Genomic DNA, 114694 nt, shown 5'->3' on the forward strand with positions numbered 1-114694 from the left:
AAATTCCTCTAACTCTTCTAAAAATAGTTATGTTGTCATATAAAATGGGAAAATCTGAAGTGAATATCAAGATTTCATTTTTAGTTTATAAAATATATTGAGGTAAAATTCCTTGCCACAAACATGTAAGAGTTAACCAGAGTGAGAAAATGTAAAAAAACCCCAAAAACCAAAAAAACCAAACCATCAGTTTCTACATTGGAAAAGGCACGATGGCAATTTTTTTTTTAAAGTGTTTTGATGCTAGGAATTCCCATAAAAAGATCAATTTTTCTTATCATGACGACATTTTGAAAACCTACATAGCTTCACCCCCTGCCAACTAAATTTAGAACACATGAAATAAACTCCCCATACAAAATACTTTTGTGCTAAAAAACAGGTAATTCACATTCTGATAAAGAGCAGAAGACAAGTGCTTTATTATGAGAACTGTTCAAGTAAAATTTCAGTGTGCACCAGTGAAAGTGAATAAAGATTTGCATCAATTTTTCTGAATGAACACTAGGTTAAAAAGGGGCTACACAGTTTTTTTTTTTTTTTTCCAAACACCATCCTTTGCTAAGGCAAAAATACACTTCATTTTAGAACAGAACTGTTACAGAGGAAAGCTACGTCACAGTACAGTACAGAATGTAAAATTCACCCTAGTCTGGATGCCATTACGGAATGGCACATCACCTACACGTAGAGCTTTCTGATGTAGGTTAGAATTACAGTATTTATCACAGCTTTATTCTCCTTTGAACTGATAAAATTTGAATACACTTTTCCATTTCTCAGGAGTGTGCAGATGGGGCCCATATGTTGATATTACAGTAATTACAACATTAAATAACATTGCACAGTCAACCTCCAAGGCTAATTCAGTAAAAAATAACAAGTATTAAAATGTACCTTTCCTAGTGGTTTTACATCGCATATATCACTAATTATGAAAGAAAAGGAGGCAAATGCCCAATTACAAAGCTGCACATTATAGGCATAACGATGTGGAATAAATACAAGAAATCTGGCAAAATATTAAAAACAAACATGTTACATGGGAACAAACTCAACAACCACATAAGCGTAAATCAATAATACACTGTTATAAATAGTAGGTTTTGCTCAAAAGTCTCCTAAGTCCTTACAGATATTACTGTGTCGGGGGCAGGTGAAAAGGATGGGAGGAGAATAGGTAAATGTTCCCAATGCCAGTTAGTTCCTGAGGTGGCATTATTTCTTAGCTGATGCATTGATCAACACTGTAAAGATGAGTTTGTGCTATGAGACAGTCCCGATATTCTATCTCCGCAATTACACTGCGGTATTCAGAAGGCAGCAAACCTAAGTGACAGTCTACACTTATAATAGCCAGATGGAGTATTGATTCTTTTTAATTTTGCTGCTACATTTAGCAGGGGGCCAGAAAACACTTTAAAGTTTAAAGGAAATTTGATACGGGTTTAACTTTTTCCCCAGTACTTCTTAGCTCAAGGCGAAGCTATTAATATTTTCATGTAGTTCATTTTAAAAACTCTAAGTGCCAACACTGTAAACATTTTGTATTTTCTCAACTACACCTTGTCTGAGAACAAGGAGAAGAGCATAGGTAAGCAGGAATAATTCTGTGTACAGTAAAGCTGATCTATTTATCAGCTCCTGGTTTAAATTTAAATAGGATTTAAAAATAATTTTTAGAAGTCCATGCTACAACTTTAAAGACTATTTCTGTGCACTTTTAATTCTGGACACAATTTTCAAAATTGCATGATGGAGGTAAGAATTTAAAAAACCCACCAGAATGTAAATAACAGGGAAGAACATCTCCAACTGAAAGTGTCAAACATACATTTATGTGCAGAAATCTAGACAACTATACAAGTTCTTTAAGCAATCATCTGTTTTATTATACAACTCTATGAACAGAAAATGAACAGAAATACACAATATACTTACCTGTACATGTGAAACCTACTTTTTTAGCTACAGATATTTAGTATACTTCACACGGACTTGAGTTGTCCAGTCCCTAACTATGTATGTCCTTATTGCATGAAGGGCGAATTCTACATGGGGGGAGACTCACAGGCCAATCGCCTTAGGCATTACCAATACATTCAAAACTGTACCTCATATGTGAATGTATCTTCCCTGATCCTGTAAATTTGAGTTTCTTTACAGCTTAAGCTCATTCGCTATTTTAGATGCAATGTTCTTAAAGGCAATAGATGTCCCAGATATTCGCTTGAAGCGGACCCCGTTCAGTGACAGCCGTGGCAATTTGCAGACCTCCATCTCCCACTGCACGAGGCTGTCCTGTCTAGCATCTCCGTGGACACAGAAAAGCAAAAACCTCTCTTTTTGTTCATAATCACAGTTGTTTGCATCTAACACTTTCCGGATTTCTCTCATCATGTCATTGGGGTCCATTGAACTAGTGGTCTTCATACTCCACGTGAACCGCAAAGAACGTGGCTTAGAATCTTTACCCTCTTCCTTGTCTCTTTCTTTTGGTTCCCCTGACGTACTTCTAGAAGGGGAGGGCAAAGGGAGAGAATGGAAACAAAAATTCCATTCAGCAAACAAGTCAAAGCACACATGAAATCTAAGTGGTCATCGCTCAGTGTCTAATGAAACTACCCAATTTACAGACTACCTTCAGGTAATTACAAACATTTGTGTCACCTTGCTGTCCCCAAAACAGACCCCGGGACACCATCTGCCTTGGCTTTGTTTGTGGGAAACAAGTTTACAGCTGAAAGTGAAGAACTTAACACTTTGTCAGTTCCCTGCAAAAGCAGATTCTCCATTTCCTGTACATTTACACAAACAGAAACCGCTAGCATTCTACTTATAAATACACATTTTAAAAAATATAAATTTCCCTTTTTTTCCCTACCTTTTTTGGGTAGCGAAAGGACTGGGGGCAAGGCTAGTAGGAATGGCTACAGGGGGATTATTTACACCTGATCATGCTGACAAAGGATGCTGTATGGCGAGGTAAAGGCATCAGGTCGTAGCACACGTGGAAGTGTAGACGTCAGGCCCTCTCGGGGTTTCATCATTTTGCTAAAGACATCCTTAACGTAGTCTGCCAGGCTCCACGTGACCCATACCCCCACTCCTACCTCCAGCCCCTCATCTCGTACTATCTTCCTCCCTGCTTCCTCCTCTCAAGACACACTGGCCTCCGCGCTGAGGGCTGTGTTGCTTTCAGGCTTTCCCCTCAGGGAGCTGCACGGCTCACGCCCTTACTTCCTTCAGATCTCTGCTCACTTTCTGCCTGCGGTCTAGCCTGACCACCCTCGGGCCCCCCAGCACCCCCCAACTCTGCTCTAGTGCTTCCTCTACGGCACTTGCTACGTTCTAATATAGTATTTTTTCCCTAAGATACCACTTAATTCATTTATGTATTACGGTTATTACGTACTGTCTGACTCTACCACTAGACTGTAAATTCTAGGAGACCAAAGGGTTTTGTCTGTTTTGCTCACTGGTCTATCTCAGGACTCTAGAACTGTGCTGGGCACACGGGAGCTGACGGACACATGTTTGTTAAGCGAATCAACCTTACTGAACCGTCCTTATTGTAAGTCTCCCATAAATAATATAGAACCAGAAAACCTATTTCAAATAATCACAGAAAGGTAAAATAGGTTATTTATGATTCAGAAGACCCTGTAATTAAATTGGTGGAGCAATTTTCCAGATAGAGATGTTGCAATTTTAACTTGTTAATCTAGCTCACTTATATGTGATTTAAAAAAAAATGATATACTTTGAAAGGAGTCTATAACCTATGATATAAACATTTTGTTTATATGTATATATGTATTCATATATACACTTTATGTCAATATTATCATATAATACATATTTGCACATATATTTGTATATATGAATTTTTATGTATACATTTATATATACATTTTCCTCCTTATTCCTAGGTACCTGAGCCCAAAGCTCTGCAAACTATGCAAGTTTGAGAAAATTAGGAAAGGAAGAAGTAGAGAAAATAAATTTCTAAGACAGTGTTTATTTCACTGTCTTCTCTATCATTTTCTTTTTGCTCACGGACGCTAAGCCACTGCATCACAGGCCTCCTTGGGCATGCAGACCTCATGAGAGTCGTTTATCAGAACCACACGTACAACCCCGGGTATGGAATCGGCATGCCAGGGCTGGAAGGGACCCAAGAGAACACGTGATTGAACCCTCATTTTAAAAACAGAACTGATGGCTTTACTTTTTCTAAGGTCATAGAGCTAATGAGCTGAAAAGCAAAAACCAGGAATCAGTTTTTCTTCCATTCCACCAAGGTCACCGGGTGACCTTGAGACGACAGGCACATACAAGATGTTTTTCTACATGTACCTCAAAGGCATCACCACTGGTGACGTTAACTGTAGAAAGCTCCTGAAAATGTTAATACTAATGGTAACAGCGAACATTTACTGGGCACTGACTAGGTGCCAGGAACCGTTCCCAGCAGCTAACATGCATTATTTACTCATTTACCCTAACGACTCCAGAGCTAGAGCAACTCCCTAAGGTCACACAGCGAGGCCAGCGGTAGGACACGGCTCAAACGCTGGGGTCTGGCTCGAGAGCCCCAGTCACGCCCCTGACATGACAGGACCTCCTGCCCCTTACTGTTCTTCAGTTGTAGAATGGACACTTTCCACCTGGCTGTTGTGAGAACCGAATGACCCCCTAGTTACAGGCAGGAGGCATTCAATAAGTTTGTTGAAAAGCAAAAAGAAAAAAAAGAAAGAAAACAAAACCCCACAACAACATAAGAAAGGGCCACACAGGCCCGTGAAAGGGCCGAGCAGAGACAGGTGGCCCACCTGCAGCACTCAGTGTACTATTACCACGTGTCTCAGAGGGAGATTTAGTGGGAAGGCAGCATGAGACCCAAGAGGCTCCAAAGTGACGACTGAGTGAGGGAGGGGCTAAAAACAAATGTCCTTCATGTTTATTTGACAGGCAGAAGGGAAGTTACAAATATTTGTCCTGCCTCCCCCGCTGGCTGCCTACCATGGGGACTCGGGCACCTAACTCAATAGAGAAACATTTCAACTATTGTGACCAAACAAATATAGCACAGTTTGCAAAATAGATTACCCAGGAATGCTTAATAAAGTTTTTGCAAAGCTCATTATGTTTTATATTTTAATTAATTTTAAGAGGTAGAAATTAAATTGGGGCTTGTGCTCAGCGGGTCAAAAATCGTTCCTGAATGAAGCTGGAGCATCTGTCCTACTGAGGAGCTGCTTGCCCAGGTTCTGTGATTCATACGGGATCTTTTCATGCTGGTATACATTCCAAATAATGTAATGCCTTCCTTTCTTCAACTTCCCGTTTGTTAACATGAACACAAGCACTAACATGTCACTGATGTGGTCCCCTGACCAGCAGCATCAGCACCTCACGCAGCCACCCCCACCCCAACCACGAACCCTGGGGGGGGGGCCCACCTGATTCTGACTGGGCTTGTGTTGGAGATCCGCCGTCAGGAAGAATACACAACCACCACTGCATGCCAAGAACCATCAAGTAAGGCAGGGCGAGAGTCTTAAAATGTCGTCCACCACTGAACACTCACCCAAAATATATTCCTAATATCAAACCTTCCTACATATTTGGTCACCTCCGTGTTCAGTGTTACCTAATTCCAGTTACATCCTTTTAGTGAGAAAAGGATCAGTACATTTTAATCCATTAATTCTTCTGCTAGGATGTATTTTATAGGACAGGAAGGCTGCTTCTCTACGAAGCATACCAGTCAAAATAATGTTTAGAAAACACAAACTTCAAGTTAATTAACTCACACTTCATTAAGCGCTCGGCAACATTAAGAAAACCCATCCCGATATAAAAACGTAAAATACACATACTGTCTAGTTTTTAGCTCTATTCAGATTTATTAGGTCCTGCACGTCTTTGGAGGGCACGTTTGCACACACGGGGGCCCTAGTGGCGAAGTGTTCATAGTGGCTCCTCACCTTGAGGGGTCTGTGCGGCCACTCGCTTCGCCTTCACTTGGATCCCTCAAAACAAAGTGGAGGTTGAGATTTAATGATAAGAGTGAAAAGTATACCAAGAAAACCTACATCTAAAATGATGTTAAAGTTAACGTGTTAAGCAAACTTCTAACACGACACTTTTCTGTTACTAGTCAGTCTGACACTGCTTTGCACGTTTTCATTGTAACCAGCTTAACTGTCATTTTATTGAGCGTCTACTGGGTCTTGTCAGAGAGGAGATGCTAGGTTGACGGTTTAGGATTTTTTTTTTTTAAAACAGGATCTTCCAATTCCCAGTCATAATTTCAAAGTCAGAATTTATCTTTTGATTGAGTTTAGTTCAATCTACAGTTAAAACTATTTAATAATTTTCAGCAGCAAGATCCAACTTCGTATTTGTTATTAAATGTAATTCTAGTAGTCGCTCAATTTAGAAAATACATAAGTTAACCTTGTCGTTAGAAATAAAGTTCAACATATACAAGTGTTTCTAAAAATAATTTTTCTAAAAACCAATTTTTAAATAAGCAATTAACTTCAGATGTAACACTAACGATTCATGCACATGATAAAATGTTACAGCACACCAACAAGCTATCCAAGCAGGTGAGTCTAAAAACATGAAATCAATCTTAAGCAGAAACATTGATCTTACCTGGACATCCACCTGTGAAATAAAACCAGGAAAACTCTACTAATTGTCCTTCTGTTGAACGTCATTAATATTTTTTAAGTCTACCAAAATCTTAACTACTTCGTCATTTTTCAAATGTAATTAAATATTGACATAGAGCATCAAGTTATAAACCAGTTTAAATGCATTAAGAAATGGCATGTGAGAGCAAAATACTATTAAATCGCTGGGAAAAAATAACCAACTCAAACGCTGAAGTTAATGTTTTCTTAATGTTCTAACCATTCCAGAAACATTCATGTTATTTATGTAAAGTGAATGCAATGGGAATAAAATCAGGGCCACTCTCCTCATTCCCCAAATTAATGGAACACATCCATACACTGAGCTCTACAACTTGACTGGAGGTTAGAAATATGAATGCCTTCTGCATCTTAGGGTCTTTAACTAGAGGCCTTTCGGGACAAACATGTTGTGTAAAAACCCTTTTCCTCTCTGAATCAAAAAGGACAAATAATATGTATTCTCACATTCAAATGGGGGTTTCTTAATTCTTATATGGCATTTTCATGGGCAAGTGTAGTAATTCAGTGTTACCTACACGAACCTATCTATATGACAGCACGCGGCCATAAATAAGACACGGACACGTACACCGTGAGGCCTGTGCGGCTCTGCCGATGTCCCGGAGAGCAGCCCGTCCGTGGGAAGGAAGGCCGGTAAGGCTGCTGCTTCAACAGAAAGGGGCGTGCGTCTCCCAGGGCTTCTCTGTCCCATTTCTGTTTTGCCGTCTAAGTTGCTGTTAGCAGACCCTTTAAGCATTAGGAACTAAACGCTCCCTAAGCTCTACTTCTGCTCTCGCTGTTGAAATAGCCACTGACTCGCCACGTCGTTCCCACGCCCCGTTCCTGCCCTCCCGGACGCCCACAGAAGCAGCGACTTGAAGAACGTCTGCTGCCTGCCACTGGTTTCAAATAGTCCAGCAGCACAAAGGGAGGCAGCTGGGGAGAGAGAGCCCGCTGGCTGTCACAGCACATGCAGGCTGGCAGGGCTCCCCAACACTCAACACTTAAAAATCAAAACCATGGGGCGCCTGGGTGGCTCAGGCGTTAAGCGTCTGCTTTCAGCTCTGGTCATGATCCCAGGGTCCTGGGATCGAGCCCCGCATCGGGCTCCCTGCTCCGCGGGAGGCCTGCTTCTCCCTCTCCCACTCCCCCTGCTTGTGTTCCCTCTCTTGCTGTGTCTCTCTCTGTCTGTCAAATAAATAAAATCTTGTAAAACAAAACAAAACAAAAAACGGCCACATATCTTATGCACAGCAATATATACTGAAGTGAACTAATCTGGTTATCCCCTAAAAAGAGCGAGCTATGTTTAAAAAATCCTAAGGTCTGAGACAATCTCCAGTTGGTACGGTAGTTCTATAGAACCATCCAAAGCAAATGGTTCTCCATGCTATTTAAAAGGCTTTTATTTTTTTTAAAGGCTTTTGAAATAGTATGTCTACACCCTCCCTTGATAGAGAACTCTAGTGTAAATCACTTTCCTAATTGGAAAGTTCTTTCCTAAGACCAGAAAACAGCTCTCTCACGTGTCATTTCAGCATACAGCCTTTCTACTGGCCAAGGAGAACTTACTAACTGGCTTCCTCTTTGTAATAATGGTTTTCCAGTACATGAATGATTAACTCCAAATTATTCTTTATCCTTCCCTTCTTAAAGTTTAACAACCCAAATTCTTTTACTTTTTTCCCTATAACATCCTATCTTTTCCTCTTTTTAAGCATTTAGTGGCACATCAACTCAGTTGGTTCTGAAGTTGATGGGCTGTTGGGGCACCTGCCCCAGAGCATCCTGGGTGCCAGTGTGGGGGTTCCATTTCTTCAGGTGGGAGGCACAGTGCAGTGAGGAAGGCAAAGGGGACAGACAGAAAGGCAGGGCTTGAACCCAGGATGGGCTTAAGAAGAGACCAGTGGGAAGGATGGACAATCTGGGAACTGAGGTGAGAAGAATAAATAATAAGGCTGGAATAGCTCTTGAACATCAAGAAATTCTCCCAGTTCTCTCCAAGCCTCCAACCCTCCCGAAAGTTCAATATGCCGAACATACAGGAAGACCCCCTGCACTTCCCGTCTGTCGGCTGCTAAGAACTTAGCAGGTTCATTCCTGGTACGGAAACCAGCGCTTTGCTTGTCTTCCTGCATTGGGGCGTTTGTGGTATCCTACACAACCCCCTCTCCAGCCACACGATGCTACGTAAGGGAAGACTGTGTGCGTGGCAGTGAGCACACACACACACCTGTAAAGCCAAAGCTGTCCACGTGGTGACAGGTGACCTCAGAGGAGAACTGCGAATTGTTTCTCTTCTCTAACCAAACCCAGAATTATGTTAAAAATTAAAAGACATTAAAAAAATCCTACCAAACTGCTGACAAAGGATGGCAAGCTCCTCCCTGCCTTCTTCTGCCCCCAAAACTCTCTATGAAATGACATTGTTCAGAAGTTAATAAAGGCATCGTGGAACTTTAGAAATGTTCATGTTGGCTCCCCTCAGAGGCCAGCTCAGAACTCCCTTAACCCCCAGAGTACTTTCTATCTCAGGGCCTGCTCCCTTCAGAGCACTTACCAGGATTTATTATAACCTTATGTGTTTGCTTTTAAAATATGTCTTCTGCACTATTCAACCATTCATTCCATAAATGTCTGAATGTCATACGTGTCATTGCAGACACTCAATATTCAGCAGAAGATTTAGCAGAGAACCAACAGGTAAAGCGGGGGGGGGGGGCGGTTCTTTCAGGGAGTGTTAGGTGCTATGGAGAAAAACAAAGCAGGGAGAGGGCGTGCTGGAGAGGCTGTGATCTCACACAGGGGACGGAGGAAGGGACACTCCCACAAAGACACAAAGGAGGTGCAGAAGAAGTCAGTCGTGCGGGAGTGGGGGAAGGAACTGCAAACACAAAGCCCTGCACGGCAGGCCCAGTGTGCGCGAGGACACTCAGCTGCCCCGTGTGGCCCGCGTGCGACCGGCGAGGGGCAGGGGGAGAAGATGAGGTCAGAGCAGAAATGTGCGGCCAAACCACGTGGGGCCGCAGAGGCCATTGTGCAGGCTTCGAATTGTATCCTGAGTGGGATAAAAGCAAGCAGAAGGCTTTCAAGCACGGACAGACACTGCCGAGCACAGAAGAGGACAAGGGCAGAAGTGAGGAGACCCGTTAGCAGGTGGAAGACGAGCAGTGGGTTTGGTGACAGAGGCTGCGGTGGGGGTGACAGAAGAAGCTACGTCCGGGAGATGCTGGGAAGGCAGAACCAATGCCACAGGCCAGCAGGCCTGGCTCGTGGTCTGAGAACTAGAAGGAAGGTGTCGCCATTACCTAATGCGGTGAACAATGAGGGAGGACTGGTGTCTTGGGGGGGGCAGTGGGGAGCTGGATTTTGGACACGGTCTGTCCGGAAGTCTACGACACAGCCGCGTGGAGAGGCTGAGTAGACAACTGGCTGTGTGAGTCTCTAGTTCAGAGGCAAGATCTGGGCTAAAGACATACGTCTGGGAGTTGTTAAAGTAAGATGAATGTAAGGTCATCGGTCTGAATGAGATCAGCAAGAGAGTGAGGACAGCCAGAGAAGAGAAAGTTCGAGCCAAAGCTCAAGCCCTGGGGCAGTCTGACACTTAGGGGTGGGAGTTGGGGGGGGGAAGGGAACCTGAAAAGAACCAGCAAAATGGCCTGAGATGGAACTGTTAGTTTGAGAGGTAGGAGGAAGACCAAAAGCCAAGTGAGCAAAATGTTTCAACGGTGTGCCGTGCTGCACAGGACATGCTCCTAGGAAGGGGGCTCCATCCGTCTCCCTCACGGCCGGATCGACGGACCAGGACAGCGCCCAGCAAGCAGTGGGTCCTCACAGATTTGTTACATGGCCCTATGGCCATCCTCCATCCCAGGCTCCCAACAGACCTTCTCCACGCCACGTTCTCCTCTGACATTCTGTCCTGACCTCTTGTCCAGGGCTCTTGACTATGCTCCCTCTAGAATCTACATTTTCATTGCAAAGTAAAGAGAAATATGTTATATGCTGCTTAATGTACAATTAGTAATCAAGCTTTTAAACTCAAAACCATTTTCCTTCACTTCAAAATTAATCCTGGCTTCACCATGATTAATTAATCCTGGCCTATCAAAAGGGCTTTGAATAGTCAGCCAAATTCCACCCAGCAAAAACTACTGCTGATCTAACCAGGACCCTGCAGATGGTCAGAGAGCACTACCTGTCATGGGGACTCTGCTGTGAGCTTCCGGCTCTTTCTCTCTCCAGGTGCCATATGCTGCATGGTCGCTGCCCAAATGGTACAACATCACGGTTGATAGGGTTAGAAACTGATGTTGCACTTGAGTAAAGTTTTAAGTTCTGGGTGATCCTGGGTAAACTGGTCCATGAATAGCTCCAATAAAAGGCAAGAGACTAGAGCTGCTTCTTCTCTTTTCTGCATCCACTCTTTGAAATCCTAGGAACACTAATAAGCTGGGCAATTATTTAATTAATATTTTTTAAAGCATGTGTAATAATTTCCTCCTTATAATTTCTTACCTGCTCAAACAACTCTATGCTATGGAGCTTTAGCCGCTCCCCCCACCCCGTGGACAGCTGTGCCTTCCTCTGGCCTCCCCCGCATGCTGTCTCTGCAGCACGCATTGTGCTTTCTACCACGGTCGGCTGCGTACACGTGTGCCCCTTTCAGGACTTGACGGTCTGGAGCGCACAGATGCGGTCTTATTCATCTTTGCGTCCTGCTTGGCACCTAGCACAGGGCTTTGCACGTAGAGGATTTTGCAGGCTTTTAGGAGGACCTGATAATAGATCAAATGGATATCTACCTGCGTTGTGTTCAGCAACTTCTATCATCAATGTTTAAGCTTACTTTTGAGAAAAGAGCACAATTCTATTTGATTAGAAGTTAACTATACTTGTATTCATTTTGTGTTTGCTGTGTTTTGATGTTAAGCTTCTATGATGTTAAATTACATAAGTAATCTATGTGATTCCAATACAGAGGCTTTTCACGAGAAAGGAAAAAAAAAGGGTAAACTATATATTATTAGTGAACAGTTTAGAAGTATTCCTAAAAAAATATTATTTCAAGGATAAATGGAAAGTCACTATTTCCTTTTTTTAAAAATCAAGGCTTTTGGGTAGGGGATAATCTGTTTGTTAAAACACACATTTTTTATGTCAAGTTTTCCTCTTTCCACTCTATTTTACAGAATTTAACAATTCTTATCTTGCCCATTTTTTTCTCTCTCTTAGGGAAAAATACTTTATGTCTTCCTTGATTTTCTTCTTCAAACTTCTGTAAAATGCCTTGAAACCATTTTGGAAAATCACCCCAAAGGTGAAAGAAAAAACACCAAGTCTCCTTCGTAATTCCTAGAGGAAACAAAACACCACGGCTCATTGGTACTGACCTGCGAACGAATTTGGATGTTATTTTGCTTATTATACCGGTTGACGTTCCCCTCCTGGCGTGTGCGAACGCGCCCGCTTCGTGGGAAGGAGAGGCGGGCGGCCCGTTGTAAGCGGCGCTGCGGCGCTCCCGGAGCTGCTCGCCGTGGAAGGTGCTGCGGCTGGAGCTGCCCCGGGGGAAGCGGGTGCGGTCCGGAGTGGAGGCGCTAATACTGTGAGCAGATGGGGAGGCAGCAGGCGCCCTCTGCGCTGCGCTGTTGGGACAAATCAAGAAACATTATTGAGAAGAATGACAGAGAAAGCTTCCACTCATTCTAAAAACTACCAGAGCAAGACAAAACAAAAAATAAAAACTACCAAATGCCATGGCTACCTTTCCTAGGCCCTATTTTACCTGCTCCCATTAGAGATGCATGCGGGTAACTGTTATTTAGGGGATCACTGTATGGAGAGGGATATTAGCATTTCAGTTCGGAACTAAATGCCTTTTACAGAAATACAGTTATTAAAGAGTAAGAAGTTATTGAAACAGGGATACAAACACTCTTCGGAATCAGGAATGCCAAACTGGGGGTGCTACACATATATTTTTTACTATTCTCTTACTTTAAGCCATTCAGCAACGTGGAACATGAATGTTGTTACTCATCAAAAAGCACCTGAATGGAACCACCGCGTATTTACAACGCAGGCCTCAGGGGCAGCACGATACTCCGCGACACCACTGATGTGAGTAATAAACCTTTCACTAAAGATGCTTCTGAATTTGAGAAATCCTAACATAGACAAATACTGGAAAAATGGGCATATCACTGTAAACCTAAAAGGGTTCTTCAAGATCATCTGTTTCCCTGATAGAGAAACGAAAAGGCCAATTTCATTAAAAAAAAAAAAAAAAAAAAAAAGTAACTGGCAGTAGCCAGGGTTACCCAAAGGTCTCCATTCCCAGTCTCATGTACTTTTGTTTTTACACCATAAAAAATTCAATTTACCTGAATGACAAATTGGGCAGCAATCCTTTATGGATGGATTTAAAACAAAATCCTTACAGAAAATTCCTTTAGAAAATGATTTAAATCATAGGCAACATTTTTGAAAACAGGGTGTGGTGTGTTTATGTTACAATTCAACTTTTCCCTCTGCTACAGACACTGAATCTTCTCAGAAAGCTCTCGATGTGATGGTGCTTATCATGTATTTTTACATGGTGCTATGTTCTTAAATGAAATGCACCCAGCACGTTACCCGGGCCGGTAAGCTTCAGAGCCGTCTTTAATGGTTGGCAGTGTAACTTTAATAGGATGGCCAGAAGTGGACATGGACTTCTGGTGGCGGGGTCGTGCTGAGGGGACAGCAGAAGCCACAGCAGAGCCTGCAGAAGATATGCTACTTGCGGACATCTCCATAAGGCTTTCGACAGAAAACAGTTGAGAAGACCATAGAAATGTAAAAGAGAAGAGAAATTGCAGTTTACTAAAATTTAAGAAATAGATTTTTAAAATCTAAATTGACTACACCTTTCATGACTGAGACACTTAAGAGAAATTAACATTAGTGGCATTATTAGTGACTAACAAACCAATATTCTTGCCAAAAAATGTACAGAGTGAATTTACCACCACCTTCCACGGAAAAGATCCCGCACACGCTTGCTCTATAAATGTGAATCTGAGAAGGTATGAAATTACTTTTACGATCGGAGACCTTTTTCACTTTCCAAAAGACAAAGTTTGGTGTAATGTGTTGCTGTGGTTTATTGTCCTTATACAATAAGAATGCATAATTACGACAAAGATACTGTCTCTGGAAACATCATCAAAACACTTCCAGCTCGTATTATTAATCAATCGGTTAACTGTCATAGGTTAAAGGAGCTGCAGATCAGGAGTTGGTACAGGAAAAGTAATAAAGTCAGAAATCAATACCCAAGTCTTTTTCTAGCCTAAAGGATCTTATGTCCGAGGAAGATACATTTACCTCCATACGCCTTATAATAACACTTACTTTGCGTGTCCATTATTTGGGAGGGAACAAATGTTAAGCACAGTCTGTCTGGTCCACTGACATGACGAGGGATGGAGCTAAGAACAGAATTTTATGAGAACAGGCTCCCTGCCCTTTTGTACTATATTGATGAAGAGCCCTTAGAACTCACGATGAAAAGAAGCTAAATTTTTTAAATAATAAAAACAAAATGATTTGTCATTATTTAAAATAAAACATGTTGAGAATTCCATGGTTCTCAATGATCAGTTAAGACGGCCACATTTCTTTAGACGAAGGAAAATAAAACCTTCATGGTTTGGATACAATAATGGCTTGATGGGAGGGGTAAGGGTAAGAAGTGAAGGCTAACTAAAAAAAGTAAAGTAAAAGATAAAAAGGAAGCAGCAGGTATATAATAAGACTCAAATTAAGAAGATCAGATTAGGAAGGTATAATCTGCTTTGTTTGTTACAGGGAAATATTTACTATGAGGTCTTACGCAGCAGTTCTCGGGTTAAGGGATTTACCTCCTGTTTTCCCAAAGCATGCTCCCATCCTTCCATTCTGGTGCAGAAGGGGAGATGCCCTAGTAAGAATGGTTGGTTGCAACTGTACCCTCTAGCAGTCCCTTTGCTCTTGACCCATCGGCTACAGGTGTTCTAGCCAGAGCAGTAACGCACGACGCCAAGGAAGCGGGCGCCACGTGGCGCGGTGACACTCACCTGCTGTCTTTGCCATTCTGCAACGCCACGTACCGATCTGCGGTCCTCTCGCACACATACGTGTTCCTTCTTGCCATGCTGCCTCCAGGATATACATTGCTCTTTAAGGAGGAAAAAAAACCCATCTTAAAATTCCGGCTGTAGTTGTGGAAAGTCAAAGAAATGAATTTAAGCCTCAAAGGACTTTGAAAAAAAAATAAATCCATGGTAGAATTTTCATTTATCAGACCTTACACGAACAAGCTCCATCTCACATGTCCGTCTCTCAGTTAGACGGCAGGAGTGACAGGCAAAGCATGACAAGCTCATGACAGTTTTAGCTTGTTGTCCTGCAGCCGCAGTGAGCCGTTGTTTGGAAGCAACGAGAAAGCCGGGTTTTTATTCCCTCCTCTGCAAGCTGGCGTAGGCAGAAGGGCAGGGGAGTGGTACCGGCAGCTCTATGGGACCAGGAGCGAGAGGCAACTCCACAAGAAATGTGATCACAGACCAGCAAGCTGTGGTGGTGACGGTGGTGGCCCTGCAGGCCTGCAGGCTGCCATTCTTCACCTGCTCAGGGAACCCCCAGGGCCCATGGTAATGTTAAGGAGACGAAGTCTCCTGGGTCAGAGGCAGGCCCTGCTGTGGCCACCAACAGAGGGGTGTGCAGGGCCTCAGGATATCCCCGCATCGCAGGTCTTAGCCAGGAGGCAAGCCAAGTCTGAGCAGCTCCGGAGCAAAGAGAATAAGCAAAGAGGGACGGCATCGCCTCATCACACACACAGCCACTGATCTGTAACCTCTGCTGTTGTGCCCGCCAAAGTCTGGACTAGTTACGAGTACTAAACTATGCAGGAATGACTTCCAAAGGGATACATGCTCTTCTGTTTAATCCTTACTCCAATAGAAAAAAAATTCTTTATTTTTGGCTAATCTGGCTTTCACTGTTCTCTAAAATACATAACTAACTTAAACTTTGTTTAAACATAAGAGCTAGAAAGTTAATAGATATATGTCTCAACTAAGTTTGGAGGAGCAAAAAAGCCTCATATAAACAAAACTGTTTAAGTGCAGATTTCAAACTTTTCAACGGCACAGGTTCCTGGGTGGAAGGAATTTTGTCACGATTTACATAAAAAACACAAATTAAAAACTATAAAAGTATGGTAGCAGAAGAGAATAAGATTACTAAGAACATTTTTTAGGTAAGACACTGTCCACGTTAAGTGAAGGCAAAGAAGCTGGTTTCATTATGGAGAGATCCATTATGAAACTAGCTTGCATTAAGTTCTTAAAGAACCTTTAACTTTTGATAATTTCATCGTTTTGGCTAAACTGTCATATAAGTAATCTAACCGTGAACAAATTCCTGGTCAATTCTTTCTGGCCATTTGCAGTAACACCACTTTGCTTCTCAAAGTGTGACGGGTGTGACCAGTTTCTCCTTCAAGACTATGCCTTCTGGGTTTGCCGTCCTCACGCGCCACCTCCCTTCCCTTGTCCCCTGGATGCCAGTGATACTCAGGTGGAGCAGCCCCCCAGGGAAACTGAGGATACGATCAGGCAAAAGTTACAGAAATACAGTCTCACTGATCCTATGTGACAGACATGCATCTATAAAATTAATTTTTAGAATTGACCTTCAGTGAGGCTCTGTTTAGGATTTGGGGACTAGATCTAAAACCACCCTTGCAGACCCCTGAACTCTCAGCTTGGCAACTTCCCTAAAGTGGATATACACATTTTTCTATATTTTCCAAGAAACCAAGCCTGTGTAGACAACTTCTCTGGGCCTATTTCATACTAAAGTGCTTGCATTTTATATAATTACACTATAATTTTTATGAAAATGTTTTATATTATAATCATTATAGCATTCTCAGCCTTTCTGAGTCTCCCTGAAAGCAGTATCTCCTTCCCCTTGTTTTCTTAAAAAAGATGACTGACAGTATTTTTTACAGGATGCAAAATTTTATATTTTGTATTATTTATATATGTGATAAATAATACTGAAAAACAAATTTACAAGTTTTATTGTCTTTTTGATGAAAGAATAGCATAACATATTTGCATCTTCAAAACTCACCATTTGGCTTCTGAGTTTCTAGGCTAGCCAAAAGCTTACCATTAACTGCTACATGCAAAATTTCTGGAGGGGAATTTCTTAAAGGGAAAAATACTAAGTTCGTTCTTCCTGCATATTACTACAGAAAGACTCCTAAGGTCTCTCACAAATAGAAACACTTCCATCATTTAGAGTCTGTAATGTTGTGGGGTGAGAACAATAAAACAGATGACTCCGATCACCAACAAATTTCACCAACCATTGTATCTATTTAACTACTTAGCCTCAGAACTCCCCCCACTGTCAATATCACCCTAAAGTCATATGGTAGACTCACGTTAAGTCATACTGTCAAGAGAATCATACTTATAAGAGCTTTTACTATTGGTTTAAAAAAGCTCCTGATTTTATAAACATTAAAAACACTATTAAACTATATCACCTACTAAATTATCTATGCATCTTAAGGGTATTGTTTATTCTTCCATCAGAAAGTAAAAAGCCATCAGAGGGGAGGTGGGTGGGGGGGATGGGTTAAATAGGTGATGGGGATTAAGGGGGGCACTTGTGATGAGCACCAGCTGTCACGTGGAAGTGCTGAATCACTCTATTGTACACCCAAAACTAACGGTACACTACACTGTATGAAAACTAACTGGGATTTAAATAAAAACTTAAAAAAAAAAAGTGAAAAGCCATGTCATGTCATTTGAGTGGACTACATATTTTCTATTGTACTTCACTTATAGACAAATAATGGAGTCACTGGTAAAATGTTTATTTTTTCAAATAATATTTTATAATATGACAGAGCCTGGATTATAAATGCTCAAGTTCCTTCCTTCTGGACATTACCTCAAAGAAAAGGGATTAAAGCTGTCTATTTGGCTTTTGTAGTTTGGGGTCAGCAAACTTTTTCTGTGAGATGTCATTTGACTGTCATTTTATGCTCTGCAGGCCACACCATCAATGTCACCCGTAGTCTGGGAAATGCAAATTAAAAACAAAAGGATATACTTTTTTGTTTTTTGCCCCTCAGGCAAAGATTTTTAAAGATCGATAATATCCAGTGGTTGATGAGCTTGTAGAGATATAATTACTCTCTAATTATTCTAACCATTAAAATTACCCTGGCAGTATTTATTAAAAATTTAAATGTGCATATTCCAAGGATACACACATAGCCAGGAGCGTCCATTAGCACACATTAGCACTGGGGCTCTGGAGGGGGGATGGGAGTGAGGATGGAGGCTTACACACGCGTGGGTACCATGTGCTACAACAAACTGAGGAGTGGGATGAGCCACCTGAGGTTAAACATGTCACCCAGAAACCAAACTTCTGAGAATGTATTTCACAGAAATACAATAATAACCTAAGTGTACAAGAATGAATATTCTGAAAAGCTGAAAACTCTGAATACCCCGACAAACAGTTGAAAAATTATGACACGTGTCTATTAATACAAATGAAATAATGTGCAGGTCTTAAGACTGTAGTAGATCTAAGAGTTCTGATGTAAAAGGACAAAACAGTATTTTAAGTTAGAAAAATTACAATGTAACAGGTATAGTATGATCTCATTTTTATAAAAAGATAAACCCTGTATGTACATATATATTCATTTATGTTTTCTTTAAAAAGGAGACTCTATAAGGTAATTCATCCCAAATGATAACACTAATTATACTGGAAGTTGAGAATAGAAGGTAAGGGAGGAGAAAGGGTAAACAATTAATTTTACTTGAAACACTTTTTTTTTAATTTAAAGATTTTATTTTTTTATTTATTTGAGAGCGAGAGACAGAAACAGCATGAGAGGGAAGAGGGTCAGAGGGAGAAGCAGGCTCCCCGCTGAGCTGGGAGCCCGATGTGGGACTCGATCCCAGGATTCCGGGATCATGACCTGAGCTGAAGGCAGTCGCTTAACCAACTGAGCCACCCAAGCACCCTACTTGAGACACTTCCGGACTGTTAAAATTAAACATAAACAAGATATATTATTTTGGTTTCTCACACTGTCAAAATTAATATAGAAAATTAAGATAAATTTAACACTAAGTGGCTCAGAACAAAATTTCTCTACCAGAATCTTCTGGCTTATGTTTTTTTTTTTTTTTTTCCTTAAAAAATAAAAAACGTGTGGCATGATTAACTGGAATTTAAACCAATGTCTTAGTTTTTATGCCTTCTTTAAATTAATAAATATGCTCGGAATAGCCAGTAAGTGCCTCAGCACTAGTAATTCTGAGGAAGCTGCGTGTCAACTACAAGAGGAGATTATAGATAAGGGGAGATAAGGTTTACGTGGGGAAGCAACAGTGAATGATACAAGACAGCGTACAACTAAGAGCTACATGACGTAATACAACAATCAGAAAGACTGATGAGATCTGGAGCCTTCAGTCACAGGAGGCTCGACTCAGGAGATGGGGCCTGAAATGATCTGTAGAAATGACATTTTCATAATTTTGGGGGGGGACCTTCAGACAAGAGCACCACATAAAAACAGGTGTGGAAACAGGCAGCTGAGTATATCCCTGGAAAATAAGATCAGCCTGAGATGAAGGACAGCTTGCCACAGCAAGTGGCAGATAATAGGGGACCAAATTCTTTCTGTTTTGTAGGGTGATCATGCTCCAGAAACTGTCCTCTAGCTGATGTTTAGATAAAGGAAAATGATGGCCTGCCTAGGAAAATTACTTTCCCAAATGATGTCTTAGACTCTATGACAGTTAAATCATTTCCAAACAGATCAGTTGGCAGGTAAAGGGGTTATACTTACCAGTTCTGAAAATGGGTATGCACACCCATTTCGGAGTCTCGGAGGCGACAATCAAATCACATATTTTAAAAAGATAATGGTTTCAATGAACTACATAAAACAGTGGGTGCTCGGGAGTTTAAATCACTTGCAGTTAAGGTTGTGTTAGGCCTTCTGGTATTTTTTTCCTTCTCTTCTCTTTTCCTACTTTCCATAGGCTCAATCCATTTTTTTTCTTCTGTTGGTTTAAAAGTTATAAATTCTATTTTTATTCTTACGTTGTTAGCCCTTAAGTCCCTGAACTCATGTTTGCTTAGCACTGGTGAGTTTTTAAACTTACCCAGATCCTCCCATCTTCTGCTGAACAAAGCATGGGCTCTTCTTCCTTTAACCTCCACCCCATCCCTACTTCCTGGATAGTGTCCAGAACATTGGTTCTGAATTTTCATTATTGTTCTTTTTTTGTGTATGCTATCATATACATACCTGAATAAGTTATCTGATCACTTTCAACTCCATATATTTTATGGCACTACTCCAGATCCATTTCTCTTCCTGTAAGAGTGCAGTGCTCCTCAAACCATACAGTGGTAACAAATGGGTCCCTATGTAACAAGACTGGACATATTTTATGCCTAAGAGTATGCTTATCATACCTTCACATTTAAATGACAATTAGGCGAGATATAAAATTCTGGGTTCAATGTGATTTTCTTTTAGTACTTAAAAAATACTGTTCCACTTATCTCCCTTACTCCACGCTACTGTTGAGAAATTTGAGGTCAGTTTGAATTTTGTTCCTGTTCAGGTCATCTGCTGTCTCATCCTGGACATTTTCTAAAAGTTTTCACTTTGTTTTTGGTGTGTATATGTTCCACTTTAATGAGAGCAGAAGTAGGTTTTCCTTCTGGCTTTCTGAGTCTTACTTACTTACTTACTTACTTATTTACTTATTTATTTATTTATTTATTTGAAAGAGTGAGTGAGTGGGGGCGGGTAGGGGCAGAGAGAGACAGAATCTCAAGCAGACTCCCTGCTGAGTGCAGAGTCTGACGCGGGGCTCAATCTCACGACCCTAAGACCATGACCTGAGCCGAAATCAAGACTTGATGCTTACCAACTGAGCCATCCACATGCCCCTCTGAATCTTTCTAATACGAAGTTTTTTCTTCTTTCCTTGTTATTATTTCTTCAAATATTTCTTCCCCTTCACTCTGTGCCCTTTCCCTTCTAAACTTCTATGATCTAGATGTTTCCAATTCTACTTCTATCCTTAGTATATTTTAGTCTTTTCTTTTATATTTTCTCTTTATTCTTTCCTGCTGTCTTACAAGAGAAGGCTTCAATCTACCTTCTAGCTCCGATTATGTAATTTCTACAATTTGCTGGGTTTTTTTTGTTTTTGTGTTTAAGATTTATTTATAATTTTAGAGAGAGAGAGCGTGTGCACGAGCAGGAGAAGGGGCAGAAGCAGAGGGAGAGGGAGAAGCAGACTCCCCACTGAGCAGGGAGCCCGATGTGGGGCTCGATCCCGGGACTCTGGGATCATGATCTGAGCTGAAATCAAGAGTCGGGATGCTCAACCGACTGAACCACCTAGGCGCCCCTACAAATTTGCTGTTTTAAGTGAATAATGTGAGCTCACTTTATAAATTAATCATTAATGGAGTCTGCCTTCATTGAACCGCTTACCTGTAAATATAAAATTAAGTGCACCAATATAGTTTTAAGTAAATATTAGAAACAGGAAAAATGAGGCAGGAAAGTTTAATGTACCATTTTTATAGTGAGGTTTTTAAATCTTACTTTGAGGTAAGTGTTATTTTAAGAATTCATATTTTATATTTTTGTTCTTAAAACGTAATCATGAGAAGCTTGGCCTCCTTTGCATGTTATTTAAATGTATGACTCACTTTAAAATTTTGAAACGTGTTTTTGGAAAAGGATAAAGTTTTCCAAAGATTGTACAAAAAAAATCTGAAAACAAATAACAACAACAAACTGTGAGATACTGGAATATTTACTCACACTTGGAATAGTTGAAGATTTTTTCCTTTCTGGCCCCACAAGAGGGCTTGCAGTCATCTCACTTTTTGATCCAACCGTTGTGCTGCCAAGTTTACGAGCTAGGTCTTTGTCCCACTCCTCTTTCTGCTCACTTTCCACGCTGTTAGCCTGAGGCCTTTTGGTATATGATATGGTAGGGGGAATGGATGGACCAGCTATAATAAAATTAAAGAGCATAATTAGGTGAAAATCAACTGACACAGTTTCTCCTGACGAACAAAAACTCTAAATTAAAAATATCTTTATTTGCGTATTTTATACTCGGAACTAACATTAAACTGTTTGATTACAAAAATTAGGTTAGTCCCTGAAAAGGGGATTTAATATTAATCATGCAATAATATAGATCTGTGATAACAGATGACACAAGCACATGAAGACATGAATGTATAATGCTCAGTAAATACGAGTTTGAGTAGGACTGGTCTGTCTTTCACTTATTTGACTTTGCCCCCACCATGGTCACTGAAACGCCGCTGCTTCTGGTTTGCGGAGATGCTCCGCTGGACCTTCAAGTGAGCAGGGGACTGAAGGCTGCTGTTGTTCAGGTCACTGCTGGGCCGTGACCTCTGACACAAGCTTCCGCTGGACAACGATTCACCGCCTTCAAACTATAAGAAGAAGATAGCGCACAAAGATTTCATTTATTTATTTGAGAGAGAGGCAGTGAGTGAGAGCGAGCACGAGTAGGGGGGAGGGGCAGAGAGAAAGGGAGAAGCAGACTCCCCGCTGAGCAGGGAGCCCAGTCCCAGGACCTTGGCATCATGACCTGAGCAGAAGGCCGGTGCTTAACTGACTGAGCCAGCCAGGCACCCCTGCACAGAGACTTTAAAATAAAAATGTTTATGCAAACAATATGCACTATTGATTGATGTTCTAATCTATTCCAAGCCATATAAAGAGTAATCAGAACTGAAGAAAAAAAAAAAGTTCGGATACAGAACCGCAAGCCGGCGGCCAGGGAGGGAGGGAACCGGCTGTGTGCTTCCATGAGTGCATGCGCTCTTCTGCGATCTCGCACAGATGGCTGTGGAGCCTTAGTTTAGTCAAAACACCAAGCAACAGCTACCAATTACTGAATGGTTATTATATAACCGGCCCCCCTGCTAAGGAAGCTCTTCCTATGTGTTACTTTGTTCAGTCGTGACAGCAATGCAGCTGTTTATTAACCTCGACTTCACAGATGGAAGGACCGCAGTTAAGAGAATCAAGGGACATCTCTGGGATTCAAACTCAGGATAAAATCTAAAATTGTAACTCCGCACACACCTTTTCTTTCTACCATATTTACAGAGCAAAATGTGGTTTATTGGCTCTGATTAAGAAACTGCATCTATTTAGACAAGCATGGTAAATTGGGGGTTCACTATCCCTCTCCTCGAAACACAGAAGATGTTTGTTGCTGGCAAGCTTCTCACTCAATCACTGGCTTCCCAATGGAAAATCTAAATTCATATGTAAAGACACTAATGGCAAACAGCAAAGTAATACTGATGATGAAACTGGTAATAGATCACACAGAACACACAGCAATGTGCCAGGAACTGTTCTAAGCACTGTGGAAATATTAACTCATTTAACCCTCTCGGTGACCCGCAGAGCTAAGTACTATTTACTGTCCCCATTTCATGCACCAGGGATCTGAAGCACAGAGAAATTAAGGCAAGTGCCTAAGCTGCACAGTCAGTGGCTGTGCTGGGGTGGAGGAGGGGTGCGGATTCAAACCCGGTGAATCTGGCTCCAAAGTTCAGGCTCTTACTTAGAATAGCCTCATTAGTTCATACGCAATACAAGTCAAACTTCATTTTAATTCAAGTCTGGGCTGGGTTGTATACTTGTAATGCTAGGGCTTCCTTTATATTTAAATTAATAGGAAAATTAAAGATCTCGGGAGTGAAATCTAAAGGCTAAGTAGAAACAGGTCAAAGACTTCAGAAATAACCATTTGTACTATTTCCCACTTCCTAAAATTCTCTTGATTTGGCTTCTTTGATGCCACTTCTCCAACTATTAATGCCTCCACCGAGGTTCCCCTCCCGCGAGGTGAGATGGGCTCCTGCGGTGAAGTCCTTAGAAGAGCTGCTGGTGCGTTAATGGGGTGCTCCTCTCACCACAGCTCCCAACCTACTGATGCTGCCCGAGTCACTCCCTCCAAGCCAGACCTGTGTCTCCAAACGTCTCCTGAACAACTCCGCCCAACACAAATCTCAAGTTCAACCATCCCAAATAGAACGAAGTTCCCACCTTCCCCTTGAAATCACACTCTCTTCATATCCTGGCAAATACATCTTACAAAACCAGTCACCTATGCTGGAAACCTGAGGGTCTCTCACATCCTCATTTCCAACGGGTTACCATGGCCTGTTACATCTAGCTGTTGTGGGTGCCTGTCCTCCTCTGTGTCCCAGAGTCCCTGTGCCTGCCCCTGATCAGGGCGGCAGCACCCTGCACCACACCGCTGACTGTGCATCTCCCCTCCAGACCCAGGGCTCCGTGAGAGCAGACTTTCTCAGCTTCCTGGTCGTGGTACACAGGATAGTTTCCAGGGCAGGAATGATTCAATAAATGTCAGCTGAATGTACTGCTTCACTAACTAACTATCTAATTAAAAATAATTTCAGTCTATTCTATAAAATGCCTCCCACAGATGTCTAATTGTTAACAAACTGTCCATGTGCTCGGCTCTGTTCTTGACTCTCGGTTTATACCTTTATATTTGCTCTCCCAAAGGATCATTTGCTTTTGTGGTTCAACCATTATCTGTACACAGTTATTTCCTGAATCTATCTCCTTATTATAGATCTCTCCTGGCCTTGAGAATTCCCAACTGCAAAGCATCAAAGCCACTTGACATTCTACAAGGCAAAATATCACCAAACAGCCTCTTCCTATTCCCATCTTTTTAAATCACTTCAGATAAATGTTTTGTTTTACATGCTGTCCCTTTCTCTGTTTTGGTCACTGTGTTTTCTGCACACCCAGAATGACCACGTTACCTTTGGCAGGCCTGCTGCTTTTGGAGACACAACTCTGGGGGAACTCCTTCTCAAAGACTAGACTGCGTGTGCCTCTCAGAGCTAAGCAAGGCACTTGGTCTGCTAACTTTCATAGCAGAATCTCGCCTGGTACTTGGAAATGAAACCAGTTCATAACTTAGCATCTTGAGTTTGAATTCTAAAAGTAAGAATGTTAGGGTCTTTATATTACTTTTGATACCACACAGAATAAAGGTGCTAACAGCTAACATTTTATCTTAGCTGTCACTTGTCTCAAGAAATAATTAACATTAATCTAAAAAGGTAAAGAACTTACTTCAGGTGGTTTTCTACCTAGAAGAATATAAGTAGCCATAACTTCATCGTATTTCTGATTTATTAAGGCGTCATTTATCTCATCTCGTGCAAAACCCATGGTGACCATGATGTCTAGAAATAAAAAAAAAAAAAAGCAAAATTTTCTGAAAATGGGTTTATTTTGCAAACAAACCAACAACTGTAAGCAAGCCTGCCAACATGAAATATGAAAACTAAATTCTGAAATGTTATAGTATAATGTTAACTATAAAAACTTCTGGATTATTAATATATAGATACTGCATATTTAGATCCTATACATTGACAATTTTTCATGCAGACACTATCCGTATCATGGGATCCATACTCAGGCGCCTAGTCCGTTTCTCAGCACCTAACGCATTCCTGAGTTGAATGCCTTTGTCCAGCCAGAGACACACGATCTATGACACCCACAAAATCCCTTCTCTTTTTCTCTATCTCTTAACACACTCTCACCACGCACAGAGTGGTTTCTCTCATCTCTTAACAATTTCTGCTTTCTGATCTGAAGGCAGGTTGACTCTTCTTTGGAAGGCCTGTAATGCTTGTTCTTATTGGATTCCAAACACCCTAGAATAGTGAGACCTCGCTGGCCCCTCTGCTCTCAAGTCAGAGAGGGGCACAGCGGAGATGACTCACTTGTTGAGTCTCTGATGGCTTTGGTAATGGAGAGAGAAACGCAGAGAACAGGCTGGAAGCAGAGTGCCGCTGGGTGTGGGAGGAAGCACTTTGCCGAGACACTGGAAAATTGAAAGGGAGAGCCAAAGTGTTCATCCCTTCAGCTCAAGTGCCTCCACACTTTCAGCTAAAATACATGCTATGTGTTGCTGATACTTAACAGTCTGACCAGTGCTGATACTTAAACCAGTCATTCCTCCTTTTAGGGACTACTGAAAGAAAAGGATGAGGTTCATCTATGTTATTTTAATTTTTATATTACTGTTGCCAACAACTGAATTAGATCATAGTATACATGCAGACAAACTTGAAATTTGTAATGTTTGGTGTATATTGATGGAAAGAAAAGATGACAATGCAAGTATTTTTCAAATAAAAATTGTTTCTTATTTATATTTTTAAACACTATTTTGGTAGATGACAAGTCTCTTATAGTGGAGGGCCAGCACATCTCACGGTGTTTAAATACTTACCTATTCTTTTCACGTCATTGAAATCTGGTTCAGGCTCACTATATGGCTTTAGCTCTTCTTCCTCATGACCAACATTCATCCACCGATCTTTCATTATTTGCTAGGAAATAAACTTTACATTATGTTTGGCCAATCAGAACATTCCACCACTTATTTTAGCTCTATTTTAGTAAATGTGAAATTTACTGGTTTACTCAACAAGTATCATGATGTCTTCTATCTAAAGTTAGTTTCCAGTTTGATTAGCAGGCCAACAAGAGGCAAAGGACTTTGGGACACACTTCCATAACTTATGACAACTACAACTATCATCCTGCACATTCACCGAATGTATCCATTCAAAATAGCTTGCTGCCCATAGTCCTCTAAAAGGAGTGTCTTCTCATTTAAAAGTTTTAACCTAAGGACCTACTGATTTCAACCTCTCCTTCATAGTATTACATTTAGAAGAGACTGTCTCTTTTTCCTGGTCTTTTACCAAATATATGTATACCTGTATTTTAAAATCACCATTTGTTAAAACATTAGGAAAGCAGAGATCGTGGGGCATAGAAATCAGGGTTAGTCAGTAAAGGCAGCTCAGATAATACGGAAGGGAAGAATGGTCAAAATGGAAGCCTAGAGACAGGGATGAGCAAGAATCAGGATAAAGACAGGGACTGGTGTGAATTACCAGAGTCAAACTTAAGTGAGGCTGCTGAAACAAGAGTCCCGGGTTGTTAAAAGGGAACCTAGTGGGAGCACCCAATGGTACGGGAAAATAGTCACAACCTAGTGGGGGCATCTTATGGAACGGGAAAATATTCACAACTGTATATCTGATAAGGGGTTAATATTCACAATACGTACAAGAAATCCTACAACTCAGTAACAACAAAAACTGCCTGATTGAGAAAAGGGCAAAGAACTTGAACAGGTTTTTCTCCAAAAGAATATATACGAAGGGCCAGCAAGCATATGAAAAGATGCTAACGTCACTAATCATCAGGGAAATAAAAACCATGATGAGGTATCACCTCCTTATCTGTTAGGATGGCTACTATCGAAAAAGATGAAAATAACAAGCATGGGTGAGCATGTGGAGAACCCGGACCCCCTATGCACTGTTGGGGTGACAGTAAAAAGGTGTCGCTGCTACGGTAAACAGTACGGAGGTTCCTCAAAACATTTAACAGTAGAACTACAGATATGATCTAGTAATTCCATCTCTGGGAATATATCCAAAAGAACTGAAACAGGATCTTGAAGGGTATTTGCACACCCATGTTCATCGCAACGTAACTCACAATAGCCAAGATGTGGAACAACCTAAATGTCTGATGGATGAATGCATAAAGAAAATGTATCTACACACAATGGAATGTTATTCAGCCTTAAAAAGAAGGCAATCCATATGCTATATTGTGGATGAAACTTGAGGACACTTCTCAGTGAAATAAGCCAGCCACAAAAAGACAGATGATCATTATATGAGGGTATCTAAGGTAATCAAACTTCTAGCAACGGGCAGTAGAATGGTGTTTGCCAGGGGCTGGGAGAGGGGGTAACAGGGAGCTGTTCGATGGTGCAGAGTCTCACTCATGTAAGGGGGACAAGTTCCAGAGATCGCTGTCCAACAATGTACACAGAGGTCACAACACTGTAATGTACTCTTAAAATTGTAAAGAGTATACATTTATGTGTTTTTTTACTACACACACAAAAAAGCAACTAGTGGGGAATAATTCTGGGGAAATGATCCTGTATTAATTTAGAAAAATTTTTAACATTTTATTACTATTGAATTCTAGGTTTTCATTCAGGAACATTTTAGGTGTTGATATATTAATACTCTTTTTCCAGGCCCTGCAAAGTATACTCTCCATCCTGTAACTTTACTTGCCAATATTCTCCTAATCAGAAAAATAAAATTCCATATAGAGATCCTTTTGAGGCTAATTGTTTGCCCAGATACCTTCCCTTCATTTAATAATATTTAGCTAAAATCATTCACTAGAAGACAGAACGCCAGAGCAGGCCTCTAAGAACTGGAATCTGTAAGAATACCGCTGTTCTGGCTCGGAGGAATTTTCCAAAGGTTTTGGTCACATGATACATATTTCAATGCAAATCTGTAGATAATTCATATATGCTTAAAATTATGCAGACATGTAACTCTTAACAGATCACCACTAACTTTCTTCTTCCTTTTCCCCATTTTATTGAGATGTAACTGACATATAACTTTGTATTAGTCTAAGTTATACAACATAATGATTTGATATATAAACATATACATAAATATTATGAAATGATCACCACAGTAAGTTAACAACCATCACTTCACATAGTTAACAATTTTTTTCCTCATGATGAGAACTTTTAAGTTCTACTCTCTCAGCAACTTTTAAATATACAATACAGTATAATTAACCATAGTCACCATGTTGTACATTACATCCCTGTAACTGACTCATAACTGGGAATTTGTATCGTCAGACCACTTTTACTTATTTCACCCACCCACCATCCCCCACCTCTGGCAACCCCCAATCTGTTCTCGTTTCTCTAAATTTGTTTTGTGTTTTTTTGGATTCCACATATAAGTGAGATCATACAGTTTTTGTCTTTCTCTGTCTGACTTATTTCACTTAGCATAATGTCTTCAAGGTCATCCATGTTGTCTCAAATGGCAGGATTTCTTTCTTTTTTCCACTTCTGAGCATATACCCAAAGGAAACAAAAATCACTATTTTGAAGAGATATCTGCACCCCTATGTTCACTTCAGCATCACTTACAATACCCAAGACACGCAATCTAAGTGTCCACTGGCAGATGAATGGATAAAAATATACGATATATATTCACATCAGAAATTTAAGTACCTTATCCAGCACATTTAAATAAAAGTAGACCCATTTATAAACTTGAAAAACAATAATGCTGTCACTAAGTCTTTAGTGATTATTCATCAATAAGGGAAAAGTGTTGGGGAGGGTACCCAACAGGAAAAAAATAAAAAGGAAAAAAGCAGAGCTGCCAACACCAGCTACATGATTTCCCAAAATATTAAGGTCCTTCCTGTTCCTCATCTCCCCCTTCTCAAATAGTATGTCTGGCAGAAGCCTAGACAGCAGTTGGGCCCTAGTATCTGCAGAAGTAAAATTCTGCTGTTGGTAGAATTTCCTAGGCTGGAAGGAGAATACATAATAAAAATCCTCAGAGAATACAAGGGACCACGTCAGGACAGCCCCACAGCACATGCAATCCCGCCTGCACTTTGCAAGCTCTAATCCAGCCTCCTACTCCCTGACACCGAGTGACTCACTTCCACAACCGGCGCATGGAGGTGGCAGCACAAGAAGCTGAAGCTTAAAAATGAAAGCCTTTAAACATGTTTAAAATAAACAGAACCAACCCCACCTCTCTCCACACACATGTGCTTGCGCACACGCACATACGTGTGCTCACATGTGGGCACACGCACACGTGTATGCATGCACACCCCCCCAATACAAAGAAGTCTAACTGTCCTTTCATCAAAACATTACTTTTTAATGGGAATTCTTTGCATGTTTTTTGATATTATGATGAATGAGGCCGGGCAAAGAAGAAAATGAACATAAGCTAGACATAAATACTTCTGGTTTTTCAAATGAACTCAAATTAAGTCCTCAGTGATGTTCTCAAGTTTAAGATGAAATGTTAAGAGTCTGAAAATAGTAACTAATGGAGTGAGATTTATAAACAGTCAAATCTTCGGTAAGAGGAAGTTAGATTCTGGAAGATTAAGAGTTCATCATGCAACAAGGAACTGGAAGGGAGAGCGCGAGCAAGCAACCCAGGCAGAGGGCACGGTGGGTGTGAAGAGGCCCAAGGGCAAACAACAGTGGCGCCTGTCTGAGGGGCAGCAAGTTCCATATGACTGGAGTGTCCGGTGTGAGATGGGTGGTGAGGCAAGATGAGGGGAGAAAATTAATAGGGACCGGACCGAGAGGGTTTCTTTCGATCACGTGAGGGACATCTTTGGGGAGTATGATTCTGAAGTCTCTCCAGTCAGTGTGCAGAGAGCGGGCTGGAGGGGTTCACGACTGGAGGCCCAGAAATCAGTGAAGAGGCTTTAGTGAGAATCTAGGAGAGATGATGCTAGTCTGAATAAAATGAGGCAGTGGCAATGGGAAAAGAGACATTTTCAATATTTGGCTGGTAAAAATCAACAAAACTTTGTGATTGGATACGCAGGGGTATGAAGAGGTGAGACAATTCAGAGAAAGTGAAGACGGTGTCCAGGTTCCTGGTGTAGACAGCTGAGTAGGAGGGGTTGACACCATTTATTGAGAAAGCCAACTCAGAAAGAGAAGGAGGCTGGATGGGGAAGCACACAGCTGAGTTTTGGAGCAGCTGAGTTTGAGGTGCTACGGGTTATTCAAATAGACCCGTTCTGTAAACTCCAGGGAAGCTCAAGGGAAATCTGGGCTGGGGACGGAGATTCAGGAACGGCCAACACAGGATGACAGAAGCTGTAAAGCGGGTGGGATTTTCCAGGAATACTGAATAGACTCGGAATGAGTAGAAGAGGGGCCATGGCAGAGCCCCACTTAAGGGTTAGAAAGAAAAGTAGCCCACAAAGCAAATGGAGGCAGAAAATCTGCACAGTGTGACCTGGGAGGCAAGGCAAGAGTTTTTGAAAGAGGACACAGTGTTGTCCTGCAAAGAAGGTGACCACTAAGTCAGTAATTGGTTGTGTTGAGGAGCAAAGACAGGTGGCTTCGCTGGGGGCAGTTGCAGGGGAGTAGCGGGGCTGGGAGCCAGAAGGCAGTGCGAGGACAAACAACACACAGGCGGGGAACTGCGGACTGGAGTGGAGATGCTTCTTTAAAATCAGGCCGGGGGCGCCTGGGGGGCTCAGTCGGTTAAGCGTCTGCCTTCGGCTCAGGTCATGACTCCAGGGTCCTGGGATGGAGCCCCGCGTTGGGCTCCCTGCTCAGAGGGAAGCCTGCTTCTCCCTCTCCCCTTGCTTGTGCTCCCTCTTTCTCTCAGATAAATAAATAAAAAAAATCTTAAAAAAAAAAAAAAAAGTCAGGCCAGAAAGGGAGGAACAAGAAGGGACACTAGACGGCGACTGCGGGGCTGAAGGGTGCCTTTGTCTAAGATGGAAGATACATGTACAAAGGCTAAGAGAGAAAGGTGTCAGCAGAGAGGGGGTGGCACGGCACAGAAGAGGGAGCTTTCCTGAAGGAGATACTGAGACAGCACACACGTATCTCCCAAACTACAGTTAGAGTCCTTGAGGATAAAGGCTGTGCCTCGTGCTCTTTCCCAACACACATGCTTGTTGTTGCTTCTGAACTGGGCAGTATTTTAAAATAAGGCTGCTACAGAAGCCCTGGGTACAGTGAAGTGTTGAGAGGAGCTTAGCAATGAGGATGGCTAAGGAAGATGCTAGAATGTCCAGGAGACAGACAACCTCGGGCTGCGCTGGGCATGAGGAAATGGAAGGAAAACCTAGAGGTATAATCCGAAGCACTTGATGACAGAATTTGTTCTGGGAATGAGGGAAAGAAAGGCTGGAATCCAAGAGGGTTCTAAGTATTTTAACTCAAGTGCCTGGTAGAATAAATAGGGTATCTATGAATTAAGTAAGAAATATAGGAGCAATAAGAGATTTGATAGCTGGACGATAAGCAATTAAAAGCAAAATGAAGATAATCCAAATTTTCTGATGTTTCTCAATTAAACTGTGGTTATTTGGTGTTCATTTCGTAACCATTATGTATCTGTCTACATCAAGGAAAAATATGTATGTGGACCAAACCCTCAGACAACTTGTCTTTTATTTGGGGAAATAAGATTTACTCATAAAACCTGAAAAAATATGAACACATAACAGAATTAACTATGCAAAACTGTGCTATTAGCAGTACATATTACTAGAGACCAAAAGGGCAACTTGCAGTGTGGGCTGGAGTTTTCAGGGAAGGAATCATAAGGAGAGAGGATGTGAAGTGACTCTGGGAATACCAGTAGTTTCTGGATTGGTGGGAGAGTCAAGGCAGAGGGATGTAAGGAGGACATAGTGAAGAAGCTGACTCCGAACCAAGGTAATATGCAATGAAAGAATGGGAGACATAGTGTCTTCAGATGGTGAATTTAAACGTGATCTGATGGGTGATGGTGAAATGCTCTATTTTATTAACAAGGATGATATGCAACATTTTAGAAATCGCACTGTGAGAAGAACAATCTGAGGAAACACAGCGGGAGCGCTGACTCCACTCATCCTCACACAAAGTTAGATCCGAGGCAACGCTCATCCAGGGAAAGTGAGAAAATCCCAGCGATAAGGAAAGACAACAGGCAGCGAGGACAGAAGGGACACAGTTTTGCTGTCCTCTCTTCTTGTTGTAGTCCCTGGGGATCGCCAGGAGTCCATTCAGAAGAGTCTGTCTCACAAAAATAGTTGGGATTTCAAAGCAAGATAAAAATAATCTGAGGAAGGGACGCCTGGGTGGCTCAGTTGGTTAAGCGACTGCCTTCGGCTCAGGTCATGATACTGGAGTCCCTGGATCGAGTCCCGCATCAGGCTCCCTGCTCGGCAGGGAGTCTGCTTCTCCCTCTGACCCTCCTCCCTCTCATGCTCTCTGTCTCTCATTCTCTCTCTCTCAAATAAATAAATAAAATCTTTAAAAAAAAAAAAAAAAAAAAAAAAATAATCTGAGGAAAAATTTCCTTTGGCAAAAGGAATGGAAGGCAAAGGTGGGGAAGGAAATCTGCTTAAAGGAACATGTAGGGACATTAACTCTATTAATTCTAAATGTGAAGTACTTTTTCAAGAGTGAGGTACAGAGAGCAACAAAATATGGATGTATGCGAGAGGAGACCCACGTGGAAGAAGCCTTAGTTGTGTGAACCTCATGCCCATACAAAATTCTTCTGTGGGAACCAGAGTTTGTATTGAGGCCAAGGCAGAAATGCCCCCAGAAATGAAGTGCTGTGTGACAGGGGAGTATTCACATAACCCTCGCTGTGTGGTTTCAGGCAGGGTCCAAATCACCAGGCCAGCAAACTGCACTAGACCAGCTGAATAAACTAATCCACTTTGGATTTCATTTGAGATTTCTCTCTCTCTTCTTTTTTTAAGTAATCTCTACGCCCAGCATGGGGCTTGAACTCAAAACCCCAAGATCAAGAGTCACATGCTCCCCTGACTGAGCCAGCCAGGCGCCCCTGAGATATCTCAAAACAAGAAACAAGAGGTCAAACAAGATTCCAAACTGAACAAGAGACAGTTTACTCTAGCCATCACTGCCAATGAACATACATGACTACTTGCCGAGAAATTCTATCAAAATAACGGATTCAGATGAATTATAAAGAAATAAATTAACAATGGAAATATACACCCTACACTTTAGGTGCACATTAAAAATTTATGGACTTTAAGATAGCCAGATGGAAATAATTTTTCTTAAATGGTTTCAACCTCTGTAAAAGTTCACCATATGCTTCTGAATCTCTACTTAGAAATCTTGCATTAAAAAAAAGATTATTATTATTATTTGCTTTATTGCCTCTGGTATTGGACAGATACAAGCAAGATTTTTAAGATCATCTTAGCGGCAGCTGAAAAGGTGTTAAAGCAAAAACAAATACTTTTTTGAGGAACACAGATGACAGAGAAAGGGCAATAAGGAGGAGCTTTGCCTTAGGCTCAAATTTTGCATTATTTTGTAAAGGTAACAGTCCACTCTGGTTAAGGACTGGAAAAACTAAAGAAGACATATATAGAGGGGATAGCAGAAAAAAAATTATGTTTTTTTCTAATAAAAATATCTAGACACACCAATATTCCAAAAAATAGGAAAAAAATATAGTGTGTAACATAAAACACAAATCCTTTTAAAATGTGTGAAACCACCCCTCCCATTATTAGCGCAATGAGCTAGCTCTGCCAGCATTCATATATACTACCTGAAGAAATTTATGCAACTGTTAGTTCCAGAGACAACAATAGGTCAAGCAAGTAGAATGTGAAACTAATTTCATTCATTTTATTTTCATGGGGGACTAAATATGGTACTTGACATAGAAGGCTTTAAGAAAGACTTTAATAAAGTATGTAATCCTATTTGAGAAGCAACAGGAGGCTATCTGAGTTAAATGAGAAGTTTAGTAAGATAATAAACAGCTGCATAAGATTCTTTAAATTGAATTTCAATATTAACAAATTATATAGTGAAGAAAGACTAGTGTTTGCTCTCATCAGTAACCTTGATCCTCAAGCTAACACTGAAAAAAAATATATAAAGTTCCATTTTTTTAAAAATATAAGAATTAACAGAGGAAATATTTCATATTAAATGTACAAAGCTGATATAGATCTGTAAGACAGATTAATCAGACTCCATTAGACAAAGAGTTCAGAGACACAGAGCATATATGTAAAGAAGCAAAGTTAACCTAGTCATTAAAAATATTAGGCATTATCGCTGATGAAATAAATACAAATTAAAGCAATTATGACAAACCATATAACTACCATAAAGGCATCAAATACTAGAAATTATTATATCGAATACTGAATCAGGTGTAGAGAACAGATACGTTCAAATGCCTTAGGTCACACAATTTTTAGCAATGAATACAGAAGACCTATCAGACTGTTTATACCCTTTGACGTACTAATTACACTCTGGAGAATATATCTAAGCATGTATCCCAAAGGGGAAAAAAATGTATCACATTATTTTTAGTAAAAACAATGGAAACAACTCCAATGTGCAACAGGCAGGGGATGATACATAACCCAAAGAGAACAACATTGCTATTGGCAAGGAAGGAGTTCATGTTTATGATAAAGTAGAAAGCACATAACCCAAAACTTTTAAGTTAAAAGAAAAAAAAGAATGCAATGTAATATGAAACATTACTACTGTACAAAAATTTACGTTTATACACTAAAGACTGGTGTTTTGAAAATAGCTATTTTTTAGAGTGTATGGATTTTTTTTTTTTTTTTTGCTGTACAGCTGCTACTAAAGTTGGTATGAAAAATAAAAGGAGACGAAAATAATTTTTGACATCATTGCTATTTCAAGGGGAGTTTGTCAAGGTTTGGTGTAAGAAATCTTTCTTTCCTTTTTTTTTTTTTTTTAATAAACGGTGTCAGGTTTCTCTGGAAAGTTATTTCTGGGAACTGTGAGGCAGACCAGCCTTTGTACGGTGATATCTGCAATATTATGATAATATTTCCAGTGTAGACTCATGGTTCTGTGGCTGGAAAACTTAGTTTTGATAAGCTGGAACAGAAGGTTCCAGACTATACTCAAATACATCAAATTGAGAGTCTGATGATCAAATGTTTTGATATAATAATTTGGCTTTTAAATTCAGCCCAGAATTCTAATACTTTAATCCTTTGCATTTTAATGCTAAGGATGAAAGACTTAAATATGTGGCTACTGTAAATTAATCATCTTTAAGTGACTAAGTACATACTTAGACATACTAAGAGATCTGTAACATCTATAATAATAATTTTTGTATATTCTTTTTGTTCTTCTCATTACCTGAGCTGATGCCTCAACTATGGACATTTTATTAAGTGATATTCAGGTAAACTAGATTCCTATGATAAAAGTGGGTCATAAAGCAGGATTAAGAAAGACTTATGTTGCCATAAAATTTTATTTATTTTTTAAATAGTCTTTTTTTTTTTTAAATTAAGTAAGCTCTACACCCAATGTGGGGCTTGAACTCATGACCCCAAGATCAAGAGTTGCATGCTCTTCCAACTGAGCCAGCCAGGTGCCCCCGCTGCCATAAAATTTTAGAATTGATACAAGAGTCAACAATTTTAACTTTTTCACTGTTTCACATAACTTCCTATGAATAGTGGTCAAAAATAAGTTTAGAAAAGCAGTAACATGAAAGAAGGCTTTTCTATTTCACAGGCTTCTCTGTGAAAACATTACTAACATATCCTTTTACCCCCAAAGGAAAAAAAAACCCCACAGAAATTATGGGAATGAACTAACTGCATTTAAACAAATAAGTCAGTAAAAAATATCTCATATGTGATTCACTGATATAAAGCATTTAAAATAATTTCCCAATAGAAGTCACCATCCCTTAACTTCCACCAAAGCGTATTATATCTTTTAGTGGAAAATATTTGTGGAAATAAAATTACAAAACCCAAATGAACCTGAGAGCTCTGTCCACAGGGATGACTCACTTATAAGGCTGCCTTCTACCCAGCCTGGAGTCTGTGCCAGAAAGCCCCATTGCTACACTAAAAAGTACAGTTTAAATGGGGTTAATTCTCTGAATTAAGGCAAATAAATGAAGATTAAAAAAGTACTAGTGAAAAGTATATGCTGGATCTCTGAAATTATCTCAATATTGGTTAAAATACACTTAGAAACAGATGGGTGAAATACTTAGAAAATAAGTTAATTGCAGTGTCAGTAGGAAAAAAGGTTAGACACTTTGGTGGAGTGAACCTCTGATGTTATTTGGCTATAACGTACCTGGTACATTTATAATAGCATAATAGCATCTATTATAAATAACCTCACATGTGGAACGTAGGTAACAGAACAGTGTGTTAAGAAATGAAATTCCCGTTTCCAGTATGTTCTACTTAAATTGTAAATTTTCTGTACTGATATTGAGAGGTTTCTTCACAATTTTCTAATCAGCTTCTAATTTCAGATATGGTCATGAAATATTCACTGGATTAGAACTTTCACTTTTTTTTTTTTTTATCTTCGAAATAACTATACTGCTACATACAGGTTCCTGTATGGTAGCAAGCAATTTCTGATAGAGGCCAGGTTTTCCTCCTCCTCCAACAAAAAGCCAATCTTATTCCTATCCTTATGTTGTCTTAATTTAATACTTCATTGCAGGACAAAGAAGGAATAACCGTCTTTAAAGAAACTGACTGTGACAACTTTTGAGTAGTGAAAGAGTCATGTCACCTTCCCTAGCTCTAAACAAACTACATGACTTGCCAACTTTCCAAACAAAACAAAACAAAACCAAAAGAACCAGGGAAAAAATGATTTAAAATGCTCTTCAGTTCTTAGAATATTTTAATTGTTAAACTTTAAATCTGGAGTACAAAAAATTACTTACTTCTAAGCTGCCTCTCTTTATTGGATTCAGCACCAATAATTTCTTCAGAAGATTTTCACAGTCAGTGGACATATAGAAGGGGATACGGTACTTCCCTCGTAAGACTCGCTCCCGTAGTTCCTTAAAAAGGCAAAGGAAGCACTCATAACTCGTCACTGAAATTATCACGCTTGGCTATAAAACACCAGCACCGAACCTCCCGGATACCTTCAAGTTCTGGCCATCAAAAGGCAAGGAGCCACTGACTAGTGTATAGAGAATGACGCCGAGACTCCACACATCCACCTCAGGCCCGTCATACTTCTTTCCTTGGAAAAGCTCAGGGGCAGCATAGGGCGGGCTTCCACAAAATGTGTCCAATTTGTTCCCGACTGTAAATTCATTACTAAAACCAAAGTCAGCAATTTTAATATTCATATCAGCATCAAGGAGAAGGTTTTCAGCCTAAGAGGAAAATAATAGAGAGGATAATGTAAATGCCTACATAAAACAAAATATTTATTACAACTATTTCAGATCTCAACATATAGTTCTTGCTTCTCTCTCTCTTTTTTTTTTTTTTTTTAAGAGAGAGAGCAAGCACGCATGTGCAGCCCGGGGGGAGGGGGTAGAGGGAGCAGGTGCTGCACCCAGCACGGAACCCCACGCAGGGCTCGATCCCATGACCCTGAGATCATGACCTGAGCCGAAATCAACAGTCAGATGCCTAACCAACTGAGCCACCCAGGTACCCCTCTTGCTTCTCATTTTTAAGTATAATATCAAATTTAGAAGCCCAGCATGGTGCTTCAATGCCTAACTGTTCAGAATCACGTTTATATAAGACTAAATTTTAACACTATAAAAGGGAAGCTCTCATTTATAGGTGTATCTGCAACTATTTGAGAAAAGTTACTTAAAACACTTTTTCTTCCACACATTATTTTAAGCCCATTTTTTTTCTTCATGGTAAGAAACATCTTGGGACTGTACCTTAATATGACCTATTTTAAAAAACGTAAGTTGACATAACACTAACGCTTCTTGGGCTTAAACCAACAAGTTTACTCAAAAGTGCTCTATTTTAATAGAGCATTGTTGGTTAATGCAAAGCTCGAGAGTATACTTAAAATAACTGCCAGCCAAGGGGTTCTGTGACTACTGAATTCAATCCTTTGTCTTCTCTTATAGAATGCTTCCTCAGCAAAGTTCTGTTCTTTTAGTAAAACAAAACAATACAATACAACCTCCACTAGACCTTGTTTAAGTTTCCTTTTGTTGTCCTAAAACTAAATTCTCTTCTGGAGGTATATTTTGGTAGAAAGCAGTGATTTCCACCCAATATATTTTCAGACGCTGGTTTTCCAAAATCCTAAATCAGAATCATTAAAAAAAAAAAAAAAGTTTTAAATTTGCCTTTTGTAAATACAAGCAATTCAATAAAGGCTTTGCTTTTTTTGTTTTGTTTCAAACTCTTTTATAACTGATGGACTAAGGAAATTATATATTATTTTGTAGATGTGTCTTATGGGGTTACAGAAAGGAGCAAAATTTGGCTACAACGAAAACCAGAGTTCTCTATATGGCTGGAGAGCCAGGCACTCTGCCCACCATGCAGCTCCTTCCCTCCCTCATCCTCCTTTTCCTTTTTTAAGGTATGCTAGTTTGGGATATCTGTTTTGAAAAATGGATATGTGTCGTGTATGACATTAATATTGTAACAGCACATAAATTTGGAAGATTTATCTTAAATCCTAACATTAATGGGCTGGGTGACAAAGCCAGGTTATTTTGATGTTCTGATGTAAGGGCCTGGTCGTTGTAAATTTCTGAGGCCATGTGCGAGCAAGCTGGACTTTCCTAGTTTCTGTGAAGAGGTCTGGATGGCTGCCTCACAAGCTCAAGGGACTCTGAGGTCTGCTCCAGGAGCACATGGGAAACCCCATCCCCCAGACTGGAGGGAACCTCAGGGTGTTGACCATGATCTTTTTTTTTTTTTTGGATTTCTGCTCACGTAAGAAATGAGATGATAGGCTGGGTGTCAAACACACAGCCAGGGGAATAGTCCTCCACTTTCTCTTTCTCTGTGGAAGTGATTTCTCCTTAAAATAGTTATTGGAGGAAACTAAGAAATAAAAAATTTTGGAGCAGTAGAAAATCTGCAAGCTCAGAAAAACAGAGCCAAAATACAGGATTTAGACTTCTGACAACTGCTTAAGACAATTTTTTTTTTAAAAGTAAGCTCCATGCCCAGTGTGGAGCCCAGTGGGGCTTGAACTCACGACCCTGAGATCAAGACCTGAGCTGAGATCAAGAGTCAGACGCTTAGCTGACTGAGCCACCCAGGTGCCCCTTAAGACGGTATTTTTAAGTATAATACAAACCAGTGCTAGTAACTGACAGAGGTCATGGGGAGAAAAGTAAAAAAAAAAAAAAAAAAAAAAAAAGATTCCTATGTAAGGAACGATGAAAGTTAACTTTGGAGGAGGAGAGAAAAAGGAAAAAAAGACAAATATTTTAGTTCCAGGATTTTCTACTTTCATAAATGAAAAAAAAAAAAAAGCTACCTATTTGGCCATACCATTTCTTTCTTTTTAAAATTTATTTATTTATTGAGAGAGAGAGTGAGAGAGAGTGTGCAAGCAGGGGGAGGGGAGAGGGAGAGGAAGAGAGAATCGTTAGGCAGACTCCCCGCTGAGCAGGAAGCCCCACGTGGGGCTGGATCTCACAACCTGAGATCATGACCTGAGCCAAAATCAAGAGTCGGACACTCAACCAACTGAGCCGCCCAGGAGCTCCTATTTAATATTTTTAAATAAAAATGGTATATATACTTAAGGTGTACAACACAATGATTTTATATGCACAGTGAAATGAATACAACAGCCAAGCTAATTAACATATCACCTCCTCACTTAGTTATAACTTTTATGTGTGTGGTTAAGAGCACATTCATATAAATAAATCTACTCTCCTAAGCAAATTTCCCAGTATTCAGTGCAGTATTATTAACTTTTTGAGTATGACACTAAAAGCTCAGGCAGCCAAAGCAAAAATAAATGAAACTTCATTTAATACTAAAAAGCTTCTGCATAGCAAAGGAAAGCATCAACAAGAAGGTAACCTGTGGATTGGGAGAAAATATTTGCAAACTCTACATCTAATAAAGGATTAATATCCAAAATATATAAGGAACTCATACAACTCAGTAGCAAAAAAACCCCCCAAATACCACAATTAAAAAATGAGCAAAAATCCCTAAACAGACATTTTTCCAAAGATGACATACACATGGTCAATAGGTATATGAAAAGGTCCTCAACATCACTGACCATCAGGGAAGTGTAGATCACAACCACAATGAGATAACACCTTCCACCTATTAGGATGGCTACCATCAAACTATAAAAGATAACAAGCCAGCAAAACAAATGGGAACCCCAGGACAGCTGGTAGGAATATAAATTGGTAGAGCCATTATGGGAAACAGGATGGAGGTTCCTCGAAAAACTAAAAGGAGAACTGCTATACGATCCAGCAATCCTTCTTCTGGGTATACACCCAGAGGAAATGAAAGAGTACCTTGAAGAGATACCTGTGCTCCCATGTTCACTGCCACAAACCGTTCCTGACTGTCTCAATTTCTTATTCCAAAGTATGCTAGTTTATACTCATCACATGCATTTGATGTTCACAAAAACATGTTAAGACATTTCCCGTTTCTGTGAGCTTTAGTGCCGAGAATGAATGCGGGCACCCGCAGCAGGCAGACCTGGCCCCGTGCCATACCTTGCTTCCAACTGAATGGGATCTCGGGCATTTATAGTAGTGGACAAAGTTCCACGTTTATCTATTAAAACAAGCTTATTAATGGTGAATCAAATCCTCTAGTCTTTAAAGCGAGATAACTTCTCATTCCTATTTTCTTCTTTTTCTCAGTGAAAATACTGCTTTTCATGATGTTGCCATGAGGATTAAGTAAAAACTCCTTCCTTGGAGAGCCTGGCACAATTCAGCAACCACAGAGATGGCTTCAATACTACAAAACATCTGTTCATGATTAAGACTTTTTGTTATAAAATCAGCGGCTTACCTTAAGATCACGGTGAACAATGCACTTTTGATGGCAATACTGTACAGCAGATACAATCTACAATAAATATTTGGATAAAAGATGCATAATTATTTTATGGTAAAAACACTGCAATTTCCCCCCAATGACAACCTCCAATTGAGATAAATTACCAACTTAGATTTCACAGCAGTATTTAATAATTTTCCTGTTCCTTCAGTTCTGAATAAAGTTAAAATGAGGAAAAGTTCGCTTTTAAATGTGGACAGTGTAGACAAGAAGCATTCTCTTGTTAAAATATTTCTTTGTCAGAGTCCATGAAGATTTCTGTGGGCAGTTACATTTCTCTATTGACATGATCAAGTGTGTAGAGTTTGCAGTTCTGATCGAATGGCTTATTCCAATGTTGGGATAAGAGCTTTGGAACACATGAACCAGTCTATTTTAGGAATTATTATCAAATGTGTTCAAGGCATGTTTTTTAAGCAAGGCCAATTTACTAAGAACTTATCAATGGGGTATTTGGCATTGTCCTGTCTTTGTTCATATATAAAGAAATGGGAAAATTGTTCAGCCTTAAGATGAAACCCAATTATCAAAAAAAAGGGAAAAATGAAGTTTAATCCTAAACTTGTTATTAAGTCAGTCGGGCAAAGTATTCTACCCCTAACTAGATTTTGTATGCAATCGTAATTTTAAACCATTACATAGGCTCTTCGGGGACAAAGACTGAACAAGGTGGAACCCAACGGTAAGAGCCAAGATACAGGTGAGAAATAAGTTATAAACATTTCTTTGATAGTTGTTTACTACATAAAATAGAAAAATGGAAAGAATCAGATAGCAGTCAAGGTAAGAACTATTTTGTACATGTAGTTATAGCTGATTTACAGGAGGACGGCCATTTTAATGCACAGCAGAACATTCAATCCTATGGATTCAGTTAAATGGAAACAACATGAATGCTGAAAATTGGTTAGGCATTTACAAATGGAGATAGAAATGAGATTTTTAAAAGCCTAAGGATGATGTTAAGTATGGCCATGCTAGTAGAAATATGGGTTAAAAAAAAACCTTCAAAGTAGAAGTGAGATTGATAGCTCAGGACAACATTATTCTAACGTATATTAAAATGGTTCAGACAGAAACATGAATTCAAAACAAAATCAACACACAATGAGTAATATGTAATTCAATTAAGTTCATTTTGATTCAAAAGTCAGTTTATTGAGTACCTGCTATGTGCAAGAAAATGTGCTGGTTGCTAGGGGAACACAAAATGAACACTACACGGACCCTGCCCTTAGGAGCTGAAAGTCTGATTAGGAGAAAACATGTATAGAACATGTATGAGCAACCACAGTACAAGGCAGAATCATAGGAGCAGAGGTACAAAGAAGGGAGGGGAATCATATCAAATAAAGAATAATTTCAGTTAGAAATGCTGTCTGGAGTACAGGATATTTGATCTAAGCCATCCCAAATGACAGTAACACTTCAAGATGTGGCGATCTGGTGATAGGGAGGAAGGGGTAAGGTGGTGAAAGGCACTGAGGTTGAGGCAACACAATGTATTTGAAAAGTAGGTGGGAAAATGGCAATAGTGGGAATAAACGTTGATAGGTGGGTAAGTCTCTGAATTCCAAACTAAGCAGGTACTACAGAACCACTAGATGTTTTTAAGCAGAGCAGCTGTGAATGATTATGATCAATTTGAAGTGCAAATCCCCCCAAACAGCGGAATCTTATAACGAATATTTGTATTAGTCTTCTTAAGCAATATGCTTTAAAATTCTAATATCCCATTTCCATTAAAACACATTTATTGGCCAAGAGATATACACACTTACATGTAAATATTAATACATCTTAATGAATATCCTACAAGGCTATTTTTAGTAATAGTGGTTTTAAAGTCACTTTGTAACAGTGAAGAAGGCATGTTATAGATAAATGATGTGGTTACCAAACATGCATTTTAACATGAGACAGAATGGTCTCCATGAAAGCAGTTCTACAGGTGTTTCCGGAATAAAAATCTCCTGAGCCTTAAAACCTTAAGAATGGAAAGATAATTAAGAGAATGCTCTGTATTAAGCATTTCATTCTCCCCAAACTCTATGACCTCTGACTTCTGTCAGTTAACGTGGTGGCTTATAATATTACTAAACTTATCCAGCAGGGTACAATTTCTGCCTTCTATTTGATTCACTGCAAGAATCCCCATGCACAAGCCTAAATTTTACTGCATTATTCTATGGCCAGATCCTCCCATCCCAAAACATTCTGTACCTCATTAAGTAGGAGGTAGGAACTTCCTTATGATTGTTCTTTTATGGATCTTGAAAACATGATTTACAATCAACCCTGCACTGACCCTAAATTCAGACCTGTGTTTTGCCATGAGGCGCAAATGTTGGGTTGCTTTGCAATTAATTTATAATTGAGTCAGGAATTCCAAGCTTTAGGTAGTAGCCTTGCTACTGGAAGAGTTGAATCAATACTGTAATTTTCTTTCAGGTCCTCAAAACTTCAGGAATGCAGAGACACTGCATGGTCCATGGCTACTGAAGTGCTCTTGAATTGTCTCTGGCTGTAGCCAATAGCAAAGTAAAGCACGTATGTGTGTATATACTTGCTAACACAGTACATTCCTAAGGTGTTAAAATTAAAAAAAAAAATAACTTCGTGATACAGAGCAAAAAATAAAAGTGTACATTTATCATCTTAATTAAATTTATAAAGAAAAATAGGCACCTCAAAAGCAAATTTAAAAACAAATATAACCCTTTGTCAAATGACTACTAAATTGTGTATGCCTGTATCCCTGGTTTTTAAAAAGATGAGTTAGTTACCTTTTTAATTCTGAAGAAAGACATACAGATAGTAAATAACTTTAATATTTATTTATTTATAAATAGCATTTGACACTCGACCTCTGCAACATGGAGAGTGTTTCGAAAAATAATTCAGACTTTATTTTTAAAAAGAGCCAATTCGTAATCATTTGGGTCTTTATGAAAATGTCTGTGTTCCAGCCCTCGGGAAAGATGGGCAAGTTCTCCGTAATAGCAGGCACTGTCTCTTCTCCGATTCCACAGAGTACCCAACACAGTTATTTCCACACAGTATGATTTCAGTAAATAAATACAGCCAGGTGACTACAAAGAACCACAGTAGTACCAGTCTATACAACACATATTAAGATCCCAGTGGAAATACTTAACGTCAAGTGTAATTTTCGTGGTCGGCTACTAACTATGACTGCTTGACTGATACTGAGGGAACAATGACATTGAAGGGGATGACCAGGGCCTCGCTCAAGGTGAGCCTCCATCCCGGGACCAGAGAGGACTGAGCAGTAAGTGGCTGAACCCCACTCAGGTCTTCAAGGTCCTGTCCTCATTACCGGTTGTCTTCAGATTTCAGATATTTTAGGATGAATATTTCTAGGAAGCTATCCTGAATCAAAGGGCTATGCCTATCTTTGGTATAAAGCATTTCACAAATTATGTTCCAAAAAGCAGTAACTCTGTGAGATATCAACAACAGAGTTTTATCAAACAAATTCACTTCGTGATCAGTTTGGAGAATATTATGTTAAAAAAAGGTGAAACAGATTTTTTTTTTCCCCCTCTCCTCCAGAACTTTCAACTTTTTCTAATTGTTTACATGTTAATATATATGTAACCCTATATCCATATTCAGTGTTTCCCAAACTTATTGATCACAAGACCCCTTTAACTAGAGAATCAGTACCCATTCTTACAGAAGTACTGAGCTATTTTTAAATGAAATATTTTAAATTCACTAAGGTAAACTTCGGGCTATAGCAAGTTGCTTGCTGAAATTTCACTTCATTAAATTTTATGAACAATTTACAATTCCATATTTGTCATTTCTATAGTAATTTGTAAAGTATGTTAATTTTAATCACTTCATTCCTAAAAATTAGAAGTAAAATCCTAGAGGAACTTAAATTACTTTTTCTTATTTTATAGTTTCTAGAACAAGTCATGTTCAATTTGAACCGGAAATATACACATCTTACCATATTCTTCTACCACATTTGTAAGGTTTCTTGCCTACTTGACTAAATAAAACTGACCACAATCTTTAAATCTACAAAGATATGAGTTCTAATACCAAGACATCTTTAATGACAAAAGAAAATACAATGTCTTTAAGCACTACGCATATATACTGAATACATAAAGCTAATAATTCTTGATAATAATTATTGGGTAAAGGATTAAGTATTTCTTTTCTTTCTTAATCTAGTCTGTATTTCCAAAACTATCAATGAATTAATGAGACTCACCTAAAAACATTTCACTATTTATGATCATCTAAAAATGACCATATGCAACTATCTTAAATTTAAATTCGGGAAGAACAAATTTCTTTTTCAGTTTCCCATTCTTAAAACATATAAGAAAGCAGGAATTTTTCTTTTTAAAATACCATGTACTCTGAAGTCCAGTTTGTGATACTGTCCATTGTATATCACTAAAAACATTAGCAAAACAAAGTTAAAAAACTACTTTCCATACCTGCCTAAATTTTGCACGGGCCTCTTTTTCTTTCATTCTTCCATGGGCAACTAAGTAATCAAATACTTCACCTGAATCAGAAAGGTAAAGCAGGCAGTAAAATATACATAGATTTTTCAGTTAACAATATAAGCAGTGTCAAGTTTTTGCCTTGTTTTTAGAGAAGCTTTTGGCCCACAATTTTCTGGTAGTTTTACGTAAATCACAAACTATTACATGAAGAGAAAAAAGGGAAAACTACACATAGAATTGAGTATCTGTAGCAGCTTATGATTTAGCAAAACTCTTTTAAAAAATAAATCATAAAAACATAACCAAGAAAATTTGCTTTCTGATTTCAAGTATTACACAATAATACAGTCAACTCTTTATTATCCATTCTAATAAAGGGAAGCCACTGTGCGAGCAATCAAAAATTACATTTGGCTTTGTATTTGGAAACTACATGTCAGACAAAGTAACAAAAGTCGTATTACGTTGGATCTCTCTCTCTTAAATTCTACTGTCATGGAGTCTTGATCAAATTTTTTCTCACTACTTCCATTCACATTGATTTCAACCACTTCCTTCCTATACTCTAACTATGCTATTCTCACTATACTCATTTCATCTATTTTGGTACTTAAGTACTTATACAGAATTAACTCATCCTGTGTGCATCTCCCATTACTACAAATGAGCTTCAATTATCATATCTGCCCTATCCCCATGACAGAACACAAAGTGGATAGACAATACATACTTGCTGAAATAATTTAAACTAGAAACTATAGAAAGTTCTTATTAGATCCATTACTTTACATGTCTGGAAGTTTTTTCATTTTTCTCTGGTCAATACTAGTAAAAAAAAACAATATTTAGTTACAATATTAAAAATAAAATATCTCAGCATAAGGGAGAAATTTATTTTTTACATCCTTATAATTTACACCATATAGATATACATGTATATTAAAAACTCACAAAATGGCTTAAAGAGTTCTTGTAAATACAGCAAAGTGGTTAAAAACTCAGGCTTTAGAATCAGGCCGATTTTGATATGAATCCTGGTTTAGCCCCAAGTAGCTACTGGGAGACATTACGAAGATTTCTTAACTTTATTAAGACCCAGTTTCCATCCAGTGCCTATCTCACATGGCTGTTGTAAGGATTAAATGAAGTAATGCATGTGCTTAAGCACAGTGACTGGCATATAGTAAGCACTCAATAAATTATATATTTGTATCTAAGTATACAAAAAATTATATATATATTCAATATCAATCCTATAAATATATAAGTAAAACATTAAAAACCAAATATGTAATGATGTACGTCAGATGAAATTAATACATCTACAATGTCAGACAACATATGATATCAAGATACTTAAATGACTGAATGGGATGATGAAAACAGAAATGAATGGATGCTCTAGTCGACCCATCACAGTAGTTAATTCCAGATATGTGAGTTTAGGCTGGGAAAGATATATGCAAGAGTTCAAAAATATGGGCTGCTCTTAAGTTCTGCCTAGAATGTCCACACCCCAGATGTTTACAAGACTTAGTCCTTCACTTACTATATATTATTTATGATTTGCTTCCCCAAAAGAATGTAATCTTCTTGAGGGCAAGGACTTTGTCTTTGCTCACCCATGTGTTCCCAGCACCCAGAATAACATCTGGTACATAGAAACATTTAATAAATATTGTTTGCATGAATGAAAGAAGAAATCAACACACCATTCCAGAGCAGCCCCAACAACCTACTTTTAATAGACTCTTTTGGATTAAATGTGGTTCAAAATCATAAAGGAGTTCCCTGCCTACCTAGTCACCAAAGATCTTTTGCCCCGTAGTGAACCAGAATCAAATGATCTAAGTACTCCTGACAAAGAGGCAGCTGTTTGACTCAACTCTTTGTCCATGTCAGAGTCAATCCTAAAATGTCTAGAAATTTCAGAGGAAAAATATTAAGTGTTGATTATAAAAGTTACTTTGCTATTTACAGATTAAAAAGGCAAGGAAATGATTCTAGATTTGCCACCACGGAACCATGATGGTTTTGTTAAAGGATCACTGATGGGCAAGACTCAAAGAAAACTTATCACTAGGCGTTAGAATCAAACGAGAGAGCACCTGGTTTGGGCTGAATTCCAGTATACACGCCTGTAGACTGCGCCCAGTACCCTCCTAACTATGCCACTGAAGGAGAGCAGTGATGACCCCGTGTGCTCTCTGCTTCTCCAGCCATTGCTCCCCTTCATTAGCACCAATAGAGAGTTGACTGTACTTACCATTTATCATTAAACAGCATACATATTAACAGAGCCTTGTGATGGACCTTCATAAAAACAGAAGTGTCCACCAATTTTTAGAAGTCTGTAATTTCTCATATCAAAGCATGTCTAGCCCTTTTCTCTAGACTTTAGATCAGTAAAAGGGAAAAAAAAGAGTCTAACTGAACTAAAAATAACCCCCAGGGTTCCCACGCTGACAAATTATTATATAAATCTAACTAAAGGATAGAAAAATAGAGAAATAGTTCATTATGTGGTAACTGTAGGTTCACTAATTTTATTATAGACCTATATTTTATGCAAATTCACATGGCTGTATTAATACTTTTTAAAAATCCTGTAATAATAAACCTTGATGACATAGGTTTTCAGGTTAAGTCAAAAAACCTCCATCAAAATACTTTCAGGATGAGAAAAGGCTTTGCAAAAAACCAAACCTACTAAAACTTTCAATCTGCATTAAAAACAGAAAAAGCTATTAAAATATATGTGATATTTGTAGTAAACATTTTTAGAAACCTAAGAAATAGTATAAAAATACACAGTTTAGGTACAATAGACTAAAATAAATCCTTTTTATCGAAGTTACATAAAATCTGAATTACCATAAAAATCTATACACTTTTATTAGCTAAAAGGACTCAACACTAAATTCAACCCTAAGGTTTTCTATTGATTAGCAAAAAAGTTAATTAGCCAAAGTGGTTTAAATAATTGCAGCTGCCCTCCCTCCTTTTTAATTGCTTAACTTCTTAATTCAATTGCTTAAAACCTTCAAGCATTCTTTTTTTACTTATTCAATGATTTATCTCCAAAAAATGTTAAATGTGTTTCTAAGAAAGTCCTGTGCCTAACACAATAGTGATTCTGAGCTGATGTACCTCTCGTTTGACGGAAAGTGCAGAAGATGAAAATGATTTTCTATTATATACCAGTGTTTAAAAATCACTCCTACTCTTGACACTATGCAGTCAAAAGTATGTATTATATTCTACAAATACATCTTATTTCTCTGTCAACTCAGTCTTCTAACTTATAACATGTATAAATCAATACTGGTTTAAATTGAAACATTTTATGGATTATCCTGAAAATGCATGCGTATCGGGAATCTGTCATATATAAACAGTCACTGAAATAAACAACTGGTCTAGAATATGCTTTTACTATAAACTTTATTAAATACATTGTGAATTTGAGAATTTCCTTATAGCCAAGCACTTCTAATCACAATAATATAATACTTAGATAAGAGAATCAAAACATTCATAGATAACAATGCAAATTTAGAGTTTAGAAAAATGTCCCTAGGCAACTTTTAACTTAGCCAAAAATCTGACTTTTAAATGTAGGATCAATAGGTCCTGAAAGTAAACACTGAAACTTCGGGTGTTGATAATTCTGTATGTCTCATCAAAGATAGCTTTTCCATCCCTCTCATCCTTACCCCCACTCGCGTACTCCATGACTAAATAGAGGGTCTTCTCTGTTTCAATAACTTCAAACAATTTTACTGAAAAAAGAAATCAGAGATATAATTCTGTAATTGTTAGCACATACTGGATCTGCTTTAAGAAAATTTAAGTATAAATTTTCCCTAAGCCAGGGGAAAATCTGAGTATTTACTGAAAATTATTAATTATAATTTTAAACTGAAAAATTCTCTCAAGGGTTATTACTACTATGGAAGAAAACTACTTACCACAAAGTGATTTGTAACCAACTGCTGGGTCAAAAGAGTTAAGTTTCTGGGATTAAAAAAACCATTACTTTTTCTAATGAGAATAATGTAATAAAAAGGAAAAGCTTAAAATAACAAAACAAGCTCAGCATAACAAAATTTTAAGTAAAGCTTAAAAGGAGACTGTATTATATAATGAGCCTGTCATAAAATGTTAAACAATCTTTGGTAGAGAAACAAAAAAATTCCGTAATATGTGGTGTTATAAAGTTTCTGGTTAAAAAACCACCAAGTTATCAGACGTACATAGTTGAAATTATACATCACAAATAATCACATTAACATCTCTAGTAAGCATAAGATTTTTAAGTGTGAAAGAAACAAGTGTTAAGAAAATGAGATTAAAAGAAAAATTACTTTTTACTTCTTATAATCCAATGACTACATATGTAGTCAATATATTTATTTGTAAATGTAGGGAAAAACCAGAACTTCTGGGAATAAATTAACTAAAACTGAAATAAATTCTATTTTCTTAAAAATTCAAATTAGTGATTTTGCCTATAAACTATGGTCAAATCCAAATGCATATTATCAAATTATCTGGAATTCATTTCTTATAAGTATCTCAAATGGCATGCAATCTCTAGAACAATTTAGTAAGGAGATACAAAAAATATTTGTATGCGTTAACTCCAAGTCATATATATTATTTTAGTAGAGAGCATAAAACAGCGAAGTAGTAGATAGCCATCTGTAGCCTTCAGTTAACTTCTTTATAATCTATTTTTACTAAAAGTATCACTTTCTCAGGTTATCACTCTTTTTATAAAGAACATCCTTAAAATTCTATCTTTTCAGATAGCTTCAAATTGAAGAATATACTTCATCATTAATTGTATATGTAAATTTCATACCTATATTAGGATGATTCAATATCTTCATTATTCGTACTTCTCGAAACAACTGTTAAAGAAAACAGGTAGACATATTTCTGTTAAAATCATTCACTTGAAGAAATATATCTTCTTACAAGACACTAGGAGATCCTGGTAATGAGCTAAGAAAGAAACAAGAGATTTGTTCCTCAGGTTCAACTCTGACTTTGCTGACACTTGATTTCCAGGACAATTTTAACAAGATGAATTCAGATGGTTCTGTGTGTGTGTGTGTGTGTGTGTGTGTACACCATATACAATAAAACTTAAATTTTTATTTGACTACTCTTCATTACTGGGAATAAAAGAAAAATACTGTGGAAATGAAACTAAATGATCCTTCACATGATTTTTATCCCAAACCAACATTCTTTGGGGGCAGGGAGGGGGGTCCTGATTCTTTAATCATCTCTACTGGTTGAACACTTTATGAAAGATTAAATGATGTAAACCTACATTAAATAAAATTTGAAAAGGAAACAAAACTATTTTCAGTAGCATTTTTAGGGAAACTTGCATAACAGTAGTAAAGGACAATAAAAATATATTTACCACCTTATATAAAACCAAAACATACTGAAAGTAAGTCACTTTTTGAAACACGAACGTGAAAAATTCCTTTCCTTTTATTTTACAGTATCGGGCCCATTTTTTACAAGTCTGACCTGGCATTTTTTTTTTTCTCTATGTTGTCTTTGAGTACATGTTAAGTTCACAATCAAGCACCTAGTTCACTCTTGCTGGGTGATTCATCATGGCTTCAAATGTCAATTTGCTCATGTCTCCTAAATTTAGATCTCTCATCCAGAGCACTCTTCTTATCCTAACCTTTATATCCAAGTATCTACTCAATATTTTCACAAGAATTCAAACCCAAGACTTGATTTCTCATACCACATTTGATCTTTGCCTGACTTTCCCCAGCTCCCTACATCCATCCAGCAGCTATTACAGAAACTTTGGAGTCATCCTTAACTACATGCCTTCGCCAAATCTCCACATCAGATCCATCACCAAGACCTATTGACTCGACCTCCAAAATTCATCTCACATCTGTCAAATCTATCCATCCCCACTGGCAACACTGGATTCCACAGGTCTCTGTACATCCATTCAGCATTCCCTCTTCTGTACTCCCATCCTCCAGTCCCTTATCCACACAGCACTACACTATTTCAGATCCACTGGTGGTTTCCCAGTGCCATTAGCACAAAATCCATAATCTTCAACATGGGCTACCAGGCCTTGAAAATCAAGATCTTGCTTACCTTGCCATGCTTATCTCATGACACTCTAGATAACATCTAGATGGATATCTCCTGGATGGACTTCACTCAAGCCAACCAGCATCCTTCGCAGTTGAACTTGCTAAGACTCCTCTCTAGTCAGGGCCTTTGCACAAGCTTTCCCCCTCTGCCTGGAATGAATGTTCTTCATTCACTTTTTGAATTATGAAATATTTCAAATTTGTTAAAAAGTACAGAAATAAATATAGCACCTACCTCTGTATCTACCATCAAGATTAAATAAACAACTTATGCTAATATTCTGCCATATTTTCATAAGATTTTATTATTTTTAAGAAAAATTATTTTTAAAATTTAAAAATTTTTTACATTTAAAGATTTTATTTATTACATATATAGAGAGAGAGTGCGCGCAAACAGGGGGAGGAATAGAGGGAGGAGGGGGAAAGAATCTCAGGCAGACTCCACACTGAGCAGAGCCTGATGCAGCGCTCAGTCTCACAACCCTGAGATCATGACCTGAGCCAATATCAAGACTCAGATGACCAACCGACTGAGCCGCCCAGGCGCCCCATGAATATTTAATTAATAATTTTATTTAAGGGGCACCTGGGTGGCTCAGTCGTTAAGCGTCTGCCTTCAGCTCAGGTCATGATCCCAGGGTCCTGGGATTGAGTCCCGCACTGGGCTCCATGCTTGGTGGGAAGCCTGCTTCTCCCTCTCCCACTCCCCCTGATTGTGTTCCCTCTCTCACTGTGTCTCTCTCCGTCAAATAAATAAATAAAATCTTTAAAAAATATATTTTTATTTAATAAAATATTGTTAAGACATTGATCATTATAGTCATAGCTAGAGACTCATCCCCACCTCTTTTTCCTCCCTCCCACCCTAGATATAACCAATGCCCTAAAGCTGGTATGTAACAAGCTACATACTTTTATAATTTTCTATACGTGTATATATAAATAGCAATATTACTTTTTTGTGTTTCAAACTTTATATAAATGGAGTCATACTGAAATTATTTCTCTAAACTTATTTTTTCTTCAACATAATGTTTCTTTGTTCTATCCCTGTTGTATATAGATCTGGTCCATTTACTTTAATTGCTCTGTTCCATTATGAGAAAAAAACCAGTTTATATACTGTTCTATTGAGAATGCTTAACTTATTTATATACTTTCACTATTGCAATCAGTGTTATAATGAATATTCTTGACGTGTTTCCTTAAATACCTAGAGGCTTAATTTTTTGATAGTGGTGTATATACACCTTCAACTTTCTTAGGTCTTGCTGGATTTGCCCTCCACCCCTGTTCTGTACTTGAAGGCCTAGAACTCAAGAAATATTGAATGCCTACGCTGCTTGGTCTTTTCCATCTTTGGGACCCGCAGCCCTAATGGCCCCTCTGAGCTATAAGTCTCTGTTACTGATGGTTTTGCTGACTGGTGCTTCTGACAAAGGGAAACAATCTCTACTCAGAGGGGGGCCCCATAGGGTTTTGGATTCATTCCCTCCCTAAAACGGCTAACGGGTTTTAAAAAGTAGCTATTAGTTTGCCACCAGGCTCTTGTCAAGACTGAATACCTGTCTCAGAGAGGTATCCATTGACCCAACTGCCTCACTCAGGTACACGGACCAGGAGGAGGTGAGGAATACAGCATGAGGAGTGAGTGTGAGTGTGTGTGTGTGTGTATGTGTACATGTATATCTATATTATACCTAAAATGTAGGTATTTATTTTTAGGGCAGTTTTAGTTTCACAACAAAATTGAGCAGAAAGTATAGTTAGCACGCACCTCCCGTCCCCATACATGCACAACCTCCCCAACCATCAACATCCCACACCACAGTGGTACATTTGTTACAATTGATGAATCTATATTGATACATTATCACCCAAAGTCTATAGTTTACATTAGGGTTCATTCTTGGTGCTGTAAATTCTGTGGGTTTTGACAAATGTATAATGGCAAATATCTACCATTACAGTATCACACAGAATAGTTTCACTGCCCTAAATATCCCCTGTGCTTCACCTATTTATCCTTCCCTCTCTATAAATCCCTGGCAACCACTAATCTTTTTACTTTCTCCATACTTTTGCTTCTGAGAAGATCATATGGTTGGAATCATATAGTATGTGGCCTTTCCAGATTGACTTCTTTCACTTAGTAATATACGTTTAAGGTTCTTCCATGTCTTTTCATGACTTGATAGAGTATTTCTTTTTAGCACCGAATAACATTTCATTATATCAATGTAGCAGTTTATTTATCCATTAACCTATTGAAGCACATCTTTATTACTTCCAAGTTTTGACAACTGTGAATAAAGCTGCTATAAACTGTGTGTAGGTTTTTGTGTGGACATAAGTTTTCAACTCATTTGGGTAAATACCAAGGAGGATCCTGCTGGATTATATGGTTGTTGAGTTTTGTAAGAAACTACCAAACTGTCTTCCAAGTGGGCTACCATTTTGTGTTCCCACCAGCAATGAGAGACCTTGCTGCTCCACCTCCTTAGCAGTGTTTGGTGTTGTTAGTGTTTTGGATTTTCACATTCCAATAGGTGTGTAGTGTTATTTCATTGTTGTTTCAATCTGCAACTCCTAATAAGAGATGGCGTTGACCATCTTTCCATAGGCTTACTTGCCACCTACAGATTTTCTTTGAGGAGATGTCTGTTCAGATCATTTGACCAGTTTTTAATCAGTTGTTTGCTTTCCTGAGTCTTTTCAAGCCAATATTTGAGCCCATTCCAATCTCCAACAATAACAGATGGCTGTGGATAGTAGCGAACATGGATTGTTCATCATAGACCTTGTAGATTCCTCTGCAACATCAGAGAATGGGTCATTCATATGAGTAACCCTGGAGGCCCTAGGCAGAGGGAGCCAGAAGTCACACTCCCTCACTTCTTCCTTGTGGGTCTCAGAGAGGTGGAGGGCCTTGGTCTGAGTGGGGTGGCTCAGGTCAGCAGAAGGAAGTGTGCCCATGGGGTCCTGGAATCCAGGTGACTATCCCCCCCACCAGGACTTCAGAGGACTGACAGCAGGGGTGGAGCTCTGTGGGATCTCCTGTGTTCTGGGTGGGCAGTCCCCTCAGTACACACTCAGGGTTTCTACCTTAGCTTCTGACACCACCAGGCCTCCTCTCTCTGCTCACCTGATGAACCCTCCTCCAAATAAGACCCTCACCTCCCTGAGAAAGAGGAAGTAAGGGGGCCTATCATGAGGTCACCTTTGCCCAGGGACTCCCTTGGCTGATAGCAGGGGCAGCACTCTGTAGGTCAGATTTTCAGAAAATTTGTAATTCTGGTTTCAACTTTTTTTTTCTTACTACAGCACATCAGCAGATAAAGTTCACACGAGTAGATAAAATTCACATATAAAATCGCAACCTACAAATCTGATGATCCTGGGTTTTACTGTAACCAAAGAGTTTCTTTCCCCCCAGAAAAACAAGTCAAATACTATGGCAGCCTCTTATTTTCTCATGGCTTTCATGAAGTCATTTTATAAGCATTTAATAATAAAATAAACCACCTAAACATTAAAAAAAATCATTTTATAAGGAAAAACACTTATTTGTAACTAAGGTGTATATATATATATATATATATTTTTAGATACTGAACTTTATGTTTTTTAAATACTGATTTTTTTCCTTCTGAACCTCCACCCCACACCCAAAGAATGTATTATAAAGAATAAACACAAATAGTCTCTATTTTGGTTTTGCTATATTATACAGATTTTAAAAGTGGCTAGACTTGTTATTAATAGGAGCAGCATTACTGTAACTGTCACTTGAATTCATCAGTATTATCGTTATTGTGTATTTCTAACAGAAAAGTCCCCGATACCAATCTGGCTCTCCTACGCTTACACATAAGTAAATGACCTTTGTTTGCTTCATTTGGTCTTGCTTTCTTATTAAGATTTTCTCTGTTAAGTTGTTGTATTTGACTATAAAATCACAACTCACAAGCACTGCAGTACATAAGCTTGTAACTGGGCTCCACTTACTCAACCGTTACTCCACACGCCCTCTGCAACCTCCCGTGCAACGCTTGAGCACCCTCCACGCTCACAGTCCGTGGTGCTCCCTGTACCCTGGCACTCCCAAAGCTGAACAGCATGCTTACCAAAGGCTATCTAGGCCCCAAACCTATTTGTCAGCTATAGATGTTACTGCAAACAGATAATTTAACTAATATATTAGCTTTCTACTGCTGAATAAGAAATTACCACATCCTAGCAATTATAACAACACACATGTATCATCTCATGGTTTCTGGGCATCCGTATTCTGGGCAGGGCTTCATTGGGTCCTCCAGCTTCCGTCAAGGTGTTGCTCTCTCATCTCAGAGCCCAACTGGGGAAGAATCCATTTCCAAGCTAACCCAGGCTGCAGCGATAGGACTGAGGACTCCGGCTTCTTGCTGGTTCTTGAGTGGAGGCCACCCTGACCTCTTAGAGACTGCTCCCTTGCCCTTGCCAAGCGGGCTTCTCCAACATGGCCATTTACTTTATCAAGCCAGCAAGGATAATCTCCAGGGCAAGTTGGTTAGCAAGACAGTCCTATATAACACAATGTAATTGTGGGAATGAAATCCCATCACATTTTCCATATTGTATTGGTTAGAAAAAAGTCAGAGGTCCTGCTCACATTCAAGGAAAAGGAATTATACAAAGATGTGAACACCAGAAGTGGGGATCATTAGTGGTTGCCTTAAAGTCTGTCCAATGCAATTAAATATTACTTAAACCAATGAATTAAAGTTTGTTGTTTAACAAAACAAGCCAAATTGAATAATCTGTAAATACTAGATAAAAGCTGCTGTCCACTTAAGTGTGGGCAAGATAAATGTCAAAGATGAAAATAAACTCTAGGGGTCTGCTCTCAGATTGTTCCTGGGTGTCTTTAAATTCTCCCTTTATTAATTAAAAAAGAAAAGAAAAGAAAAGAAAACTGGAAATAGAAGCAAATGTGAGTTTATGGGTGACATATGTGCAAGATAAACGAAGCTGAATGCCAATCAACAGACCCAAACTAGGAGAGGAGGGGGATCCTTGGCCTTATGTGAAGAGACTGGTCAATGGTTATGTATGTTGTTCAATTTAAATGTTAAATGTCCAGATCATTTTTAATAATTCCTCCCATTAGCATACTTCTTCAGTTAACAGCTCCTCACTGCAGTGGAAGAGGGGCTCCCACATACTTCCTCACTGGCACGGGCACTTCCAGAAGGCAGTCCAAGAAGTGTGGCATGGACAGGCCACACCGGCTCTAGTTCTAGCTCCTCTTCCTTCCCTTCTGCCTCAAGAAAACTCATCAGATTGCAAGACTGGAGACAATATTGTCACATGGGTAATCTTGAGTTTATTCTCATTAATTTTTATGCAATTACTGGCAAATTTGGTAGTTTTGGAAGCAAACTGGTTGAGACATATCTTATAACTAATGAAAAGATACTGATGTCTCCTGGCAGCTCCATGTTTGAGAATCAGTAATCTAAAGGAAAGGATTAGCTGCATATCCTTCAAACAATTCTCCATAAATACTGGTTTTTGTTGTTTATTTCATAAGCTGGGTTTTTGAGTGGCAATGAATTTATGAATGCAGTCCCTGACTGGAACCTAGAATTTAGCCATTCTGTTCTACCAAGAACAGAGATGAGCTAGAGATAGGATTAAAATTATCTTCTGAGGGCGCCTGAGTGGCTCAGTGGGTTAAGCGTCTGCCTTCGGCTCGGGTCATGATCTTAGGGTCCTGGGATTGAGTCCCGCGTCGGGCTCCGCTCAGCGGGGAGTCTCCTTCTCCCTCTGCCCCTCCCTCCTGCTCCTGCTCTCTCTTTCTTGGCTCTCTCTCTCTCAAATAAATAAAATCCTTAAAAAAATTATCTTCTGAAAATTGGGGCACCTAACAAAAGTATACCTAAATCGAAGGCCACTCTACAGCCATGTGGAGGTGAAACCAGGGAAACAGTCAGGAAGGGCCAAAGTTCTCATGAGAAAGTAATGTTTTATTCCAGTGAAAAAAATAATACATAGCCATCTCAGAGATGTCTTCAATATATTGTTCTATCCTTAGTTTCCTCTCCTTCAGCAGTCACTGACAAGGAGTGAGGAAAAAACTGTAATAAGCAAAAGCATGAACACGCCTGTGCGGGTTGGGTGTGTGTAGACTAAAACTGACAGGCGGTTGTGGAAAGAGGAAGAGCGGCTGCTGCTGGGAGAAGGGATTAGTGTGTTTTAAGGGGCACACTGACCTAGGACAATGAAATGCCAGTATCCTGACCCACCAATCACCCTTCTTCCCAAAGAAACACTTCAACTGTCAGCTAGATTTGGGTCATTAGCACTACAAATCCAGAGAATCGGGGCCAACTGAATAGTAGCCCATGGCTTTAGTAAAAGGTCTAAGATGTCTCCTCCTCTTCACAACTCCCCTCAGCCCTCCCCTAAACTGCAATATTCCAGCTGGCTGCATACAGGAAAGGGACAGGACTAGTTAATGACAGAGCCTCTGCATCAGCTGCCCGAGTCAAAGGAAGCAGAGAGAGAGACAGAGAGAGAGAGACAGGGAGCCACATATACGCGATCTCTTAGCCCAGAGCAGACCGTCATCAGCGAGGGTGCCAATCTTCCCAGTGCTTGCTCTTCCTTAGGAAAGGTGGAGATGGTTGAGGGGAGAAGGAGAGCTGAAAATTTAGACCATGCTAAGAAGTTTACCTTGAGATGGACAGTTATTGTTAAAAAAAAGTCAATTACTCTATGTATCCTATGTCAGGTACAAGCCAGGAAAACATATATATTAAATAGTCCCACACTACTATTTGAGTTTTGGATTCTAATTTTTAGTTCATTTTTTTCTTGCTCGTTTTCAAACTGTGACAAACTGTGACATCATGATGTTTCTAGCATTCTTAAACTTAGCAGGAATGCTCCGAATTCACTAATACTCTCCAAACTTACTGTTTTAGCTTTGCTGTGGGCTGAAATCAAGGCCAGAGTTTGTTCGAATCTTGTGTGTCCAATTAGAGAAATGAGTGCTACGTGAAGGCCTGAGGTGGGTTTTCTCTGACTACGAGGCAGGGAGGGCTTTTACTGTTTGTACTTCGTGACAGCTATTCTAGTTAGTTGTTCAGAGGCCTGGAGTGTTGCCTTCTTGGTTCTTGGCATTGTTCCAGGTAACTGAAGTGAGTAAACAAGAGAGATATTTACTTTTCAATTCAGTCCTTCTAGTCAGGGCTTAAGGTCATGGTCAGTCAAACTCCATTAGTGTTTATCAGTATTTGCCTCGTTTATGAGCATTTTCCGTTTCTCTTCTCAACTGTTCTCTTCCTTCCTACCGCTTCTATTCCTTTTGATTCTTACTCTTTTTTTGATAGTGGGAAAATCTGTTATATTTAGACGTAGCCACGTGGACATGGCTTAGACAATCCTCGTTCTATTTACACCCAAAGCACCATAGTCAGGGGCCAGTCAAATGCACATCATCCTCCTTACACAGGACCTGCTCACCGTGTTGCCCTTGGCTTCAAGATCACAGGACTCCTTCACTGCTTCTGTGGTCTTGAGGCAGATGGAAAACACTTGTGGCCATGGGGAACATGACAAAGGCAGAGTGGTCAGGCTTGCTCCCATTGGGAGAGCTCTTCCAGGCTGTCACTGGTCATGGGGAACTGGGCTCGTAGGAGGAGGGTGACATTCAGATATTCTTGTGCCTTTCGACATAGCCTTCTTGGCCTTTCCAGTATTTTGTTCTGATTTGGGTTTGGTGAGGGCAGGAGCCCCCTTCTTTGCCTTCCCTGTAATCTTTATAAAAATCCCATCTGTATCTTTGATAGCCATTTACCAGTCTATTAATGAGAGGTGTGGGCATTGCTTGACCCTGCAAATGACATTCAGCTCCTAGAGACTGCTGGGTCCTCGTTTAGACTCTCTCGGAGGTGCCCATCCATTTAGGGATTTTACATATGATATGCCTATATTAACAGAACCCTATAGATTACACTTTCAGCTTTTAAATTTCTAGGATCATCACTTCACTCTTTTTTCAGCCTTCAGACATCTTACGGACACACCACATATTTTATAAAGTTATTGCTAGTAGTGTAACAACTTAGGCAAATTTCTCAAGTTCTTCCCATGAAATGGTAGTTGGAAAAAAGAGATCTGAATACAAGTAAATGAATATATATTAGATGATTTCTAACTAAAAAAAATAAAATGGTTGTTCAGTACTGCTTCCCAACCTTGACAACTTGTAAGTCAACTGTTGCAAAGTTAAGAGAAGGAAATGCTTTTTAAATGACAGGCTGGGCCACTTTCCCAAGTTTCATCTAGACAGATTACAAGATTGTAAGATTCTTATTTCTTATAACTGGTACCAATTTTATATTGCTTGAGTCCTTCCCAAGGCCTTGTACAATTCCGAGCTCAAGCTGGTGCTAAATAAATGTACTGCTTGAGATAGCGAATCAAGTAATTTCAGACAAAAGATATTAAACATAAAATAGATCAAATTTGAAAACAGTTTGAGTTAGAAATGATGGAAATTAAAATGAGATATCATAATGCATCCATAAGGTTGACAAAAATTAAGAAATCTGGTAATATAAGGTGCAGGCAAAAATGTATAGCAGCAGTAAATCTCACACGGTGTTAGCAGAAGTGTAAACTGGTGCAACCACTCAGAAGAGCAATTTGACATTATTTAGTAAAATTGAGGATATGCATGACCTTCAACCTAGCAATTCTGCTTGGAGAGATACATCCTAATAAGTCTGCTGGGAGACATACATCCTTTCATACATCTTCACAAAAAAGATATACACAATAATGATCACTGCAGCAGCACTGCTTTTACAGCAAAAATGAAAAGCTAACTAACTAGGGAAAAAAAGTGAAACACAAAAACACCAGGAACAATCTACATATCCACCAACAAAAATACACAAACTGTAGTGTATCTATTAATAAGTAAATGGGTAAACTGCAGCATACTCACACAATGGTAGGCAGTAACAGTAGTGAAAATAAATGCACTGGACTATAAAGACTAACATGACGAAAATTGTAGGACAATGTTACTTGAAAAAAGCGAGTTGTACAAAGATAAGAGGTTTAAAAATAAATAATATGTAGTATTTTACATATAGAAACACATATGTGAAAAATGTTTTAAATGTGAATGAGAATAAGAAAGATCAAATTCAGAATAGTAGTTATTTACAGGTAGGAAAATACAGGAATAGAACCCAGAAATAACACATAAGGCTTCAGTTGTATTTGTGATATTTTATTTCTTAAAAAAAAATAGAAATGAAACAGTTTAGTCTAACAAATGTCATAAGAAAGCAACTTTTTTTAGAATGGGAAAGACATTTTGAAGTCCTCATCCAAAAATTATAAATAAGCCAGTTTACTATGTCAACAAGCTGCCCAAATTAGAAAAAAATAAGAGTATGGCTCTTCAAATAACAAAATGACAATATGACTTTTAAAATAGCCAGATGAGGGGCACCTGGGTGGTGCAGTTGGTTAAGCGGCCAACTCTTGGTTTTGGCTCAGGTCATGATCTCATGGTCCTGGGACAGAGCCCCACATCAGGCTCCCCACTCAGTGCTCACACTCTCTCTCTCTCTAATAAATCAATCAATCAATCAATCTTAAAAAAAAAAAATAAAACAGCCAGATGGTTTAGTCTAAGACTCAAAGGTGATTTAGATTTCTAGCCAACCCCATTTCCAAGAGAAAATCCTTCCACGTCTACACTTCAGTAAATCTTACATAGTTTCTTGAGAATATAGAAATAGACATATGCTTTATAGCCAATAAAGGCCAAGCAATTAGAATAGAGGTGTTTAAGAGTCAGAGACTGAATACAAACACCAAACAAAACACACAAAAAACACCCCAAAAAAACCTACTATCAAGAGTAAAACAAATAAAAACTAAAGCAATTCTTTATGAATAATCCTTGGTTATGAGCTCTTAATTTTAGGAAGGGCAGAGAGATTTAACATTGTTGTGGACAGCAAAGGTTTCCCTGAAGAAATGACTCTAAGGCTGAAATGGGAAGAATGAATAAGGATGAATGAAGTGAAGGGGGGTGGTGTGCCTTAGGCGGAGGGTGGGGTGAAGAGCTGCAAAGGCCTGGTGTCTGTGCAGTACTGAAGCTGCAAGAGCAGGAGATGGGGCAGGGCAGAGGCTGTGGGGAGCTGGTGGGCCATGAGGTGGAAGAGGAAGGTGGGGCCTTGTATACCTTGTTAATGAATGTGATTTCCAGACCACCAAAATTGGAATGCCATCTCAAAGTTTAAATGAAGGTATTCTGTATTCTTGATGACTTTTTAAACTGTGTGTGTGGGTGTGTGTGCGTGTGCATGGGTGCAGAGGGATGCAAAGTGGATGCAGAAAGGCCAGCTGGGAGGCTAAGGGGGCAGTCCCCAGGACAGACAACAGCAGCTTTGTCTAGAGTGGTCATGATGGGAAAAGATAAAAGCAGACGTTCTCAAAAGCTTTGTAAGACAAAATCTGCACAACCCAAGCATAGACTAGAGGGTGGGAATAAGGAAGAGTGAGGAGTCAAGGGCTCTTCTGGGCTTCTGGCTTGCACAACTCGAGGACAGTGTCATTCACTGAGAGAGGATGCTGGAAGAGCACCAGGTGGGCTAGGTACTAAGCAAGGGGGGCAGAGATCAGGAGTTCAGTTTTGGATATAAGTTTGGGCTATCTTTGAGAAATTACAAGCAAATTTAGGGGATGCCTGAGTTGAAGGCATAAATTTGTGACCCTGCCTACAGTTGAGACAGCCCAGGAAGAGAATACAGAAAGAAAAGAAGATCAAGCTTTGTGGGGGTCTAACATCGAAGCCAACAGAAAAGGCAATGACTCTACATAAAGGAAACACAAAAGGAGGAGCCAAAAAACAGAAGAAAATATATGGAGAAATACAACCTTCTTTCAATAAATTCTTGTTAGATTAAGAATTAATGAACACATGTATCAGGCTCAATGGCACTTAGCTTGAACCATAAGAGAGTTTCCATTTCAAGTTTTTTTTTAATTTTTTATTTCTACTGAATTAAAAAAAATCCTAAGTCATGATCATATAGATTGGAGAAAGGAACCAGCATCAGATGATGTGTCAGCGACATTCAGATTGATTACTTTACAAAGATCTTTCTCCCTGAAGATTATGTACAGCTCTCAGACAGGTTCCAGTCTAGACTGCTAATCTTATCACACTGAAAAGTTGGAAGACCGGAAGTTTCGATTGGAAGGATAATAGCAAATGAATTCTTAATATACTCTTTGGATATGCTTGCTCGGGAAGGTTATCTTTCATATTTGGATATAGCATTTGTGTGTTAAACATGCCCAAAGATAGATCATTGACTCTTCTGTCCAATAACTAAAGAGGGCCAACAAGGTTTAGAAAAGTCAAATTTTTGGTCAGTGGACTACTTGAAACTTTTTTTTTTCAGAAAATCTGGTTATCTTATCTTCAACATATTTCTAGATAGACATTAACATTATTGGTATCACCTTTTAAAGGAAACTTGTTTGAACACCTTTTCCCTCAAAATCCATCATATTTCAGTTTCAAAGATATACTTCCCACCAATTCTTCACACTGTACACTAAAGAGACATCTTTTAATAGCCATGATTTCATGATAACCTGTTTTCAATATTTCCTTCAAAGCCAAATCAAGATCAGAGGTGTGTTGCTAACCACTAATTTCATGGCAAATGAAATATTGAGTGACTGGGCATAGGTATAATCTTATTTATTCGCATGGCAGCATCATTCCTTGCAGAATTACTGCCCCCATATACACTCTCCAAAAAAAATGCTCTCCAAAAAAAAAGCTTGGTCTTCTTTTCTTTCTGTATTCTCTTCCTGGGCTGTCTCAACTGTAGGCAGGGTCACAAATTTATGCCTTCAACTCAGACATCCTCTAATTTGAAGGGAAAAACTAATTCGAAGACAACTTTTGCAGTCTACAACCCAGCTCACAAAATGTTAACTCTTATCATTTAGATTTTCACCAACCCACAAAAGAATTGGTCAAGATTCTTCCTTCAAATGGCCCACACATGTGAAAAGAACAATAAAGTGAAATATGCTTTAAAGCATGCATATGTACAGTAACTAGTATTTCAACATATGTCCAAAAGAGAGATTTGTTAAGGAACCCTGCCAAAGAGCTTCTTCTGCTTTCTCCTTGATAAAAATATGTGTCAATAATTGTATGACTGCTTTTACAAATTTGGTTTCTTGATAATTTGCTAACAGAAATTTAATTCTGAATATTGCTTCCATGGTTCTGTCCTCCTCTCTACCTGCAGTGACCATGGTAAAAATTATTTTGCAGATGCTCTAGAAAACTTAACTAGCTTACCAGGAGGGTTGCTAGGCTTTATCTGAAAATTCACCAAAGATTAAATGGCTTAGGTCACCATCTGACAACATTTTACACAACAGATAACATACCAGACATTAGGCGTAAACGGATTATTCACTTAATAAGTCTAATTCTCAGATGTCAGTTAACTGAAAATTGATTGTACTTTCCCTGCTTGTACAAAACCACTGTCCTAGCACAGAGATTCACAGTCTATGTCATTGCAATGCTGCAGCCCTCTTTATTATTTAAGGACATAATTCTGAGTTATAGCAGTCGTATCTCCGTTCTCATTTCAGGCTTTCCTACTCAGCAAATCACTTCAGAACCACTGAGCCGAAAGTTTTTGTGAGTTGAGACTATAATGCAACATAGTAAAACAACAGAAAATACAAATTAATAACCAATACACAGAAGATAGATAAACTGCACCCACATGGCTATGAGCTCAGAAAGGCTAACACAGACTTTGTCATCCATGTGTAAACTAATGTGTCCAAGTTTAAAATCTTAGTGGAATTTCTGAAAAAATGAATTAATCTTACATTTCGAGTACGTGAACTATCAACAAAATTGCTTCATTGTTTTGCTTTTCTTCCAACATTATTAGGCTGCTTAAAAGATCCCCAGGAATTGCTAGTTTAGTTCATAAACCCTACCCCAAAAAACACTAATTAAAATATCAGGTGAGACTCACGGTCCAAAGAGGAAGGGGTAAATACAGCAATGAACTCAAATAATTTTTAAATGATGAAAACTCATTAAATTGGATCCCACTAATTCAAAATAATATGAGCATATTACGTAAACAACACTGAAGCCAAAGATGCTTAACAATTCCAAAGACCAAACTGTTTTTGAGAGCTTTATATTTTAGAAGTTTTAAACAGTTGCACTATCAAATTTAGGTTACTTTGTCTATCACTGATGTTGGCAAAGGAAAGTACTATTTCCTATAAATATGTTACACACAAAAGAGAACATCAAGGATGGGAATCAGCTTAAATTCAGATCAAGTCCAGAAGAAGATTTAACCAAATGCTTTTGGAAATGAGATTAAAATGAATCCTTATTTCAAATATATGTGTTATCATTATCTGCCTTTTAATAAGCACACCAATTGTCACATGGACAACGTGTTTTGCTATTTTTTACCTAAAGGACTTCACTGTCAATGCTAAGGAAAACAAACAGATTATACTTCTCATTCCATTATTGCTTTTTTAGATATAAAAAGAGACTGGGAGATCCTACTGGCCAAATGTTGAATGTTCTACAAGCCTTGTCTGTTGTTTCAAAACTCTTAACTGAGAGAAATCTATGAGCATAAATGAAAATTTCAAAAATAATGACACACCCACAGTGTACAGAGCTACATTTAGTGAACATCTATCTTTCCTTGGATTTTATTTTCATAGATTAAAGAAAACAAAATTGCCATCATTCTTTATATACCTATTTGGAAAAGCAACACTTCATCAGCAAGATTAGCAGAATTTACAACAGAAATTACTTGTCATCAAGTTCATGTTTTAGTTATTCAGATAAATAAAGCAACATTCAGCTTCACGTTTGCGTGTTTCAACAAGTGCAACTGTGGTTCTATAGCTTTCTCTGGGCCCCTTTGGCAAAGACTGAGTGGGGGTCATATTACTGGGCATCCAACTTGCAAAACAGGCCTCAATCACTTAATGTCACTTAAAATCACTCGGTTTACTAGAGCAACTCGCAGATTAATCCAGGAAGAGTGGAGAAGCCAGATGGGTGATGGATGGGGTCACGGGGCCACGGGGCACATGTAAGCACTTCGTGCATTTTTAGAAGATTCCTGGCAGAACGGTGGCAAAATCTGCCCCACTGTGGCTCCAGCCCAGGGAAAGAGCATCTTTGGGTAATTCATCTGCCCAGAGAGGATACTCTTTTATAACTCTTACCACTGCATCATAATTAGCTAACAGACTGGTGCTAGAAGTTTCTCCCAGAAGACACCCATAAGGTATACCATCTCACAGAGGAAAAAAAAAAAAAATGAAGCAAATATTTTGTTCTCCCCGATCAGAAATATCAGTACTATAAAAGTTACATTGATTGCTAAATTTAAAAGGAATCTCAGTAAGTAGTACAAAGATCTCTGAGTAGAAGTAGATAAAATAAACTGAGTTATCTGGCACTGAGCTAAGTGGGAGAGCCTTGATATCACAGACCCAAAGTTTTAATTTAACGTTAAAATGACCGCAAGTATAGTTAAACACACCATACTAAAAAGTTCTTACATTAAGATTCGACCTCTTTTAGGAACTCAAAGTTATCTGTCACATTTCCATATGTGACCATGATCCTACTACATTTTAATAAAAATCACAATGTATACTAATTCGCCATATACAAACTTAACACATATGGCATAAGGGTTAAAATATTTGCGTCATTCTTAATGTACTAAAATGTGCATCTGAGAAACTTTTCCCACATAAGTAATGAGCAACCTGAAAGAGCTCTTCCTAGGTTTAAGCAGGGCAATCTCCACCCTCACTCCTTTCTTTTCCTCCCCTTGCTGTTTTTTATTTGCACTCTTTGAAGAAATGTTCATATTTTTTATTCTAAGCTAGCTGAGAGACTAGTTCCTGTGGAAAAGGAAGAAAAGAAAGTGAAGCAATAAAAGGAAACCGTCTATGGGCAATATTAACTATAAATAGATTTTTAAACAAAACAAATCATGAGTGTTTCAAAATATTTGTTACAAAGTTTTATTCTACTGAATTAAAAGACATAAATTCCTTTCCTATGTTGTATGAATTTGAGTTGTAGAAACTTCTCAACTACTTGATAAATATAATTGAAATATTATTAAATATAATGTTTTATACCATGTCTTTCCTTCAGATACTGCTGACATGTAGTATTTTACCTAATAGGAAATTTAGGATAACTGACTTTACAGAATATCATATATTAATAAACTCATATTCTAATTAATTACTATTAAAATAATTAAATACCTTTTGTAGACTGGTCGGATTTAGCTGAGTTTTGTCTATTATTTTCACAGCAACCTGAAAAAGAGAATCATTAAACTATATATTTGAGAATATGTACTTTGATGGATTAAAAACTTATAAAGAAAAAATCTTTTGTTTCATTCCTAACTAGATGTAATTTAGTTATATTTGGTCTTCAGATCACTAGATGGTAAAGTTGTGACAATCTGGCAGCCTTATGATGTATTCCATTGACCTATGTCTTTAGCATATCGGATTCTGAGTCAATAAAATTACACCTTTCGTATTTCTTCCAAGTCTCCCCTTTAAAGTAAAAATCATTTGTATCTTAATCTTTTACTTATGATCTTAGTAAGTTGTAATTATCAGAAGGGAGGGGATTATAAGCTTTCAGTAGGTTAGGTATCATGTGAATAAAATGATTAGAGAAATCAAACACCCAAGTTCGCTTATAGCCCCAGACTAACCAAGTGAATTAGGTCTAAGTCTCTGCCTAATAGAGCCTGTGTCTGAATAGTTCCTGGAGCCAGAATGGGCAGAGGACTAAAATGAACCATAAGTGACAATATTATGTACAGAGCAAAAGAAAAACTTATTAAAAACAAATTATGACTGAGATCTTCATAATGTCCTAACGGAATCCAGGAAACATTAAGTAATATTAACTTTTTTAGTCTTTACTATACAAATTATTAAATATTAGTAATAAGATTAAATACATACATTTTGCTATCCACATACACATAATTTAAAACACATGGGATTTTAGAAACCCAATTCTCTTATTACCTGAGAAAAACATCTGTTTTTAACCACAAGTGCAATGTGGTCTCTGAACAGATAAAAAGTAGTGGCTGACTTTATACACATTTATACCTAATTTACCTTAAGCAGTAAGTAATGAGAACTTACCCTGGCCCTGTTCCTAGGGTCGGGGAACAAAGGTAGTCAAAAATGTTTACAGAAACCATATAAAGAAGACAGAAGTCTGAGGAAAGCTCAACTGTAGTATGGCTGATTTATGAGACGCTGCAGGCAGGGATGAGTCTTTTCTGAACCTTCAAAGGCCAACTTTTTGTGCCTTTTTATAGCTCTGTCTACGGATGTTCCATTCACACATATCTCAGTATTTACCATATTTCAAATGTCATTTATTCCCAGCATCAGCTCATAGGAAAGCTTTGTAACAAGACCCTGGAGAGGTCCAAGTAAATATTAAAAAGCATCATGAAAACTTACCTCTCTACCAGTTAAAACATGTCTTGCCAATTTCACTTTGGCAAAATTTCCCTTCCCTATTGTTTTTTGTAAACGATAATTTCCAATGTGAGGCTGTTCGTCTGTTGCTGACGTAATGGAGTTTCTACACCGAGGAATGTTCTGTCTGCTACTTGATTTGGTAGGCGGGATATGCGGTTCAGTGTATCCATCCACAGATGTATGCTAAGAAAACGGTTACAAGATTTCATTGTTAATGAGATTATATCTTAAAAAGGACCGTTAAAAAGACTACAAATAATTTTTGTTAATAATTCAACTTCAATGAAAATACATTGCACTACATGATTTTAAAGTGAAAGAATTCTATTTATAATTTCTACTTGACTTTAGTTCGCTTTGTCAGAGGAAATATAACTATTTAAAATGAAATGTTCTGCATAACTTTAGGCATTTTTTTTTAGAGAGTGCGCCTGCGCACAAGTAGGGGGGAGGGGTGGAAGAGAGGGGGACAAGGAGAGGGAGAGAGAATCCCAAGCAGGCTCCAGGCCCAGTGCAGAGCCTGATGTGGGGCTCGATCTCACAACCCTGAGATCATGACCTGGGCCAAAATCAAGAGTTGGATGCTTAACTAACTGAGCCACCCAGGCACTACTACATACATGCTTTTGATTTAAAAAAATATAAAGAGATAGATAGAAGCCATACAGACCATTACCCCTCTAAGGGTATTATCCCTTCAGGTTGAGATGACAACACAGTCCAGGATTGAGGCATTAAAAGGCAGAATGTCTTTAATGCCAAGACAAACAAGTTCATGAGTACAGCTCTGTTTCTCCACACTCTGTTTCACTCTTTCACTTGCTGGCATATAGTTCAGTCAATTGACCAACCAGCTGCCTGCTTCAGGTATCCTGACTGCTCCCTGCCTGATCCAAGCCCCTCCCTCAGCTTACCGTGTTCAACCATGAGCCCTGTCTGGGTCGGTGACATAATGCCCACTGCATTCCTCCTCAGTGCTACTCTTGAGGCAGAGGTGTGGGTCTGTCTTACAGTCACACTAGCCCACAACCGTGACGAATCTTGTTCAAGGGCAGGCTCAGCACCTGAGTCCCAGGGCCAGCTGCCTAACAAACTGTTTTCCCAGCTCTCAAAGCTCCTGCTGTCGTTTAGTTTTGCCTGCATTCTGACATACATACATTTCTAGCAGTTTTTGTGAGAACAGAGTCACACACAATAAATGTAACATCTTTCTCCAACTCACGTCTTTAAAATAGCTGAAGATGAGTAGCACAAATTAACAAAAGAAAGGAGTATTTTTTTATTTGCAAAGTAACTGATTCAGCCTGTGTTGTCCTGCCTATACAACTACAAGCTTGTCTAGAAAAATTCTGATCAGAAAATTTCGTAAAGGCAATATTAAAGATGACTCCATTTACCAAGCTCATGCAAAGCATGACTCAAGGTCATTTTTCTCTTTGTTATTACTTTAGGACTTGTTTTTAACAGGAGAAAATCAAATTTAATTATGTATGTAAAAGGGTTCCATAAAACCTAAGGCCTCTACTTTCAAATTTTTTTTAAACTTGGTGCAAATTAAAGGGTGGTCTCTGGGTCTTACACACACCTGCAGCCTCCAGCCTCACTGTGAACTAGTGCCCATTTGGTGTATTTCACAGCAAACTGCTTTCATGTAGCTCGTCATCCGCTCCACTGGACTATCACTACACACTTCTCTGTCTCTGCCGCCCTACCACGAGCAATTTGAGGACAGGGATGTTTTCTTTTCATTTTTATATACTCACCACATTGCAGAGCGCCAGACACAGAGGAAAGGCTCAATAAATCAATACTTCTCAAAGTGTTGTCCCTGAACCAGCACCATCAGCATCATCTGGAAACTTGTTAGAAATGCAAATTCTCTGGCTCTGTTCCAGCCCCACTGAGTGAGAAGCTCTGGGGGTGGGCCCAGCGATCTGTGCTCTAACAAGTCCTCCGGGTGATTCTGATGCAAGCTGACGTCTGAAAACTACTCAATAAATAATGTAAGAAGGAGGTAAATACAAAGGTATTCACGGGCTCTTAGAGACTTTTCTATTACCTGAGCACAAACAAGAGTTGTTAATTATAATCAATTTCTAAGCATTAACAGGTTGCTGTACTTTTTCCCAGAAATAGTACTTCTCTACCTGAACTTGTTCTGCAGGGAATGTGGACCTGTCCAGGCTTCAAGATTTAATTTTAGCTCCTCCTCAACAAAGCTTCCTAGGTCTTCCACAACGCAGAGCCGATTCCCTCTCTCTTCTGTTGCTATTTTTATATCCAGTACCAATTTCTACTACTGGAACTATCACACCATCTTCTAAGCCTGTGTCATGGTCTGTTTTCACTGTCAGACCTGAAGCTCCATAAGCCCCACAACTTAACACAGTGTCAGGCACAAAGAAGGCACTCAGTACACAAAAGTTAATTGAAGGGATTCAGGGCCCTTGTACTCCTGATGCCCCTTCGAGAAGGACTTCTGAGGAATCATTCCCTGCTGCCCGGATCTCTGATGTATGTAATACCCACCTCCCAATACTGGTTGCAAGGCACATCCTGACGTTAAACCAAACTATGACAGACTGCGTTAGTGGCCTCAAATTTTCATGTCCTTTGCCACGTAACTCTCCAATGTCCTTCCAATGAGAGTAGGACTTAGTTCCCTGCTCTTTGGGGGTTCAGTCACATCATTTGCTTTGGCCAAAAGAATGAGCTGGAAGTGACCGTATAGCTGGTCCCAAGCTAGTCATCAAGAGACTTTGCTGTGTTTCAGCTTGCTCTCTTAAACTTCTGCCATCACCCTGAGAAGGACGTGCCCAGGCTGACACCACAAGGAAGATGAGAAATACGTAGAGCAGAGCCACCCCTACCGGAGCCCTGATTAAATCAACTGGTTCCCCAGATGACCCATGAGAAATAACATATACTTGCTAGTTTAAGCCACTGGGTGTTGGGATGGTCTGTTACACAGCAATGTCAGCTGATACACACAGCTATCACTATTTTTAAAACCAGAGGTAAACATCAGGGAACAATGAACAATTAAGAGATTCTTATCAAACATGTCCAAATTCTAGTAGTTTGTAAACATAAAAAAGAGGGGTTGCTATATAATCAATTCCCTAAAGAGAAACTCTTGATCAAATAAACTACATGTGGGTAGAATCCTTGACTTTTTTGTATCCCCAGCAAGTACGGTGAAAAAGAGGGGTCAGCAAACTTTTTCTGTAAAAAGCTGGATAATAAATATTTTAGGCTTTGTAAAATTTAACTGTCTCTGTTGCATATGCTTCCCCCCCACCCAGCTTCTTAAAAATTTAAGAACCTTTCTTAATTCAGGGCCATACAAAAAATTACCAAAAGGCTGGATTTGGCCCATTGGATAACACATGACCCCTAGTGTAACATATCAGGATTAAGGATTGTTTCTGGATGATTCCACCAATAGAATAGGAGATTCTAGGAAAAGCACAGGTATGGCTGTGTCTGGACCAGGAGAGCAGAGGAGAGGATAGAGGGCTCATCTAAAAATATTATTCTTTCTCATCCCACCACCTAAGTTGGAAAAGGTAGCATATTCTCCAAAATCCTTTTTAAAAATAAGATCTCAACTTTCGACATGAAGCATGATCATTTTATGAGCCATCCAACTTATTCAGAATGCATTTATATAAGTCTTATAAGTTAAAATAGAACATTTAGAAAATATTTTATATAATTCTGATTATAAAACACCCACCCAAAAATATTTCCCCCAAAACCCCATCTTAAAATTGCCACAGCACCACTCAGGAGCATACTCTTTCCCTGAAGAAACTCTCTGAAGAATAATATGGAATAACTGACCTCATTCCTTCCTGATCAACAGCCTAACTCTCAAATAGAAAACCTGGCACGAATATTAATTCAGCTCATGCTGGATTAAACAGTGAGTTTAAGAACTATCTCAGCCCTACCTAAGGCTAGTAGATATAAGAAATTATGTTAGCTTAATTATAGAATATCTACAAGTTTTTGTCCCCATCTTTAGATGAAAACGCAAGGTTAGATCTTGGCATTTCCTTCTTCAAGTTGTCCACTCAAGCCCGTAGACCTTGCATTCTGTCATTCTTACTGCAGCAGTGACAAGAGGACCCGAAGGCTTGCCTGGAGTGCAGCATAGTCAGAGTAATTAAAGGTCACAGTTTCATTAGCTCTTCGAGGCTGCATCCCATGGACCCACACTCCAGTTCTTGAATAATAATACAATTTCCGTTGCCTTCAATACCAACTGAAATGAAATGAATTTTTCTACTCACTAGCTATGCATTCTTGGGCAAGCTGTTTAAGTTTTATGTGCCCGTTTCCTTATCAAACTGCTAGAAATCATGTCTTTGGGGCAGGGAGGGGGAACCTTAAAAGCATCCAGGGAAAAACAACACAATACATACAAAGGAATGACAATTCAAATGGCAGCTCACTTTTCCTTAGAAACAACGGAGATCAGGTGACAATGCAAGATTTTTCCTGTGCTGTAAAAAAACTCAAACTGAAACCCGAAATTCTTTATCCAGTGAAAATATTCTTCAAAAAAGAAAACAAAGACATTTTTAGATGAACAAGAGCTGAAAGAATTTGCTGCCAGAAGACATACACTATATAAAATGCTAAAAAAAGTTTTTCTGCCTAAAGGGAAATGACCATAGATGGTAACCTGAATCTACACAAAAGAATAAAGAGCTCTGGAAATAGGAAATATGTGAGTAAGTATAAAAGAGTACGTATTTTTTCATCTCTTACTTTCTTTAAAAGACATATGACTGTTTAAAGCAAAAAATTATGACACCGTATACTATGGGGTTTATAATGTAAGCAGATATGAGTATATGTGAAAATACAAGCACAAAGGTCAGGGGGATTAAAATACTCTTACAAAATTCTTGCATTTTATCTGAACAGGTACAATATTAACACTATGGAGACTGTAATATTGTATGAATGCATTCTGTAATCTCTAGAGCAAGCACTGAAAAAATGCACTAAAAAATGCAGAGACACAGGTAAGGAGTCAACAGAGGAATTTAAATGGAATACTAAAAAATACTGATTAACTCAAAAGTAGGCAATGAAGGAAGACGAGAGGAACAACACAATAACAACAACAAACAGATGGGACAAAAACAAAAGAGCAAATTATAGACTTACCAAGCAGATCAATAATTATATTTAACATAAACTAATTATTTCAATTCAAAGAAATTATCAAATGAATTTTTGAAAAAGGCCCAAATGTATGCTGTCTCCAAGAGATGCACTGTAAGTATGAATACACAGACTGAACATAAAATTATGGGGAAAAAATATACTATATATGCAAACACTCAGCAAAAGAGAGGTAGGGACACCTACCTCACCTACTATAGTAATATTCAACAAATTAGACTTCAACACAAGGAGTACTGGACTAATGAAGTAAAAAGAGACACCACATAATGATAAAAGGGCAGACGTAACAATCCTAAATATAATTATGCATATGCTTCGTAACTGAAGTTTCAACAGGCAAAAATGACAGAACAAAGAAAAAAGTACGTAAATCCATGACTACAACTAGAGATTTTGACACCCCTTTCCCAAAAGAAGAAACACACACACACACACACACACACACACACACACACACACACCCACTAAGGGAAAAAGAAGAACTCTTCTCAACATCCTTGCTCTATGTATCAAATTACCTTACAGAAAAACTGTACACAGACATTATTTTAGTTCTCTTTAGAATGACAACTTTGGGTTTTTATCAAAGGACAATTTAAAGAACAGCCACATCTTGTACAGAAGCATGACTGAAGATATCACTAATAATGATCAATGCTTATTTTGTGAGGAGCCTGATAATAAATCTGAGTTTAGTTGCAGAAAAATTCTCTCAACTGGTATGCTTCCTTTATTATATTATGTTATTGTACAATAACGCCTCCCTCCTTCCCCAATTTCAGTGTTTCAAGGTGAATTTTCATTTTTTAAGTGGCAGAATAATGAATGGTTTCAGCGAAAATCATAGCTTTATGAATGACAAAAACTTTTATACAGCAGAAAAAGAATGCTTATTAAAAATGGAAGGCCTGTGGTTTCTCTTCCTGTGTTCCTACAGCACCCAGGACATTTCTTTATACAACACTTAATACATTACAGTGTGATTGCCTTTTTTTTTTAAACTACCTCCTACTAAACTGTGAGTCTAAGTGATAAAGCACTGTATCTTTTACGTTTCTTCATCATTCAAATAGTGGTTGCTGCATGAATGGACCCACTAAGTAGTGCCTTTTATTATAAGTACCCCACCTAAATTACAAATAGAAAAAATCTATTTTATCTTATATATTAAAGCTTATTTCAATGAGATGTTAATAGATTTGATAAGACAGTCATTATTAAAATAAAAGGCCTCCAAAACTTTCCGACAGCTACCCTGCTATGCACAGCATGAATGCAAAAGGCAGAGCTGCACAACAGGGTGACCCTGCCTGCCCTTAAGGAGCAACCACGTTTCAAACTTCAATATTATAAGTGATCTTTCAGCTGATTGTTTTTAGGAATCAGAAATGGGTATGATTTTATTTTTTAAGATTTATTTGAGAGAGAGCATGAGCATACCAGCGTGGCGGTGGGGGAGAGGGGCAGAGAGAGAGAGAGAGAGAGAGAGAGACAAGCAGACCGCCTGCTGAGATCACAATCTGAGCTGAAACCAAGAGTTGGAGGTTTAACTGACTGAGACACCCAGGCGCCCCCAGAAATGGGTATGATTTTAAAACCTTAAAAGGATGATACCAATGTAAAAAAGTAGCCAATACAGTTTATTAACAGAAGTCTAAGGAACTGAAAGACGATCTTTGCCAATATCACACAATGACATATTAAAGAATTATCATTATAGTCAATTAGGAATATGACCAGAAGGAAAAGTTTTTTTTTTATGTTAATCACCATACATTACATCATTAGTTTTTGATGTAGTGTTCCATGATTCATTGTTTGCGTATAACACCCAGTGCTCCATGCAATACGTGCCCTCTTTAATATCCATCACCAGGCTAACTCATCCTCCCACCCCCCTCCCCTCTAGAACCCTCAGTTTGTTTCTCAGTGTCCATAGTCTCTCATGGTTGTCTCCCCCTCCGATTTCCCCCCAGAAGGAAAAGTTTATACGAGAAAAACATTATAATGTATCACCAAATTTGAAAACCATGGAGTAGCACTGAGTGACAAACCCGAAAAAACAGAAACAGGATAAGAATATCCCATCAAACATTTGCACTCAACATGATAGTAGTGCTAGATAGACCAGCAATGCTTTTTAAAAGAAGAAAAATATACAAAGGAAAGATTTATTTGTGTCATCTTTCCACCGAGGACAAGAATATAAACCTAGAAAATGCAACAAATCAATAAAGTATCTTTTGGAAGTACTGCTTGAGTTTAACAAAATTACGAGAGGAAACATCCTTAATAATGAGTGATGTTCTGCAGGAATCACTGGGTGTGTCGGAACCCACCCTTTCACATTCTGCCTAGATACTACCTCCCTGGAAAAGCCGTCCATCACATCAGAGTTTCCACTCTCCCTTCAACTAAGCTGGGTTCAATGCCCATTTCTGGTCTTTCTAGTTATTTCTAGCAGTGCACTGCCCCAAATTTTAAAATTAATTTTTATTAAAATGATATAGGCTCGTGGTCAAATCTGTAAAGGAACTCTAACAGGTTGCTAACAAAACATCAGTCCCCTGTGCCACGCTTCCAGACTCCAAGTCTGACTACCAGAGTCTTCTCCTTTAGCTCTTCCTTCCAATTTTTGCTCAGATGTTTCTAAACAAACTGCTTGCATTGCTAATTCTTGGTTCATCAGTCCTAGACATTCTCTCAATTTCCTATTAACGGTCAATTAGGATTAAGATCTTTTAGCTTCCCTTCCCCTCCTGTCATCCTCTTAATGCAATATAATCAAATTTTCAGTTAAAAAGTATTGTGTTTACATGACTATGACTTGTAAAATACGAACTCACTGGGAGCCAAGTATTATATTATGCTGCTTTCTATTAAATTTCTTTTTTGTCAGCTTCGCGGTGATATAAATAACACACAATTAAATTTACCAAATCTAAGTATACGAGTTGTGACAAACATATAGTCATGAAACACAACAATTAATATGTAAAACATGGGCTCATGCGAGAAGCTCCTGTGTCCTGCGGGCGCCGTCAATGTCCTCCTCTTAGTGATCTGCTTTTTGATACTATACTTCTGTCGTTTCTAGACTATTAATGAAATAGGTCACGCCGTACAGTTTAACCTTTCAAGTTCACTGTAATTACTGACATATTTGGAGTGTTTTCAAATTTTGTTTTGTGTTTTAAGTGTTTTATTTTTCCTATATTCATCAGATTTTCTTTGTTCCTTTATTTTCTCCTGTGTTTATTCTACTGGTGGTTATTTAAAAAATGTTAAGGATAAAAGTCAAGGTGCAGTGGGCTGGGGGGGCCAGTGGGAAATGAAATGTAGGTAGTGACGGCAGATGAAGCCCCTGACAATTCTGACCTTGAAGACGTGGCAACAGTGCGACAGTTGGGGAAGAAAGAGGGGTGCACTTGAGGGAGGTGTGCTTCTTTTAAGACAGGAGAGACTGGAGATGGTTTAAATCCCAATGGAAGGATCCAGCAGAGAGAGAGAGAAGCTGATGAGGCAAGAGAGAGGAAAGATAAAGCTCCGGGAAAGTGGAAAGACTCAGAGCACATGGAGAGACTGCCCTTGTGCGGGAAGAAAGACACTTTTTCCCTGTAAGAAGCAGAAAGGAAGAGAAATCAGGTTTGGATGTAGAAACACGCAAGCACTGGGTAATAGGAAGCTGAGGGAGTTCTACTCTGCTGGCTTTTACTTTCTCTGTGTGATTAGAGGTAAAGTCATCTGCTAAGAGTGAAGAGAGGCCACACAGGTTTGCAGAAAGTAGCAAAGACTTGAAGTCATCTCTGTAGAAAGAGGAAAAAACGAGTTACCCAAAGCAGTCTAGTGGGGCTGCTGGGCAGTACTGACAGTCTAGGCGAGAATGGTGCCCACGAATTTACTGTGGCTCTCACCTGTCCCATTGTGTCATTTTCTTCAGCAGTACTCAAATGCCCAAAGACAGGTTACCGAGGAAGCAGATATATGAGTTCATCCTGGTCTGGAGTTTCACAAACAAGTACCAACAGAGAGAAAGCAGCAACATGAGCTCAGTTATTGGTGAGTTACTGAAGTGATGGATCATAAAATCTAAGCTGGATAGTGAAGAAGGTGAAGACAAAAGAGAGGTGATGGATAGGGAGAAGCAGAGACCAATATACTGGGAGGCTCAACGAGACCAGAAAATAATAAGGCAAGACTAGCTAAGAAGAAAGCCGCTCGATGGCCAGGTACTTGCAGCCAGAAGTATGGGGGACTGGATTACTGCTACTGGAAGGATAGCTGCCAGGTGCAACTAGGATAGAATGTTTTATTAAAAATCACCAAGAATTGTTCGGCTTTTGTTCCGATTTATTTTATTTTTTTAAAGATTTTATTTATTTATTTGTCAGAGAGAGAGAGAGAGAGAACAAGCAGGGAGAGTGGCAAGCAGAGCAGGCAGAGGGAGAAGCAGGCTCCCCGCTGAGCAAGGTGCCCGACGCGGGGCTCGATCCCAGGACCCTGGGATCATGACCTGAGCTGAAGGCAGAAAGATGCTTAACTGACTGAGCCACCCAGGCACCCCATTTTAATGCAATTTTTAAAAACATTTTAAAAATAGAAGAGGCACATGTGAAAATAAATTGGAACAGGGACACCTGGGTGGCTCATTCGGTTAAGCATCTGCCTTCAGCTCAGGTCATGATCTCAGGGTCCTGGGATCAAGCCCTGCACCAGGCTCCCTACTCGGTGGGGAGTATGCTTCTTCCTCTGCCCCTCCCCCCTGCTTGTGCACACTCGCTCTCTCTCTCTCTCTCTCTGAAATAAGTAAAATCTAATGCAATTAAACTTCATAGTCACATTATTAGAATTAATCTTGAATTATCTATGATTTTCACTGGTTACATTATTCAACAGCAGTTTCTTATACCCCTGTATTTCTCTTTCTCAGATTTTCTTTTTTCTAGTTTGCAAATTTTTTTCAGGTAGGTGTGCATATGAATCACTTCAGCTAACTCTTCTTTAAGTTCCCATATAAGACAGTTGGATACAGAATAGGTACAATGGAACATTTTCCCACTTATTTCTAGCTTTATTCTAGAAGGTTGAATTTTTTAGAATCACGATTTACTGATAACCAGAAAATCATTACAATTAAATTGTGACCCATGAATGACAAAACAATAAAAGAGAGAGGAAACTGTACAGAATTTCCAGGTGACAAAATTTTTTTCCAAAGTTTGTCTAAGGAATAGACCCAAATACAAAGGAGAATTAGTGATATGTCAAAGTCAATGTTAGTATCTCACATCAATAAGGACATGATGGCATTGTAACAACGAGAAACAAGTTAAGTGATATATCACTCCAAAATAAATAAATCCTTAAAGGATTAAGGATATAAATGTAAAAACAAAAAACAAAAACAAAGACAAAGAAGCCATAAAAGTAAGCACTAGAGAAAATAAATAATAAGCTAGCAACTATTTTTGTAGTCTCAGTAGGGGAAATGCTTCCTAAGAATGACACACAACAGAAGCCATAACATTTCTTTTTTGTTAAAGTTGACACTGTAAAATTAAAGGACAATGCACTGGATTCTTTTAAAAACTCTCCTTAAATCAAGGTAGAGAGATAAATAATAGATTGAGAAAAAAATATTTGTAACATGTGGCAGGCAAATGGTTAATTTTTAAATACTAAAACCTCTGACAAATCAGCAAAAAAATACTCACGAGAAAATGAAGATAAGCAAAGGATAGGTATAAATATTTCACATAAAAGGACATATGCATGACTTTTAAACATATGAAAGCATAGTCAATCATAAGTTAAATATAAATTAAAAGTACAATGAAATACTATTTTTCATTTATCAGATTAGCAAAGATTAGAGTTTGACAGCATTGGTTAGTAAAATTGTAGTACAAATACACACACTCATATATCATAGATCAGAGTGAAAACTAATACAAATTCTACATAAAAGGAACTTGGCAACATCTATTATTAAAGAAATTCCTATAATCATTGGACTAGAAAATTTACTTCCGGTAATTTATTCTACAGAGTCACAAATGAGCTTAAAAAATAAATGCATACAAAGATATTTATTGCAGCCACTTTCTGTAATAGCAAAAGATAAAACAAGCACAAAATGTCCATCAGTAGAGGACTGGTTATGTACGTATGGTATGCTCTTTGTAAATGTGCGTGGGCTCATGTGCTCAAGCCATCATGGACTTCAATAAGCATAAGCATAGAATATGCTCAGAGGATTACACAAGAGACACAGCATAAGTAGCTCCGTCTAGGGAGGGGAACTAAGGGACTGGGAAATGTGGAAACAGGAGTAGAGGGAACAATGTCTTTTCCTAATGTAACTTCTTAGTATTTGGAGTATTGTTCTATATTCACATATATTAACTATTCAGTATAATGAAAAAAGCAATTTAAAACTTTTTTTAATTTTTTTTTAAAGATTTTCTTTATTTATCAGAGAGAGAGAGAGAGAGTACAAGCAGGTGGAGTGGCAGGCAGAGGGAGAAGCAGGCTCCCCGCTGAGCAAGGAGCTGGATGTGGGACTTGACCCCAGGACCCTGGGATCATGACCTGTGCCAAAGGCAGACGCTTAACCGACTGAGCCACCCAGGCGTCCCAAAACATTTTATCTAAGAGAACAGGCGAAGGGAAGAGGGAAGCAGCATTTCGTGAATGTCCACTATGGGCTATACATTGTGTTAGACTGGTTGAATAACTTACCAAAAATTCAATCTAATAATTCGTTGCATTATTGGGATTCAAACTCAGATGTTTATTACTATAAACACAGATGGAGATGTGTTTTTAAAAATTAAAATTTGAAGTACAGCTTTGCAGGTAAATAGAATGACAGCAAAACTTCTTCTGTAGAACCCACCAAAATTAATAAAGCTGAAAAGAAACAAGTTATAGTATAATATTAATGTAGCCACACCCCATTCTCCGAACTCCAAACTAAATAAAAAATGGTAACTGACCAGTTTCAGAGGGGTCTTATTAATAACCCCTAAGTAGGAGGGGTGATGACCAGATGCCAAGGCAGACCATAGGAGAAATGGCAAGAAGGCTACTATCTGGTGCCTGAAAAAAGAATCACATGGTAAGATCACCTTAACATTCTCCAACTCAACTTCCTAACTAGTAAAAAGGATGGTAAATCTCATTCTTAAAAGACCAAAATCCAAGGAGCATTCCCCTATGGGCTAGATGTAACTCCAAAACCCTTAATACTCAGTAAAATTGTTCTAAGAAAAATACACTTTCCCTGAGGTCACCTGTCCCCTTCTGCCCCAACCTCACCACAATCTTATCCCCTTACCACTCACCACTTACCTCAAGCTGCTGAAAAACTGAGATAAGACTATGAACCTATGAACACTTATACTTGGCTGTCAGTTCAAGTTTGGTTTCCACTAAATGGAAAGGTAAATGGAGGAGAATCCACCCACACTACTTTTGAGCAAAAAGAAAGTCTAGATAAAACTCCCATTCCAAGGCTGAACTAGATATACAAGCTCTGCTTAGACACTGAAGCACAGCAGGAGGGGGGACCCCTTCTGGAGCTGAGTGCTTACAGAGAACATGTGTCCTTCCCAGCTCATTTACAGGGCAGACTCTGCTGATCCCAGAGGCCCATGATTGGTCAGCCTTGCCCATAGCCAAAAGCAGGATGCCAAGAGGAAGAGATCAAAAGATCTGATGTTGGATCTTAAGGACACGCACAAGGAGAAATCCCACTGGTCTCTTTCACTGTGACACGGGCAGAGTTCACCACTAGAACTTTTGGCTTTTGCCTCCTGCCACTCCCAGTTACACTTCTGTTGTTCCAAATACCCCTCTGCAGTAGACCCAAGACCAGGGGTTCACCAAGGAGCCAAACCTCACAGAGCAAATAGAAGCACTCCTCTTTCAGTGTTTCCTTCTATTCCTCCAGAACACTGAGGACAATGCCAACAAGCTGAGGTTGTGGACCAGTTCAGCACAGCAAGTATTAAAGTTGTATTCTCCAGATATTACCATCGGAGTGCTGGTAAGATGACCTCTGTGTTGTGGCATCAACTGAAATCAGTTGTTAGCTGATCAAAAACATTCACAGGTTCTAAGTGATGGTCACTGCTAACAAAACTGATCATCTTCACTATGGCTTAGAGGAGCAAGAAATGGAAGAATATCTGATTGATGTGATTAAAATGTAGTAATTTGCCCCTTGAATTATACTCATTTTTCACGTCTACTATTCCATTCTTGACCTGTTGCAAATAATACCTTACTGAAATATAAAAGCAGAATGGTACACACTTGGGATTTTATATCCTTTTGCATAAAATAGATAGCTTTGTACTGACCTAAATTATAAGCAGAATTATCCTCCCTCAAAAACAAACAAAAAACAAAAAAGCCAAACAAAACAAAACAAAACAAAACAAAATCCCCACAATCTTGTAAGGAAGAGAATAAGAATAAAGAGGAAGGTATTTTGAGAATTTCCTCTTTGGTATTTGAATAAACTGTCTTACAGATGAAAAAAATACTATTATCTCAGGAATAAGATGAAACCACTACACTTCGACATTACATTGTTAAGTTTAATTTAACAAACATATTTTTAAAAGATTTTATTTACTTATTTGATAGAGAGAGCACGCGTGCATGAACACAAGTGGGGGGGTGAGGGGGGAATGGCAGGCAGACGGAGAAGCAGGCACCCCGATGAGCAAGGAGCCCGATGCGGGACTTGATCCCAGTACTCTGGGATCATGACCTGAGCCAAAGGCAGACACTTAACCAACTGATCCACCCAGGCACCCTAATTTAACAAATACTGACCAATAACCTTCTAATTGACAAATATTAATTGCTAAAGGAATAAACATAATTATAAGAAATGGCCCTAATATTCAAAGTTAGTGGGAAAACTAGTACAGTCTGGCTATGATACGGTGATCAGTAAGATAGGTACGCTACACCAGGTGCTACTTTTCCATCAGCTAGAGTTGTTTTCCAACATTAAACAGTTATTCTCAGGCCACCTGAGCTGTAATTAGTAAATCTTCTTTTACCCGCCTTGTACCATATGGGACCTATTTAGAGAATATATATATAGGAAACAATTTCCATATACATCTGGACTTTCACCTTTCCAGCAATTATCACTTTAACTAAATAATTAATTGTACGTCCCCCGAGGGCAGAGAAAGTGCTGATTTGTCTCACCCCAAGCAAAGCACTTTGTATAAGATACCTGGCCTACCACAGGCTCTCGTGTGGAACAAATGAGTGAACGTCCAAAAATATATAGGCCTATGTCTGGGCTCCCTCAATCTCATCTCTGACACTCCTCCAACTACACACAATCTTCAGTTAAATATAGTTTCACTCTGAGCCACAAAAAGAACTTCTGGACCAAAAAAAAAAAAAAATCATGAGACAAAAAACTCTAAAGTATTTGCATTAAATGAAAATCATACAGGACAGAGAGAAATTAAATCCCAAGGTTATTTAAAAGCCATTTAACGGCATGGTTTCTGCTCCATCCCTCCCCAAGCTAATGTTTTTTAATAAATAAGCACATAATCCATTTTACTTGGTAGCCCTTCTCTTTTCTGTTGCTCTTCTCTAAAAGAAGTCATGGAACACTACATCAAAAACTAATGATGTAATGTATGGTGATTAACATAATAAAAAAAAGTCAAAAAAATAAAAATAAAAACAAAAGAAGTGCTGAGTGACAATGAAATGGCCAAAAGGAAGACCACACAATGAAGGAGAGCATTCAGTCGACCTTAATAGGATTATCAGTGTACCTTTTCTTTAAAAAGGTTTTTATTTTTAAGTAAACTCTACACCAAATGTAGGGCTTGAACTCACAATCCCCTGACCAAGAGTCACATGCTCCACTGGAGCCTGCCAGGCACCCTGGATTACTAGTTTTCTAAAGCAAAAAATGGCTGGGTTCAAATAAGACATTTCCATTGAAAGCATGACTTGCTTATTCATTTCGACAGCCTTCAGCATGGTGATACAGAGAAATGGTTCCAGAGTCAGGCTGCCTGGCTTGAATCCTGGCCCTGCACCTTAACAGCTGAGACCTTGGACAGGTTGTTTAACCTGGGTATTCCTGGGTCACGACCCATGGAAAAAGATGTGATGATAGTACCTCCTTCAAAGAGCTAGTTCAACGGTCACCCAATTGCACGAGGGGCATTCTCTGAGCACCGTTTCTTAAAGAGTTTCCTGCAGGTTCTCTCCACACTTTACTTTCTTCGTATGATTTGACTATCTAAAATTATGTTATTTTTTTAAAAAGTACTGTTTTCATATGACTTCCCCTGTAACAGCAGAAATGTGTCTGACTTATTTACCTCTACATCCCTTGTGCCTAGTTAGAAGCAGTGCCGGGAATAACCAAGGAGGAACTCAGTACGTATTTGTGGAGTACACGGATGAATAACACACAACACAGTGAGTTATTCTGCAAGCATTTGACAAATGCGAGCCGTTATTATCCAGGTAATTAATTCAGGTAAATAATTCAGGCTTTTGTGTTAGCTCTCCTAAGTAATTTTCCTCATTGTGTTTGCAGATTTTATTTACTATTCACCAAAATCAAAAAAGTACATTACTGCTTGAAAGGATTTTTCCTTCCACTGTTAGCAAGCAGTTGCCATTTGGAGATTAGTTCAGTTCATCTCAGACATTTAGTGAGCACCACACTAGGAACCACATTCTGCAGACACAGCATTGAAAGACTGTCCAAATTAGCCAAGAGATTTGTATCTTCGCCTAGTGCCTGCCTCTGGCCAAGCTACCTACTTAAACACAGTATTATGAGGGGGGATATCGATATGTACAGAATACAACTGGGTTGGGGAGGTGGGAGTTTGTAAAGGATCCTGGCCATTTAATGGAAATCCTCACGTGGTTCTACATGGCTCCTCAAATTCCTTCGCTCACTACGGCTAAGATTCTACCTTAGCTACTGTTTTTGTTGATAACAGTAACACCAAAAGGCACAGGCCTAATTTCTCCCACCTGAGGTGTTTCTGAAATGCAGCCACATGGGTGAAGGTTTACACAGGTCCTGAGCAAACTAAGGAAAATATATTTGGGTGTATATGTAAATGCATGTTAGTGTAAGACTGTCAAATGTTCTCTCTTAAAAGAACCAGCCTTTATTTTGAGGTCATGTCCTTGTATTCACTGGTGTTGAGCCGTCCTTCTCTTTAAATAATTAGGTTGATAGTTCATGGTGAGTTTTCCCCACTTACTCGACAAACAAAAAGTTGGCAATCTCATTCCATTTCCAAAAGGTTTTTAGATTTATTTATACAAATTTTACCAGTGAAATTCTGAAATCTAGAACATCCAGAAGTAAAAAGAACACAACAGCTGCCTGGCCAAACTCCAAATGCAGAGTATTTGATCTTTTATTCATTAACACGCTGTCTCTTCCTTCACCCAAGCCCAATTTTCATTAACCACTTGTCTGTAACCGTTGTCTATACTATTCCAGCAGATTTTAATTATCACTCAGACAATATTAAGAACAACTTTCTGACCATATGTTTAAGAATGGTACAGAACTTTCCAGAAAATGCTTAAATCTTGTCACGCACTGAAATAAATGCTATAATCACATTGTGCTCACAGCTTTGTTCTTTGTGACTTTTTTTTTTTACTTTTCATGTATCCTCTCTAAATAGAAGCTCGGAACATTAAGTGCATTTATTTGATGCATTGAACTCTTGTCCCCAAGTCCCCAGTGTCTTGCACTGGAATATTCAGAGCTTTCTTCAACCTTAAAACCTCTGATCCATGAGCCCTCCCCCAAGCTCACTACCACTCACTGCTGCCATGGCCCCCCTTCGCTCCTCATCCCGGGGGTGTGCCGGGATCCTTTACTACAACCGCTGCCTTGCAAACACCCTTCATGCGTGCTGGCAAACGCTCCCGCTCGTGAAAGCCTGTGGTTCTCCAGCCCCACACCTGCGCCTGAGCAGCCAACACTGTTACGGACACATCCACGCAGGCTACTTGGTTTCACGTACGTTTTTGGCCTCAAATCCCAGATGAGGACTCAATCTTCTGACAATCCTCCATACTGGAGTACACCCGCCTGACCCTTCTCTAAAACTTCAACTGAAGCTTTCTCCTCCTCTCTCTCATAGCCCCACTTGCCAACTGATGTTTTAATAACAGTTCATTAATAATAAAGAAACAATTGCAGAGATGCTCAGTGTTCAACCCACATCAAAACTACAGTCTATCCATAAACTTCATGAACTGCCCCTGCTGTTAGCAAAGACCAAAGCCCCCTCCCAGGCTCTGGCTCCCAGTCAGTCTCATCTGCTGAAGGGCTTTGCTCCTGTACTTCCTCTTGCTCATCTGCCTCATTAATTCCTCCCTCTCGAATGGACTTCAACAGCGTATGAACATACCCTTGTAGCTCATTTTAAAAGAGAAAATTCTCTCAGGACCATAGGTGCCCCCTTCCAGCTCCGAGTCTATTTCTCTGCTTCCCTACACATAACAAGTTATTACAAGAAGGTTTTGCAGTTGTTTGTAAGTTGCTGCCACCAATTCTCAATCTTTGCTTCAACCCACTCCAACCAGACTTGGTCCATCATTTCCCTGGGGCCAGTCTTGTCAGGGTTACCAGTTACCTCTTGGCAAAAAATCCACATTGCCTGTGACACGGTTGACCCTTTTCTTTATTCTTGTGGCTTCTGCAACACAACACTCTCCATGTTTTCCTCCCAAGTGACTTCAGTGCCCTTTGCCCCTCTTCTCTCGTGCAAAATGCTGGCAGGCACCAGGGCCCTGTCCCCAACACCCCTTTCTAGTTTATTCATTTCAAAGAGTCAGTTTTTGGTGTCACTGATTTCTCTCAGTCTCCTCTGTTTTTCTAATTCATTAATGTCTGCTCTAATTTTCATTATGTCTTTCCTTCTATTTTTTTTTTATTTTATTGTTATGTTAATCACCATATGTTACATCATTAGTTTTTGATGTAGTGTTCCTTCTATTTTCCTTTTGTTTAACCTGTTCTTTAAGTTGCAAAACTGACCTGAACCTATTTAGTTTTCTTTCTAAAACTCGCTAATTAATTCTTAGCCCCTTATTTTTAATATGTGCAATGAGGGTTATAAATTTTCATCTTAACTATATTTTAGCTGAAATATATATGTTCAGAGAGGGGAGTATATTCATTCTGTCTGGAGTATACAATTCTATACATGTCCACTGAATAAAACTTATTCTCCCTGTTCAATTTCTGTTTGTTCTAATTTTTTTAATTATTACAGATGTTTTTTAAAAACCATCTATTTACCAATTTTTTAACATATCCTTTTCGGGGGCTTTACATATTTGGGGGCCATGTTGTTATATACTTACAGATTATTGAATATAGCTCCTTATAAATACTATCTTTGATGATTTAGGGTACTTACCTTCTTTATGTCTAATAATGTTTTTTATCTTATTGGTCTGATATTAACATTAATATAACACGTTTTTATCACCTTTTTCTTCCTTTAATGGTCATACAGTTTTAGTCACTTTTAAATAGTTGTAGTGAGGTTTTATTAGTTTTTACACAAGCTGAGAAACCCTTTCTTTTAAACAGGAGAGTTTAATCCTCTTATATTTATTTTCTGATTATTTTACCTAACTTTTGTTCCCTTTTTCTTTCTTCTACTGGATTTAGTTTATTTTAATTTTCCTCCCCACTCCAAGCTGGCATACATTCTATTTCTTTTAAATTTTAAAATGCATAATATGCCTTAAATTTAAAAAATAATCCATTTCCCATCCTCCTCCTGAGCAACCCAAGACCTCAGAATTTTCAGCTTCAATGTTTCCCCTGCCATTTTCCACATTATTCATATCTGGCATTTCTGTTCACTTTTCTCCCAACATCCTAAATATAAGCAATTGCTCTTTGTTAGTTCTATAGTCAGTGTTTGTATTTATCAACCTAAAATGTCTTTGCTTATTCGAATCTCTTGCATCCAACTCCTTTCTTCTAATTCTATATCCTTCTTCCTCAATTATATTTTTTAATATATTTAGTATATTGTTAGTAGCTTAGTAGTAGGTAGAAGTAGATAGAAGACTCTTGGTCTTTATTTGTCTGAAAATACCTTTTTTTGGTCCTTACTCTTAAAAGATTGTTCAGTTAAGAAGAGAATTTGAGGCTGATAATTATTTTTTGTCACATTATGTAAAGGCGTTATCCCATTTTTAATGTATTTCTTATTGCTGATGAGAACTCTACTGTTCATCTAACCGTTGTTACTTTGGAGATCCTGTTTTCTTTTTGACTGTTACTCAGATTTTCTTTCTACTTTGAGTTTGCAATTCCAATGGATTTTTTATTTATTCTGCTAGGTATCCAGTGTGTACCAATTTGAAGATATATATATCCTTCAATTCTGGATAATTCTCAGCTATCACCTTTTCAAAGATTGCCTCTGAAAGATTTCTGCTATAACCTCTTTCTGGAATGCCTATTAAATGCAAGTTGTACTTTTTCATTTGATTCTTCATGTTTCTTAATTGCTCTTTAACATTCTCAATGTCTACTTCTCTATGATTCATTCTAAGTCATTTCCTCAGATCCACATTCCAGTCCATTGAGTCCATTTTCAGCTTTTAGGTATAATCGGCTGCTTAGCCATTCTACTGAGTTTTCAATTTTAAAGACTATATATTTCATTTCTAGAATTTCTATATAGCTCTCTCATTAGCTTATTTCTTTGCATTTGTTCATCATGATTTTTATTCCTGACTTAAAAATTATCTTAAACAAATTTACATTCAGATTGTCCCATTATTTCCACTTCTTGGGGTGTTAGTTCTGTTTCTTTGCATTTATTAACTCTCCACAAAGATGGTTAGTTTCCTCATGTAGTCCGTAAAATTTTGTGTGTGTGACAGTCCTATGAGCTACAGATTTTGAAAGTAATTCTACTAAGCATTTTTTCATTTGTATCTACCAGAGTCTGCCAAAGATATGAAACTATTTTTATGTTAATTTCTGTTTGGGGTTTCCACTCCACATACAGCAGAGTTGTTTGATTTCTTTAAAATAACCTTTTCCCCTTAAAACTTTAGGCATTAGGTAGATGGCAGCTCCCTCAACCAGGAGTAATAGCTTTTCTGTTTCCTTTGCATGGAGATATAGCTATCTAGGCTTTGAGCTTCATATAGGAGGCTCATTTCCCCTAGTATAGGTGGTGTTGATGCCACATCTCTTGTCCCCATGAGGATGCTAGAACCTTATTTCACAATGCTTACAATGGATCCAAAACCCTGAGGACTGTCATGCTGTTAGCTTGTACTCACCATTGTGGATATGATTTCTCTTCATTTTCGCCTCCTTTAAAGCTCAGTTACATAGCTAATAAACTTTTACAAAATTATATTTAAGCCTATATATTTGTTTGTAGCAAGAAGGGAGGAAACATGTCAATTCAGTCCACCACAGTATTGGTACTCCCCTCTTTTTCTAGCTACACATTTTCCCTAAGTGAATTTACTCAGTCATGTGACTTTCAGTATTATCTATATCATACAACTCCCAAACTTTTATCTCCAACTGTGACCCTTCCTTGGATTTTATTTTTTTATTTCTTTCGACCCTTCCTTGAATTTTAGACATATTTTCTGACAAAAAACTTATATCCGAAATATATCTTTATAAACTCCTCCAAACCAAGAGCAAAAAGACAGCCAACCCGAACTTAAAAGTAGGCAAAGATGTATACATACAAATCACAAAAGAATATACACAAATCACATAATAAATAAATAAGCATACTAAAAACTGCACAGCATTAGTCAGTAGGGAAAAGTAAATCACGAATCACAATGAGCTACCACTATATACCCACTGGAATGCCTAAAATAAAAAAGACTGACAATACCAAACGTTGGTGAGAAACCGAACTCTCATATGTTGCTGGTGGGAGTATAAAATTTTACAGCTGTTTTAGAAAATATTTTTTTAGTTTCCTAAAAAGTTAAAAATATGCCTCTGCTATGATGACCCGACAATTCCACTCCTACATGCTTCCCCAAAACAAATAAAAATGTAAGTCCAATAAGACTTGTACAAGAATGTTCATAATAGCTTTATCCCTAATAACACCAAACTGGAAACAACCCAAATGTTCATCAGTGGGAAAGTGGATGAACAAATTTTGGTACATCCATAAAAAGAATACTATTCTGCAACAAAAAGTAATAATTTATCGATATATGCGACATGGATGAATTTGACAGACAAGATATACTGAAGAAGTAAGAACAATGCACTACTTGATTCACTTAAAGTTCTGGAACAGGCAAACTAATCTGTAGTAATAGAAACAAGAAGTGTTGAGTATTTGGGGGAGTGTGCTGATGAGAAAAAGGCAGAAGTGAACTTTCAGAGATAATAATGTAAATGTTCTTTATCTCTACTGGGGATGATATATACTTTTATCAAAACACATTGAACTGTACTAAAAAGATCTGTGCATTTCTCTGTATGTAAATGTTACCTCAGTTTGAAACAACTACCCTCCAACCTTTTACTTAACTGTAACTTAGATGTCTGGTTTTCATGTGACCATTACAGGAAAACCATACCACAAAATTCAATACTGAATATACACACCCAATTGTTCTAAATATTCATGTAATAAAATTATAGATTTTTAGCCATTTTTTAGGAGGGGGAGACTATATTCAGAATTATTTCATTTGCCAAAGCTACTGTTTTGAACACTGTCCAAAAATTTAGAGAAAAAAAATCTCCAATGTGCTATCTAAACAAATTGTACAATATTACTTCCTTGCAAGAGTAGTTATTAAAAGCTGCAACCTTCTAAACGCACATCACCAGTTAACATCCTGGTCAAAAAGAGCTCAAATCATCAGAAGCCAGGAATATCCTTGTCATGTGTTGGTCACACACTGAGTCACATGTTAACCCTTGCAAGGCTGCTGTGTTGTGCAACTTCGGGGCGCACCTTATACGTCCTAATCCATGTGAACGGTGCTCCTGGACTTGAACATAGCCACACTTAGTGGCCCTGATCTCAGCTATGCCAAATGAGTAATAAACTGAGGCAGTAATTGATATGAGTGTATATAAGCAACATAGATCAGTTTGAAAAGTCAAATTACCCATGGTCAACATGAGTAACACGTCTCTGTGCTCAATATAACTGTCAACTTAGCTAAGCAGCAATGTTTCCCCCAAATTCCCTTCCCAAAATGGTTCTGAGTTACTGGCCATGAGAAATCTGTGCAAGATCTGGAAAGTAGAAATGTTATGCTCCGGGTCTAGGTCAGGTGCTTTTGCAGCTCCCACTGTGACTTAAATCAAAATATAGTCATAGTCCCTCAAACAGTTCCCAGCCTGGAGTTCGTTCAAAAGGCCCAGAGACCCTTGAATGAAGGGTCTAAAAAGACAATCCTAGTTACCCCAAAATACATACTGTAAATCCTCCTCCTAGCTCTCCCCCAAAGGGAACTGTGGCAATCTACTAGAGTGACTACACATTGGAGGATGTGGGGGAAAAAACCCAAACTGTCCCCAAACTAACAAAAATTCCTCGAGACCCAAAACTCCACTCTGTTAAACCAGTCAGAGCAGGAGCTTAAGGAAATCAGACGATCAATGAACTTGTGGACTGGGCCCATCTCACAGTGGAAACAGCGGGTCCCCCAAATCCATCCTGTGGTTACTTCCTCAGTTCTGGAATACTCAGTTGGAATTTACATACTCAGCACCTGCCAGAACCTAAACTCTGGTTCCCTAGTCTGTGAATGAACAGAAGGGCTAACATGCCAGGAAAGAGCAGGTGGAAGAGATCAGAACTACATGGTCTTAGCAGAATAGTAAACCAAAAGCAATCCTGCCTCACAAAGGGACTGCATAGATGAGTGCCACCATAAAGATGCAGTGACGCCAATTCCCAGTCTCCATTCAACTCATCTCTCCGACCTGTGCAGAAGACAGATAAATCTCAGAAAATGACAGTAAGTTATCAAAATTTAATCAGCTGGTAATTCCAACTACAACTGCTACTCTAGATATGGTTTCCTTGCTGGGTCAAATGAATGAAACCTTGGCACATCACTGACCGGGGCGGGGCGGGGGGATGCATTTTCTCTCTACTTGTTAGTAAAGAACATTTGAAGCAGTTCGCAGCCTCTTCACTATGCCACTGCAGGGTGCTTCAAAATTCCAGCCTAGGACATCATCTAGTCCAGGGCCTCTCATCTCAGCACCACTGACAGTTGGGGACAGATAACCCCTTGTTGCAGGGGGCTGTTCTGTGCATGATGGGGTGCTTAACAGCACTCCATGCCTCTATACACCAGATGCCTGCCCCAGATTGGTGATACCAAAAATGTCTCCAGACACTGCTGAATGTCCTCTGGGAGGCAAAAGTGCCCCCAGTTGAGAACCACTGACCTAGTGTGCGGGGACTTTCATCACCTATCCTTCCACAGGACATCACACTGGTCTATTATGTTGATAATATTATGCTGCCTGGATCAGCTAAGCAGGAAGTTAACAACTACTCGAGACACCTTGGTAAGATACATGTGTGCCAAAGGGTAGGCAAGAAATCCCACAAAAATTCAGGGGTCTGCCTCCTCGGTGAAATTCCTAAGAATCTAATAGTCTGGGATCTGTTGAGATCTGAGTGAAGAACAAATTGCTGCATCTGGTCCCTCTAACACCTAAAAGAGGAGACACCATGGATATGGATTTTGAAAGTAAAATATACTTCATCACCAGCATAGATAACCTGAAAGCTTGCCAGTTTTCTAATAGGGGCCAGAAAAATAGTGTCTAGGGCTGTCAACAAGCTACTCTACCATTGGAACCCAGAAAACTCACTGGTGCTTGAAGACCGGGGTACAGAGAAATCAAGTACTGAGCCTTTGGTGGACCCCAACATGTGACTCACAAGGCAAACTTTCAACATTTTGGAGCAAAGCTATACCATCCTCTGTAGATAACCATTCTCTTTGGGGGAACCTTCTGGCTTGCCATGGGGAGGCAAGTTTCCACTCAATGTGAGCTTCCCATTAGGACCTGGGCGTTGTCTGGTATCATTAAGCCAATAAAACCTGGGCTCACACAGCAACATTCCACCATCAAATGGAAGTGACATCACATATAAGAGAGGCTTGAGCAAGTCCTGAAGGTACAAGGCCAGTTGCACGTGACCCACATTCCTGCTGCGTTGCTTATTTTGTCTACATCCATATCTGTGGACTCCCGGGGAGACCTGTTGATAAATGTACTAAAAACTTCCGGCCCAGGTTCCAGCTGGTTCTGCACGATACACCGGCACCGCGCAGGAGGTGAACCAACACAGGAGGGACCACGGGCAGCACCACAGCCCAACTCTGGGCAGCACGGAAGGAACCACGGCGAACAGAAAATCCCCCAGGGGGTGGAACGTTAAGCAGTGCACCTGGTTGTTCATTTTGCCTACAAAGAGAGTGTCAAGTATGGATCTACAGAGCTTCACAGACTGGCGCTCATGGCTTGGCTGAATGATCAAGGACTGAGAAGGAACAGGATTTGAAAATTCATGACAAGGAAGAAGAATGTGAATAGGTCTCCCTGAATGAGCACAGCATGCGGTGATGGCTGTGTCCCGTGTGAATACTCACCAGAGATGACTCATGCTAAAGATATCGGCCTCTTTCTCCAGCCACCCATCTTCCTAGCAACATGGACTAACACTCACCAAAGCTAATCTGCCAACTGCAGAGAATAATATTGAGCTCCCCCAATGACACCCCAATTCCCAGGAGGAGCGGCTGAAGTTAGCCAGTTACCTGGTGGCAGGTTGATTAAATAAGACTACTTTCATCACAGAAGGGGCAGTGTTTTTGATCTCACTGGAATAAACACGTGCTGCACTTACAGCATACATTTCCACCACCGTGATATTCCACACAGCATTGCTTCTAAGCAAGGAACTAATTTTATAGGAAATGAAGCATGGCAATGGGCTCATGCCTGAAGAATTCACTGTTCGTATTATATCTCTAATACCCCGAAGCAGCTGACTTGAGAAACCAGTGGAATGGCCTTTTAAAGATTCTGTTATGATGCCAGCTGGGTAATAACACCTTGCAGAGCTGGGATAACATCTTCTAGGATGCAATACGTACTCTGAATGGGTGACTAATACAGAGGGCTATTTCTCCCATAGCTGGGATTCAGAGGTCCAGGAATCAAAAGATAGAAATTGGAGTAGTTCCTCTCCCTGTCACCCTTAGGGATCCATCAGAAAAATTTTTTCTTTCTACTCTCTGCAACTTTGTGTTCTGCTAGCATATAAGTCTTAGTACCTAAGACGGGAATGTTTCCACCAGGTGTCACAGCAATGGTCCATTACATTGCAAGTTGAGACTACTTCATGGCAGTGAATCAGTAGGCAAAGAAGAGGGTTATTATACTGGCTAGGGTGAATGATCCTGACTATCCAGGGGAAATTGAGTTGCTATTACATAATGGCTTAAGGAGGAATATGTTTAAATGCAGGAGATCCTCTGGGGTACCTCTTATTACTCCCTTGTCCTGAGACAAGTCAATGGAAAATTACAATAACCCAACAGAGGCATGATTTCTGATGGCCCAGACTCTTCAGGAATCAAGTTTGTGGCTACCTCACCAGGCAAGGAATTATAATCACTCAGGTGTTTGTTGAAGGCAAAGGGAACATGGAGTTAGTAGAAGAAGGTAATTATAAATACCATCTGTAACCACATGACCAGTTGCAGAAACAAGGACTATAATATTTAGGAGTATCTCTTATTTTGGTATGAATATATTTGTGTATAAATTAACCAATTCTTTCTTTTAATGCTCTTTCCCCATTTCCATGTCACCTAATATTAAAGTGTTAATATTAGATAACTTTGTATTTCAATACTGAGATTACAAGGTATAAAAACAAGAGTGTGACTCAGAAGACAAATGAACATCACCCAGAGATGGATAAAGGGACTTCATATTTTCTTTTGAGGAGAGGGTTAGCATATTTTTGGTATACCTAGGACGGTTGCATCATACTAGGCAAAAGCATAAGCTTGCTATTATCTTCATTTGGAAGTTAACCATGGTTACAAGAAGTGTGGCCAAATCCCATACTTCAAAGGGATGGCCAAGGTGACATGGGGTATGCTGTGATGACTTCTGGTATGTGAGTTCAGCTAAGCTGGAATTGCATTTCCCAAAAGTCCTTTCCCTCTAAGGTCCTGGGTTAATACTGGACACAAGAGACACGTGCACAAGATCTGGAAGGCAGAGCTAAGACAGTGGCCACTGACAGGCTCTGAAGGTCAGTGCCGAGCCAGACACAGCCACAGCTCATCCTAGTACAGATGATCTGCGGGCACGTCTTGTGAGCATGGCGCAGCAGTCAGGCTGCGTAGCTCTCCCACTCCCGCTGGAGCACCTGCCTGGGCTCATGGGAATCCCGGTCCAGGTGCTCAGGCAACTCTGTGACGAAGGGCATCAGCTTATCCTGCAGGTCACCACCTCAGAGCTTGGAAAGCAGCGAGAGAGAAACGCGTTCCCTTTTGTCCTCACAGACTCCAGAGTCCTGTTCTCTCCCACCTCTCGTTCATCGTTTCTTTCTGACGGATGGTGCTGTGGGTTTCAGCCTCTTAATACCAGACTCCAAAGCAGCAACCACATACAGAATACTAAACCACTGTGTAACTTTAATCCCACAGTAAAAGCCTTAATCTAGACGGCTCACAGGATTCCGCTTCCCCAGCTGAACTCAGATGTAATAATATAGGTAAAACTGCAATGTTCTTTCTTTTAAAAGTATATGAACATGGGACTTGTATTTCTAATTTAACTATTATGGAAACTTGACTAAGGTGAAATTAAGTCCCCTGAGTAAAAAAAGACCTATCAAGTATTACTTTTAGAAAGATGAAGAGAAATGTATTTCTTTAAAATAAAAGGAGGACAAACACAGAATTAGAAGAACTTTTCACAAATCCACCAAAACCTTGCTCAACAAGTTATTTACTGTAACTTCTAAGGGGCAAAAATATAAGCACTATGATTCAGAAAAGACAAAAGAAGACACTATATTCCAGCATACACAATGGCATTATCAAAATTATCTTCAACATGTAAACGCCTGATTTAAGACTTGTCTTTATATTTGGGTTCAGTAAATTCAATGCAGTCTCAAGAGAAAGATTCCATTAGCATGTTTAAAGCAGTAATCAATCCAAGTATATTTGTCCTCAGCCTGAAGAATGAATGTACTGACATGAAGAAAATGGTGAGCATGGGAAAAAGGGAACCCCCAAGAACATGAGTTTAGTTGTGCATTTTATGACCACTGGGTAGGAAAAAGAATACATCCCCAGGAGCAAATGTGAATTTCCTCATCATCCTGGTTTTTTGATTCTTTGTTTCCTTGGTTCCATCACTGAACACTTGCTATTGCAAAGTATGTAATGTACACCTGATAACTGAAAACCAACAACCCACCCAACCAGGTGTGTATTATTCTCATTTTATGGGTAAGGAAATGTGCCTACTGTTACATACCTTATAAATGACTAAGCTGGGAATAAATTAACCCCAGGGATATCCTGTCTACAAGCTGGTCCTCTTAAACATTACACAACCCTACAGGTATGTCTGTTCCCACTGAGAACACCGATGTCACCACACACCTATCCTCTTCGGCACCCTGCTCTGATACCTTGTTCACTGAGCCACCTGCAGATAATCTGGCTTCCCACCTGGCTTTCTTACATGAATACAAGCATTCTAGCAAACCAGGAAGTTATACCTCACACTGTACATTTATAATTTTAATAATTTTTAGTATAAAAAGGAATATAAATCCATGATTTAAAATACGGAAATTTAAAAAAATTAAAATCATGTATATCCAGTAACCCTGAGGTAAACACTTAAAACTCTGGCATATTTACTTCCTTTAGCTCAATGTACTACTACTACCACCACCACTACTCCTGACAACAGCAGCAGGAGCAGCTAACACTTACATACCTTCTACTAGGTGCCAGGCACTATTCTAAGGGCATTAGACATGCTCAATCATTTAAACCTCACAACAACCCAAAAGGTAGGCACTGCTGTTATTACATTTTAAGGATAAAGAATAAAGAAAGAAAATGAGTGGCTTCCCAAGATCACAGAGCTCATAAATGGCAGAGCTAGGACTAGAACCCACATAGTCTAACTTCAGAGCACGTACCCATAACCTAGAAGTTCTACTGCCTTTACATCTGAATTGGGGATACAAGGGGCAATCACTCCCCTTCAGGAGGTAGACAGGGAGCCACTGAGCCTGTATTTTATTTCTAGAGGCATTCCTTCCTGAGATACTCCCCTACCCCCCCCCCCCCCCCGCCAAGAACCTCCTCTGGGAGGTCTCTCACTACTGCTTGCCAGAAGATATTATGAGCTAACACAACTGAGTCCCCAGGGGATAAAAAGAAAACATGTGCTTAAATTATATCTAAAAATACGGTATTAAATTCTTTCAGAACTTCCTAGTTCTTTCACTCTCACGAGTACAAAAAACCTAACAGCAAACTCATGCCAGAAATTACAATGGATGTTTGTTCTTTAAATCATTAGATTTTATTTAATTTAACACTCTAGTAGTCAAAGCTTTATTCTGAGACCTTCAGGTTCTGATATATTTAGTAAATCTAACAAAATCCAGTAATTTTTCCCTAACATAAGCTAATAATCATATCACCTTAAATGTCAATACACTTTCTGCATAAATTTTTTAAAGTACAATAAAAATTTAACTGATGACTTTAGGTTATAAACATGAATGCCAGGGATGAAAGGAAATCTCTCTGCAAAACACCTCAGATGTTCATAAAAAAATGACCAGAATGTAAAAAGCAAATACTGTATCTACACCTCAGATTCTTTTTTTTTTCTTTTTGAAGATTTTATTTATTTCTTTGACAGAGACACAGCGAGAGAGGGAACACAAGCAGGGGGAGTGGGAGAGGGAGAAGCAGGCTTCCTGCCGAGCAGGGAGCCCGATGCGGGGCTCGATCCCAGGACCCTGGGATCATGACCTGAGCCGAAGGCAGACGCTTAGCGACTGAACCACCCAGCGCCCCTGCACTTCAGATTCTTAAAAGTACTTCAAAATTTTCCAGAGAATGAGTGAATCTTAATTGTATATATTTACTAAACACCCATCAAGCAGCTACTACGTGCACAGCACCGTGCTAAAGTACTTTAAGTATTTTACTGACATTTTCTTGCTGTTTTTTATATAACACAGCAAACAGTTCTGAAAACTTCTGAAAGCCAATTATGCCAGACACTGTGGCTGGACTGATATGGGAATCAGTACCCGGGTTCCTAGTTTCAAGCAGTTTGCAGCATTATACGTGGGACAGGGTTTAAGGAAATCACAGTACAGTTTGAAAGTACTGTCACAAAGCACATGGGAGATAGAACCAGAAACATGATAAATAATTCACTTGTGGCAGAACAGAGAACAGAGTCTCCTTCCCGACATACTCTTTCCCTCCCCTTGATTTCTCTCCTTGCCTGGAAAGGAAGGGAAAAGAGAAAGGCAGAGGTAATCAACCACCCAAGCGGGTACCAACCTTCTCTCCTCAGGCTTCCCTACTTAGCATGTCCTTTGGGCGGTCATGCTTAAGAATTTACTGAACAGTTACTTCCTTATTTCCCCAGGTTACACAAGTGGCCACTAGTACATAACTTACTTCCCTCTAGTTTTTGGTACTTAAGCAGAAATCAGAAAGAATTTAGAGTGGCCAGAAGGATCAGTGGCATGACTTAGTAGTGCTGTTCAGGTAATAAATCATCTCTATAGAAAAGAGCACTACAGGTTTATAGATAAGCACCAAAATGAGATGGACCAGTAAGCATCAGAAGAAAGAAAGAGAGGTTAAAAGACTGACCCCAGATAAACCGGCGAAATAATCATCCCCCTCAGGTCAACTGTAGTCACCACGTCTATCAAAATCACAGACAGGACACCATGAAAGAATAATGAATTACCAACCCCAGCCTTTGCTAAATCCCTGTCCTAGTCCCTTTATGTCACACTATCCTTCTGCCCTAAGTCTGGAGAGGCTCTACTTTCTGGTCTACTAATACTCTTATGGTTACTGTGGGCTTCTCTCACCTTACTCCCAATACATACTATCACAGTAAGATGTGTTCGGGATTTCATTATGAAACATGAATTTTTCCTTAACTGGTGTTAAAAAGAAATAATTATTCTGACACTTGCTAAATGGTAAAAAAGGCTTTATTCAAGATTATTGCACCAGGGGTATTGCAATAGGGGAGAGAGATCAGTTCTGAATATAGTAAAAACAGCTGGGGATTCAGAGCTGAGGCGAGTGGATGGAAAATTACTAAGACAAGACCTCAGGGTCATGGGACTCCTGCTAAACTGGTCTAAGAGGGTGCTTGCTGAAGGCAGGCCAACAACTTTGACATCAAGCTGGGGGGATGAGGAACTTGATTAGATAGCCGGGGTGGTCAGAGATCAAGGGTGGGAGGATTCTCACTTAACTGACTTAGCAGAATTCCTTGCTAAGATTGGGCTGTGCAGGCCCTGCAAGGACAGGGCAGACATGAAAGCCAAATCAAACCCTAGTTGAGAACAAGGCTCAGGGGAACCTACTGAAGTCTGGTTCAAGGAGGGAGTCGTAGTCACCGGCACTGGCGTCTCCCCTTACTAAACCCTTTTCCGGTACACCAAGTCACGTGTTTAAAATACCAGATTCAAAGCGCTTTCATGGATCTTGAGAATGCAGGTCGCAAAATTAAAAAAAAAAAAATTAAAGATTTTATTTTTAAGTAGTCTCTGCACCCAATTTGGGGCTTGAACTCACCATCCCAAGATCAAGAGTCACATATTCTACCAACTGAGCCAGCCAGTGCCCAAGGTCACTAAATTTAAAAACTAGTATGTTTCTAAAACACTTAAGCATACACAGAATACAAATCTAATTATGCTGGACCTTTACTTAAGTCACCCAAGGGCTACCACGGCCCCACGACCAGTTCTTGCTGAGACACGCAAAGCCCTGGCTAGTGTCCTGCCTGGTCCTCTCACTGCCCACTCCCCTAGGCTACCACCCCCTCCTCTCAACAGCACACTCAGGGCCTCTGTGCTTAATGCTCCTTCAGCCCAGTATTCTCTTCTCCTTTCCACAGAGCCACCTGGCAAAGCAGGACTTATCTTTCAAGCCTTAGTTCAAAGGCCATGAACCTTTCTTGAGTGCTCCCTTCCCCCTCCCCCCTTCTTTATTCTGTGTCCTGATCACTCAGATGACAAGAACTGTAACTTTCTACTGCACTTGTTTGTCTCTGTGTCTATCTCCCCGTCAGGCTCTGAGTCCCTCCAAGGCAGGAACAGGTTTCATTTGCCTTTGTATCCCCTTTCGTCTCCAGTTGAGATGAAATAAGTAAGAAAGGAAATAAAAGCAAACCCTCTTTTGAAATTGTGAAAGTAGCACTGTTGATCCCCAAATGAAAGGTAGGCATGCTTTAAAGATTTAAAATAAACCTATCACCATATCCTTTACAGGTAGTTCATTAAAACTTTGGATTGTGTCTCAGCTTCCGATTTGTTTACAACCTGAACTAAACGGATACAGTGGTCAAAACAGTATTAAATAATACTTTCTCAGAAGAACGCGCACCATACGGTGGACTCCTTTATTTTGCTGGCACCACCTCCCCCAATATGGTTAACCACATAGAGCTGAGAGAAGGAAGAACATGAAATTCCTCATTACCTCCTTCCTCAGTCTTACACCTACAAACTCCACACACGTGTACCTTATTACCTCCAAGACAGACAATTCCCTGTTTTTTCCTACTGCTGTCATCATCTCCTGAAAGGACTGATTCATCACTTCTCCCACCCCACTTTCTATAACATAACCGGCAACCGTAATGCCTTTTTTCATTTTAGCCAAAAGATGAGATTATAACACAATCATGATCATCATCACATAAATCAGTGTTTTTTTCAAAGCCTATCAGTGAATACCAGCATCAGAATAATGGAGAGGTTTAAGAAGAGAGATTTCTGGATCTCACCCTAGAGAAACTGAGTATGTACAGAGTGGAACAGAGCAGGGGTCAGGGAGTGTGAATTGGAAATGATCTCCCAAGCTGGCTCATAAAGTCACTAGAGAATAAATGAATAAACTAGTCCTTGATTTATTAAATTGCTGAGTGCCAAAAATATGCCAAATGCTATGGGAGGTAATATAGACTATACAGAAATAATACTGGAAGTAGTCCCTGACCTCAAAGTATTTTCAATTTACTTAGGAAGAAAAAGTTGACTCAGAGAATTCTAGAACAATGCTAGACTCTATTGTACAGAATGGTCTCCAAACTTTAGATCAAGTACCCTATCTTTAAAAGCTTTAACTATGGGCTACTATAGGAATATTGACAAAAATTACACATGTATTACATTAGAACATATAATATTGAAAAGATAAAATTTTTGGAAACATATTAAACTTCAATGGTACAAACTTTTCAGGGATTAAACATTATGTAATATTAATATGTATCTTAATTTTTAATATCTTGGCTTAACAATTCGTGATACTGAGATCTGAAGGGCTGATTGTAAGTTCAGTTTATGTTGACACTTGACTTCAATGACCGTATTCATATTTCAATCCATCTACCATTTATGCAAAAATTTTTTATAAAAGTCATGTTAGGAGGCACCTTCCTGAGGACAATCAGCACTTTTTGAAAACTAATCATTTTAATAACTGTAACAAATGGATCCAAAATCTACTAAGATTTTTGATCTAGAAGATTTATAAACAAGTTAGAAAATTGTCCACATTTTTAAGTGTGCAGATGAGAAATTCAGAAATGACATGTAATTTAGGGTAGTAAAATCACGTAAGTATGGACACTTCTGAACATTTCCATTTGGAAACAAAACTATTTCCAAAGAGTTTATTCTGGTCTTTCTGTAGTATAGTAGGCAAGATAATGTGAAGGGTTCTCCAAGATAAAACATATTTAAAGTGTACTGCTGAGCTTGAAGAGAAACATGCAAGGGAAAAATAAATAAACATTTAAAAACTCCAGCTAAAAGCAGCTACAAAACCCAGCACTGCCCTGGGGTCCAAATATTAAGCTTTGGACTCACTACAAGGTTGGAGAACATAAAACTCCTTCATTGACCTGGGACCCCTTTAGGAGACTAGAATGTCCCAGGTCAGGGGCTTCTGGCTAGCTCAGTCAGTAAAGTGTGCAACTCTTGATCTTGGGCTTGTAAATTCGAGTCCCACATGGGGAGTAGAGATGACTTAAAAATAAATCCTTTAAAAAAGGTTCCAGGTCAGTAGGAGTAAAACAAAGCCTCTCTAGAGGAAGTTGTCCTCAATTTAGACCCCCAAGTTTCACAAGATAAAAATCAGGCAAATATAAGTTCATTCACAAAGACCAGCAAATACAGAAACAAACAAGCCACAGTGGATGAGAATCAACAGACACAAACAGTAAAGCTAAAGCCCCAGGGACTTCATATAATGGAATTTCCAGATATAGGAAGTAAATAACTATATGTCAAATGTTTAAGGAAGTGAGGATGAAATTACAAAAATAAACAAAAACCAAGAGGCTATAAAATAGGTCAGACTGGTTTGAGGGAAAAATACTTAGAACTTTTAGAAATGAAAAATAAAATTCATGAAGTTAAAAATTCAACAATGGAAAAAGAGAAGAGTGGAGCATGCATCCAACACACTGCTAGTTTCTGTCCAGCTCAACACAGGGTGCTGATGGGAACCAGCATTCGCTAGGTGCCTGGGGTATGCTGAGAACAAAACGTGTGCTGCTCCTTTAGAGGAACCACAGTACAGGAGACAGACACCAGAGGGAGTAAGAGATCACAGCTCATAAAAAACAAACAAACAAAAAAACAAAACAAAACAAAAAAACCCAGGAAATCCCTCTAATCAGGTATCTACATGCTCACGTCCAGAAAAGACACATCTACAGAAAAGGTTTGAGAGCCCTGAGAATCTCCAGCTGCACTGAATGGTGACAATCTCTCCATGTATGAAGCCAGCCTAGAAAGACTGGGAGAGGTACCAATTTTTTTAAATGTGTGGATACCAACAGAGAGTTATAAGGAACACAAAGAAACAGGAGAGAATGGCCCAGTCAAGGGAAGACAATAAATTTCCAAAACCAACCCTAAAGAAACAGAAGTATATGTAGTACCTGGCAAAGAATTCAAAATGATTGACATAAAGATGCTCAATGAGATCATGAAATGATACATGAGCAAAATGAGAATTTCAGCAAAGAAACCAAAAATATTAAAAACAACCAAACAGAAATGTTAGAGCTCAATTTAAGAATGCAGTAATTCATTAGGGAGGTTCAATGACAGGCTTGATCAAGCAGGAAAAAGAATGAGCAAATCTGAACATTTGTTTGAAACTATCCAGTCACAGGAACAACAAAAACAAAACAATGAAAGAAAAAGCAAGCAAGCAAGCAAGCAAGCAAGCAAGCCAGCCAGCCATAAAAAAAACCAATATATGCATTATGGGAGTCCCGGGGTGGGGCGGGGGGGGAGAGAAAGGGAAAGTTTTGTGTTTGTTTTTTTTTTTAATGAAAAGTTCCCAAATATGAGGAAGGAAATGGACATCCAGATTTCCAGATTCAAGAAACCCAACAGAAGTTAAATAGGATGAATCCAAAACAGGATGAACCCAAAAAAGTCTGCACCCAAACACATAATCAAATAGTCAAAGGTCAAAGACAAAGAATTTTGAAAGCAGCAAGATAAATTACTTGTCATGTACAAAGGAACCCTCATAAACTTATTAGCAAATTTCTCAGCACAAAACTTGTAGACCAGGAAAGAGTGCAAATATTCGAACTGCTGCGGGGGGGGGGGGTACTTGCCTGCCAAGAATGCTATATCCAGCAAAACTACCTTTCAAAAATGAATAAAAGCTTTCACAGATAAACAAAAGCTGAGAGAGTTCATCACCACTAGACCTGCCTTACAAGAAAATGCTTAAAGGAGTCATTCAAGTTGAACAAAAAGACACTAAACAGCCACAGGAAAGCATACAAAAATATAAACTTCACCAGTAATGGGAAATATATATACAAACACAGAATACTATAATAATGTAAAAATGCTGTGTAAATCATTTTAATTCTGGTATATAAGTTTAAAAACCAAGTATTTGTAAAACTATAACTATAAAATGTTAATGGATATACAATACAAAAAAATGTAATTTGTGATAACAACAATATAGAGCGTGGGGAAAGAAGAAGTAAAAGCAGAATTTCTGTATGAGATTGAAGTTAAGCTGCTATCAGCTTAAAACAGGTTTGTTATAATTGTAAAATGTTTCATGTAAGCCCACAGTAACCACAAAGAAAATACCTAGAGAAGATACACAAAAAAAATTAAAAAGAAATCAAAGCATGTCACTATAAAAAAAAAAATCAACAAAACACATAGGAAGACAGCAAGATATGTTAAGAAAGACAAAAGAACTATAAGCCCGAGAGAAAACAAATAGGAACATTATATAATGATAAAAAGGTCAATTGGCCAGGAAGATAATAACATTTGAAAATATTTAAAAACCCAAATCACAGCACATAAAATGTATGAAGCAAAGAATGACAGAAATAAAGGGAGAAACAGACAGCAACACAGTAATGATAGAAAATTTCACCACCCCATTTTCAATAATGGGTAGAACGTCCAAACAGATATCAAGAAGAAAACCGAAGACTTGAACAATGCTATAGACTAAATGTTCCTCACAGACATATTTAGAACATTTCACTGAACAGCAACAGAACACATTTTTATCAAATGTATACAGATATTCTTCAGGATGGGGCACATGTTAGGTCACAAAATCTTACAAATTTAATAATGCTGAGATCATATCGAGTATCTTATCCAAACTAACGGTATGCAACTAGAAATCAGTAACAGAAGAAAACTGGAAAATATGTGAAAATTAAGCAACATATTCTCAAATAACCACTGGGTCAGGAAGAAATCAAAACAGAAATTAGAAAATATCTTGAGACAAATGAAAACAATATACAGTCCTCTTTCTATCATCATCAGCAGCAGATTGTGCAGACATGGCCCAAATTAAGGCTCCAGACCTTTGCAGCATCAAGGAGGAGGAGCTGCTTAAACAGCTGGAAGACCTGAAGGTGGAGCTGTCCCACCTGTGCATCGCCAAAGTGACAGGCAGCATGGCTTCCAAGCTGTCCAAGATCCGAGTAGTCCGCAAATCCACTGCCCACGTTCTCACCATCATCAACCAGACTCAGAAAGAGAACCTCAGAAATTCTACAAGGGTAAGAAGTACAAGCCCCTGGATCTGTGACCAAGAAGACATATGCCATGTGCTTCTGGCTGAACAAGGAAGACGAAAACCTGAAGACCAAGAGGCAGCAGTGGAAGGAGTGGCTATACCCCCTGCGGTAGCACACAGCTAAGGCCTGAGCATCAGCATCAATAAAACACACACTCACACACACAACTGGGGGAGGGGGAAAAAAGAAAGAAAAGAATATATAAAAACTTACAGGATGCAGCAAAAGCAGAACTAAGTGGGAAGTTCATAGTAGTAAAAACATTAAAAAAAAAAAAGAGCACTCTCAAAATCCACCCCAAGGAACTAGAAAAAAGAAAAACTTAAGCCTAAAATTAACAAAAGAAAACTGTAAAATTATAGTAGTAATAAATGAAGTAGAGAATTAAAAAAATAGAAAAAAGTCAATGAAGAGTTGGTTTTTTGGAAAAAAAACAACAAATGAAAAAAATCTCTAGCTAGACTAAAAAAGAGAGAAGAACAAAATTAAAATAAAAAAGGAAAGAGGAAACATTACAACTGATGCCATAGAACTAGAAAGGATAGTAAGAGACTACCTTAAGTAATTATATGCCAACAAATTGGCATCTTGGCACCTAGAAGAAATGGGGAAATTCCCATGAACATACAACCTCCCAAGACTGAACAGTGAAGAAAAAGAAAATCTGAACAGATGTAGTAAGGGGATTGAATCAGTAATCAAAAACTTTCCAACAAAGAAAAGCCCAGGACCAGATGGTTTTGGGTAAATTCTACCAAACATTTAAGGAAAAATAGGGGCACCTGGGTGGCTCAGTCAATTAAGTGTCTGCCTTTGGCTCAGGTCATGATCACAGGGTCCTGGGATTGAGCCCCATGTTGGGCTCCCTGCTCAGCAGGGATCCTGCTTTTCCCTCTCCCTCTGCAGCTCCCCCTGTTTGTGCTCTCTGTCTCTCTCTGTCTCTCTCTCAAATAAATAAAATCTTTTAAAAATATTAAGAAGAATAAACACCAATCCTTCCAAAACTTTTCCAAAAATTGGAGAGAGGGAAACTCATTGTATGAGGCCAGCATTACTGTAATACCAAAACCAGAAAAAGACACTACAAGAAAACCATAGACCAATAACCTTGATGAATATATAGGCAAAAATCCTAAATGAAGTCTTAGCAAACCAAATTTAACAGCACATTAAAAGGATCAAACATGATGACCAAGTGGGAACTATCCCTAGGATACAAGGATGGTTCAACATAGGTAATCAACGTAATACACATTAACAGAACAAATGATGAAAATCACATGATCATCTCTATTGATGCAGACAAGGCATCGATACCCTTTCATCATACAAAACTCTCAATAGGGGCGCATGGGTGGCTCGATCCGTTAAGCATCTGCCTTTGGCTCAGGTCAAGATCCCAGGATCCTGGGATTGAGCCCCGTGTTGGGCTCCCTGCTCAGTGGAGAGCCTGCTTCTCTCTCTCCCTCTGCTGCTCCCCCTGCTTGTGTGCGTGCACACATTCTCTCTCTCTCCCTCTCTTATCAAATAAATAAAATCTTTAAAAACAAAACAAAAAAAACTCTCAACAAACTATGACTAGAAGGAAATTACCTCGACATAATCAATACCATATATGAAAAGTCCACAGCTAACATCATACTCAATGGTGAAAACTGAAAGTTTATCCTCTGTGATCAAGAACAAGGCAAGGATGCCCCCCTTGCCATTTATATTCAATGTAGCACTGAAGATCTTAGCCAGAGCAATTAGGCAAGAAAAATAAATAAAAGCCATACACTCTGGAAAGGAAGAAGTAAAAGTACCTCTGTCTGCAAATGACATGATCTTATATGTAGAAAACCCTATGACTTCCACCAAAAAAACCCAAACAACTGTTAGAACTATAAATGAATTCAATAAAGTTGCAGGCTAAAAATCAACGAACAAAAATCAGTTGTGTTTCTATACACTAACAACAAATGATGTGAAAAGAAAACTAAGAAAACAACCTCATTTACAATAGCATCAAAAAAGAATAAAATAGGGCGCCTGGGTGGCTCAGTTGGTTAAGCGACTGCCTTCGGCTCAGGTCATGATCCTGGAGTCCCGGGATCGAGTTCCGCATCAGGCTCCCTACTCGGCAGGGAGTCTGCTTCTCCCTCTGATCCTCCTCCCTCTCATGCTCTCTGTCTCTCATTCTCTCTCTCTCTCAAATAAATAAATAAAATCTTTAAAAAAAAAAAGAATAAAATATTTAGGAATACATTTAACTAATGAAACAAAAGACTTGTACATTGAAAACTACAAAACATTGCTAAAATAAAGAAGACACATATAAATGGAAAGACATCCTGTGTTTATGGTTTGGAAGATGTAATATTGATAAAATGTCCATACTACCCAAAGAGATCTACAGATCAACACAATCCCTATCAAAACCCCAATGCCATTTTTTTTTTTTTAAGATTTCATTCATTTATTTGACAGAGAGACAACAAGTAGGCAGAGAAGCAGGCAGAGGGAGAGGGAGAAGCAGGCTCCCCACTGGGCAGGGAGCCGGATGTGGGGCTCGATCCCAGGACCCCGGGATCATGACCTGAGCTGAAGGCAGCGGCTTAACCGACTGAGCCACCCAGGCGCTCCATGCCATTTTTTTACAGAAACACAAAAAACAACCCTAAAACTCACATGGAACCACAAGGACCCTGAATAACCAAAACAATCTTGAGAAAGAAGAACAAAGATGAAGGCCTCACACTTATGACTTCAAAGCACATTACAATGTTCTAATAATCAAAACAGTATGGCACTGGTGTAAAGACAGGCATATAGACTAATGGAATAGAATTGAGAGCCCACAAATACATCTTTGTATATACGGTAAAATGATCTTTGATAAGAGTACCAAGAATATACAAACGGGAAATGATAGTCTTTTCAATAAATAGTGTTGGGAAAACCAGATCTTCACATGCAGAAGAATGAAATCGGACCTTTATCTTATATCATACACAAAAACTAACTCAAAATGCATTAAAGACTTAAATATAACACCTGAAATTGTAAAATTCCTAAAAGAAAACATGGGGGAAAGCTTCATTACATTGATCTTGACAATGACTTCCTGAATATAACTGGAAAAACACAGGCAATTCAAGGCAAAAAATAGACAGGTGGGACTACATCAACTAAAAAGCTTCTGCACAGCAAAGGCAACAATCCTCACAGTGGAAAGGCAACCCACAGAACGGAAGAAAATATTTACATACCATATATCTAAAAAGGGGTTAATATCCAAAATCTGTAAGGAATTCTTACAATCCTGATTTTTAATGGATGAAGAACTTGAATAGACATTTCTCCAAAGAAAACATATAAATGGTCAATAAGTATATGAAAAGATGCTCAAAATCACTAATCATCAAGAAATGCAAATCAAAACCACAGTGAGATTATCACTTCACACCTGTTAGGATGGCCATTATCAAAAAACAAAACAGACAATAATAAATGTTGGCAAGGATGTGGAAAGACTGGAACGCTTGTGCACTGCTGGTTTGAATGTAAAATGGTGTAGCCATTATGGAAAGCAATACAGAGGTTCCTCAAAAAATTAAAAATAGAACTAACATATAATCTGGCAATCCACTTCCAGATATTTATTCAAAAGAATTGAAACCAGGACCTCAAAGAGAGATTTGCAATCCCATGTTCATTGCAGCATTATTCACAACTGCCAAGTTATGAGAACATCTCAAACGTCCATCAGTGGATGAATGGATAAAAAATGTATTATATACATTCAATGGAGTATTTTTCCTACATGAAAAGGAAGGGAATTCCGTCATGCTTTATTATGGGTGAACCTCGAGGACGTTACACTAAGTGAAATTAGCCCATCACAGAAAGACTGATACTGCATGATTAAATGAGATATGTAATGTTGTCAAACTTATAAAAGCCGAGAGTAGAATTTTGGTTTGCAGGGACTGGAGAAAGAGGAAAATGGGGAGTTGCTATTCAACGGTATAAAGTTTCAGTCATGCAAGATGAAAAAGTTCTATAGATTTGCTATACAACACTGTGCCGACAGTTGTGCACTTAGAAGTTTGTTAAAAAAGCAGATTTCATGTTACATGTTTTTTAGCACAGTTTAACCCAAACTTAACAGAGAGATTAATAGCGATTTAAATACAGCTAAAGAGATTTAGCCAACTGAAAGATAAATCTAAACATTACATACCATAACTGTACTGCAGATTACACTCTACACTGTAGTACAGAGAAACAATGGAATAGGAGAAGGAATGAGAGTCTAAGACATATGTAGGATAGAATGAGAAATTTTAACATATCTAATCAGGGCACTGGAAACACTAGAGAGAACAGAGGTAAATTAATATTTAAAGAGAGAATGACTGATTGTAGAGCTGATGAAAGATATGAATCCACAGATGATAAATCCAAACAAATCATGCAGCTTGTAGTACAGAGAGGCAAAGAACTTGTGGAAAAAATGAATGAGAAGTTAAGGCACATGGAGGAGCTATGGTCTAACATAATCAAATCAGAGTCCCCAGATGAACCTCTAAAGGGAGCAGAAACAAGGCAATTTTCAAAAAGATAATAGTTGATAAGTATCTAGAACTAATGAAAGATAGGAAATCAGAGACATAGGAAGCAAGATGGAAAAAAAGAAATCCATACCCGGGGCACCTGTGTGGCTCAGTTAGGTAAGCATCCAACTCGTGATTTCAGCTCAGGTCATGATCTCAAGGTTGTGAGATCAAGCCCTGCATGGAGCCTCACGCTGGCTCCACGCTGGGTGTGGAGCCTGCGTAAGATTCTCTCTCTCCCTCCCTCTGCCCTCCTCCCCGCTCTCTCTTTCTTAAAAAAGATTAAAAAAAAAAAAGAAATCCATACCTAAAAACACTATAGTGAAAGTCCAACACTTAAAGAAAAACAGAGAATCTTAAAGAGACAGATGGAAAAGATCACGTACCTTTTTTTAAAGGTTTATTTATTTGTCAGAGAGAGAGCACAAGCAGGGGGAGCGGCAGGCAGAGGGAGAAGCAGGCTCCCGATGAGCTAGGAGTCCGCTGTGGGACTTGATCCAGGACCCTGGGATCATGACCTGAGCCAAAGGCAGAGGCTTAACCAACTGAGCCACCCAGGCGTCCTGAAAAGATCACCAACTTAATGGTAGATGACTTCTGAACAGAAACAATGGAAATCAGCCCAGACCATGGGATACTATCTTTGGAGCAATGAATGAAAATAGCTGTCGATTTTGAATTGGAGACTGAGCAAAACTATCACTGAATAATAAGGGCAAAATATATTTCAGATTTAAAAAAGAAAAGTTTATGATTAACAATCCTTTACTAAAAGAACTTCAAAGGTGTTCATTGGGCAACGGGAAAATGACCCCCAAAGGAAAGTCTGAGAAGAAAGAAGAAATGGTTAAAAAATAATAATTTAAAAACCACTGGCTGCTTCTAGTTTTATTCAAGGAAGGAGGCAAGCTTAGAGTCCCCCTACTCCTCCGCCATCTTAACTCCCCCTCCCCATGTGGCTGATTTTAAACAACCTGGGCTTAAAAAAAGAAGAAGAAGAAGAAGAAGAGTTCATAATAGCATTTTGGCCAGACAGGAATAGAAGGTAGAGATGTTTTTCTCACAATGGATTGTCCTGCACACCCACTTTGGAGACCAGTAGTGTGGATTATACAGAGACAGACATTCAGCTACAGCAGACAGCAATCCTTTCTGTAACCAATTCAGAATTTTTCTTAGAAAGATGAGCCATCCCATTAAGGATTTATGAGTTGGGGATAAGGGGGAAAGAGCAGGGCACTCCAGACACAGAAAACAGCAAAGGTTCAAAATATAGATAAGCACAGCACAGCCTGTTCTTACTCTAATAATGCATTTTATATCATTTCATTTATTCTTCTAAAATTTCTAAGACAAAAACAAAACAAAACAAAATAGCACCTCTAAGAAGCTATAACACGAGTACAGCAACAGTGGAAGGTGTCAGAGATTATACCTTGGGCAGGTCACATAACTCTCTGAAGGCTTCTGCCTCCGTTTGCAGTGTGCAATACTTACCTAACCCAGTGTCACTAAGATACTTTGATGATAAATGAAAAAATTCAAAAGGGGAATGTTCCAGCACTGATGTCTTCCATATGACTGACTACCAGTCACTGTGCTAGGGATACAGAATAAAGGGGACAAAGTAAGTCAGCAATTAGAATGCGGTGTGATAAGTATGGTGACCTGTGAGGCATGCACAGGGTACTGAGCAACCCAAGGGTAGTGGCGAAGGCTTGCTTCTCTCCTGCCTTTTCACATCATTAGCAATGATTCCCACAGGACAAACTACTGATGGCCACTGTAGATACACTAAGCACTTGCGATAGTCATCACAGCGAGTTTCAGATCTATCAAAAGAATCACCTTCGAGTTTTATTATTAAAAGATTCAAAACATCCCAAAGAGTCAAATCAATTTTCTTCCTACTAATTAAAATTCACCACAAAAAGCTAGTCTGGGCATTTTGGATCCATAAAAATCAGCATAAACAGAGTTTTCCTAAAACACAGAAAAACAATTTATCTTGCTTCATTTAAAAGCATCTAAGAGGGGGCGCCTGGGTGGCTCAGTCGTTAAGCGTCTGCCTTCGGCTCAGGTCATGATCCCAGGGTCCTGGGATCGAGCCCCGCATCGGGCTCCCTGCTCCGCGGGAAGCCTGCTTCTCCCTCTCCCGCTCCCCCTGCTTGTATTCCCTCTTTCGCTGTGTCTCTCTCTGTCAAATAAATAAAGAAAATCTTAAAAAAAAAAAAAAGCATCTAAGAGTATTGTTAATATATTATCTACATTCATGCTGGAACTATCCAAGTATAATTTGAGAAGAAAAAAAAATATTTCAAATGCCCATTCTTTTTCCAGACTCTTTACAACCTAAAATCAAACACATTTTGTGTAAATTAATTCTATGATCTGTAACATATCTTTTCTACTTTTTCTTTTCCTTTTTTTTTTTTTTTTAAAGATTTTATTAATTTATTTGACAGAGAAAGAGTGCATGAGAGAGCACAAGCAGGGGGAGTAGGCTCCCTGCTGAGCAGGAAGCCCGGTGTGGGGCTTGATCCCAGGATCCTTGGGTCATGACCTGAGCCAAAGGCAGACGCTTAACAGACTGAGCCGCCCAGGGGCCCCTTTTCTACTTTCTCTACTTCACTATGAAGTGTTTACTGTGTTAGAAGTTCATCATTGGTTGTTTTGTGGTATTTAGCCAATTCAGGCCTATCAATGCACAAATCCTTCATCTGAAAAAGTGCACACAGAATGTTCTGGGGGGGAAAAAAAAAAAAGCAATTCTTTCTCACTCTACTACATACCATAGTAGTAATAGGAGATTGGTGCTGTTAACATTCCTCTTTTGAATTTCTTAATTTATCCTCAACATATATTAGCGGCATATATGGGGTAGGTATCACATATTCCCCAAAATACAAAGTCCAAATATATTCACATATGACTAAACAAAATTTCATATTAACTGCAAATGACAATAAAATACAAAGATGGTTTTTAAAATTGCCATATCTGTTTAAATTAAAACATTTCTAGCAGTAGTAGAATGTTTTTAGTTATGCCCTTAATATTCCAAAGGACTTGAAGTCTTTATGGTCATATGAATATAAATTTTCCCAACTATTTTCAAAAATATGTCACCTTAACTGAAAACGACTACAAACAAATGTACGTTTTGATTGCCATACTGGCACTAATATATTAGCTAACAAGCAGGCTTGTTCTTTATTTCACTGATGAGAGGTAAGTAAGAATGGATTATGACATTTACTACTAACCAGAGAATAAAGAGAGACACCAACAATGATTTAATAGCCATCTCTGGTGGTCCCTTTGATAAATGCCTATAGCACTTACAAACCAAGTTAGCCCTATATACACAGTTTTCTTCTGTACACTATTTGTTTGGGATTATATTTACTTTTCCTGTAAGCTCCTTGAGGGGAGAGGCCTTATCTTAAATAATACTTCCGTATCCCGACCAGCTCAAAAGCAAAGCTGAGTGCACATTTACTGATTAGTTAACAGCCATAGTGTAATAGATATTTTCGACAAATTGGGAGATATTAGGCAATTAGAAGAAAATTAGAATTGGATAAAGTCAGATACGTGGAGATACAGTCAGGTACAACACAAGGACAGGGGACAAGACCATAAAAGTGACTTTGAAATAACATGTTCGGAATCAGAGCAAATGAGTTTATACAGCATAATTATTTTCAGAAGGTACAAAAAAATTTATCACACGATTATTGCTTAGCTTAAAAATCCATTGGGTTTGGGGGGGGGGTCTTACATGTGATGCTGCATTTTGTACTGTTCCTTGATGCATATTCCTATAATGCTCTCATATCCTTAAAAAGTACCTTTTTCATGCAAGTATGGAAAGAGCTATACTATTCAAAAACCAAAAGAAAATAAAAACAATGTATTTTTCCACCCTTCCTAGGTTAACACACAGTGCTTTGTTAATAAAAACAGAGCTCATCGTCCCTCTTACTTTTCATTCACTGAAATGACACACTAATGACAGGAATCTTTTTAGAGTTCCTGTTAGAAACATTCTGTTTCAAAACTTGACTTTAAGATCAACTTTAACCAAATTTTTCATCTTTTCCCCTGACCTTCCTTCAATCTCCCAATCAAAATTATGCATCAATTATATATATATTTTTTACACAACAGTCACGATGCAAAATGAAGTTATTATAATTTCTGCTACAGCCTCACACTGTGTTTACCATTTTCAATGCACGATACTAGGGAGGACAAAAGCACACTCTGAAATACCTTCCCAGCTTTTTCTAACAATAGTCCCTTACTAGAATTTCTTCTCCCTTCATGTAATTATATTAAGTTTCTGTGTTCCCCTACCCTCCCAAGATTAAATAATCTGTTCATACCAGCCGCCAACACTTCAGAGGTGAGCTCCTACCTTCTCCCTCATACCTTTTGTCTAAGAACGCCAAAGCACTCATATTTTATTTTACCAACCTTATGACGGCATGGTACTCCAAGACTGGAGTCTGAGTTAACTCGACAACCAGAGATCTGGACAGCCGACTAAACTTGGTACCCTCCAAACCCCTTAAAAACCAGTCAGAAAACCAACCAAGGCCCTATTTACAAGTCATGAAGGTTTAAAAAAAAAAAAAACACAAAAACGAGAAAAAAAAAAAAAAC

At 38.9% G+C, this 114694-nt stretch overlaps 1 protein-coding gene and 1 pseudogene across 3 annotated transcripts; one reads left to right on the forward strand and one right to left on the reverse strand.

Moving 5' to 3' along the window:
* Positions 1 to 398: 398 nt before the first annotated feature.
* On the reverse strand, positions 399 to 69417 carry MARK1 (microtubule affinity regulating kinase 1). 3 transcript variants are annotated; one of them, XM_032422492.1, is made up of 19 exons: positions 69399 to 69417; positions 68708 to 68911; positions 67469 to 67522; positions 50776 to 50824; positions 49625 to 49690; positions 45897 to 45967; positions 41365 to 41421; positions 37500 to 37736; positions 37293 to 37412; positions 26171 to 26270; positions 24997 to 25109; positions 22142 to 22295; positions 21646 to 21839; positions 14813 to 14913; positions 13350 to 13514; positions 12107 to 12358; positions 6670 to 6681; positions 5994 to 6038; positions 399 to 2515 (listed from the first exon to the last, which is right to left on the reverse strand). In XM_032422492.1, the coding sequence occupies exons 1-19, from the start codon at positions 69399 to 69401 to the stop codon at positions 2161 to 2163; spliced, it is 2352 nt and encodes a 783-aa protein (XP_032278383.1). In that variant the 5' UTR covers positions 69402 to 69417; the 3' UTR covers positions 399 to 2160. The 3 variants fall into 3 exon arrangements, with proteins under 3 accessions (XP_032278383.1, XP_032278384.1, XP_032278385.1); XM_032422493.1 differs by lacking the exon at positions 6670 to 6681; XM_032422494.1 differs by lacking the exons at positions 5994 to 6038; positions 6670 to 6681.
* A 34806-nt stretch (positions 69418 to 104223) lies between these two features.
* Positions 104224 to 105711, forward strand: LOC116643588 (annotated as a pseudogene).
* Positions 105712 to 114694: the final 8983 nt, after the last annotated feature.

Source organism: Phoca vitulina, unplaced genomic scaffold, assembly GCF_004348235.1.
Source record: "Phoca vitulina isolate PV1807 unplaced genomic scaffold, GSC_HSeal_1.0 scaffold26, whole genome shotgun sequence".
Taxonomy (NCBI): domain Eukaryota; kingdom Metazoa; phylum Chordata; class Mammalia; order Carnivora; family Phocidae; genus Phoca; species Phoca vitulina.

What these genes read in the sequence shown, in the direction of transcription:
- MARK1 (XM_032422492.1), bottom strand. An exon ending in AATCTTCAACTATTCCAAGT is followed by an intron (nt 14,914 to 21,645) that starts GTGAGTAAATAT and finishes TCCTCCTTAAAG; the next exon opens with AGCAATGTATATCCTGGAGG. An exon ending in TCTGAAGCTTACCGGCCCGG is followed by an intron (nt 12,359 to 13,349) that starts GTAACGTGCTGG and finishes TTGTCCCAACAG; the next exon opens with CGCAGCGCAGAGGGCGCCTG.